This window comes from Equus caballus, chromosome 23 (genome assembly GCF_041296265.1).
Source record: "Equus caballus isolate H_3958 breed thoroughbred chromosome 23, TB-T2T, whole genome shotgun sequence".
Taxonomy (NCBI): Eukaryota; Metazoa; Chordata; class Mammalia; order Perissodactyla; family Equidae; genus Equus; species Equus caballus.
This window is the reverse complement of record NC_091706.1, coordinates 19,856,701-19,970,230: the sequence shown is the minus strand read 5'-3', so window position 1 is coordinate 19,970,230 and position 113,530 is coordinate 19,856,701. Positions and strand designations below refer to the sequence as shown.

The following is a 113,530-nucleotide window of genomic DNA, read 5'->3' as shown; positions in this document are numbered from 1 at the left end:
CCTACACTCTCGGGGAGGATTCCACCGCGGGAGACGATTGTTGGACCAGGGGCTAACCCCCAAGAGGGACAGGAGGCCTTGGCAGGGCTACACCAGGAATGTGGCTAATAGCAACAACAATCTTTGTACTCATGGGGATTTTTTTAAAGCCTGTATTTTATTTAATATTAACAGGGAGTCACTTTCCTCCTCTAGGAATTTCAGAGCCTCCCTTAGGCAATTTCCCGTTTAACTCTCCCAGCATGTCCCTGTGATCTTTGGTAGCTGTACCTTAGACCCAGCAAGAGGGTCCCTATCCTGCCCCTCCCTCTTTAGGAACCTTCCTCCTGCTCCCCTTGTGGAGGGATCCGGATGGGCCCCGTCCGGATTTAGACCAATCTCTGGGTACTGGGGACTCTGGAATTCCCTGCCCGCCTCCACGGTGTTGGGGGTAGCGGATCTCCTGCCCCTCTGTCTGCCCCAGGGCGGCTCAGTCCCCCGTGTGATGTGTTCATAGGCCCAAGGAGGGGCCAAGACTCGACTCTGGAGGCAGGTGGTCAGAGGTTGGACGTGGGGGCCAGGACTTCCTGGAGTAGAATGAGAAGGAGGGCCTCTGACCCCCCCTACCCTTCCTGAGCTGAACAGGTCATTATCACGGAGTATTTGTTAGAGGAGGGCCTTGTTGCCCTGTTCTCAGCTCTTGCTGCAGCTGCCCAGAGCCCCCTCTCCAGAGGTACACCCTGTCCTGGGGCTGGAGGAGGGGTGGCCCAGCCATTTCACCTAACTTTGGTAAACTTGGGGGGGGCCCATATGCTCTGGGACACCCGGTGGGGTCGGCTGAGGCTTGGTGGGGCCTGCACTGCAGTGGGACATCTCCCTTTGCTTGCTCCTGCTTCCTCCCCCTGCTGATTACTAATAAATACCCTACAGGCCAAACTCCGTCTCAGGATCTGCTTCTGGAGACTCCAAACTGTGACAACTTATCAAGATGGAAAGATAGAGTATATTTTATTTGACAGTTGCTGTCTTGATTGTTGCATTTGAATCTTTAGATAATAGTGTGTGAGCCCCCATGGTAGCCTTGCCCTGGGCCTGTGAGGGTTAGGGCCAGGCCTGACAGGGAGGTCAGCATGGAGGCTCTGGGAAGATGTGGATTTGATTCTTGGCCCAGCTATTGGCCAACCCTAGGGGTCCTGGGAAAGTCTCTTCATTTCTTTTCTCAGCTTCCAAGGCGAGCACATCTGTGTTTGTTCTGGCCATCTCACAGGTGGCTGAGAAGCTGGAGGAGGCAAGGCCAGTGGAGGGCAGGTTACAGCCTGTGGTCTGTAAAGCCCCATGTGCATAGATGAGCTGGCAGAGATAGGACTGTCCCACTCCAGTGTGAAACTGCAACGGGGGTCACCTCACCTCTCCCACCCCAAGCAGCAGATCTGAGACTGCCTAGAGATCAAAGAAAAGTCACCACCCGACACAGTCCAAGCTTTTATTTAAGGTTATATACTTGTCCATCCTTATTATAGCAACCTTTGGCTCCACAGAGTCATGTTCAATACCCCAAAATCATTATCTCACATCCCAAGGAAGCAGAAGGAGGACAGTGGGAAAATGAACAGAACGAAGATCACCCAAAGTGGGACTGCAAGGCACAGAAGTTTGAGGAAATGAGAAGAAACCAGGATTGGCCTCCTGTCCTGATTTGTCATGAAGGCTGGGCTTCAGCTGCTGTAAAGATCTGGGCTCTGGAAGCCCTGGGCACACATGGAAAAACAACGAATTACTCCTCATGCTCACCTGGAGTGACGTACTCACTGAAGACAAGGCTTTGGGAAACCAAGTGGCCACAGTCAAAAAAATAACATGAAGAGCAAGAGAAATTCAAGACTGAACTCAAGTGATGAGGTTAAAGCTGGACCACTCAAGGGAATGCAGTGACACGCTCCGAGTCCTGAATGCTCAGCTCAAGACTTTTAAAAATCTGTGTTTTCTTGGAACAGAGCTAAAAAAACAATTATTAATTGAACTGCAAGGCTAAAAACCAAACTCAAAATTTTGCCTACAAGTTGCCAAATTAGAAAGTCAATTGACTTATCAGCCTCATCAGATTTCATGTGTGAGAGATAGTTATCTCCAGGAAAAAGTGGGAATCTGGGAATGGAAATGGGACCATGAAGGAGGATTTGGATAAGCCTAGTAACTCAAGCCCCCAGGCCCCTCTTGGCAGCAGAACGAAGCCTTTTCCCTTCCGTATGAGGCTGTCCCTGCCTTGTTTGAGGCCCTATCTGACCTCACACAGTTACCTTGGAGAGGGAATTAATCTCCTGCCCCACCCACCAGCCCATCTCCTCTGACCCCTGTCACTTTTAATACTTGGATCAGACACAAGCACACCCTGGGAGGCCAGTTACAAAGTCAATCCCAGGAACAGGAAGAATTGCAAGGTTTTGAGAATTTAAATGGAAAAGGATACGTGTGAATGAACCTAGATTTGTCAATTTGAGTGCACTGTCCAGTGACTCTGGTTTCAATGTATTATCTATATAAATTGACTGACTTCTGGACTCAGCTAGATGATAATGAGAAGGAGGAAATCTCCTGATATTTTTATAGGAAAAAGTCCAAAGAATCAAGAAGAAGGCAATATTGAGTGCATTTTCACATGTAGCCAGCTCACTTCTCTTGTAACCATGTCTCCATGTTAAATTTTTTAAATTTAAAAATGAGTAAAATGTGTGTGTGAACAAGTGTTAAGGATTCAAGCAAAATGCCAGCTTTGGTGAAATGAAGTTAAAATGGTTCACATGTGATACTTAGCCAATGTTCCTAATGAATTGTTAAGATTAGTATGTTAACATCAATAGGAACCAAAAGAAAAAGCTTCATGTTTCTTTTGAAATAATTTATTAGACAAAATTTGATTGTAGTGGGTTGAAGACTGTAGTAGGAAGTTTCACAAGAGACTTCAAGAGGATTTGAAAGTAGCCTTTTCAAGTATAAAATTTGATCTAAAATAAGTTATATATCAAATTGTCAAAAGTGATCAAATTGTACACTTTTAATGGGTGCATTTTTGTACATAAATTATACCTCAATAAAATAATTAGGTTCACAGAAGCAAACAAGTTTTCAATAAAAAATTGAAAATATTTTATTTAGAAGTTTACTGCTTGTTCAATATTTAATATCATCCCTAATATTTTGTATTTTATCTATGTTAGTATAAGTATATACTGAATTTTTTCACCAAGTCCCATATGGATGGCCCCAAATTCCTTCCAACTCAACCCAGTGTGCTATGTAAATTCTACAAATGCCAACAAATGAAAAACTTACACGTGGCAGAGATTTCTAACTATCCATAAAAATACATTCTCCCTTCATTTACAGGGTGTGGGCTGAAATGTTGCTCTCTATTCATGCACCCCCTGTATTAGAATTACACACCCACGCCTTTGCTATATGAGTTCACAGTATCTCTCAATAAAGTAGGAAGAGTATTTTCCCAGCCCTGTTGATGTTGGGCTTAGTCACGTGACTTGCTTTGATCAGTGGATTGTGAGTGAGGGTGACTATGTGACACTTCCGGACTGAGTCTCCAGAGGCATCAAGAATTTCTGCTCACTCTTGCGCACTTCTTTCTTGAGAAGAACATGCCCCAGAAAGACATTGGCTTTTCCATCTGAGCCCCAGAACAAACCTATGTGGAGCAGGTCTGAACCCAACCCACAGCCTGGCACATGCCCAGCCAACCTGTAGACTAACGAGAGCCTTCCAGCCCAGCCTAGCTTAGAGCAGCTGAACAGCAGCCAACGTCCAAATTTGTGAGGGTGTGAATAAATGCTTGTGTTTAAAAGCCACCAGGTTTAGGAGGGTTTGTTACAGAGCATCATTGCAATGATACTTGACGAACATACATCCTGATAGTACTGTTGCTGGACACATGGTTACCTCACTAGACTCTACGTCCCCTGCAGCTGGATGTTGACATGCGAGGAATTTCTTCCCAGTGAAGTGTAAGCAGAAGTGTTAGATGCCAGTTTCAGATTTGGACAAGACTATGAATGTCTTTCCTCTTCTGTCTTCCCACTGGCTGGGGCCCACATATGGAAGGCACTCAATTTTGATATTCTACATGATAGTGCCCTAAGGGATAATGGAACAAGGATTTGGAAGGATTCTGGGCACCTGGATGACCTAGACTGCTCCCCTCAGAACTGCTGGGTGAAAGAGAAGTAAGTTCTCTATTCTTTCAGGCAGCATATTTTGAGTGTTTTTGTTAGTCATTTATTTTTACCCTTACTAGTGGAGTTGGGAAACGCTGCCTTCTCTGGGAAGTTCTGTAGTGTTATTCCTGGAAATTTAGCCCCAAGTCTGCTTCTCTGTCCCACTTCCCCCTCCCCAGTGATTTGATGAGCCTCCCAATATCCTGTGAATATCACTTCTTTTCTGGCTAATCAGTAGCTTCAGCTCCCAGAGCTTGTGTGTGACATAGCGGCAAACAGAACACGTAGAGGGAGACAAAAGCCCTGTGAGCCTTTCCTGTCAAGTTCATCTGGAAAAGATTATGACACCCACCATGGCCAAGCTCCTGCTGAATTTCTTTACACAAGACCTTCCAGACCCCACAGCACCTCCCTTCCTCACTCTCTCACTCGAGGATATTGAATCCTTCAGCTCTTGGTTCATTCAACAAACTTTATGAAGTAGCTACTACACATCAGACACTGGGGAACAAAGACAAATAAAAGTGTATCAGTCAAAATCAACTAGGTTATGTTTCAGTAACAAATGACCCTAAAATCTCAATGACTTCAAATAATAATTTACCTTTTCCTTGTTCTGCATGACCATCCTATGTCAGCTCCTCTCCGGGACCCAACAGAACAACCTTGAGTATTTGCTGATCATCATGGCAGAGGGCAAAAGGAAAGACTGTGGCTGACCACATGCTGGATTTTAAGGCTTCTGAATGAAAATGCTACACCTCATTTAATTGACCAAAGCAAGTCCATGGCCAAGGCTGACTTTAACAGAGAGAAGTATAATAACAACAGCATGGAAGTACAGAGCTCAGCACAGAGAAGAGCAGTGTATCTTTGCAAACAAGAACAGTCTACCACAAAGAAGGACCCAGCCTGCCCTCTTCTCCTCTGCGCTTCCACTGTTCTCTTATGTACTTCTCTATCTGCACCTACTCTGCGGTCTCACAATAACTGTGTACGTGTCCATCCCTTCCCCACTACTGCGAGCTTCACGAGGCAGGGATCATGTCTTATGCATCATCCCAGCCTAGCACATTGCCTGGTTCCTGGTGACTCTTATTTATTTGGAGAATAAAGGAGTAAATGAGTGGATGGAATCAAGTACTCCTGGTCTAGAGAAGGCAGGAGATCTGTAAGTGAACCCTCACAGAACAATCTGGCTCAATATTTAGGACGTACTAATGGAATGACAATGGCTGCTTCCATTCAACAGGCTTCTTCACCCAGAAGGTACAAAACTACCTCTAAACTGAGATGAGTGAGGGTACGGGATTAGCATTCATGGCAAGTAGGCTCTTAGTTGTGTCATCCTTTACCGCTTGACTTTGTTGTCAGTCCTTGAAGAAAGGCGGGGGAGAGGGAAGATGTAACAACCCTAAATATGGCAGAAGCAGAGACACCAAGTTATGCTGATGATAAAGCCCACCGCATTGAGCTCGCTAACAGAGGCTGCACAAAAGCATATGGGAGGCTCCCATTCAGGCATCAGCAAGCTGTGCTGGGGGACGTGATTTGAAAGCTTAACAAAACCGCATCCCTGGGCAGACCACCACAGGGCACTTGAAAGCTGTGCTCACAGTGACTTCGACCAAAAATAAATACAGGAACAGAAGACTCTGCTGCCAGCCCACCTGGAACTTGGTTCTTTTCTACGCCTTAGCTGCCTTTTCTACCACACTTGGCTCCAAATGGCCTTTAGACATTTCCAAATATTGAAACCAATCCCTCAGGGCAAGAAATTGCTGTCATTGAGCCACAGCTCTGTGAAAGAGAGCTTATACCTTTTTGGGGGTGGGTAAGATATCAATGTAAAACTTGCAGTAATAATAGAATTACAGAATGGCAGAATTGTCAGAAACTTAGACCAATCGCTTAGACCCCCTCATTTTGGAGCTCTGGGCTGGAAGTTCCTTGAAGATAGATCCCATCTCCCTTTGTTATGTCCAGTGCCCACCGCAGGTTTTCACCTATAAATGGTGCTCAATAAATGTTTATTGAATTAGAGAAGAGGTTGGGAGTTGCTAAATGAAGAAAAAAATTGAATGAGAGGGTAAATGAACGAACACGTGCAGACAGTGTGGAAACTGAGACCCAGAGAATGCAGTTTTACGTCCAAGATCACATGGTGACTTGGGAACAAAGCTGTGATTAAAGCCAGGCCCTCTAGCATCCTTCCAGGGCCTTTTACAGCATCACAAGTTGTGTTAACCCGGTCTCAGTGCAGGGACTCCCAAGTTCTTTTCTCTATACCCCCATCCATACTCTTTCCGGCATATGTTTTTGGAATTTCCCTTCACGCCACCCTCAATCGCTGGGTGTCTAGGACCCCATGCAACTTCTCTGGGTTCTCAGGTGTCCTGAAGGAGTGCAGGGTAGGGGGACTGTCCTCACAATATGACAATCCTGCTGCACAGCCCCTGAGTAAAGTTCTGGTGACTGGGGAAGTAAAAGGCTGCATGGAACCAGACAGAAAGCCAGGTTAGCTGGTTAGCCCCCTGCTCAGCTGATGAACGTTGTTTATTCAAGTGTGAGTGCTGACCTGGTTCCCAGCTGGCTCCTGGGTGCTCAAAGGAAGCCCACAAGGCCCCTCCTGGTGGCCCCGGAGGGAAACCTCCTCCCTCTGGCTCCACTGACCTCTGCTCTCTTGGCACCCCACCCCAGCTAGTCTATGAGCAGGAAGCTTTCCTTGGCTTCCCAACACTTGAGCTGTGCCTGAGTCCTCTCCAGTCACAGAGGGTGAGGGCTTTTGAAATGCAAAGCCTGGAGAAAACCTTCTTTTCTCTGCTTTCTGCTAATGATGGAAAAAGTAATAAATGATGGGGCTCGGGGCTGGGGAGGCTACCTAATATCTGCAACATTATCCTGCCACAAAGTGCTTGAGGGTCTTCAGAGCACTTAACTGGCATTATTTTATCGGACTAAGAATATATCTCTAGAAGGTGGCTGCTCCGAGCAATAACATGTTGGCGTATGTACATTCTGCCATGTTGATGTAAAGTTAGTCTCCTGGCGGTATTCCTACCTTGCAGTGCCAACTCAGTGTGCCCCCTCTGATGGAACTCCACCACCACGAGCACCTCCTTAGTCTTCACCGGTGTAAAATTCACTGTCACAATATTTACAGGCTGCTGCCAGTGGGAAAGGAATGCTCAGACATCAGTCCCATCTCCCCATCAGGGGTCTCATAGCTGAGCCTCTGTCTGAGTCAGCCCTCAGGCAGTACAATGGCCACATCAAAAGCGGAGACTCTAATCAAAGCTTTGTTAACTGACTTACTGAGAACATGGGCAATGCATCCAATTAAAAAAAAAAAAAAATCCCCACTGCTCTACAGACCTCTGTCTCCAGTTACTACCTGAATATTCCTCTCCAATTTTACTCCATGTAAGTAGGAAGAAAGGGAAAGAAGGAGGGAGGAATTTTCTAAATTCTTAGTAAATACCAAGATCTGGACTGTCCTCGCGAAGCCCCCAGTGTCAAGGCCAGCAGGCTCAGTGTCCCATGTTTGCACATTTGTATGACTAGAGGGTCTCCTATTAGAACCAACCTGTCTATAACCTGACCGCTTGATAAAGCCCAACTGAGAGCAGTGTGTGAACACAAGGGCTGGTTTTCCCAACTAAAGCTCAGCAGAAAATCGTGTCCTTTACCCAACATTTCAGGGAAAGCGCATCGCTGGTCGGCCTCAGTTACCCAAATCTTCCTGTGGCTGGGTCTATGTGGAACTGGACGATGTTGGATTATGCGTCGAGAGAGAAATACACCTGTTCTCCATGTTCAAGAGCTGTCACTTCAGTCACACAAGGCTCTGGTTGCTGGCACCAGATACAGATATTACTTAAAGAATTTCTCCTTAGCTTGTCAAAGGGGGCGTTGTGGGACACTTGTACAAGGTGCAGCCCAGGAAACATGCAGAGCCAATTATTCTCTTTTGCACACCACGAGGCCTTCAGGCAGAGCAGCTGGGTCACCTGGGGGCACTGAAGGGGCCAACATGGCAAAGTAATCATCTCAGAAGGCAGAGGCAGCAGATGTTGGAAACGCGTTCTATTTAAGGCTTTTTGGCTGCCCAGTTGGAGCTGACTGATGGTTAGGTTGTTGACACCAAAGATATTTAACTTAATTTTCCCCATGTAAACACTATGTAAACTAGTTAATCCAGAGAGCCCATTTCCCAGGAATAATAGTAATAATGAGATTATCAGGTACACAATTGTTCCAGTGCCTTCCTTACTCCATTATTCTGCTGCAGTTTTCCAGAGACAGCTGATGCTACTTTTGAAATGGAAGCAAGAGGCAGAGATCATTGCCCATCACATAGGCATCTCGCTCCTGGTCCTTCAAGTATTCACTGGGCCCCGCCGTACCAGGTCATCACATGCAGATACGAAAGGGCCTCAGGTTAGAGATTTTCTATTGATTTCTGTGTCACTTCAGATGACTGAAAGCAGATGCTAGCTGTTGTTCACCCAGAGGGCAAGTGTAAGGAAGCTGATGTCAGGGGTGGAGCTGGCCACTCTCGGCTCAGGGCTCCTCTTCTTCTTGGAGCCTCCCTGCTGACCACAGGCTCCCACTGAGACACAGTTCTCTCTGCAGAGATACCGCCCAAGCCCCATGTCAAACTCGACTGTCCCCAGTCCCATTCCTTTCACATCTGGCTAGTGAATGGTGGGTCAGCCTTGTACATTAGTCAGTGATAGGAAAGTAATGGGTGACAATGACCTATGTCTTGTTTCTCCAAATAAAAATAACATGCATTTGACTGATGTTTAAGCCTTAATCTGACTTTTGCTAATGATGAGAATTTTAGAAAATAGAGCAGGCTAATAGAGAAATTTTTGGAAAGCAGTTTGGGAAAGTTCTCATTTCACGAAAAATAAGCCATTAGTTATTCTGCTGACATGTTGAGTCAGCTCTGCACACCCCATCTGTGAGAGGAACAGAGGCTCTTAAGTGGGGTGCTAAAGCATTCTTTACTAAAGAGTCCAACTATCCCAAACTATGGAAATGGCCATATATTCATTCTCTGGCAACTTGTACAGCTACTGACATTGAAGTTATGAGGATTATGTAGAAATATGCCAACAAACATTTTAAATTATCCCAAGTGAAAAAAATCAAAAGAGTATCTCTACTGTAACTCTATTTAAAACACATATAGATGTGGATAATATTTGAGACAGTATTAAGAAATGTAAACAGCCCGTATGAGTAAGGGGTAGGATTATACAGCCAGTTCTATTTTCCTGAAGTTGTCCCGATAAATTCTTCTCTGGGGAAGATAATAGTCTAAGGAAACAGAGGATATTATCACAGACATTCTAGACTGAATGTTCCAGAGACTCTGAAGGTAGATCAAAGATGTAAGTGTGCTCAGGTACTGGACTGCCTTGAGTAAAACAAGTATGTGCTTAATGTCATTGTTTAAGGACTCATGCTCTCTTTTTAAAGAAGCACATTTCTCTTTGATGGGCTGCGAAACTTCAGTGACATTAGAAGAGATCTCTCTCCTCTTGCAGATGGATCTTTTGGATAAATGGCCTTTCCCCCAAAGCGATCTATAGAGACCCAGCCCATCCATCCACAGGCATCCACCTGTCCTAGAGCTGAGGTGAGAGCGTGCTGCCCGTGGAAAGGTGGACATGCTGCCCAGTGCCCAGCATGAGCTCGGAAGGCTGCATTGTTTCCTTCCTCTGTCCTGCTATTAGCCTCAAATCGAGGAAGTGAAGGAAGCAGCCATTTGACTGCTGCTGTTTCCATATCCAATTTGCTAAATTTGGCTGCCAGATTTTCTGACCTGGTCATCTGAGAGTGAAATCACTTGAGAATTTTCATGGAAGTTTTGTATTAGTTTTTTTGTGTGTATGTAGAATCAAAAGCATTTCTGCACAGAAGCTAAAATTCTCTAGAAGACTGATTTCTGGAAACTCCAAAGTTTAAGGGTAGGTACAGTTCTCCTGGGTTTTTTTCAAGTATCTACTAGATTGTTAGTTGGAGATTTTTTCCAACAAAGTGATTCATGCTAATTCTGAGTTCCTCCACCTACTTTCATTCACTCCTACAACATTGGACACATGGTTACTAAATATCTCCAATTTTCAGGTACTCCTCGAAGCACTTAGGCAACAGCTTAAAAAAAAAAAAAACAGATAAAGGTGTCTGCTTACCTTACAGTGAGAAATAAATAAGAAAAAGAGTGAAATAGATGGTAATGCATTCTTTGGGAAGAAATGAGTAGAGAAAGGAAATGGAGGTGTTGAGAGTAGGGGTGGATATTACAATTCATTAGATAGAAGTATATAAAATGGCCATTTTGGAGGTCAACCATGGTTGATCACTGGCAATTTCATATCATTCAATCTGCATGGGTTTTCTGTAGTTGCATAAGAAATTACCACAAACTTAGTGTTCCTCTCAAAACATGCAGTGGGTCCAAAGATACCTGAGGCATTTGTCCACCTGGATTAAGGTCTGAGTAGCTGGAGTAGACTGAGAGGGCAGGAGAACAATAGGATCTCAAGTCAGAAGGCACTGTGGGGTGAGTAGATCATTTAGGGGCTTCCAGGTAATTGAAAGAATTTTGACTCTTGCTCTGAGAGAGTTGGGAAGTCAGTAAAGGATTTGGAGTAGAGAGGGGACATGATCTGACTTGCAAACCAATAGGATCACTTGTTAATGTCTTGAGAACATCAAAGGAAGAAACAGGGAGACCAATTAAGAATCTGTTTCTGGAATCTAGATGAGACATAATGGTGATTTGGACCTGGGTGCTAGCAATGGAGGTGGTGAGGAGTTATTGGTTCTGGACATATTTTGAAAGTAGAGCTGAATTTTTCTAATGGACCAGATGTGAAGCAAAAGAAAAAAAGTCAAGATGATTCCAAAGTTTTGGACCTGAGCAACCAAAAGGATGAAACTGTCATTCATGAAAGCAGGGAAGACTGTAAGAGCATATTTGTGGGGAAGCTATCTGGAGCTCAGTTTTGGTCAATTTTAACTGCCTGTTGGCATCCAAATTGAAATCCCAAGTAGACAATTGTATATACAATTCTGGGTTCTGCGGAGAGGACTGGCTAAGATAGAAATTTCGGAATCTGCAGATAGTATTGAAAGCCATGAAACTGGATGAGGTCACCAGGGAGGGATTTATAGACAGAAAAGAGAACAAGTCCAAGGACTGAGCCCTGGGGCACTCCAATGTTGAGAAGTCAGAGAGATGAGAAGGAATCAGCAAAGGAGACTAAGAACAATTGCCCAGTGAGATAAAAATAAAACCAGGGCCTATGGTGTCCTGGACTAAGGAATATTTTTTCTTTTACCACTTTGTTACTTTCTAGTACTGTACTCTACTCTAGCTCATCTTGTATTTTCCCCATCCCAGTCCTAAAATCAGCCATTTCTTCAAGGAATCCTGGTCCCTTTTATTGGCAAATGGTATTAAAAACCAATATCAAGGCCTTGAGTGTGCTCATTTCTACTGGGGTGTCATTGCTCCCAGTTCCTCTCAGTAGACAGAGCTAGATAATATACGCATGCATGCTCATGCATCTGTACACATCTATCTACCATTGTTTCTGTTTCTATCTATCCATATGTATATAAACTTATATTAAGCTAAACCTAAGTCCATACAGTGTCTCTTACTCTACTCCAGTACCACAAGGTTCATTCTAGCTTCCTGGCCTTGCTGATCTGTAACTTTTCTCTCTGACAATGAGAAATGTGGCTACTACAAACCGGGGTCATTCTTGATCTTGAGACAGTATTTTCTGTGGAATGCAGGGATTTGAAGCTTAGCTGGAATGTGTTTAAGAGAAAATGAGAAGAGAGAAATTGGGGTCAGAAATTTTATGCTAGAGTGGTCCTCAAATTTTAGCATGCATCAGACTCACCAGAGAGGCTTGTTAAAGCGGAGACTGCCGAGCCCTACCCCCAGAATATTTGATTCACTACGTCTGGGTGGAACCCAAGATTTTGCATTTCGAAAAAGCTCCCAGGTGATGCTGATGTTGACGTTGCTTCTCAACGTGCACTTTGAGAACAATTGGACTGAAGGAATTCTGCTTAAAAAGGAAGGTAAGAAGTGAAGCAGTAGGTAGAAGGTGAAATTGGTCAGGAGGAGTTTTTTGGTTGTGCACATGCATGTGTGTGCATGCTCAGGAAATAAGTAATGACACATTTGTAGTCTAATGAGAAAAGTCCTGTAAAGTAGAAAATAAGAGTGATGCAAGAGATGGATGAAGGGAATTACTGGAGCAAAATCCTTGACTTGGTGAGAGAGGATAGAATCAGCACCAAGAAAGAGCTAGTCTTAAAGAAGAGCATGTTCAGTTCACTCCTAGTAACAGGAGGACAGGCAGAGTGGATCAGAACAAATGGAGGAAAATAAGGAGAGGTGGTCTTGTAAGTTTTCTTCTGATTGCTCCTTATTTCTCAGTGAAAGAAAGTGCAAGGTCGTCAGGTCAGATAGAGGCTGAGGGGATGGTGTTAGAGGTTGGAGGTGAAACACTGAAATAATCCCCTAGGAGAATGGGAAAGTGAATAGACTGGGGAAGTGTGGAATGATTGCAGCACAGCATCATGGACCCCCTGAGTGTTAGTGATCAGAAATGTAAGAGAGACTAGTCAGTGTGGTGGTGGGTTTTTTCCAGCCACATTCAGAAGTGCAGGAGCATGTTTGGTATTAGATAACAATTGGATTTGAGCGGTTGCACAAGAGAAGACAGTGCAGCAGGAGAGGAGAGAATTTGCCTTGTTGACTATGATGAAAGCACTTTCAATTTCTGTTTGCCTTATTAAATATTCAGTATAAACACTTTCTAAATTACCTTTCACATTATTGAAGCAATAATAATAGCAATAGCAATTTTGAAGGTTGTGAACATCACGGAAATGTATGTATAATACATTGTTATTGTAAAAAAGTAGAATACAAAACCGAGTCTGTCTTGGAATTACACTTCAATAAAAATGATGAAAGCTGTGGACAAATCTGGGCCCAGGGAGAAATGAAATGGTGTGAGTCACTTAGTGGTGGGATTTGGGAGGAATTTCTTTCTTACTTCCCTTTTTATTTATGTTCAGTTCAGGTCATTAAGCATTAATTGAACATCTATTGATGTCAGGCACTGTGCTAGGCCCCAAGAGCAATAAAAGGAGGAGAATACAAGAAAGAGGAAGAGGAGGAAGAGAAATTATAGTTCTTTCACTTAAGAAGCTTATAGGCTAAGAAAGGCATTTCCATGTTTTTGTTTGCATAGCAAATCATTATATTAAACCTATTACCATAAATGTGGCATATTGGATGTTAGTCACTTTAATAGACTGCATTAGTTAACATTCTTTTCATTGTAAGTAGCAGAAACCTGCTAAAATTAACTAAAGCAAAAAAGAAAATTTGATTTAAGTACTGGATCACAGCACCCCAGGATGGGAGACACTGGGACCCCAGAAGACAGCTGGAAGCAGGGACCTGAACACAACTAGCCTCTCTGTCTCTCATCTCTACTCTGCTCTGAGTGTTGCCTTCATTCCTCTCTCTTCCTTCCTCACCTCTTCAGTCCACATGGTGGAAAATTATGGTCTGGAATAGCTCTATTTGTTACTGGTTCAATCATGAGAAAAATAATGATCTCTCTCTCTCTGACCTAATACTCGATAGTGCCAGCTTGGGTCAGACAGCCATCACCGAGCTGATGAGATAGCAAAAGGGTCTGCCAAAGGGATTTTGGCCACATTTGTGTCAGAGCACCACCTCTGAACCAATCAACTGTGGACAAATGGCTGTGTTATAATTTGAAACCATGGCTGCTGAGAGTCCCACCAAAGAAGCATGGGGATGGAAATACCAGAGTTATCATCCCAGTAGGTATCAGTTATACTCCTTCCCTTTTCTACCTAACACATACACATAAAATTCCAAAAATGACCTTGCCTAACACAGTAACAGTTATCTTCTCCCCATGACTACTGCATTGAAAGGAGACTTCACAGAGCCATTGTTCTTCATTCAGGATCTTTAAGGAGTGTTTATTAATTCTTTAGTGCAATCTCAATCTGGTCCAGATCTGGCTCTTCTTGATTTTGCTACTGGTAGGAAAATGATAAATGCAACCAACTTTTAGCCAATATACAGTGGTGGAGAAAAAAAAAATAAGTACAAAAAAAACCCCACCTCCAATTGGACCCAGACCCAAAATACATATCTTAGACTCTTTTGTTACATAGTAAGGTACATGAAATTATTGGTGTGCTTCATGGATTATTAATATTTTCCATTTAGGGGTACACAATTTGACAATACTCCCTGACCCAAATATTTTCATTACCTTTAAAGCCCTAGATTTGCTAAATGGTACTTCAGGAAGAGGACCATGTCTATACAGCTTCTGTTTCTTAGCAGAAGCACTGAGGAATCTGCCCATCCATTTTGTATCTATTTAAGGACCTTGATCTTGGGCCACACATGGAAAATTGGAATATGGGGTAAGGTAGCAAGATGGCTCTCCCCTTAAGCTACATTGGAATATTGTCCCTGAACCTCAGGTTCTATCCTGGTCCTGGGAGCTGCATTTCTTGGTCGAATGCAGGATCTAGAAGAAGGTGGCTTGGGGCAGCCTAGGTCCTCCAAGACTTCTCTTTTCTAATTGCTGGATTCTGCATCTTCCTAATCAGAATCTCAGGCTTAGTTTTAGAAATGGAGTATAGAGATCTTGTCAAGATGGCAGTGTGAGCAGACTTTGAACTCATCTCCTTCCATGAACACAACCAGGTTACAACTATTTTTGGAAAAATTATCCCGGACTGAAAACTGAAAACTGGATAAAAAGAGCCCCCACAACAAGCGACAGTCCTGACTAAGGCAGAAGAGGCAGAAATTCCTGCTGGAGAGGAAAAAAGCCACCTTTGGGAGCAGTGGAGCTTCTCACCTGGCCAGGCGGGAGACACCCTAAGGTACACAACCCTCCCTGGAGGAGTGAGATGTGGAGCGGGGGCGATACTGCTGTAAGCATATTTCAGACTCAACCCAACTAAGACGGGGGTCTTACTGTCTGGCTTTGCTGGCTATTAACTGCAGCGAGGATACCCCCAGAAAAGCTATTGCCAAAAGCTGAAAAGACCTAGGTCTTAAAGGGCCCATGCACAAACTCACTCATTGCAGCAACCTAAAATCACCAGAGAGAAAGCTGACAGTCCTTTGGTGAAACGAGACTCAGCTGGTGGGCTCTAGGGACATCTTGGTGAGAGGAGGGACCTCTCTGGAGACTGAGACATTGGTGGAGGCCATTGTTCTGAGTGGTCCAGGCATACTGACAGGGACCCTGGTGGGTGCTATTGAGGTTCATCTCTTGGCCTGTTATCCCAGGAGTCTGCCACGCCCACTAGAACACAGATTTAATCCAGTTCAGCCAGGGCAGGCAACCTGACCTAGGGACCTGTCCTGCCTAACAGCAAGCCCTCAGGCTACTTTTCAGCCTGCAATGACTGTGTGCTTTGATCCTCTACAGGCAGGCAAGGGTATCTGCTCCTGTGGGGCAAGCCCTGTGTGAGGACCAGGTGAATGTGGAGGGCATTGTTGGAGTAGTGGGGGCCTCTGCAGTGTGGTGTTGAGGTATGCTCCAGGGGGTTGAGAAGTATGCACAGACCAGGACTGTGTTGACAGTGTATGTAGTCCTGTGGAGGGTGAGGCTTATCAGTGGCAGAAGACCGATGCTTCACAAATAGCCAGAAAAAGGATCAGCCCCACCTTCCAAAGCCTGAAACAATTGAGTGTCCCTGTGCTAAGGGCCAGCCCCACTCAGCTGCACTACTAAGAGAACTGACAACAGCCTTATAGGCATGAGGCCTATCACAACTGTAAGCCCCCAAGCCTAGCAACCAGCTACACTAGGTACCAACCTAATTAAGAGGAAAACTGCAATAGGAGTGTGCTGATAGACTTTGTAGCCAACAGTGCTGAGGTTCCCCAAGCTGGATTTACAAACAGCTGGCCAGGGAAGGAAAGACTAGACTCCCTGGGTACCTGCAGTGGGAGCAACTCTGCCACAGAAGAAGGACACAAGCAGCCAGTCCACAAAGGGTCACTCATGGTTCTTATGGACTGGTGACAAGAGAGAAGCACACTGCTGGGCCTCATAAGGTATCTCGTACATAAGGCTACTTCTCCAAGATCAGGAGACATAGGCTACTCACCTAACACGTGGAAATAAGCACAGAGAAAGGGGAATAATGAGGAGACAAAGGAATACTTTCCAAGCAAGGTAACAGGACAAAACCCCAGAAAAGGGACTAAATGAAACAGAAACAAGTGACCTCCTCGACAAAGAGTTCAAACAAAATATCATGAGGACGCTCACAGATATGGGGAGAAGAATGGATGAACACAGTGAGAAAATCAGCAAAGAACTGGAAGATATAAAAAAAAATCAGAAATGAAGAATAGAATACTGGAAATGAGAAATTCACTAGCGGGACTCAATAGCAGAGTAGAGGAGGCAGAAGAACAGATCAGTGAGCTAGACGAAAGACTAGAGGAAATCACCAAAGCAGAATACAAAAGAGAGAAAAGAATTAGACAGAATGAGAACAGTCTAAGGGAACTCTGGGACAATATCAAGCATGCTAACATTCAGATTACAGGTGTCCCAGAAGGAGAAGAGAGAGACAAATTGGGCAGAAAATTTATTCGTAGAAATAGTAGATGAAAATTTTCCTAACCTGAGGAAGGAAACAGACATCCAAGTTCAGGAAGCACAGAGAGCTCCAAATGAGATAAGCCCAAAGAGGCCCACACCAAGACATATTATAATTAAAATGTCCAAAATTAAAGACAAAGAGAGAATCCTAAAAGCAGCAAGAGAAAGGCCACAAGTGACATATAAAGGGAAGCCCATTGGGCTATCAGCAGACTTCTCAGCCGAGACCATACAGGTGAGAAGAGAATGGCACGTCATATTTAAAGTGCTAAAAGGAAAAAACCTGCAGCCAAGAATACTCTATCCATCAAGGTCATCATTCAGAATGGAAGGAGAGATAAAGAGCTTCCCAGGCAAGCAAAAATTAAAGGAGCTTATCACCAAGAAACCAGTTCTGCAAGAAATGCTGAAGGGACTTATTTAAGTGGGAAAGCAATGACCACAAGTAGAGACTTAAAAAATTATCAAAAAAACAAAACAACAACAAAAAAAAACAGGCAATAAAATGACTTGTAAAGGTAAATATATAGTAAAGGTATCAGATCAACTACCTGTGAAGATAATGTGAAGGTTAAAATACAAATGTACTAAAATCACCTATTTCAATGATAAGAGGGTAATGGATAGACACACACTAAACAAGAGACTATATATGATTTGAAAAACATATAATGTTGGAGGAGGGGAGTGAAAAAGTAGATCTATTAGGAAGAGGTCAAGCTGAAGAGTCTATCAACTCCATATAGACTGTTATATGCATGGAATATTAAATAGGATCCTCATGGTAATGACAAATCAGAAACCTAAAACAAGCACGAAAAAAAATTAAGACAAAAGAAATCAAACATATTACTAAAGATAGACATCAAACCACAAGGGAAGAGAGCAAGAGAAAAAGAAAGGAACAGAGAAGAGCTACTAAAACACCTAGAAAAAAGTGACAAAATGGCAATAAATACATATTTATCAACAGCTACTTTAAATCTCAATGGACTAAATGCACCAATCAAATGCCATAGGGTGGCCAACTGGATAAAAAAACAAGACTCATGTATATGCTACATACAAGAGACATGCTTCAGACCTAAAGACATCAAATTGAAAGTGAAAGGATGGAAAAAGATATTCCATGTAAATGGCAAAGCAAAGAAAGCGGGGGTAGTAATACTTATACCAGACAAAATAGACTTTAAACAAAAACTGGAACACAACACAAAGAAGGGCACTACATAATGATAAAGGGAACAATCCAACAAGAAAATATAACACTTGTAAATATCTATGCACCCAACATAGGAGCACCTAAATATATAAAGCATTTGTTAACAGACGTAAAAGGAGAACTAGACAGTAACACAATAATAGTAGTAGACTTTAACACCTGACTTACACCAATGGATAGATCACCCAAACAAAAGATCAACAAGGAAACACTGGCCTTAAAGGACACTTTAGACCAGATGGACTTAGTAGATATATACAGCACATTCCATCCAAAAACCACAGAATACACATTCTTTTCAAATGCCCATGGAACATTCTCCAGGATTGACACATATTAGGCCACAAAACAAGTCTCAATAAATTTAAGAAGATCGAAAATAATACCATGCTTGTTTTCTGACCAAAAGGTATGAAACTAGAAATCAACTACAGGAGGAAAACCAGAAAGCCACAAAAATGTGGAGATTAAACAAAATGCTACTGAACAACAATTGGGTCAATAAAAAAATCAAAGAAGAAATCAAAAAATTCTTGGAGACAAATGAAACTGAAAGCACGACATGCCAAAATCTGTGGGATACAGAAAAAGTGGTTCTAAGAGGGAAGTTTATAGCAATTCAGGCCTACCACGACAAAGATGAAAAATCCCAAATAGGCAATCTAAAAGCACATCTAAAGGTACTGGAAAAAGAACAACAAACAAAGCCCAACATCAGCAGAAGGAAGGAAATAATAAAAATCAGAGCAGGAATAAACGAAATAGAGACTAAGAAAAAAATTAATGAAACCCAGAGCTGGTTCTTTGAAAAGATAAAGGAAATTGACAAACCCTTAGCTACACTCACCAAGAAGAAAAGAGAGAAGGCTCAAATAAATAAAATCAGAATTGAAAGGGGAGAGATTACAACACCACCTCAGAAATGCAAAAGATAATAAGAGAATTCTATGAAAAGCTGTACGTCAACAAATTGGATAATCTAGAAGAAAGGGATAAATTCTTAGAAACATACAACCTTCCAAAACTGGACCAAGAAGAAGTAGAAAATTTGAATAGACCAATCACCAGTAAGGAGATCGAAACAGCAATCAAAAACCTCCCCAAAAATAAAAGTCCAGCATCAGATGGCTTCCCTAGTGAATTCTACCAAACATTGAAAGAAGACTTAATACCTATCCTTCTCAAACTTTTCCAAAAAATTGACGATTTAAGGGCAGGCTTCCTAACTCATTCTGTGAAGTCAACATTATCCTGATACCAAAACCAGATAAGGACAACACACAAAAAGAAAATCACAGGCCAATATTACTGATGAACATCGATGTGAAAATCCTCAACAAAATACTAGCAAATTGATTACAACAATACATTAGAAAGATCATACATGATGATCAAGTGGGTTTCATTCTATTGATGCAGGGATGGTACAACATCCTCAAATCTATCAACGTGATACACCACATTAACAAAATGAAGAATAAAAATCACATGATCATCTCAATAGAAGCAGAGAAGGCATTTGACAAGATACAGCATCCATTTACGATAAAAACTCTAAATAACATGGGTATAGAAGGAAAATACCTCAACATAATAAAGGCCATATATGACAAACCCATAGCTAATATCATTCTCAGTGGAGAAAAACTGAAAGCTATCCCTCTAAGAACAGGAACCAGACAAGGATACCCACTGTCACCACTCTTATTTAACATAGTATTGGAAGTTCTAGCCAAAGCAATCAGGCAAGTAAGAGAAGTAAAAGGGATCCACATTGGAAAAGAAGAAGTGAAACAGTCACTCTTTGCAGACAACGTGATTTTATATCTAGGAAACCCTAAAGATTCCACTAAAAAACTTAGAAACAATAAAGGAATACAGTCAAGTCATGGGATACAAAATCAATGTACAAAAATCAGTTGCATTTCTATACACTAACAACGAAGTAGCAGAAAGAGAAATTAAGAATACAATCCCATTTACAACAAAAAGAATAAAATACGTAGGAATAAACTTAACCAAAGAGGTGAAAGATCTCTCCACCAAACACTATAAAACATTGTTGAAAGTAACTGAATAGGACACAAAGAAATAGGAAGATATTCTGTGCTCCTGAGTTGGAAGAATTAACATAATTAAAATGTCCGTACTTCCTAAAGCAATCTATAGATTCAATGCAATCTCTATCAAAGTTGCAACAAGACTTTTCATAGAAATAGAACAAAAAATCCTAAAATTTATATGGAACAGCAAAAGACCCCAAATAGCCAAAGGATTCCTGAGAAAAAAGAACAAAGCTGGAGGTATCACACTCTCTGATTTCAAAATATACTACAAAGCTGTAGTAACCAAAACAGCATGGTACTAGCACAAAAAGAGACACACAGATCAATGGAAGAGAATTGAGAGCCCAGAAGTAAACCCACACATTTATGGAAAGCTAATATTCGACAAGGGAGCCAAGAGCATATGATGGAGAAAGGAGAGTCTCTTCAATAAATGGTGTTGGGAAAACTGGACAACCACATGCAAAAGAATGAAAGTAGACCATTGTCTTACACTATGCACAAAAATCAACTCAAAGTAAATTAAAGACTTGAATGTAAGACCCGAAGCCATGAAACTTCTAGAAGAAAACATAGGCAGTACGGTCTTTGACATTGGTCTGAGCAGCATATTTTCAAGTCCCATGTCTGACCGGGAACAGGAAACAAAAGAAAAAATGAACAAATGGGACTACATCAAACTAAAAAGCTTCTGCAGAGCAAAGGAAAGCATCGACAAAACGAAAAGGCAACCTAACTATTGGGAGAAGATATTTGCAAACCGTATATCCAATAAAGTATTAATATCCAAAATATACAAAGAACTAATACAGCTCAACAACAAAAAAGCCAACAATCCAGTTAAAAAATGCACAAAGGATCTGAACCAAAGAAGATATACGGATGGCCAACAGGCATATGAAAATATGCTCCACATCATTAGCTATCAGGGAAAGGAAAATCAAAACTACAATGAGGTATCACCTCACTCTGGTCAGAATGGCTATAATTAGCAAGACAGGAAACAATAAATGTTGGAGAGGATATGGAGAGAAGGGAACCCTTGTTCACTGCTGGTGGGAGTGCAAACTGGTGCCACCACTATGGAAAACAGTATGTAAGATCCTCAGAAAATTAAGGATAGATCTACCATACAATCCAGCTATCCCACTGCTGGGTATTTATCCAAAGAACTTGAAAACACGAAGGCATAAAGATACTTGCACCCCTATGTTCAGTGCAGCATTATACACAATAGCCAAGATTTGGAAGCACCCTAGGTGCCCATCAAGGAACAAATGGATAAAGAAGATGTGGTATTTATATGCGATGGACTACTTCTCAGCCATAAGAAATGATGAAATCCGGCCATTTGTGACAACATGGATGGACCTTGAGGGTATTGTGCTGAGTGAAGTAAGTCAGAGGGAGAAAGTCAAATACCATATGATCTCACTCATAAGTAGAAGACAAAAACAACGACAAACAAACACATAGCATTGCAGATTGGATTAGTGGTTACCATACGGGAAGGGGGAGGGGGGAGGGCAAAAAGGGTGATTAGGCTCACATGTGAGGGGATGGAATATAATTCGTTTCTGGGTGGTGAACATGATGTAATCTGCACAGAATTCAAAATATATTATGATGTACATCCAAAAATAAATAAATAAATAAATTTAAAAAGAAAGAAATAGAGTATAACAGAGAATGTAGCTTTTACTATTCACCCAGAAGAGTAATTTTATGATCCTACGTTGCCTCAGTTCACTAGCTACTAATAGAAAGTATGTCCCTGCCTGAGTTACATCACTATTCTGTCACTCTCTCATTGAGACTCACCACTGACTGTGACTGCACCCTAAGAACATAGAATGCAGCCTCTCTTGACTACAGTTACAATGCTCGCTCCCCAGGACAGAGTTCTCTATTAGTCAAGACTCTATTAGTTGTGTTTGAAAGATGTCTTCTCAAAGGACTTAAGAAAAGAAGGCTGTGAGAGTGAGAAATCATTGACAGACATACAACTAAATTTCAGTAATATGAACCAAAACCAGTGATTTAATCCTAATCAAACCTCTGCCTCCCATATTTACTCCGCGAGTTGGCTTCACTGATGCCTCTCACCACAAAATGGTTTCCCCTATTTTTCAGCTAATGGGATGGCAAATGTGGCTACCAAGAGCTTCTGAGCTTACATGTAACTGCTCTGTGTGACTGGAGAGAAGGAGCTCTTTTTCAACCCCCCAGTTGGTCAGATAAACCAATCAAGGGTAGCTAGGCAGCCTGGCTCACATCTGATAAATGTGGCTGGGGAACTCTGCCACTGTAACTACAGAGAATGGGGGTGGACAGCTTCCTGATAAAGAGGGGATACAGTTGGTCAACACACACATAAAACTGTATGCCAACAAATTTAGATATCTTAGATGAAGTAAATTCCTAGGAAGATACAAACTATCAAAACTGACTCAAGAATAAAGAGAACATCTGAATAAACTCATAGCAAGTAAAGAAATTGCAGTAGTAATTTTAAAACTTCCCACAAAGAAAAGCCCAGGCCCAGATGGCTTGACTCATGAGTTCTTCCAAGTGTTTAAGGAAGAAAGTGCCAATTCTTCACAAACTCTTCCAAAAGAAAGAAAAGAAGGAAACACTTCCCAACTCATTCTGTGTGACCTGATTCCAAAGCCAAAGACGTTATAAGAAAAGAAAATTACAGACCCATGTCTCTTGTAAATATAGACACAAAAATCCTGAACAAAATCCTACCAAACCAAATCCAGAAACATATAAAGGATTAATCACCATGATCCAGTAGGATTTATCCCAGGAACACAAGGTTGGTTTAACAGCCCAAAATCAATTAATCATATCAATAGGATCAAGGGTAATGCCGCATGATAATCTCAATAGATGCAGAAAAAGCACCTGACAAACTCTAACACCTTGTCATGACCAAAGCACTCAGCAAACTAGGAATAAAAGGGAACTCTCACTATCTGATGAAATGTATCTACCAAGAAAACCACAACTAACATCACACTTAATGGTGAAAGACTCAATGCTCTCCGCCTAAAATCAAGAACAAGCCAAATATGTCCATGCTCATCCCTTCTATTCAACATTGTATAGGAGATTTTAGCCAAGGCAATTAGGCAAGAAAAAGAAATAAATGGCATCCAGATTGGCAAGGAGGAAATAAAGCTATCTCTATTTTGACATGATTTTATATAGAGAAAATCCTGATGAATCCACTAAAAAGCTGTTAGAACTAATGAAGAGATTCAGCAAAGTTTCAAGACACAAGAGCAATATACAGAAATCAATTGTATTCTATACACTAGCAATGAATATCTGAAAGTTTAATAAACTCATTCCATTTAGAATTGCATCAAAAATAAAATACTTAGGAATAAATCTTTTAAAGAAGTACAAACTCTGAAAAGTTCAAAATATTTTCGAAAGAAGCTAAAGACCTAAGTGAATAGAAAGATATCCCATCGCGGGTCAATGGATAGAAATAACATTGTTAAGTTGGCAATATTGCTCAAATTGATCAATATAGATCAATATAGTGCAATTCCCAACAAAATCCCAACTGTCTTATTTCTTCCACAGAAATTGACAAGTTTATCCTAAAATTCACAGGGAAATATAAAGTGCCCCGAAAGGCAAAAAACATCTTAAAAGTGAACAAAGGGGCCTGCCCCATGGCTGAGTGGTTAAGTTCATGCACTCCACTTCCACGGCCCAGGGTTCCACCAGTTCGGATCCTGGGCGCGGACATGGCACCACTCCTCAGGCTATGCTGAGGCGTTGTTCCACATAGCAGAACCAGAGGCACTCACAACTAGAATATACAACTATGTACTGCGAGGGAGAAGAATAAAAAAGAAGAAGAAGAAGATTGGCAGAAGTTGTTAGCTCAGGTACCAATCTTGAAAAAAAAAAGAACAGAGGTAGAAGACTCACAATTTCCAATTTCAAAAACAAATTCAATTTCAAAATTAAAGAACAATAGTGAAGACAGTGTGGCAGTTACAAAAGGACAGCATATAGGTCAATGGAACAGAATCAGAGTTCACACATCAGCCTTCACATTTATGGTCAATTGGTTTTCAACAAGGATGTAAAGACAATTCAATGATGAAGGGAGAGAATTTTCAACAAATGGTGCTGGGACAATTGAATATCTACATACAAAAGAATGAAATTGGACCCATTCACATTGCACACAAAATGGATCATAGACCTAAATATAAAGGCTAAAACTATAAACCTGTTAGAAGAAAAAATAGGCATGCATCTTTGCGACTTTCAGTTAGGCAAAGCTTTCTTTTTTTTCTTTTCTTTTTTTAAAGATTGGCACCTGAGCTAAGAACTGTTGCCCATCTTCTTTCTCCTTCTTCCTCTTCTCCTTCTTCTCCTTCTTCTCCTTCTTCTTCTTCTTCTCCTTCTTGCCCCCGAAGGCCCCCTAGTACATAATTGTATATTGTAGTTGTGATTGCTTCTGGTTGTGCTGTGTGGGATGCCGCCTCAGCATGACCCAATGAGCAGTGCCATGTCCACTTAGATAAGACACTCAAAGCACAAGGAGCAATGGAAAAACAGATAAATGAGATATGATCAAAATTTAAAATCTTTAAGCTTCAATGGACACCATCAAAAAAGTGAAAAGACAACCCATAGAATGGGAGAAAAAATTTGGAAATTATGTATCTGATAAGAGAATTACATACAGAAAGTGTAAAGAACTCTCACAACTCAATAATAAAATACAAATAACCCAGTTAAAAAATTGGCAAAGCATCTTAATAAATAGATCTCCAAATATATACAACTGTCCAAGAAGAACATGAAAAGATGCTCAACATCACTAATCATTAGGGAAATGTGAACCAAAACCACAATGGTATACCACTTCACAACCACTAAGATGGCTATAATCAAACAGACAGCTAATAACAAGTGTTGATGAGGGTGTGGAGTAATTGGAAGCCACATACACTGCTAGTGGGAATGGAAAATGATGCAACCACTTTGGAAAACAGCATGGCAGTTCCTCAAAAGATTAAACGTAGAGTTACCATACGATTCAGCAATTCCACACCTGTGTATACCCAACAGAAATGAAGACATATATCCACACAAGAACTTATACACAAACATTCATAGAAACATTATTCAAAATAGCCCCGAATTGGAAAAAATCCAAATGCACATTAACTGATGAACTGATAAAATATTCAGACAATGGAATGAATATTACTTGACAATAAAAAGTAATTTAGAGTGGCTACAAGTTATAACATGTATGAATCTTGAAAATGTTATGCTGTCAAAGAAACCAATCACAAAAGAGCACATATTATATGAATCCTTTTATATGAAATGTCCAGAATGGGTGGGGTGGTTGGGGAGAAATGGGGAGGACTGCTAATGGGTGGAAGGCTTCATTTTGGGGCAATGAAAATGTTCTCAACTTGATTTTCATGATGGTTGCACAAGTCTTTGAATATATGAAAAACCATTTAATTGTACACATTTAATTATATGGTATGTGAATTATGTCTCAATAAAGCTGTTATAGAAAATAAAAAGCAATGTTTTAAGTCTTGGGATAAGATGCAGATCATAAAATGTTGAGAGTGAAGCATTCCAGGTTTAGTGAAAACATCCAATGGATCTTCAAGAAAGCTTCTAATCCTTAAATTCAGTTAAAGTGATATTGCAGAGTTTATTTCCTCTTAAACTTGCTTTATTCGGCAACTTAGATTTCTTTAAGATTGGATATTTCAATAAAGAGTTGTCTTTTTATCTTAAAGTTTCAGGAGAGGAAAGATGTTAACTCTTCTTACCCTGGAACACCCCCAAGTCACTAAATTTCCACATGACACTGTTCTAATGACAATCTTGGCCAAGGCTCAAAACTCTCCCGACTAGTATTTGTTAGCTAAACAAACAGAAACGCAGCAAAGTTACTCACGTTATAGGCCCTTGATAATGAACTTAAGGTGAATTAAGCAGTAGAAGGAAATATTGATGAGAGGTTCCCTTTCAATTTCAATGCCCTGGAATTGGTAGCTTTTGGAGAGGTTCCAAACTTTACTTCAGAGTGTCAGTGAGTCAGGTCTCAAAGTTAAGTTTCTTTCATGACCTAGAATTGAGACCAAGTACAATTAGTGAAGCAACTGAGATTCCTCTAATAGGTCCAGAAATCAATCCCAGTTGTAAGAGAAATTGCAATTGAGGTAGATACGTCTGCAGCCTCTTTGTGCACAAAGGTTTTGAATGCAGAATACATCTCAATCATAATGAAGCAATATGTTTTGGGGTTCTTTCCTGATTTTTATTGTTTCCTTCCTTCTACTGATTTTAGGCTTTGTTCTTATTTTTGCAATTCCTTTAGGTGCACGGTTAGATTGTTTATTTGAGATTTTTCTTGCTTGTTGAGGTAGGCCTTTATTGCTATTAACTTCCCTCTTAGAACTGCTTTTGCTGTATCCCATAAATTGTGGCATGCCATATTTTCATTTTCATTTATCTCCAGACATTTTTTTGATTTCTCCTTTGATTTCTTCATTGACCCAATTGTTGTTCAGTAGCATTTTGTTTAAATCTCCACATATTTGTGGCTTTTCTGATTTTCTTCTCATAGTTGATTTCTAGTTTCATACTACTGTGGTCAGGAAATATGCTTGGTATTATTTCAATCTTCTCAAATTTATTGATATTTGTTTTGTGCCCTAATATATGATCAATCCTGGAGAATGCCCCATGTGAATTTGCAAAGAATGTGTATTCTTCAGTTTTTGGATGGAATGTTCTGTATATATCTACTAAGTCCATCTCGTCTAATGTGTTATTTAAGAGCAATGTTTCCTTATTGATCTTCTGTTTGGATCATCTATCCATTGGTGTAAGTGTAGTGTTAAAGTCCCCTAGTATTATTGCGTTACTATCTATTTCTCCTTTTATGTCTGTTAATAATTGCTTTATGTATTTGGTGCTCCTATGTTGGGTGCATAGATATTTATAAGTGTTATATCCTCCTATTGTGTTGTTTCCTTTATCATTATGTAGTGCCCTTCTTTGTGTCTTGTTCCAGTTTTTATTTTAAGTCTATTTTATCTGATATAAGTATTGCTACTCCAGCTTTCTTTTCATTGCCATTTTCCTGGAATATCATTTTCTATCTCTTCACTTTCAGTTTGTGAGTGTCTTTAGGTCTGACGTGTGTCTCTTGTATGCAGTATATTTATGAGTCTTGTTTTTTATCCAATCAGCCAGCCTATGCCTTTTGATTGGAGCATTTAGTCCATTGACATTTAAAGTAGCTATTATAAGTATGTACTTATTGCCATTTTGTTACTTTTGAATGGGTGTTTTAGTAATTCTTCTCTGTTCCTTTCTTCTTCTCTTCCTCTCTTCCGTTGTGGTTTGATGGCTTTCTTAATATTATGTTTGGGTTCCTTTCTCTTAATTTTTTATATATTTATTTTATGTTTCAGGTTTCTGATTACTATGAAGTTCATATATAATAACCTACATATTCAGCAATCTATATTAAGTTGATAGTCTCCTTAGTTCGACCTCTTTCTAAAAGCTCTAATCTTTTATTGTTCTCCTCCCACATTTTATGTTTTTGATAGCATAGCTAACCTCTTTTTTTGTGTGTATGTATCCATTACCCTCTTATCATGGAAATAGGTAATTTTAGTACTTTTGTCTTTTGACCTTCATATTATCTTCATGGGTGGTTGATCTGCTAGGTTTATTGTATTTTTGACTTTACCAGTGTTTCTATTGGGGTTTTTTTTCGGAAAATTTTCTTATTCCAATTTACATCCAGAGAAATTTAGAAGCAATTCAGCAGAACTCCCTGAAATTAAGCAGTCATAATGATTCATGAATATCCAGAGCTTTGTTTGGGAATTGGGGGGCGGAGGGAGGTGTGGTGGTTGGTGTAAACTGATTGCATTTCTAACATACTGCATTTTAGGAGCTGTGGAGGGTGAAAGTTCCTGAAACCCAACACCCATTTCCAGAAGAGTAACAACGAAGTTCCACCTACAAGAACTGATGGGCATTGCTCATCTGCCCATAGGAAGGACTGACACGTCTAGAGCTTTATGGACTATCCTGGGGAAATTGAGGGGGAGTGGTCCAAACTTCCACCACAGTTCAGCCACAGCCTCAAGAGAGGATTATGCAAACCGAGCTAGCTCATGTCACTAGACTTGAGTCTCCCAATATTAATAAGCCTCCGTGCAAGGCTAGAGACGGGACTAGCACACACTACGCCTCCCTCTCTCTCTTGGATGGTAGCAGGGCCACTCCCCATGTGCACACACGCATACTTGTCCCGCTCTGTTTTCCAGCTCCCCTAAGCAGGGCACCTATATCCGTACAAGACATTACACCTGTTTTTATGCAGATTGCATTATTCATATTGTACTTGTATATTCTATATTCTACTTTTAAAAGATACTTGCTTAAAGACCGTCTATTGCACAAAAAGCATAGATTAATTTAATTTTAAGGATGTGTTACTCTTAATACTATTCAAGAACACCTTCCTCTGGCAAGTGCCCTCTTTTCTACAGAGAAAACCTTTGAGAGTCTTTTGCACATGATGCTTACACTATAAAGGTGCTTGGGCAATCCTTGATAGTAGTGGCTGATGTGTAACGGTGGCAGCAGGACTTCTGCCATTTGAGAGGCAACAGAGTAGTTGAGAGCCTGGCTCTGAGTCAGATGCACCTGGATTCAAATGTTTGCTGTTTTCAAGCTTCGAAGACTTGGGCAAGTTCCTTAATCTCTCTGCCTTAATTTCTTCATTGGTGAAATGGGAGTGTTAATTTCTTCCTTAAAGGCTTCAGTGAGGATTACAAAAGACAATAGATGTATTATATGCAATTATATGAAAGTTGATAAAATATGGTTTAAAAATTGGAATTTAAACTTATATCTCTGAGCTCTGGTAAAGAAGCGCACATTTATCAGAAATATTTTAGTAGTTTTCATGGTCAAAATGCCAAAAAAAGCTAAAATTAAACTTCCTTCCAACTTTGACTTGTTCTCTTCCATTTCTAAGCAAGTGAGACACAACACCCTTAGTTTGACTAGTTCAACGGTTATATTGGTCCATAGCCTTAGAATCCTTTAAGACCTAGCCAGAAGGAGGGGAACATATTTCTTGATCTCTAGAATGAACAAAAAGCAATGCAGGAAAGCTCTCAAGCAAAAAGGACGCACAATCTTTCCTTATCCTCTGAACTGAACAGTCCCTAAAGACACCAGAGTATCTTCCTCTCTCATTTGAGAGTTTCACAGGCAGTTCCCATGTCAGAATGGCAGAAATCCAGTGGTTCATTTGTAGAAGTGAGTTATGTGGAAGTCAGAGTCCACTCTCCAGGGAAACCATATTATGCATGGCGCCCAGCTATGTTTAGCCCATAATGCTCTGAAGTAGAGTTCCAACAGAACTATAGGACTTGGCCACTCAATGAACAGTATTTTTACAGGGAGATGTGTTCAGGGGTCCAACTAAGGATGCCCGGAATGAGGGACTTGTCCCTCCCCAACTATCCCCGACTTCTAAGTCACCTAGGGTGGAAAATCTCCCTAATAGATGGTTGGAAGGAGGATAATGAGGTGTGGAGCTGGAGGATTTCAGAGTTTGGTGACTAGGGGATGATGTGTTGTGAGAAGCTGAGAATTCGTCCTTGCTCAGCTTCACAGCAGCTCCTGACACACTTCCTTTCTTTTCATCCACTGACCCTGATAATCAGTCTTCTTCCTTCTGCCTCCACAGCCACAAACAACCTCTTCCTTCAGAGAAGAATTTCTGTCTTCTCGTTTTGGATCAGAACAAGGAATTCCCTTCACTTGCCTGGTCCTGAAGTGAATACACAAAGTTTGTCAGATACTCTATGGAGTTGAAAACCATTTCCCTCTGACCCCCTTCTCAGTACTGCTAGCAGGTTCTACAGGTCAAGGTCAAAACCCTAGTTAATGGTCAGTGTTTTTTTCTACTTAAGGAACTGGTGTGAGGTTTATCCATATTCGAGGGGGAATCATAGATTTAGGCCTTAATGATAAACATTTCATTGAGAGATGTAGCTGATGGAGGTTTAGGGGTGAAGAGCATGACAATGGGGTTGTGTGGCACAAAATAGGGTAAAATGGCAGTGTGAGTAGCACCCTCTAGTGTTGAGGAGGAGCTGTGAGCGGAGCGAGGTGGCTGAGAGAAGGGGTGTGTTACAGAGTCGTCTCTATGTCTTTGGTCTAAGTCCACTCCTGCTGGAGCAGGAGCCCCAGATGCTGGGTTTGGCTGCTCAGAGACTTCTGAATAAAGTGCTTCAAGGACAGCATTTGGGAATGACACCACAACTAAGATGCCATCAAAAGGGACCAGGGAGAGAGGTGAAATCCATGTGACAGATAATGAAATAGGCAGTGGGGGAAGGTAGGCCAAAGCAAGAGATCCTGGTGGAGCCTGGAGAGACTCCCAGCCTCTACCTGAGGGAGCGCTATAAGCATTTCCCCTTCTAGGATTCTCAGGCTTGAAGAGGGAAGGAAACTTTTGAAGGCACTCATTAGATGTGCATATCATTCCTCAGATTACCACCAGTCTTGCCTGGGCTAAGGACAAGAGTGTCAAAATAGGAGTGAGGAGCACTTGGAGCATCTGGGCAGGTGAAGCAAGCAGAAGTAAAAGCCACAAGGCTTAACAAGCAGGTATAGGGAAGAGTTAGTCATTACATGCCCTTAATTGTTTGTGACTTCAGATGCCTCCTTGGTTTGGCCCTCATTAGCCTTTCCAACTCTGGCTACTCTGATCTTTTGTTGAAGTTGACATTTGTCATCATGCTGACCCCATTCTAAATACAGACCAGGTTTCACTCATTGGCTCAGCCCTGCCTCCGTCCTGTCCTATGGAGTGTGAAGAGCTATGAGGAGAACCAGTCAGCTCCTGGACTTTCTTCCTTTCTGTCATTTGCTTATTGAGCACCTACTATGTGCCAGACACTGCATTAGATGCTGGGGACATAACAGTGAACAAAACTGACCAAAATCTCTGTTGTTATGGAGTTTACCATCTAGTGGAAGAGGCAGACAAAAAAATAATAAATAGCAAAAACACAATCTATGATATATTGTGTTAAAGCTGGAAACGGGTATATGGTGGTTAAAATTGGACATAGAGTGGCAAAAGGGGTGACTTTTGAATGAAAATTTGAAGGAGATTGTATTAGCCTGTATTAGAGCTATCCTAGAAGGATACTGCAGTCTAGGCACCTCAAACGGCAGACATTTACTTTCTCACAGTTCTGGAGGCTGGAAGTCCAAGATCAAGGTTTTGGCAGGGTTGGTTTCTGCTTAAGACCTCTCTTCCTGGCTTTCACATGGTTCTGCCACTTACTAGCTGTGTATTTTTAAGAAAGTTACTTCACCTCTTTGAGCCTTGGTTTGTTCATCTGTAAGATTGGGATAATAAAGAACCTGCACGGAAGAGGTAGAATGAGGATGAAATGAATTAAAGTACAAAATGTGTTAGAATAGTGTCTGGTCCACAGTAAGTGGTATACAAATATTCACTTTCATTGTTATAAATGTTTGCCTTCTTGGCAACTATGCGTACTGCAAACTAGCCAATCTTTGGTGACTCCAAATGTGTGAGTTGCCATCTCCTCTCCTATGAGGTTCAGATGGGCTTACCAGGTTTTCATAGGCAGCAAACACAGTCAGAGATGAAAGCACAAACTAAATGAAAGAGTCCAATAGGAAAAGACAAGAGGCATTTGATGGGAACACTTGGTTGGAATACCAAATCCACAGGGCCAGAGGTGGGCTCAAAGTTTGAAGTGCAGAGAGCCAAGGTTTGGAGTCAGACAGAAGCGGGGCAGAGTTCCGAGGAAGAAGGAGAGTTCAGAGTGACAGCAGGCCAGGAATGATTGAGAGCGTGTCCAGGATGGCTGAGGCAAGGCTTCACCTCCCCACTCAGCTCCGTCAGGAGAGCTCCATTAAAGGCCCCGGACAGGCTCCATTAAAGGCTTGCAGTGGGAGGCTGATGCTCACCACAATTCTTCTGGCTCCATAACCTCCCCACAGTGTTAAGTATAGAAAGAACCAAGGTACCAACCAGCAGGCCTCTAATACTTTTATGTGCTCTGGCTTCCCAGCCCAGGCTTCTGGGCTGAGAGATAATATTTGGAGGTGGGTAAAGGTCTAGAGGGACTAGGCTCAGCAAGAATCAGTGGAAGCCAGGATGAATATGCAGGGATGAGAATAATTGAATCTGAGCTTCCATATAGTACATAAAGATTTTGAATATGCTAAGCAAGATATCTTCCAGTTTTGTGCAGGGTTGAGTAGACCAGATGTTTCATCTCCAGTGCTGCCTCAACCCAAAGGTCACTGGTGTGTTTGAAGGTATTTTATGCCTCTCTATTGGGAGTCTGTGGCTTTTCTAGGTGCCAACCACTAGGGTGTTACTAATGATCAGTTAATATGGGAATTTGGGGTAAATAATGGTCTGGAAGCTATAAGAGCTACGGAATGGTGTACCTTGGGTGGTGGAACAATGCATTGAATTATTATATGACAGTTTTGTGGTGGTAAGGAACATTGACAAGGAAATTGTCTGTAAGCAATGTTTACAGGCTGCCGTGGAGGCACAGTGCCCTTTGCTTGTGTTTGTGGAACTTGAGGGACCATTTTGAGGGCAGCTTCCTATTGCCTGGTTTTGTTGTATAATAAAGAATTTGGCTGGTCTTTGTCCCTGGTTCCTGGAAGGACTCTCTAAATCCTTGGGATTTCCTGAGCAATAGGAGCATCTTTATTATTCTTGGTGGGTTCCTGGATAGTTTCAGGGTGAGGGCTGGCCACGCTGGAAAGACACACTGTGTGGTTAGAAGTTTGGGGATTTGAGCCACATGATCCCAGCCTAACCTCCCAAGCTCTGGAGAGGGAGATGGGGCTGGAGATGGGGTTCAATCATGAGGCCAATGATTCAATCAATCATACCTACATAATGAAACCACAATAACAACTGTGGACACCTGAGCCTCCTAGGTTGTTAATGATACATCAATATGCTGGGAGGGTGACGCATCCTGAGCACATTAAAGCTTCAGATTTCCTCTCAGATCTCATTTTACGTGCCTCTTCACTTGACCACTTCTTCCTTGTATCCTTTACAGTAAAACTGTAATCGTAAATATCGTGCTTTCCTGAGTTCTGTGAGTCATTCCAGTGAATTATGCAATCTGAAAGGGTAGTAAGAACTGAAAGTTTGTAGCCAGTTGGTCAGAAATGTGGGTATCCTGGGTTACAACACAGGTTTCTTAGTCAATATTAGGATAGATAAAGCCATACTATGAAGTTAAAATGTGACAAAATAAAAAGGAGATCTAAGCATGATGCGAAGCCAAGCCAATTAGGAAGAAATCAGTTTCATCAGGACTTTTTGTAAAGTGTTCACAGCCCCTGGTAAATAGCTATACTGGGCCTCGAGTTTTGCGGTGCCTGCATGGGTGTTTGTTATGTTATCGTTTATTTTTTCCCCCATATGAATATAAGCCCCATGAATGCAAGGATGTTTCTGTCTGTTTTGCTCACTGCTGCATCTTTAGCACCTAAACTGTGCCTGGCACATAGTAGGTGCTCAATATTTGTAGAGTAAGCAAGTAAACTCATAATTAAAAAAACAGCAATGTGTTAGGAGTAGAGTTTCCTCCTCTTCCCTGGTCATGGTGCCAGTGTTTCCCTAGTTTGCCCAGTGTTTCCCAAGACTGCCCCTTGACCTATAACTTTCCTAGTGGGGATAAATGATTTCTGTCATCTTACAAACCCAAGTGACTCTTCTGGCATGAGACTTAAGGGTTTCTGTGGTGGTGAAGTTTTGGCATCATGGCCCAGCTCACATTCACTTCTTTGGAATTGTGTCCTGCCCTCAGTTCAAGCTAGGGAGTGAGTCTGAGTGGTCACATGGCAACTCTCTGCACGTCTGCTCTGGTCTCCTTTCAGCGGATCACCTTCTGTGCTTGGATATGTTCCAAATACAACAAAAAACCCCCACATCTATATGACTGTACAGACCAGTTACCATCTGACTGAGTCTTTTTATCTCTTAGTTCTAATGTTCCAGAAAGAAAATTTGGATGAGCCAAGTCTATGAATTGTTGCTTTCAGTTAGGTACAATTCTTCTTCCCCAATTAGTTGCAAGTTACTGGGAGGGGGAGAGAAAGAAGAGGAGAGTCTCCTTGGAGAGGTAACACTGTGCTGGATGCATCAGTTTTGATGCCGTGGGTCTGAGGCCAGGTAGCCAGGATTGGGGTACAGGTGACTAAAACCTTCAACTTCCAGAAGAACTTACTTCTCTTCTTGGCTTCAGTTATTTGGGTGGTAATATAGATACCCAGGGAATGAACTTGTGAATTACTTGGTGAACTGTCAGGAATTGCCAGACATCTTTGACTATCTTAGGGACCTGCTTAGTAATTTCTGAGAGATGGCCAAGTGGCATGATAATGTCTTTATACTAGCTGGCCAAGGTGCATCATCAGGAAAGCATTCTTCCCTTTGTCACTTGCCTTATGTGAATGAGGCTCTAGACACTGGAAGTTGTGGCATCATTTAGCCTTCCACCAACAGACCTGGCCAGCAGAAGTGGAACATGGTCTCAGATGGTGACTGCATTGAGGCCCCAGTAGTTTTTATAGAGTGGCATTCATTTTTTACCCTTACATTGGAGTTCATGGGAAAGAACTGAAATTCCATGGCCTAGCTGCAACTGACCTCATCCCCTAGCTGAATCAACAAATGGCATCATTGTCCCCTTGACTGGTAGGGCCATCAAGAACATTGCCTAACACTATCAGAAGACCTACACAGTTCTGGGTCAGTGGTCACTGCTCACCTCTCTGCAATCCACGCAAGCCATCAGAGTAGGTATGTGATATAGTTTCTCTCAAATCTGGAGCTTAGAAGTAAAATAGCCTCCAGAAGTTGCTGGTGCATTTCTCTGGGTGTGATGCTAGGGATGTGCTGGGAAATGTATGATGGCAATTACAGGGGCTTGGTACTCTCCTCCCATCCTTGCCAGCTGCATGGGGAGTGTGAGAGCCAGAACTTTCAACCCTTGTCTTTAGTTTCCACCACATCCCCTTCACTCATATGGGCAATGGAAGACCAAGAAAACTGAGAGCCTCAGTTTTTGTTCCAATATATCCCCTAACTTGTGGTTGTCAAGGGATGAGCCAGACCCAGGGATGGGGTATCTTTGAGGGTTCACATATTTCAGGAACTATTGGAAATTGCATCCTGCAATGGCCAAGTTAAAATTAAATAGGCTGAAGTTAGGCTACAAAATCCAAATAAGGCTAGATGAGCAGAGCTGACCAAATTATGAAGACAGACCACAGAATGAGGGGAAGCAATGTATGGGAAGGGTAGAAGCATGTGGAAGAAAGGAAATCTGGAGGAAACCTTTGATCCAGAGTCCACATTCTTGTGGAGGTATTTTATTTGGTGTCCATGGCTATTGATGCAGCTGTGCTGGAATCCAACAAAATAGCCAAAGCAAAATGGATGTGCAGGTCCAGCATAGTTAGTATCAAGTCTTTCCAATTCTACATCCTTATCAACTCTCAAATCTTTCCATCCCTCTCTCCCATGCAGTTGTTTCCTAATTCTCGGAGATTCCTCCTCTTAAACACTTCTCCATCTACTTCTATGGTGGCCAGAGTGACCTACCTAAAGCACAGATTTGAGTTAAGTACCTTCAGTGCTTCCTCATTTCCTACAGGATTAAATACTAATGTTTGAGATAGCATATAAGTTCTTCCTGACTTAAGTACCTTCAATGCCTCCCTATATCCTACAGGATACAATAGTAATGTCTGAGATAGCATGTAAGACTCGATGATCTTGGCCCAGTTTATTTCTCCAACCTCATCTCTCACCACTTCCCCCCTCTCTCTAGCCACAATGACATTGGTATTTCCTGGAACATGCCCTTCTACTACATTCCTTCATGACTTAGTTCCTCTGGATACTGTCTGGAATGGTCTACTCTTATCTGTCTGGCAAATTCCTGCCAGTCCTCTAAGACTTTCTGCCTGAGTTCTTTTCTGACTTATCAAGGTAGAGTTGAACACCCTTCTTCACAGACTTCCTCGACTTTAGTACCTACTGCAGTGAATTGTAATGATTTGAAAATCTGTTCTAGGGAGCACGGACCATGTCTAATTAATTTTCATTCCTTCAGAGCCTGGCACAGTGCCTGACACATAGTAGGGTCTCAAACTGTCTTTGAATAGGGAAGTAAAATGCTTCGTTTAAAAGGAGAAGGAACTTGTAAACCAGTTCATGTTGTTGATAATCTCTTAGATCTAAGATTTGATGTCTGAAGTATGTGATATTGATTCCTTCATTGGTTCAACAAGTATTTATTGAACATCTACCCTAAGCCAGGCATGGGAATACAATGATGAACAAAAATAGATATGTTCTTTACTGCTCTTGGGGAGTTGAGGATTTATTGGAGGAAACTGTTACTGCATTTGTTTGAAGTATTAAATGAAATAGAACATATTCTGGGTTAGCCATGATGTCAGTCTGAGATCTTTCCTAACACAAGGCTTTCTGCGGTATGGGGTCAAAGCCTTTGCCTGTTGGACTACTTGGCCTTTATGCATGCTGCAAGTTTGTCTCTAGTTCTTCAGTATAGAAAACCATTGTGGTTGATAACAAATTAAAAAACAAACACATAAAATAGTTGAACATCTTGTTTTAATCCAAGCAAAACTGTCTTGAGAAATCCGTAGAGGGTTGGAATACATCAGTGACTTTACAGTGTACCACGTACTTTTGCATTTATAGTGGTATTTGGTTTTGCTCATGTTGCTTAAGAGGTTTACCTTTCTTGAACTTGGCTGTGCTGTTTTCCTTCCAGCCCCTCAGCTGGAGGGGGTAACTAACTAGGAATTGCTGCAGAACAGAAAAGCAATATTCTTCCTTTTGTGGCACGCTGCTGTGGCAGAGACACGCTGCCACAAGGGTTACACTTAAAAACCCTCTTTTTGATATATACAAAGATTATAAACAAAGCACAAGGCAAAGCAGAGTTGCAATTTCAGCTTGAGTCCAAAGTAGCTCATTTCCTAAATCGAAGCTACAGTTACTCTGTTTAATTAGGAACTTTAAAATAAATCAAGTTTTAAAAAAGTTACAGGATTATGTAACAATTAGTCTACTAATATTCCCCCCTTTTCTGAGGTCTCAAGAGAAAAACAAGTTTTCTCGATCATCTTTTTACAATAAAAATCGTAGGCCAGGTGCAGCTTTCAAGGTTCCTTCTGAGATTTAGGGAAAGAAGGAAATGGGAAAGGATAAAATTACACATTATTTCATATCTTTTCCCAGTTCTAAACAGAAACCTACTTCATCCTTCCGACAGATTAGTTTTCCAAAAAAGAGTTTGGGCTTTGCCTAAGATCCCTCTGGAGCCATTGTCCTGTCCATGTAAATGCAACCCCAGGAAGATTAGGATAGTGATACATTTCATCTATAAATTTCAGTGTAAAATAGCTGGATGCAAAGCGTTGCGTTCTCTATCTCAATGGCAGCCACTATCTATCTACAAATGGGCATTGCTTTTCTCAAAATTGGACTCTGTCCATATCCCGAATTAACTTTACAATTGTAGTTTGGCTCCTTGTCTTTGGTGGGCAGAATTGCAGCTGTGATGAGGGGAGTTCTCGCACTGGTTAGGTGGCCAGGCAAGGTTACCAAGGGGCTCACTCCAGCTTCAGAAAGGGCAGCAGGTCATCCGCACTCCCTGGAACAGGATCAGCTCCACTTCCAGAAAGTGGATCGTTCCCAGTCTCAGAAACTGGGAGCAGATCATCCCCACTTCCCGCTCAAGAAGGAAGGCAGTCACCGCCAAGCTCTCTGCCCCCTGGGCCTCTGGACTTGACTGTCCCCATCAGACCTTCAGAGGATCTGAATGTGGCCGACTTCTTCATGTCTGCAAGCTTCCCGCAGATGGGAGAGCCCACGGCGAACAGGACAGCTGTCGTCTTTTGTTTCTCGTGGGCGTTGGAGACCTGAACCTTGCGCCAGCTCTTGGGCAGATGCTGCCTCAGCCCCACCAAGGCCTCGAGGCCCAGCTTCCTCTTGAGCTCCACGCAGCGTCTCTCTCTGGCTGCCAGCGTGTGGCACAGGGCGACAATTTCCACCTCCAATTCAGCGAACTCGGATATGGGCTCCCTTTGCGCGGCCTCTGTGAGCCTCTGGCTGGGCAGTTGGGTGGAATTCCTAAGCGGGCTTAGAGGTCTCTGTCATGGCTCCGGGCACGGACTGAGAAAAAAGATGTCCCTTAAGAGTCTAGGGCCGATTCTTGGTGCGGAGAGTGGAACTGGTGGCCAGTGGAGAAATAATCTTGACCAGCAGAGGCGACATCGAGGCCTGTGGGATCAGACTCTCGCCAGCGGGTGGGACTCTAGGCGGGAGGGACCCGCGTCTCTGCCGGAGGAGAGGACACCCAGGCGGTGGGAGGCCGTCGCCGCCCACGAGGCCCACTTCCGGTGTGTGTGCGGTGGGGGGGGGGGCGGGGTCGGCCAGGTAGGGGTCGCGGCGCGGGACTTCTGGGGGAAAGGCGGCCGCAGGCGGAACCAGCTCTGCCCAGGCCGCTCGCGCTGGGAGCCCGGTTTGGCTCTCATGGCGACCTGTGAGGTAGGCGGTGCTGTGGTTATTATCAGAGAGAGAGGTTTCTTCCCTCCTGTCACAGCGGGTGACAGGTCCCCGCCTTCAAGCCCTGTCCGACTCCCCTTAGGACCTCCTTCTGCCACAAAGGCCATTCCAAACCCTTGAAAATCCTTTGAACCTTTTGTACTAAGAGAAGTTTACAAACAAGCCCAATACGTGAAATAAAGGAGAACTGCGCCAAAGTGGGGCAGGGAGCCCAGGAGGTCTGGCCTCTACCGTCCCCGTTTTCCCTTCCCAGGTTCCCGCAGGGGCCTCAGAAACTCCTGGCCCCTCTCGCATAGTGGGCTTGAGCGCTGCTCAGAACTCCTGCCTCCAGTGGAGACTGATGCTCCGGCCCGAAGCATCCACAGCGCCAGGGACTGGGGAGAGCAGAGCCCAGAAAGTGAGTCTGACCAGTCACAACTGGCATTTTTGGGGGGAGAGGGAGGGAGAGAATGAGTAAATCTATAATAGTTGTGTCAAATTTATGCTTAATAAAAGCAAAGACTATTGTGAGAATTTAGGAGAGAAGGAATAAGATGTGCAAATGTATGGAACATGGATTTTCAATATTGTGGTTGGATTTTCTTTCTTTCCAAGCATCCACTCACATTTCTGAAAGCATGTCTGCCCACCTACATGGTTATCAGTTGTGGGAGGTGGTCTGCACAGTAAAGTTGAAGCAGTTAGAGTCTGTCAGGATGTCAACCCCCCATATCCCCTATTTCTACTCAGAGCTTGTAATTGAAACAGTGGAAGAATCAGGACTTCAATCCAGTGAGGGCAGGTGGTCAGGTATCACTTAGCTGCTTGTCTGGCTGCGCATTCTCAGGGAATAGCCTTGAGGAAGTTCTAGATTCCAGTGATTTTGTCAGACATGCTGGTAGTTCTTGCAAGCGTGATCTTGTGGAACGTGATAGATCCTCAGCAAATTTCAGCAGTTTGCCATACTCATGTCGCTGCAGTGAAGCATCTAGCTGGGCATCCAAACCAGCTTCAGCCCTCCTTTGGGTTTATCTTCAGTGACCCTTTCACGTAACTCAGTAGTGTCTATTATTGCCTTGCCCTGAAGCATGTGCCTCCCTAGATTGAAAAAATGAGAATTGTTCTTGTTGGAAACATGAAGGCTAATGAGGGATTTGGCTATGTATATAAAGGCCTGAAAAGGGCAGCAAGGACTGCCTAAAACCTATGTTGTTCCAGAGAGTGGACTTTTTCTCCATTGCCTGCAGAAACACTAGTGGTTTCAGGAATGTTCTGACTGTGAACCAGAAATCCTCTTTCAAAACTGAAGATGAAGGATAAAGAAGCCCCTGAATTAATAAGCCAAACAACGCAGAATGCATAGTGTCCGTTCAAAGTTCAGATTCCAAGTGCCCAGATTTGAACTTGCGCTTGATTATCCTTCTCTGAATTGTTTCGGCCACCAACCTCACTATCTGTTTTCTTGTTTCTATGTTTCATTGTTAAGCTTTGATTCCCTTTGGTAGACTAATGACTTCCCTCATAGCAAAACTGACCTCACTTCTCTCAGCAACTTTGTTTCCAGATCCCAAATCAAAACATGGCCTCTGGAAGGGGCCCTAGGAGCTAGGAATGTTCTGACCTCCTGAGTAGACCTGCACACATCAGTAACACACTGGAACAACGCATTTTGTTAGGCTTTGCATAACCACATAAAAACAACACATGTTTTGAAAACATAGATCTATCAAGTAAAATTTCACTGAAGTTACAGCGATTCTAACCAGCTGTTTGACAATACTATCCTCTTAAGGTATAAAATACCAAACTGTTGCCCCATGGTTCTACAATTTCACGTCTTTAGATTACACAATGAAATAATCTGTATTACATAGAAAGGCTCATAAAACTGTTCATCTGAAACTGAAAGGCTTTTGATGTTATTTGGGCACTAAAAGTAGCCACAATATTTGATTCAGTAACCTATGAAGAAAGAATTTGGGAATTATTTTTGATCCTACAATGGTTTGCTGTCTTTGTTTCCAAGGAAGACACTATTGACCCATTTTTAGTAAAGAATGAACTTTGAGATATTTCTCTAGGAAAGGTGATGGATATATACGAATCCTCTGTAAACGTAAAGGTAAATGGTACAGCAAACGGATGTTTTTTTCTTCATGTTCAGAAGCCTGTATATTATGTTTTATGAATAGATTATTGAAATTTCAATATAAAAGCAAAACCATACCCTTCGCCTGGTCCGGATTGTTTGGGGATGGAAGAAGTGAGATTGTAGTAATTGATACTGCATCTAGAAATGTTTAGGGACTTGTAGCAGTGCCAGCAGGTTTAACCATTTGACTTCTTTTGTTATAAAAGATCAATATGGAGCCTCCTGATTGCATTGACTTGTAAAGTAGTCCACCTTGGTGGTTCAGATTGCTTCTAAAGACCTGGCAACTCACCCTGCAGTCTGGTCATTTGCACTGCTAGATCTAACCATAGCGAGTTTTCTAGAGCTTTATTTCGATTACTGCAGAACTACTACCATGAACATTTTGTTCATTTTAGCTGAATGCCAGGAGAAGTGTTTAACTATTTAATTGAGCCTGAAAATAAGGCATATCGTTGAAACCCTCATCCAGTCAGAATGTTTCACAAGTATGAGGGGAAAATTGGTAGTTGGGCTTTTCTTGTGGAAGCTCAGAATATTGTGTCTGATTTCAGTTTACGAGTTATTTTCACTGCCATCGCACATCATAGCCCAGCTCCATCAATAATATATGCAGTGAGTCACCACCCCATAGATATTCTCCAGCATGAACTGGAGTATTTGCTGCAGTTTACAGCTGCAAACGGTATTCCTAGCAATCGCCATATTTCGGTAGTTGAGTTGATATTCATTTAGGACCAGGATGACATTTCCTTTCAGCAGCCCTCCTACGTGGACTAATTAGCTTTTAAGAAAATAGTTCAGGGCCAGCCCCATGGCCGAGTGGTTAAGTTCATGCGCTCTACTTTGGTGGCCCAGGATTTCGCTGGTTCGGATCCTGGGCGCAGACACGGCACTACTCATCAGGCCACGCTGAAGCGGCGTCCCACATGCCACAACTAGAAGGACTGACAACTAAAATATACAGCTATATACTGGGGGGATTTGGGGAGAAAAAGGAAAAAAAAGAAAGATTGGGAACAGTTGTTAGCTCAGGTGCCAATCTTTAAAAAAAAAAAGAAAATAGGTACATTACAGAATAGAATTTTCCTCTCTGAAGCCCAAACTTATTATCAGGATATTAAATTTGAGCTTGTTACTCACTGCTATTCATTCTCTTCTGTGGTATGTATAATCGTGGCAAGAGTCCCTGGGCGGACCAAATTAAAATTCAGAATCTGGTTGACTCTGGAGAACCAGCATCCTCCTCCTGCCAAGTGTCCATCTGTGTGAGTTGATATGTATGGGATGAAGGGGCTTGTTAAGAGGAGTTTTGTGCACAGATCCTCAGAGGCAGAATAGGAATGACAGGGAGATGGACGGGTGGAGAGAAGGGAAAGGAAAATGATCAAAAGATGAAGGAACATCCCTAGATTAAAAATGAAGATTCTTCTTGTTGGAAACTTGAAGACTGTAGATATAAAGGCCTACAGAGGGTAGCAAGGGCTCCTTAAACACTGTATGTTTTTCCAGAGAATGGACTTATACTTCAATGCTTAAAGAAACGCTAATGGCTCCAGAATTTCTCCTACACTCTGAACCAGAAACTGCCCTCTCAATGCTGAAGATGAAGGGCAGAGAAGCCCATGAACTAAGCTAAATGAAGGGCAATATGGGCAGACTTTGGGGGAATTTCACACTGGAAGTTGTCCTTACTCCCTTTTCTCATTTGGATGAGGAAAGTGGGGGGAACAGATTCTCCCTTCCCAGAAGTTCTGACCTTTGTTTTCTTTTTACATATTGGTGGATAGCATGTTGAAGATAAGTCCTAGGGGCAACAGTGGGGAGTCATCTAAGAGAAGAAAGTGGGCCAAGCTGGCGCGTGAGCCAGAAAAGCCTTGGTCAGTAACAGGCTGATGGATGAGGGTCGTCTGTGCTCTGCCAAGGAACCGAGGGCTTGGTGTATTTCTCTAGTCCAGATCTAGAAATTTGGAGGATGCCTTAAAAGGGAGCAGGGGGTTGTAAAAAAGACAAGATTGACACTTGCCTCACATTTATCACCTTTCTTCCCAACCAGCACATTTCCTGAATTACAGCAATTCCAACAAAGACATAGACTGCTGCTAAAATGTCTGCAAGGGACCCAGATTACTTAACCCTTAACTCAGCAGGAAGATTTAGCAAGAAATTACATCTGGATGATGCTCAGATTTTAAGTACCAGGAGATACACTGGGCAAAGAGAGGACATCTACAGAAAGGACAGAGCTGAAGCAAATGGAAGGGCTGGCCCTGAGCATAGAGGACTCCCAGAAGTCACTGGGGAGACGTGGGGAGGGGGGCTGAAGTCTTGAAGCTTTGGTACTCAGGGTTTAGAACCAGCAAAATGTGGGGCCCAAGCAGTTTGACTTACTTGTATCCACAGGCTTCAGAGGCTTGGGGGCGATCAGGCTATTAATAGAAAACTCATGATCTTTTAAGGTTATGACCATCATGGTGGCTTTGCTAAGGCCTGGCCTCTGCTCCCTAGTTGCTTACCTATTCTTGTCTTAAAACTGTCATGTCTGCTATGGCAGCAGCATAATTACTTTATTTCCTCGATTCTGGGGCACAGTCAAGTCTAAGACATATCTTTGTTTTAATAAGATGTTTTTAGGAGGTAAAACCTCCTATATTAAATCGTGCATTGATTAGAAGATGCAATCCCAATTGTAGAAACATTACAATGCCACAAAATGTGCATCTTAGAATTGAAGAAATACAGTAGTAATGCAGCTACGAACACTAATGCCTCTGCCCGATTCTTCTGCTGGAATTCAGAATGGACCTTGATGGTACTGGTTCCTCTTCCCTTTCTGAAAGAAAGGACAGAAGGGAAATTAGCACTTATTAAATATCTGCTATAATAATAAAAATAAGGGAGACCTCTAATATCTGTTAACTGCTTATTATGTGCCAGGAATTGTTCTAAGTGCTTTCACATATGTTATTTCATTTAATTCTGATAATAATCTTGAGAGGTAGGTTTTAGGAATACAGTTAATATCTGTGAGACTCAGTTTCTCCATCTTTGCAGATCAAAGAACCAAGGTGCACAGAGAATAACTTGTCTGAGGTAACATAGTTTATTTTGGGATATTAATCGATAAACCTAGGGCTGCTTAGGTTTAAAAAAAAAACTCATTGTTTAACTTTTTCTTGTCTTTCTTAAAATTCTGACATAGTTCATGCATATAAAAGTATGTATTCTATATGTACCTTTAAAAAATTATAAATAGGGCTGGCCCAGTGGCGCAGTGGTTAAGTGTGCATGTTCTGCTTCGGAGGCCCGGGGTTCACCGGTTCAGATCTCGGGTGTGGACATGGCACCGCTTGGCATGCCATGCTGTGGTAGGCAACCCACATATAAAGTAGAGGAAGATGGGCACAGATGTTAGCTCAGGGCCAGGCTTCCTCAGCAAAATGAGGAGGATTGGCAGCAGTTAGCTCAGGGCTAATTTTCCTAAAAAAAAAAATTATAAATATAAGTAACTATGTACTCACTACTCAACTAAGAAAGAGTTTTATGTTCCCAGTATTTTTGGAGCTCACTGCATGTGCTTCTTGTTCTCTTTCCTTACCCTCAGTTGACCTCTACTCCAAACTTTGGGGTGATCATTCCTTTTTTTCCTGATAAGTTTTTACCAACTGTGTATGTACCTATAAATAATATATTATTTAGTTTTGCCTGTTTTTTACCTTTATTTCTTCATTTTTACTAAGGTATAATTGACATATAACATTATATTAGTTTCAGGTGTACAACATAATGATTTGATGATCACCATAAGTCTAGTTAACATGGCACCATTTTGGAACTTTATATAAATGGAATCATACCTTCTGTATTCTTCTGTGGCTTGCCCATTGATTTTAGATTCTTCCATGTTGATGGTGTTGCTATAGTTTATTCATTTTCACTGCTGTATAGTAGTCCATGGTATGCATATAGCACAACATATGAATACATTTCATCTATGTAAATTGTTTACTGAGACATTGAGTGACTTGAAGGTCACTTTCTTTGCCGTATCACCCCTGGCTTCAGGCCTGTCTGAAGTCTATTCGTCCATATACAGTTAATGTTTTTTTGTGCGTGTGACTTCATCTTTGTCCATAATAGACTTTTTCTTCCTGAAATATATCCCGAAACATATTTGAAGGGTTATCTCTCCAGCTGCATTTCTTCTGCCTCCCATCATACACTTTATAGTCAGCATATTTATTACTGCAGTTCTGAAAAACACAAGTTCACCGTGCTCTCTTGCCTCTAGGCCTTTGTCCATGTTGCTCTTTCTGACTAGAATGTTTATTTCCTGGCTAATTCTTGCCCACCGATCAGGCTTGTCTGGTTACAAAAGCCTTCCTCCACTACATTCTAGCGTGGGCCTTTTCCTTGAGCTAACAGAGGGGGCTTCCTGCCATCTCCTCAGGGTATAGTCAGAGTTGGTTTTCCAAAGGATCTGACATATTACGGAATAAAACCTCATAGTTATACTTGGTGCCTGGAAAGACTGTATAAAAGGTCTGTTTTGTGTAGTAGTAACTGTAAGAGGAAACATGGAAATACCACTTAGAATTGTCAGTACTCAATTTTAAAATGTCCTTAGGTTGGGCGTAGGGCACAAATCACATCCTTGTTGGTAAAAAAGAAATGGATAAATGCATATTATTTTATTTTGCCTTCAGGACTTTTGGCTAGATTCCCTAGGACTTTCTCCAAGGACAACAAGATAAGTCAGACAGAGAAAGCCAAATACCATATGATTTTCACTCATATGTGGAAGATAAAATAACACCAATAACCGCAAACAGACACACAGATGTAGAGAATAGATTGGTGGTTACCAGAGGGGAAAGTGGGAGCGGGGAGAGCAAAGGGGTAAAAGGCCCCATTTATTGAGTGATGGAGGGCAATTAGACTTTGAGTGCTGCACACAATGTAGTCTACACATAAATCTAAATATAATGATGTACACCTTAAATTTATATAGTGTAATAAGGCAATGTTACCTCAATCAAAAAAATTAATTGTAAAGGAGACCCGTCCCTCTTTGCCTGGAGTTAGTTCCCTGCCATGGGAAAGAAAACTCTCATTTGGTTCCTTCATTGTGTTTTTCTGACACCAGCTGCTTATCTATTCAACATCTCACAAAGAAATACCTCAAGGGATGGTTGGAGATGGGAAGTAAACACCAAATTAGTTGCTTATATACTTGAAAAAGATAAGCTTTTGGTTTTTAAGTAGTTTTAGATTTATATACAAGTTGCAAAGATTATACAAAGAGTTCCTATATCCCCTCACCCAGTTTCCCGTTTTATTCACATCTTACATTACGGTGCTAGATTTGTCACATCTAAAGAACCAACTTTGGTATATTACTGTTACCTAAATCCCAGGATTTAGATTTCCTAGTTATTCCCTAATGTCCTTTTTCTATTCCAGGATTCTATCCACAATGCCACATTACATTCAATCCTAGTGTCTTCTTAGCCTCCTCTGGTCTGTGACAGCTTTTTGGACTCACCTTGTTTTTGATGACTTTGACAGTTCTGAGTAGGGTTGGTCAAGTATTCTGTAGAATGCCTATCAATTTGAGGTGGTCTCATGTTTTTCTTACGGTTAGACAGGGGTTATGGATTTGGGGGAGGATGACCACAGAGAAGACTGCCATTCTCATCACATTATATCAAGAATACATGCTATCAACATGACTTATCACTGAGCTTACATACTTTTTAATACCTTTAGTTAAATGGTGGGATGGTGAGAGCGTAGATGTTGAAGTTGGAAGACTGAATTCAGATCATAGCTCTGTCATTCATTAGTGTGTGACTTGGGAAAGTTAGTTAATCTCTCTATTCCTTAGTTTCCTCATCTGTAAAGTAAGGATAATAATAGTATCTACCTCATTAAATTAGTAAATACATGAAAAGTACATAGAGCCGAGCCTGGCACGGGGGAAGTAGGATATAAGTTTTGACTATTATTAATATTATTGAGTAACACAAGAGTTCTTTGTTTCTATTATATATGTCTTCTGGACTCTCTTTACCTCAGAAAATTAAACTAATGGTTTTTAGTGATAAAAAAAAATCCCATCAACCTGGGTTTTAAATTTTTAACATGGGAAGATCTTTATCTTATTGTCTCTTGGAATTTTAAATTATCCCTAAAATATCACAGTTTCCCTTAAAATTTGCATTGTCTGCTGATGAGAATCTTTTTCAGGAGACTCCTTGAGTATTTTCATTATCATTCAAATCTTACACTTAGAATATTCTCTTCAGAGTGCTGGCTTTTTTAGCCATTGATCCACTGATATATTTCTGGTTCCCCAGGCCCACATGTACTATTCAACTTAATAATCTATGAAAAAGAGTTATTACAGTTTTCTTCCCTTTGGCCCAAGCAAAAGATTCCCAGGGTGTGTTTCAGCTTTTATTAATATTACAAATGAAGATCTAATATTGTTCACTGCGTACTTAATGATTGATCTTAACACCTCCAAATAGGGAAGACAGTTGCGTTTATAAATCTGTGTGTCAGTTTTCTGATGCGTTTTCCAGTTTTCTGTTTGTAACTCTAAGTGATAATTTTGAATACTCATTCTGAATATTAAAATACATTCTTTTGCTGTTGGGATTTCTGAAAATTTCATTTGAAACTTCACAGAATGTTTTATGCAAATCCAAATATGCATATTTTGATATATTTTTGTCTAATGCCTTATTTTTTTTCCTGAAAATGTTATCACCCTGGCTGTTACTCTCTTTTCGTTTTGCTTTGTTTCATGGCAATTTTGGCCAGTAGGATAGAAACATTTGTAGAGAATCTGTGTGTATGTGTCTGTGTGTGTGCATGTGTGTGCAAGTGGGAGCCCATGCATAGGCGTGTCATGTGTTGGATCGACAAAGAGAACTACATTTACCTTTAGCAGCAGAAGAAATTTTTCCTGAAGGCTTACTATGACCCACTTACTCTTTTAAGCACTTCACATACAGTATCTCATTTGATTCTTACAATAATCCTGTGAGGTTGGTACTATCATTGTTCCCATTTTTACAGATGAGGAAACTGAAACAGGGAGAGGCTAATTAAGTACTTGCCTGAATTCACAGAGCTAATAAGTGGCAGAACTGGAATTCAAACCTAGGTCTATCTGACTCCAAAGTCCATCCTCTTTCTCTACCATTCATTGCATGTTCCCTGGAACATCCCTATTACACTATTTTTTCTTGAGATATGGCATATATAACTCATAATATCTTTGTGTGCATGTGTTTAGGGATATATCCTTCTAGACTTAATTTTTAAAGTGAGATATAACATACATAAAGGGGCCAAATCTTGAGTGTATAACTCAAGGTACTTGCACATATGTGCACACCTATGTAACCACCCCCCAGATCAAGACATGGGGTATTTCTCATATTCCAGAAGACTATCTCATGCCCCTTTCCAATCATATCCATTCTCCCCACACAGGTAGTCACTAATCTGGCCTTGATCAACATAAATTTTGCCTGTTCTTGAACACCTATAAATGGAATAATATAATAAGCACTCTTTTTTTGTGTGTGGCTTCTTTTATTTAAAATTATGTCTGAGATTTATGTTCTTATTTGTTTATTTTGTTATATCGTTTTATTGCTGTGTATAATATCCTTTTAGAGCTAACATTTCCTTCTATCTGCGAAAGTCATACATTTTCAAAGTAGAGAGTTTGGGTAAATAGGAAAGAGCACAGAAAGGAAAATAAAAATGACTAGTAACTCCACTATCCAGAGATAATTATTTTAAAGCATTTGACTATACCCTGCCTGGCTTTTTTTTTTTCTATGCATATATGATTACTAGATTTGAATTATATATGAATTTCTGTTTTATAATCTATTATTATCTCTTAGCACTTGTCATGAAAATCTTTCATGTGATTAAACAGATATCTTTTTACAATGATTGAAAAATATTTTAAAAACATTTTTATTAAAAAATTTTTGATGGTGATAAGGGAATATGTAAAATATTCACAAGACACAAAATTCAAAAGGTACAAAAACGGATGAAAAGCCTCTCTCCTATCCTTACCCTAGCCACCCCTCCACCTCCTCCCCGACCCCAGGATCCAGCATTACCACTTTCCAGTGTGTTCTTCTAAAGCTGTTGTGGGCACATATAAACAAACATGTATATATGTTATTTTTCCCCTTCTTTATGCACACGTTAGCGTACTATGCTATTTTGCCCCTTGCTTTCTTTACTTAGTAAGGTTTCTTGGAGATATTTCCACAGCAGTGTCAAGAGCTTCCTTGTCTTTAATGTACAATAAAATGGTTATTTCACGCATATTAAGTGAAATACAAACTACAGCTACACTGAGAAACCATTTTTCATTTGATTGGCAAAATATAATGACATTTGATGTTGTCAAGGGTATAAGCAAATAATAATAGTCAAACACTGTTCTAAACGGTTAACTTGATTTTTTGCTGAGGAAGATTCGCCCTGAGCTAACATCTGTTGCCAGTCCTTCTCTTTTTTCTTGAGGAACATTCACCCTTAGTGAACATCTGTGCCATTCTACTTTGTATGTAGGTCACTGCCACAGCAAGGCCACCAACGATTGGTGTAGGTCTGCACCTGGGAACTGAATCCAGGCTGCCGGTGCAGAGTGTGCCCAACTTAACCACTAGGCCATGGGGTTGGTGTCCCCTGTTTTTAAAAAATTGAGATAACATTGGTTTATAACATTATATAAATTTCAGGTGTACATTATTATATTTTAATTTCTGTGTAGATTACATCATGTTCACCACCCAAAGACTAATTACCATCCATCACTATATACGTGTGCCCAGTCACCCCATTTGTCCTCCTCCCAACCCCTTCCCCTCTAGTAACCACCAATCTAATTTCTGTCTCTATGTGTTTGTTGTTGTTTTTATCTTCTATTTATGAGTGAGATCATACTTTCTCCCTCTGACTTATTTCGCTTAGCATAATACCCTCAAGGTCCATTCATGTTGTCACAAATGGTGAGAATTCATATTTTTTTTTTATGGGTGAGTAGTATTCCATTGTGTATATATGCCACATCTTCTTTATCTATTCGTCCCTTGATGGGCACTTAGGTTGCTTCCATGTCTTGGCTGTTGCGAATAATGCTACAGTGAACGTAGGGGTGCATATATCTTTATGCATTTGTGTTTTCATATTCTTTGGATAAATACTCAGCAGTGGAATAGCTGGATCATATGCCAGTTCTATTATTAATTATTTGAGGGATCTCCATACTGTTTTCCACAGTGGCTGTACCAGTTTGAATTCCTACCAGCAGTGTATAAGAGTTCTCTTTTCTCCACATCCTCTTTAACACTTGTTATTTCTTGTCTTGTTAATTATAGCCATTCTAATGGGTGTGAGGGGATCTATTATTATAGTTTTGATTTCCATTTCCTTAATAATGAGTGTTGTTGAACATCTTTTCATGTGCCTGTTTGCTATCTGTGTATCTTCTCTGGAAAAATATCCATTCAGATCATATGGTTTGCAAATATCTTCTCCCAATTGTTAGGTTATTTTCTCATCCTGTTGATGGTTTCCTTTGCCTTGCAGAAGCTTTTTAGTTTGATGTAGTCCCATTTGTTTATTTTTTCTTTTGTTTCCCTTGCCTAGTCAGACATGGAACTTGAAAATATGCTGCTAAGACCGATGTCAAAGAGTGTACTGCCTATGTTTTCTTCTAGAATTTTTATGGTTTCAGGTCTTACATTCAAGTCTTTAATCCATTTTTGAGTTAACTTTTGCATATGGTATAAGATAATGGTCTAGTTTCATTCTTCTGCATGTGGCTATCCTGTTTTCCCAACGCCAGTCATTGAAGAGACTTTCCTTTCTCCATTGTATGTTCCTGGCTCCCTTGTCAATAATCAGCTGTCTGTAGATGTGTGGGTTTATTTCTGGGCTCTTAATTCTGATCTACTGATCTGTGTATCTGTTTTTGTGCCAGGACCATGTTGTTTTAATTACTATAGTTTTGTAATATATATTAAAATCAGGGAGTGTGATACCTCCAGCTTTGTTCTTTTTTCTCAGGACTCCTTTGGCTATGCAGGATCTTTTGTTGTTCCATATAAATTTTAGAATTCTTTGTTCTATTTCTGTGAAAAATGCCATTGGAACTTTAATAGGAATTGCATTGAATCTGTAGATTGCTTTAGGAAGTATGGACCTTTTAACTATGTTAATTCTTCCAGTCCAAGAGCACAGAATACCATTCCATTTCTTTGTGTCTTTTTCAATTTCTTTCAACAATGTTTTATAGTTTTCAATGTACAGGGCTTTCACTTCTTTGATTAAATTTATTCCTAGGTATTTTACTCTCTTTTTTGCAATTGTAAATGGGATTTTATTCTTAATCTCTCTCTCTTCTACTTCGTTGAAAGTGTATAGAAATGCAACTTATTTTTGTATGTTGATTTTGTATCCAGCAACTTTACCATATTCATTTAGTGTTACTAAAAGCTTTTTGGTGGATTCTTTAGAGTTTTGTACATATAAAAGAATGTCATCTCAAATAGTGACAGTTTCACTTCTTCCTTTCCGATTTGAATCCCTTTTATTTATTTTTCTTGCCTGATTGCTCTGGCTAGGTCTTCAAATATTATGTGAAATAGGCGTGTTGAAAGTGGGTAAACAGTTAACTTGTAATAACTAATTCAATCCTTACAGCAAGCATACTAAGTAGGTTCTATTTTTATGCCCATTTTACAGAGGAGGAAGCTATTTCATGGACAGTATATATAAGTTACCCAGGGCACTCTTATAGAATGCTGGGGGAGAGTAAACCGATACAATTTCTATGAAGACAAATTAGTCAATAGCTATCGAAATCATGCATTTACTCTTTGACCAGAATTGCACTTCTAGAAATTTATCTTATCACATACTCCCACATGAGAAGTTGCACATATATAAGGTTATTTTTTGTAGCAGTGTTTATAGTAGGAAAGTGTCAAGAGCTGAGCTGGAGAGAGCTGAGCTGTCGAAATGAAATTAACAGTCAAGCCTTTCATTATTTACCTCTCTAGTATAAGCAAGAGGCTGACCAAGAGAAAGAACAGGCTCCCCAAGTGTTTCAGGCTTCCCCGTGGAACAGCACCCAGCAAGGATCAGTGCGGATGTGAGGATGTGAGGTTGTTTTCACTGCCAAGGGAGCCCTAAACAAAAGGCTTCTGCCATTTTATGGGCCCAGGAGTTGGGGGGAGGGAGAAGGGAAAGGAGTGAGAATGGAAAGATAGTACTCACTGAGTATTGAGCCAGAGTGGAGAAAATGTCTTCAAGATTCCTCTCCCCCCCACATAAGGAAGTCTCAGCAGAGGTGTCTATGAAAGGCTCCTGATAAAGAGGCCTCCAAATGGAGGTGTCTGGGCTAGGAATACAGATATATGTAAGAGCATGGTTGGCTTGGGGGCCTGAGTCCTTGAATACAACTCCCTTATGACACTACAGGGCACTGGCTGTGCACCAAGTCTGGTGTGGGAGGGCAGCCTTTCCCAAGAGACTTGCCAGGTAAAGCCTTTTTAATTGCCTGTGGTTGGGCCTGAGAGATCACACATAGATTTTTGGCCAGGAGTCAGACTCCTCACTAGAATTAGAAACAGTTTAAAGATTCTTCAGTAGGGTGTTGGTTGAACAAATTGTGGTAAACCCATACAATGTCTTACCATATAGAAGTGAAACAGGATTTTCGGTGCAGCGAAGTCAGAATCCCAGCTGGAAATAGGTGATTTACTTAAAATGGATAATTTAAGAGAGTTTAGGAAGGGTTGAGGGATACTACAACAGCCAGGGATAGCAACAGGGAAGCCATTACCCTCCCTAGGCCTGAATGGTTGTAGGAGGGAATGGTTACAGCAACCCCTTGAGACCTGTGGTCTTCAGTAGAGGCACATTGCCACTGCCAAACTATGGCCCAGCGGGGAGGGAGCAGGAGAAATAACTACCCTGACCTCTCTCCTTCCATGTTTGATCAGAACGTCCATCTTTGGCTGATGCTTTCCATCTGCCAAACCTAACCCGAAGCCACAGGGTAAGGGGACCTGTTAGATGCAGTCTATAAAGATTAAGCTTACAAGGTACTGAGTAGGGAGGAAAAGAGTGGAGAAAGTGGAGAAGGGTGGAGATTGAAGCTGTACCCAGCAAGTGTTAGGTAGATCAGTGCAGATTTGAGGCAAACAAAATATCTAGCTCAATGATTTCATTGTATAAATACATAATTATTTAATCTACTGTCTGTTCTTGAGCATTTAGGTTGCTTCCAGATTTTCTTTTTTCTTATTATAAACATTCTTTTATTTAATTCTTTTCATGCCTATTCTTACTTCCATAAGATACATTCTTAGTAGAGTGGCTGGGCCCCATTTTCGAGATTTTTGATATATATAACCTTCAGAAAAGTTTAACAATTCACCCTCTACCAGAAAATTGTGAGAGAGCTTGTTTTCCTGCATTCTCATTAACACTAGGTATTATCATTAGTCTTTGCCAATTTACTAGGGGAAAAATTACATCTTTCTGTTTTAATTTATATTTCTTTGGTTACTAGTTGAACTTAAAAACTAAAAAAATCTTCACTGGACATCTTTGTTTTGTTAAATTATCTTCTTGTTTTAGTATAAAATCCTTACTCTAATTTGTGGCTAGTGCCCTTCAAACCATAGATCCTGTTTTACCCTCTCTAGAGTATACACTTTAAATATTTTGTGATGGTCTTTGCCATGGTTACTTGACTAGAGTTGGGGCAGAGTTGTAGGATTGTCTAACTCCTGAACTGGATTTTCAACCAAGCTTCATGTTGTTAGTCCCATTTTCATACCACCACTCTCTTCTTCCTACTTCCAGAGACACCTCATGCTGCCAATTCCCAAGCCTTTTGGTGGCAATGCAATGTTAGTTTGCTTTGATTGTCGACTTTCTCCACTGCCAGCTCAAATTCAAACTTCTCAGGTCTTCCAAGTAAGTTACCACTCTTCCCTTTGCTTTCCACCTTCCTCATTTTTGTGGTGGTGATCTCTTCTCCTGATCTCTTTGTCCTTATATATTATGCCTGAAAAGTATATAGTTTCTTTTCCTGTGATTTTAATGAGTTTATTGGAGGGCATGGCATTTTAACAGAAAGTCCCAAGCTGAATTTGTATCTTAAAGTTTAAAGTGTTTTACTGGACCTTGTTAGGTTGGGAAATCCTAGAGACGTCTCATAGACTCAGAAAGGATAGCTGTTTGGACTGAGAGCCTTAAAGTTACCTTGGATCAGTGTGAGGAAGACTCCTCTATTGATGAAAATTGTTTCCATGACCTCTTAGAATATCTTTGCACTGACATTCATAAAGGTGTTAAACAGTTGGGTTGTTCATGCAACAACGTTTGTGAACTTGTTCGTTGGCATGCAATCTAATGAATCAGACAGGTACACATTTATTATATTCAAAATTTAGGTTAATCCTCTCAGGAACATAGCAAAATGGTTAATAACAGATCATGTGTGATCACTGACAATCAGAAAGGACAGTGGCTGGAATAGGGTCCAGGGGGCCTGCTGCTGGGCCATTTATATGCTGGATCATGAGGTGGTCTGGGTGACTGAGAAGGTCTAGGAGGGGCTGGGCTGAGAGGAAAGTGACACTTTGAGGGCTCAGTGCAGCTGCTGTTTGCCAAGTAGTGTGGAAGCATTTTCGTATTTTATAGTAGGTATGGTCATAATGGTACATATAACTATTTATCAGTCCTGAGTCCTTGTCTTTTGCTCCAACCATGTTGCTTTTATATGAATTATTTACCCTCTCTAGGATGCTCTAGATGTGACTTTAATCTGTTTTACCTATCTTGTCTGTCACTGCCTTAGTTCCTCTTCTCAATATCTTTCCTAGCTTTCTACAGATAATGGATCCCCTGTATTAGATTCAAGCCTTCACCAGTTCCTGAGCCAGTTCTGAAGGTGGCGGCCATCTAATCAATAACATCAACAACCTAGTGCTTGCTTTCCAACAAGATCCCTGACTGTGTAGGTAATCCCTGAGTTGTAGCTTTCCCTTCCATCACCCAAGTTGGCTTTCTTTGTAGGGTGGACTTGTGTCTCAGTTTCCCTCCCCACTGTGCTTGGTACCTGATACCTTTTGGTGCATCCTACATCTTTCGATTCGCCCTCTCCCTGGTCACTTTCTGTAGTCTTGCTGCAAATGGACAGATATAGCCTGGAATCATGATATAGCTACCTATGTGGCTTTGAGCCCATCTGCCATCTCTGCTCTGCTCTGTAACCCTGGATTGCACTCCTTTGGTATTGATGCTTGCCCAACCCATGACCATGTATTGCTGTGCCCTTTGGATGCTATATTATAAACTGTCTAGCTGCTCTCACAGGACAATATTTCATATGTTATATAGGGCAAATTTACCATCCTGAAAAGAAAAAGTCAATGTTCTTTTAGCAAGGATGGAGAGAAGAATGGCTGACAGGTCAGATACCAAACAGCTTTTGCTACTCCATATCACAAACTGGCATTGGAGGTTCCAATTAAACAGGCCCTGCAAAATATCTAATGATGAAGCTTATGGTGGGCAAGTGCCACCCAGGTACTCAGAGCCCACAATTAGTTTTTAGTCCACCTATCTTATCTATGAGAAGACAACCAACGATTATAAGACATTTGAGGAAAGATGTATACACAAAAGAAAGATCAACTTAAAAACTAACTTGGAGAAAACAGAGACAATGTAGGGAGAAGAAAAAAGTTTTAATATTATTGTTAATATTCTCAGAGAGGTAAGAGAAGGTAGTGTAATAATGAAACAAGAAGAGAACACTATAAAAGGAGTATTTAAGGAATAAAAGAGAACTCTTGGAAACTAAAAATATCACAAAAATGATAAACTCAATAGGAAGGTTGGGCACTGAAATTGAACACATCTCTGACTATAGAATAAAAAATAAAGAAAATGAAAAATAAGAGAGAAAAGAACATTAGAGTGTCATTCTAGTGGATCTAACAGCTGAATGAACCACTGCTGTCTAATATCTGTTCAGTATAGCTTAATATATTGAAAACCCTATTTGGTCTCAGGTTGTATGTTAGATATTATAGATTTTATACCTGGAAATTACTGCTGCTTCCATTATCCTAATTCCATGTATATAGTAGAGATCTGTCCTCCAGAGATGGGAATGAGCAGGATCCTTTCCTTTTGGGAGGTGTACATGGAAGAAAGGACAGAGATAGCACAGATAGAGGAAGTTGGGATGGACAGGGATCAACAAAATTACTTGCTAAGAGCTCTCTTCTCAAAAATGTCACTGCAGATTAAACTACTATTTCTCAAACCTGAGGGCACATAAGAATCACCTGGGGTACTTGAGGACGGTGCAGATTACTCTATGCCCTGAGGTTCTGATTCAGTAGGTCTGGCAATGGGATAGGAGAGGCAAAAATTTGTATTTTATACACGCAGCTCAGGTGAATCAGGCAGTTGGTCCTTGGACCATTAGTGTGAGAAACACCGCATTAGCAAGATTGGTAGTAGTCTCTGGAAAAGAAAAAAAAAAGCACAAACAAAACTGGGCAAATGTTTCTATCCGTTTTGATTGGCATCTTTTGGAGTTACTGTAAGAGAGAAAGGAAGACGTCCTGCTGCTCAGCAGACAGGGCTGTTGGACATCTGACTGTACGTTAAGCAGGCTCAAACCATGTCAGTTCTCTGAAGCAGGACGGAGGGCCATAATTCACAGGAATGTGTGGTTTACAGCTGATAGGAATTTTAGAGGCTTTCCAGCTTTTTTAGCTGTGACCTATAGCAACAGATACATTTTATATTGTATTCCAGGAAACACACGCATGCACAGACACACTCACACAACACACACAACACATATGCATACATTTATTTACTTCATCAAGCAACACTCTTACAACATGTGATGCACTCTGATATACTTTTTGTTATATTTAAACTTAAAGAAATTCTGGTCATGACCCATTAGATTGATTGTATGGCTCTTGTGTTATAACTTGCCACTTGAGAAACACCAATCTAGTGCAGTCACATTATTTTAGAAATGAGAAACAAGCTTGGAGAGGTAAGGCTTGTCCAAAATCACACAGCTATAAATAGAAGAACTCAGAGCTAGAGCTTTCAATCTGGTCATCCATCCACCATGGCCTACAGTATATCTAAGTGTTTGTTTTATTGCTCTTAGCACGTTTTCTCTCAGGACAGAATAGTCCATTTTTATTTACCTGATTGCCTATCTAGTTGAAACACTTTGAAGGGTATAGATGTTTTTTCCCTAAGTGAACCTCTAGATGGTAGTGTCAGCTCTTCTGATGGTGAACTACTCAGCTGAGCCAAGGTGAATTCAGACTTGTATGTTTGCACCCTTATCTTACAATGCTTTATAGATTGGTATTTTTCTGTAGGTAAGCTGAGCTTTATGCCCATCCTGAAGAAACTGTTTTACATGATTTTACAAGCAGGATCCATTTTGCTATTTGTCATTTTTTTTTAATCTGTGTAGAAAAGATATTTAGAAAAACAAACACATATGTGCTTCCAACATCCCCAAAAGGGCCTTCTTGTTTTGTATTCACTATAATTTTATTTTCCATATCTTTATATTATAGGACTTTAAATAATCATTTTCTGCTATTTCTATTATTCCAGCTTGAAAACTAAATTCTTTTAGTGTGGGAAGTCTACATGGGCCCTTTTAGATTTGAAATAAGTGAACAAAACTTCCAAACAACTTTATATTTATCCTCTCCTAAGAAGGAAAAGTCATATTCTGCTGTAGAAGATTTTTCTTCCTTACTTGCAGCAAGGTTGGCAGAGTGATCTGTGCGTGTAAGAGGAGCTTCTGAGGAAGGTGAGTGTGAAGACTATGCTGTTTGTTGGGGTTTCAGGGTTAAACAGGCTGAACAGTTGAGTCCTTCCTCAACCATACCGTTCTCACAGTTTGAGCTGGAAGAAAAAGAGAGAATCAGATGGCTATCCTTGACCCTTATTCTTTTTTTGCCTTTTCTTGCCTTCTACACAAGGTCTCCTTTTTTAAAAAAAAACAATGAATTCAAGGATGTAGGAAAGAGAAGAAATGATAAGAAGTGTGGTGGTTAATTTGTTTTGTTAACTTGGCTGGGCCATGGTGCCCAGATATTTGGTCAAACATTGTTCTGGATGTTTTTGTGAGAGTACTTTTTAGATGATATTAACATTTAAATTGGTGGACTTTGAGTAAAGCAGATTGCCCTCCATAATGTGGGTGGTGGGCCTCACCTGATCAGTTGAAAGCCTTAATGGAGCAAAGACTGACCCTTCTCTCCCACTCTCCCCAAAGTAAGAAGGAATTCTTACAGCAGACTGACTGCCTTTGGACTCAAACTGCAAAGCTTCCCTGAGTCTCCAGCATGCTGGCCTACTCATTGTATTTTGGACTTGCTGAGCCTCCACAGACACATGGGCCTGTTGCTTAAAATAAATATCTCTCTCTCTGTAAACTTCCATAGGTACACATGTATTCATTTATATACATTCATCCTTCTATTGGTTTTGTTTCTCTGGAGAACTCTAACACAAGAAGTAAAGAAATAGGTAAGATAGGGGACTTCAGGATGATTAACCCAGCTTACCAATTAAAAGCTCAATTAAAGCATATGGAAAGACAATTAGAACACTGCTGTTCTCTCCTCTATTTCTCTCCCGCAACTTCCTCTTCTCTGAAGCCTTGAAAAATGCAGGGACTTACTCTGTTTTCTGTATCATGGTATCCTCAGTGCTTATCACAACTTTTGCCACATTCTACACTCTTGGTAAATATTTGTTGGTTGAATGAATGAATGCTTAGGAGTCTTAATTGTACAACATGGAGAAGGACTGAATGCTCAATGTCACAGGAGCATGAAAACATATGACAAGTTTGGGGAATGATGAATAGTGCAGAGTTGGAGGTTTTTGCATAGAGGATGGCTAGAAATAAATCTGGAAGTTGCTGAGGATTGGGACTTTATCCTTGTGAGCAGCAGAGAGCCATCAGGCAATTTTAAGGAAGGATTATATCCATGTTTGTCCCTCAGAATTCTGATTCCCTGGATTTTCTGAAAGATTAGCAAAGCTCAAAGGCTTTTGTTTTCATTACTGCACTTTAGAGTGTCTTAAATCCAAATGTATTCCCTTGCCTCTGCCTGTTTTAAGTCTCCCTAGTTAACCTTTTTGTCCACTGACACAATTGATAGAAGAACATGGGTCTTGGATTGATGTTGAAGCCTGGGTTTATCACTTAGAGGCCTTATGATCTTGAGCAGCTGCTTTACTTCTCAGCAGCATGGTTCCTTCACCTTTAAATAATTGCATAACCCAATGTTGAAATGTTGAAGGCATTTTCTTAAGATCTGGAACAAGAGGAGAGTCTATTATCTAGCTTCTTTCAACACCATACTGAAGTTTCTACCAAGTGTGATATGGCAAGAAAAAAAGAGTAAAGTGTATAAAGATTGGGAAATTAGTTAATACATAAATTATTAGAATTAATAAGAAAGGTTAGCAAGCCTACTGGGTACAATATAAATATACTAGAAAGTCACTATATTTCTATACAATAGCAACAGAAAGCATAATTCAATAAAATTTACAATGGAATTAAAAATATTAAGTTCTAGGGAGAAATCTAACAAGAAGTATCCAAGTACTTTATGGCAGAAATTACAAAACTTTATTGAAAGACATTAGAGAAGACCTAAATAGAGAAATATACCATGTTCATGGATTAGAAGCCTTATTATTGTAAAGATTTTACTTATCTGAAGTGATCTACAGATTTGATGCAATTCCAATCAAAATCCCAATTTTACATTTAAACCCAATGAGCCAATTCTAAAGTACATGTGGAAATGCAACGGACTAAGAATAGATAAGCCATTTCTGAAGAAGTATCAGATTGGCGGATTTGCTTTACCACAATACTAGATATTAATATTTATAAACATGTTAGTTCAAAGCTAGACAAACAGACTAATGGAACAGAATAGAGAGTTAAGAAATAGATCCATGTATATATGGAAACTTAAAGCAAATCAGCCGGGAAAAGAATGAACGTTTGAATAAATGATGCTGGAAAATTGATTATCCATGTGGTAAAAATAAACTCTAGATGCATTAAGATTTAAACATGAAAATCACAATTATGAAATTGTTAGAAGCAATACAGAAAAATATCTTAAGGACTTGGAATAGGGAAAGATTTCTTAAATAAGATACAAAAAGCATAAACCATAAAGGAAAAGATTTATAACTTCCACTATGTTAAAATTAAGAATTTCTCTTTCCCAAAAGACAGCAAAAAGAGTGAAAATACAAGGCACAAACTGGGAGAAGACATTTGTAATTGATAAAACTGACAAAAGGTCAGTATCCAGGATATATACATAACTTCTACAGATCAGTTAGAACAAAAAATCAGTAGAAAAATGGGCGAAAACTTGAACAGATATTTCACAAAAAGAAAGAAAGCCAAATAGCCAATTTACCTATTAAAAGATGTTCTACCTCATTCGTAGTTAAGGAAATGCAAATGAAAACCATAACATACTACCATGTCCTCCACCCATGAGACTGGCAAAAATAAAAAACTAACAATAAATAGTGTTGGTGAGAAAATGAAGCAAGAGGAACACATATACTGTGGGTGGGAATGTAAGTTGGTATAACCACTTCAGAATGAAAAACGTATATAAAAGTACCCCATGACTGATAGGTCCCACTTCAGAGAAATTTTTGCACATTTGCACTGGGAGACGTGGGAAGGCAGTAGAGGAATGTTCATAGCAGTGCAGTTTGTGACAGCAAAACACAGAAAACCACTCAGGTGTCCCTTGCAAGCTGTCAGCCTCACTGCTCATGAACAAGGAGGAAGGACGCTATGACTGTCCTCATGCCGTATAGTTCATGAACGGTGTCTGCCGTACCATCTAACAGGAAGGCTCAAAGGAACTCAAATTATTTCTTAAACCCGAGAAATGATAACTTAGTCCATTTTGTTCTTTCCTTTAACCTGTTGCTTTAAAAATAATTCACAGGCCTTGAGGGATAGAGTACAATGTCAACAATTGACTGTAAGAGAGGAATAGTTTGATGAATTGAACCTCTGCATTCTGGAAAGTTTAGAGAGGGTGTGGTATACCAGAAAAAGACTTTCAAAAACAATTTAAAGACCAACCTTGAAATCAATGTGTCAATGTCTAACTTGTACACCTACTTTGTATTAATTTTGAAGCTGACTTACGCCCTAACAAAATCAGACCACGAAGCCCGTGCAGAGGGTGTGGTCAGTTGTTTTTGCAATGGTAACAGGCTGACTACCTGAGCAGACTCCTTTTTCCTCAGAGCTAAGCCCACTTGAGTAGTTAATGATGCAGCAGCTGCCGTAGGAGTTGTTCATTCCCCATCCATCAAATCACAATGCTTTTGTAGTGAAGGCAGTAGTGCCAGGGCGAATGTTTTCTTTCTGTAGCTCACAGTTATGAGCATATTTAACAGTGCCTTAAGAAAGCCTAATTTTGTCAGCATCATTGGAATATTTGAGTCTTGCTCATCTTTCCTCATCCATGATTTATGGAGGAACTACTTTTTTTTCCAAGAGAAATAAAGAAAGGAAACCCTGTGGAGCAAAGGGATACGTGGGGTGTGGGAGGGGAGTTGTATTTCCTATTCTAGGGAAAGAAAATACCCCTGACATTTTAGGTCATCATGTTAGGCAAAACAATAATCCCAAGAAAGCAGTGAAATTTGAAGGGGTCAGACACACTTGGCTTACCGTGTGTCACTACTAACACTTACTTCTGGGCTGTCACTTACTAACTGAGCTGTGATGCTACATAGCATTGAGAAAGCTGCTGAATCTTGCTAAGCCTTGGTTTCTTCGTTTGTAAACTAGACGGAGTAGTAGAGCCACCTTGCAGGATTGCTATGAGAATATGATGATGCATGTAAAGCATGTAGCCCAGCATGTGGTAGGTGCCCAATAAACCTCAGGTTGGGAGCCCAGGCTCCTGAGCTCAGTGATCCATTTCATTTATCAAAGTTTGCTCCAAAAGTGCTTTTATAACAGAGTCTTTAAAAAGAATTTCCATACTGCCAAGTTTATGCTAGAATTTAAGCTGCAACTTTGAGGTTACTGGCCCTAGAAGGTACAGTGATGAAATTGGTCTCTCACTGAAAATGGGATTGGGTAACAGCAAAACAATTAGGGTGCAGATTTTATCTCTGTGAATAACATCTCTGAGCTCCTGAGCCCTATGTGTAGGAACTTGTTTAATATCTGCTTGTAAATGTGTCAGGCATCTCAAACTCAACTTATCCAAAATGGAGCACTTGCTCATCCATCCATGAATCTCTTCCTCTTCTGGCTTCCTCATCTCAGTAAACAGTGCTTTTGTGCATCCAGCTGCTCCAGCCAGAAACCTGAGTCATTTCCAACTCCCTTCATTGCTCACTTCTTAAGCCAGTTCATCTCCAAGTGCTATTTAAAGCTCCTCTAAGTATGTCTTCAATTGGTCTACTCACTCCCATCTCTACTGCCATCACTCTAAATCCAAATCAGCAATTTTAAAACCTGGATTACTAAAATAGCTCTCCAGCTAGTCTCTCTACTTCTACTCTTATTCCCCCTACAATCCACTGGAACTTGTCATATTCCTGCTCAAAAGCTTTGGTGGATTCCCTTTGCACATAAGATAAATTCAAAATCATTAACATGACTTATAGAGCCCTGAATGATATGTCCCATGCCTAGCTTTTCTGACTTATCCATCGTTATTCTCTCCCTTACTCACTCCAGTAGATTAATAGGAAACTCAGTTCTCCAGTGTGAGAATTTAGCATCAGTAATGTGCTATGCTTGAAAAGACTTCACCAGGATTTTCTATAGGAGAGCTGAGGTGAGTCTGGGAGTGTCCCTCCTTTGTCCAGATTAGGTCCCATGATTATAGTGGACATTTGTTTTTGCCCCCTCTCATGGCGAGAGGGAAGGATCTCCCCGAAGTCTCCCTGTGTGCTTCCAGAATGCTGACTTGCCCGCAGGCTTCACAGCGGAGCCTGTACATTAGACCACAGTTCCTCAAACTGTCTGTGGTGAAGGCCCAGTTTGCTTTCTCTCCCACATCCCCATCCACTGTGAACTGATACTTGTGAAAAATACAATACAAATGAAGTACTGGAAAAATGACACACAAAATAAAGACATAATATAAGCCTTTTTTATTAGATTTAATTACCCTTGTCAAATTGCTATTTGACACATTTCTAACCATCCTTAATTCCTATACTTATCTTGTTGCAGCTGAGAACAAAAATGTGGGAACAGGTACTGGTCCATGGACCACACTTTGAGTAGGACTGACTTAGATTAGGCCGATAGTATTCTCTGTCTCCCAGTAATTATTTCAGAGGTGCTCTTATGACCTGAGCTGATCCCATTCACTTGAATGTTGGGACTTTAATTGGGAACACTGAGACAACAATTCTTTGTTTTTCCTGGCTCGATGCCATCATGGGACCGCAAGAGAAGTGGTTTGAGAACTAGTTAACGCTAAGAGATCAGAACCAAGGGATGGTGAGTCAGAAGCTGAATCTACTCCTGTATTATGGAGAAATATAAGCCAATAAATTAAAAATTTTGAATAAGCCAGAATTCATCTGGTTTTCTGTCATCTGCAAGAGAAAGAGTCCTATGAGATACAGTGACTAATGTGCACATTTCCCTTGAGCTCTGAACCAGCTTCTCTTTTGCCAGTTATCTTTCCAAAACACAGATCTGAGTATGCCATGCTTCTGGTTATGAAAACCTTAGCTTCCCACTGCCCTCAGCACAAGTTCAAGCTTCTTAAACTGTCATTCAAAGTCTTTCACAATTGAGTCTTCTAGTTTTTCAGTCTAAGTGTTTTCTACTCTCGTTCTCAGGCACGTACCCTGTGCTTTAGCATGACCAGACATGTACTTTCATATATGTTACAAGTTTGCTCATGTTCCCTCTGGCTGGATTGCACTTCCTCTTGTAACACTCTTTTCTGACTTTCTAGAACTGAAGAATAGAACCTTGAGATCATAAGGTGTTCATTATTTTCAAATGTTAAGCATTAGGCATCACCATCATTCCTGCTGATTCAAGGCCTAATTTTGAGTGTGTTGGCAGGAGGGCAAATTGATGCCTCCAGACATTTGATAAAAACTGCATTTAGACCCCGAAGATCTCATTTCACAGGGAATCTAACAGGGTTATACTACCAACATCTCAGAAAGCAAGAAGCTTAGATGAAGGACACAGAGGAACCTTAAATGCATATCACTAAGTGAAAGGAGCAAATCTGGAAAAGCTACACACTGTCTGATTCCAACTATGTGAGTAACATTCTGGAAAAGGCAAAACTCTGGAGATGGTAAAATAGATCAGTGGTTGCCAGGCGTTAGTGGGGAGGATGGGATGAAGAGGTGGAGCACAGAGTATTTTTAGGGCAGTGAAACTACTCTGTATAATGCTACAATGATGGATACATGGCATTGTACATTTGCCCAAAGCCATGGAATGTATGACACCAAGAGCAAACTCTCATGTAAACTATAGATTTTGAGCAATAATGATGTATCAGTGTAGGTTCATCTGTTGTAACAAATGTCCCACTCTGGTGCTGGATGTTGATAATGGGAGATTTTCTGTGTTTGTGTGTGGGGAGCCATAGAGGAACACCGTATCTTCTTCTCGATTTTGCTGTGAACCTTAAACTGCTCTAAAAAATAAAGTCTAAAGAAAAGAAGAGGGGAAGGAAGAGGAAGAAAGGGAAGAGGAGAAGGGGACAAGTGACCTCAAGGCCTATTTCACTTGGCGCCAACTCTAAAGTTTTCCTTGACTCCTCTCTTCTCTTCCTCTGGGCAAGAGAATTAATTGCTCCTTTATCAGTGTTTTCACTGTGTTCTTATTCCTACTTCTTTTACAGTTTCTATCACTTTATCATAGTTGTTACAGGTCTCACTTGCTGAACTATGACCTGCCCGAGGGCAGAGGCACTGCCTTATTTTGTTGATATTTCTACTAGAAATACTACATAGTAGAGTTCAGTAAAAGTTTATTCTGTGAGTGAATGAAGGACATGGTACAGCTATCGTTTTAAATGTAGTTTTAAAGGATATTTCCCCAGAATCTGTGCTTCTTCATACTTTTTGGTATCCTGAAAACAGCTGCCCCCGTGTGGCTCATGCCAGGGACAGTGGTCAGGATGTGAGAGGACTGTCCCTAGAAAATTGAGAATGTATGAGAATCCCAAACTACTGACTTAGCCCTATTGAGTCTCCTCCAATGGCAGCACGTTATTCTACTAGAGCTTGTGGCAAACACAATCCTGGGAGACAGAAGCAAGTGCCGTCTGAAATCCGGGACCAGACTTCTGTGGTCACGTTGGTCCATTGGGAAGATGTCATGGGGTTGTGGGGAGAAGATCTCACGCTACCAAAAGCCATCTCTGCCACCTCTGCATGGCTGCCTGAAATGGTCTGGCGAGGGCTTTGTTACAGGGCTTACGTGAGAGAGATGTAAAATGTGTGAGGTACATTCCTGGAGGGGTGACATTTCAAATGTTATTATTCATTTATGCCTTACTGAGAGTCTGGTGTAATACAGCTCTTGGAGGCAGGTTCTAAGAGGGGAGTAGAGAAAAGCTATAAAGACATTGGTGCTGAGAGGGAAAGGGAAAATATACCTAAGAGGGGAGAGAATAAGAAAAATAGCTTTATTTGTTTTTGATGAAGAAGACTGGCCCTGAGCTAACATCTGTGGTGATCTTCATCTATTTTTTGTATGTGGGACTCTGCCACAGCGTGGCTTGATGAGTGGTGTGTAGGTCTGCACCTGGGATCTGAACCTGCGAACCCTGGGCTGCCAAAGCAGAGCATGGGAACCCAACCACTATGCTGCTGGAATGGTCCCAAATTTACCAGCATTTAATGGAGACAGTAAACATTCTTAGCCACACAACTGCTTTAATTTTAGGACTCTGGCATTCTTTTTATTTCAAGAAGTCTCTTACTAATATTGTTGAAAATAGACACATTGAGGATGTGCGGGATTTAGTAGTCAGGGTTCTGCTACTCACTTGCTGAATGATCTGGGGAAGTCACTCACCCTCTCTGAGCTTCAGTTTTACTCATTGATAAAAGGGGCACAATAATACCTGTCCTGCTTGCGTCCCAGGGTGGTTGTGAAAATCCACTGAGATCGCTGAAAGTAAAGTGCTTTAGAAATTAGACACGTAAGTTTCTTATTTACAGTTGATGTTAGTGTGAGAGGGGCAAGTGCTATGGACCTCTCCCATTAAACATTGATGGGGTTTCTTTCTGGTGGTACAAAAAGAACAAACAAAAAAAGTTGTACCTTTAGAATGTTGTTCCTTGTTTAAAAAAGTAATCTTACTAGCATTTGGGGAAAAGCCTTTTTATTGAAACTTCTGGTAGGTGTTAACTGAAGGCACTCGGTGTATGTTAAGGATATTTATCCAACACGTGCCCTTGTAAAGGAGGCAAGCTGCTCTTTGACCATCTTTGTTGATTTGTATCAGAAACTGGAGAGGGGAGAGCTGCAGGGACGCCCTCCTGAGGAGCCCGGTGTGTTTGAGCAGTTGTCACCCACAGTGTCTGTCCCTTCTCTGACCTCTTCCTGAGATCGCTTGGCAGTTCCCAGATGTGCCAGGGCCTCTCCTGTGCAGTCACTCTTGACCTGTGCAGGGCTTTTCCCTAAAACCGCAGCTCATGGTTCAAGAACAGAGACATGACTTACAGGGACTTGTGTCTCCTGGTTTCCAGCAGTAAATATTTATTACATGAAACTTGGCTCAGGCTGCCTATCAAGGCGAGGAGGAAGTGGTGCCTCCTGGCAGGTTTTGTCCTCCAGGAAGGGTACCTGTTCCTGCGTAATTGAAAGGAGACCCCACCAGAGTGAAGGCTGTCTCACCCTTTCACAGAGATCAGGTGAGAGTGCTCTGCTGTGGGTGTCAGAGCAAGGGCATCACAGTTTAAGAAAGACGTGAGAAATTAGGAGACCCAGACCCGTCAGAGGACAGCTGTCATGAAGATAAGGAGTTTGGAAAAGAAGATGTAGGAGGAGGGGAGGGAAGCACTGGGATTATTTAAACCTGACAAGAGGAGCCTGAAGAAAGCGTGACAGGTGGTTGATTTTTGAACATACGTGGGGTGATCATATAGAGCAGAGCTTCTCAGCCTTTTTCCTGGCAAGGCGCTCTTAGGAAGAGATCATATTTACAGGGCCCACAAGGACACTCGGATGAGGCTGCACAAGACGAGATTCGGCCCTATTATTTTGGGAGTTAGTAAAGAAAATAATATTTTAAAAAACCCAAGTGGCACTCTCTTTGGGCATCGAAATGTGTAAGTGGTAAAACGCCATGGGACTTCTCCACAGTGTAGTGGTTAATTTTGGCATGCTCAGCTTTAGTGGCCTGGGTTTGTGGGTTTGGATCCTGGGCATGAACCTATACCACTTTTCAGCCATGCTGTGACGATGACCCACATATAAAGTGGAGAAAGACTGGCACAGATGTTAGCTCAGGGCTAACCTTCCTCAAGCAAAACAAAGAAGATTGGCAACAGAGGTTAGCTCGGGGCTAAATGAAGCAAGATACATCCATAGAGCAGGTACTGTGGAGCCATCTGAAGGAACGAGGAGGTTCTTTATGGACTGATGGAGAAAGGTCTGCTGGGGCCCAGCCCGTGGCCGAACGGTTAAGTTCCTGCGCTCCCCTAGGGTTTGCTGGTTTGGATCCTGGGGGCAGACATGGCACCGCTCACCAGGTCATGCTGAGGCAGTGTCCCACACAGCACACCCAGAGGCACTCACAACTAGAATATACAACTACGTCCTGGGGAGTTTTGGGGAGAAGAAGACAAAAAAAAAAAGGAATGGTCTTCAAAATATATTGAGTTACCAAAAAAGGTGGGGGGGGGAGCAACACGGTAAACAGCGTGAATAAGTACAGTTTGTATAAAAAGGGTGGAGAAGGGATCGGGAGGGAGCTTCACAGTATACGCCTTTTCTACATTTTGAACTACATGAGCATTGCTTATTTAATAAAAAATTTAGAAGAATCCCTGCTTTATATGGTTGAGTTATAGTTAATTTTTGGAGGACGGACACTATATTTTCTTGGCCAAAGTAATTTTTTTGAGGTCCTGTCCAGTCTAGAATTTCTGGTGTAGAAAAAAGGAGAAGCTATGATTAAGGTCAGACTTTACATGTTGAGATTAAGCCACTCATCTTTTATGATAGACCGCTGAGGATGACCTTATCCTCCGTCCACGCCCAACTACTGTTAATTGTATACAGAGCACCCTCTAGTGGAAACATGAGGACATTACAGGATTTTATACCAAGGGTGTCTCGGAAAATAAATCAACAGAACGTGAGATACAGGTAATTATAAATACATGTGTATAGTAAGGTATATGCATTTATTTTACACAAATATGAGAAAATGAATGAAAATATATTTTTAAATATAACATCTTAGTATAAAAGTGAAAAAATCAAAAGAAAATCAACCCATGGCCTGGATATATACTAAAGATTTTCAAGGTGCTCAATGTCTGATGAATATTATCTCGTTATTATTCTCTGAATAACTGCTGTCAGCCATTAAGAATCTTTTTTGTCCAGATTCACTGAGATATAATTGGAATATAACAATGTGCAGGTTTAACGTGCAGAACATGATGATTTGATAGACGTATGTACTGCAAAATGATCACACAATAAGGTCAGTCCACATCCATCATGTCCAGAGTTAACTTTTGTGTGTGTGGTGAGGACTTTTAGGATCCACTCTCTTAGCAACTTCAAGTATCTAATACAGCGTTGTCAACTGTAGTCACCATGCTGTACATACTTCCCCAGAACTTGTGCATTTCACACCTGGACACTTGTCCCCTTGGACCACCTCCATCCACCCCACCCCCACCCCAGTCCTGGCAACCACCAATCCACTCTGATTTTGTGAGTTTATTTTTTTCTGGATTCCACATATAAGTAAGGTCATACAGTATATGTCTTTCTCTGACTGGCTTATTTCACCCAGTACAATGCCCTTAAGGCTCCTCCATGTTCTCACAAAAGGCAGGATTTCCTTCTTGTTTATTGCTGAATAATATTCCATTGCATTATGTATACACATTATCTTTGTCCATGCATCCATTGATGGGCACATGTTATTTCCATGTCTTGGCTATTGTACATAATGCTGCAATGATCATGGGGACTCAGATATCCATAGTGATTTCATTTCCTTCAGATATATTCCCAGAAGTGGGACTGCTGGATCAATAGAGTTCTATTTTTAATATTTTTTTATAAGGAAGATTGGCCCAGAGCTAACAGCCATTGCAATCTTCCACTTTTTGCTTGAGGAAGACTGTTGTTGAACTAACATCTTTGCCAAGCTTCCTCTATTTTGTATATGGGATGCTGCCTCAGCATGGCTTGATGAGCAGTGCATAGGTCCATGGCCGGGATCTGAACCCATGATCTCTGAGCTGCCAAAGCAGAGTGTGCTAACTTAACCACTACGCCACCAGGCTAGCCTCCTACTTTTAATTTTTGAGGAGCCTGCATACTGTTTTCCATAGTGCCTGCCTCAGTTTACATTCCCACCAACAGTGCACCAGGGTTCCCTTTTCTCCACATCCTCGCCAGCACTTGTTATCTCTTGCCTTTTTGATAAGAGCCCTTCTGACAGGTGTGAGATGAGATCTCATTGTGGTTTTGACTTGCATTTCCCTGATGATCACTGAGGACTGATGTTGGCAACAGACTTGTTGCTTATCTCTCTGCTGCCTTCTCTCTTGCGTTAAGTGAACTTCTCAGGTTAAAAAGGCCATCAGGGAAAGACTCCCTCATGTCAGGAGTCATGCAGACCACTTTTGTGACAATCCCCTGAGTAGCATTGCTCTGCACAGGCTAACTGAGCTCTTATCAGATCCCCCCAGGGAGAGTACATCAGTCAGTCAGTCTACTGGAAAACCAGGGCAAATGTTTGTCCTCAAACTAGGAAAAAAACTGCCATTCAGCATGGCAGTATGGACAATCATTTCTCTCTCTATCTATCTGTATTGATCTCTATCATCTGTATCTATCTACATTTGTATCTGTATCTACTTACCTTTGAATCTAGTTTTCTCTGTAGCAAGGCTCTGTAGCTCATTAACCATGAGCACCATCACAGAAACCAAGCAATACTTCCAGGTGCCACTCCAGGTGTGGAACAGAGGAAAGAGAGAGTCATTGTAAGTCGAGTATAGAAGCATCTTTACGTAAGTGGTTTGCAGGACTCGATCTAGTCCCATCACATGTTCCTATCACAGTGGCTACACTCTGAGAAACACAGGGACCCAAACACTGACCTATAATAAAAACTGGTTTTCAAGGGATCAAAACAAAAAAGATGAGAAATGTTTCTTATCTAAAAGCATGATGAACTTAGTGATTGACTTGGCCACAGAATTTGTTAGGGTCTCTGAGTAGCTGACATTTCTAGAGTTCCATTGTTCTCTTAAAGCGCATTAGGTGAAACGAGAGGACTTAAGGTGGAGAATCCAGGTGGCGATTAACAGTCTACTTGTTATTTGTTTCTTCATTTCTGATACTGAATTTAAGGGAGGGAAAAAAGCAAGAGCAACAACTTAAGAGCTCAATGAATTAATTGCTTTGTTATCTATGAAAATAAAACATCAGAAATAACAACTTCCTTGAGTTAGAGGTATATTTTATTAACATGGTACATTGACATTAAGAATTAAGAATGTTATACTCCTTCTACAATAAGAAATTAAGGTTGTTATACATGAAACTTGTAACCACAGACCAAAAACCTCTAAGAGATACACAAAAATTAAAGAGAAGGGAATCCCAAAGTCATCAAATCACAATGGAAAAGATCAAGAGAAGAAAGGAACACAAAAGAATTACAAAAACATGCAGTGCTCCTGGCCATGCTTTTCTGAACAGATGGAGGGACAACAAAAAGAGGAAAAATGTACCTAATTAACGATGAAGCTAAAATACACAGATTATCTTATTTAAAAAAGATGTAACTGAGTGCTTTGGCTCCTAGGGAACCAAGAGTGTAAGAATGGATTTAATGAAAAGGACAATATCTATACTCTTGTAGTTGAATAGGGAATCATTTTCCAATATTTTATATATTTGAGAGAACAGCGACTACCCTCTGGGATGTCACCGCAAAAGCACGAACCATGCCCTGCAGATAACTCGAGTCAGAATGAGGGTGACTTTCCCAAGGGCTCTTTTCCATGACTGTGGAAGCTTGTAGACTTGGGGACTACAGAGAGCCCATGAGAATAAACAAATGCTCGCTAATACACATGTTTTTACGACAGAACAATCTTTTAGACTGATTCTGAATTCTGTTCTCAAAAGCACACCTTCATGTTAACTGTCTAAGGCCTGAATTTTTCTTGCTTTATGACACATGAAGACGCATTGCTCTGTCAGACTGTAATCTCCTTGAAGGTAAGTATCGTGTTATCATTTATTGCATTTTCCATGGCAAATATTTATAGAACTCGTACATGGGAGCAGCACAATGAATTTTTTGAAGATAATGGATTAGACACATTCTTTCAAGCAGAAGGTACAGAAGAAGGGTCAAAGCATCTATGTGTGGATTGTCCGAGTAGCCGTAGGATGCCTAGAACATCTCAGGCATGTGTTTAGCATTCAACCTACTTCTTAATTTTGTCCTGTGTATGAATATTGAGCGTGTTTTAAATGTGGAAGGGATCTTAGATGCCGTCTTGTCTATGCTCCCCTTTCTACCAACGAGGAGAGACTTAAAGAAGGGAAGTGACTGGTTTCACATAGATATACTTTATTTACATAAGAAATACAAAGAAATAATTTTAACTTATACAAAGAAATGTGTTTTCCCCCATTTATCTTCAAATGCATGATACTCTCAATTTGTTCTTCATTTTTCTGGGTTTTATTGCAAGCAATTCTAAAAATAAATAATTCTCCTCCACCCACAAAACCATGTAAGTATGATGACAGTGGTGGTAACCGACAGCCTCAGGATCAGGGAGACAACTGGGAGGGGTAGGGACTGCGGAGAAATGGAGAGCAGCCGCCTCTGGTGTCCAGTCAACCATTTGGGGCGTGTAGGCCCAGCTGCAGATCTTCCAAGTTTTCAAGAGAAACAAAAACACAGGTTTTTATATGAAATTTCCCAATTTGTAAATTTGGTTTGAAATTTTAAAGTATTGTGTAGTTCAAATAAAATATGAGTCTGTCCCACATGAGGTCAAACTTGGGGACAGGCGTATGAGGGACGCTGGAGAGGAGTCAAGGGTCAAACCACAGAGAACATTTGAGATCATGGAATATAATCCAATGACAGCAGAAACATTTACATTGTTAAAACTGGAACAGAAAAGGTCATATGTGTGTTTTGAGATGATTCCTTTGTTCCCACAGGGCTCTGACAACTTCTAAATGGCGTAGCTCAGGCCTGAGGAGACGCAGACACAGCCTCTATTATGATATTTCTCTTAAAGACTGAATGTGTCTGCCTTAATTCCCTAGCTTTTCACTTTTACCTCAACCAGTCTTAGCTTTACTGTCCACCTCGTGTCTGCATCACGTTTGCCTGCCCTTTCTTTCTCCTTCTCTGGAAAGACAGCTCTTAGCTTCCCTCTCATCTCCTCAGGGGCCCCGAGTCTGTGTCCACAATAATGTGAACTTGTGTCCTGACAACAGGCAGAAACGTCAAGGTTGTACACACTCTCTAATGAACAGCTGTCTAATCGCAACCCCTCGTCCCCAGAGGTGAAGCTCTGAGTCAAACCAAATACACTTCAGCGGGAGAACAGGTTTGAACAAGGAAGGACGAGAAGCACCAGACTCCCTCACCTGCTCCACGGGAGGAGCAGCTGGAAGGCTCATTTCCTTGGCATCCTTGGCAGGTGTGGTGGCATGGATGGCATGGGCTCTTAAATTCAAATTTGCCTGAGGGACAGTTCAAAATACAGTGGGCCTCATCAAAAATCCTAGGGGAAAGGCGGACTTTTCAAATTTGTAAGGGTGACTTTCTGGAATGGCCTTAAGTATAAATACGTGGTGCTGTGTTTTGCTGCACACGCTTGGTTTCATTGTTCCAGGATCAAGGTGAGTGCCTGGGACTGACCATCCTAGAACATGTGGACTCTTAGTCACATACCCATCCTTGGCCCAAGGCTTGGACCCAGCAGCAGGCGTTCCCGAACTGGCTGGGGATGCAGTCCTGACTCTGGTTCCAGAGGAGCTAACTGGTGCCTGCGGGGACTGAGCCCATACTGTAGGCCTCAGCCACACCCAGTGACAAGCAGATGGAGGCCTGTGACCTTTCAAGACACTGAATGGGCTTTTGAATCCAGGGGCCTTGGAGAAAATTCTTCCTTTAGTTGTCAGCAAGCGTGCACTTTGCAAGGGCAGTGTCAACTCCAAGGGCTCTTGAAGGGTAGAAGGAAGCAGCATCCTGTAGCTTAGGCGCAACTTATAAACCTGGCCTGTGCGTTGGCAAGTAATCAATGAACTCGGGTTTTGAGGGTCATTTTTGCAAGTGTTTCCTGATGTGTGGGGTACCACAGTCTCTATTTTATGACCACATTTGCAGTCACCTACAATTGCACTGCAGAAGAGTTAACATGTGAGTTTATAAACCTTTGGTATTATATACATACTCTATCTATCATAATGCTATTGTTAGTCTTTTCACAGTTTAGCTTCTTTCCTTCCCTTTCAAATTCCAACAGCAGATGTGATTAAGTAAATTGTATCCAAGAATTTTGCTCAGAAAAATACCAACTGCTTACCAAGTGCAAGAGTCAGATAGGTAGTGTGAATAGATGAATGAGCTGGGGGGCTGCACCCCTGGAGTTCCTAACTCAGTAGGTCCTGGGGGGAGAGAGCTGGGAATTTGTAGTTTTGACAAGTTCCTGGGTGATGCTCACGCTGCTGGTCCAGAGAACACACGTTGAGATCCACTGTTCCACCTTCTGCGTACTGACAGTCTGGATTACTGTGGAATTCCCTAAATGATTCCTGAGTGATGCCAAATTGGTATCTTCTAGAGCTTCCTTAGGGTAGTAGTTACTCTATCAGTTGAGAGGTTAACTGAGCACTAGCACCCACGTGCCCCTGAGGGCATACTCCTGGCATCCAGGCCTGGGAGAGCTGAGGCCTGCAGACACAGGCAGGGCTTCCTTCTCTCTCTCCCTCCTCTCTCCACTCAAGCCTGACATCCGATGGAAGGCCAGCTGTGGGCTTTGAGCAACTTGGTCCTGGGGTGCCACTGGCCTTTCCTAACCTTACTGTTTCCACAGCTAGACCCAGCTCTAAAGTGGAGAGAGGCATCTCAGTCCCAGGTCTGGAGGAAGTGGGGTGGGGAAGGCATCCTGGAGAGTGTGCTGCTTGCAGTCTTCCATCTCCTTCCCTCCTGAAAGTCCGTGTCATTTTCACCTGCTGGAGACAGAATGGGGTTAAAGCCAACAACATAAGACAGAAGGTCACCACATTCATGGAATCTCAGGCCCTCAGGTTCTGGTCACCACACCCAGTACCGCTGGAGGGAACAATCCTTTTGGCCCCTGCAGAGCATGGAGTCCCTGCCCTGACAGACATGCCCATCTGGCTGTCCTTCAAGACAGATCCCTGCTCCATGGCGGATAATGAGCAGACTGTGTGTCCAGCCCTGACTCTTACCTTGATGGCGCTAATGCCAAGTGGGAACATCCTGGCCCCACCCTGGCTCCGGCTCCTGAGCTAGAAGATTTTTCAAGGAATAAGTGGGATGTGGCTAATTAAAAAAACAAAAACTTCCCTTTAAGAAAAACTGTTAAGAGCTTTCCAAGGTAAACAGGGAAGCTACTGGATGTTCTGCTGAAAGATAAAGGGCATGTTTATTTGTGAGGGTTCATTTTCTTGCTAAGTTCCATTGAAAGGCGGATGGAAAGTACATCATCCTTTTGTCCTTTACAGAAAGAGATGGCAGACTGGTTTGGGGGGAAGTTATTTCTCTTGAGATAGGCTATCTGGAACTCTCAATGATGGGAACATTTAAAACCATCCAGAAACTTGGGGTTGGCGGGGGCGAAGCAGCTGGTGTGATACCTCAGTGTTTCTGTCGGGAAGGCGCCGCCCTTCTCACTTGAGTGCCTCATTTTAAGAAAGTACAAGCTCATAATTGACCTTTAAACCACCTCCCTCCACCTCTACCCTAAGGAAAGCGCAGGGGACATACTGTGTTTTTGTAAGAACACGATTCGTTCTAAACATCGAAAGATAGGGAAAAGAGTTGTGCTTAAGTGGAGGCACTGAATTACGTCGTCCCTTGCCCTCCCATCCCCCTTGAGAAAAACAGCTAAGGAACTTGAAGAAAAGTACCATTTCAGGTGGCACAGATTTCCACCAACACCAACAAATCTTCCCTAGGGGAGGAGAACAGATGCCTTGCTCTGGCTCCATGGGCTGATGAAAAGTTTCTTTAAAGCCAATTCAAGCCACCTCTGGTCCACCAGTCATCCAACTTGTGGATTCTGAGACACTCAGACAAGCTAATCTCTACAGGGGAAGCACTTCTGTCCCCATTCACTCCTGCTCTTGGCCTTTCCACAAGCAGTGAACCACTCCAGGTCCAATCAGGTTCATGAGAAGTAAGGTGGCAGCAAAATCAAATGCTGAAGAGCTGGGCAGGGGTGATGTTGTCCACATTGGCACTGAATATTCCAGAAGCCCCAGCATGTGTGTGTGTGTGTGTGTGTGTGTGATATGAACTAGAACAGAAGAGATGCAAGTCAGCGTTAGCTGGTCCTCTGCGCTGATGGGTGGCTGGCCCCCCTAAAGCCATCACAAGCACACTTGATGTAATTTCTTGGTACTTTAATGTTGTAAAAGAATGAAATCCAGCGAAAAGTCTTTTTTTCCTGAATTCCTTGAAACAGATCACATAAAACATTTGACGATGGGTCAGAACAGAGGTAACTTTTAGAAGCTTTTAATTAGTTCATTGACTCGAACTCCTCAGGACTGGGTCGGGGAATTAGCTTGCACAACTAGGACCACGGCGTTGCGGAGGGCTACGTGTTAAATGGCCGGGGCACTTGCTTCCTCCAGTTCAGTCCTCCTTAAGGAGGTAAACCCAAGGGTTTATGGAAATAGAAAAGGAAAACTAGAAGATGAAGAGAGGGCTTTTAAATTTCCTATAAAATAACTTCAGGGTTAAATAATTACTTTTTAATTTCATTATGGGATAATTTAAACTTACAGAAAATAAACGTATATGCAAGACAAAGCAGTACCCGCCACTGTATTCATCACTGAGCTTCAACAATTATCAGCACATGGCCAATCTTGTCTCATCCGTATCCCCGCTGATTTACTTCCCTCTCGTATTGTTTTGAGGCAAACCTGTAAGTTAAATGTTGACATTCTCTCCCAGGTAAAAACTCCTTTAGGGGTAATCTTTCTTTTTTCTACCAGGACTAGAGATATCCAAAAGCTTAAGAATAGGAAGGAACTTGGAGAGACCAACTGTCCTGGTTACTGTCTTTCTCCCCTTACCCTTACCCCACCCCAGATCCATTTCCACCATTCTCTGTCCTGCTGGGTACTGGCAGTGTGCACATTTGTGACTGTATACCCACGCTCACTTCCCTCCCTTGTAAGTGGTGTTTCCCATTGGCCTCTGGTTAGTTTCAGACAAGGGGAAACACCTGCAGGAGGTCTGAGGCTGGGAGGAGAGAGAGACTGGGGTATTTATTCCTCCCAGAGCCACAACTCTGCTCCCTCCCTCCATGGTTCTGGAGGGGCTGTGTCCCCACAGCTCCAGTTTCTGTCAGGTGTCCCCTCTTCCACTATTGAGGCTTTTGCTTCAGGCCTGGGGTGTTAAAGCTGCCCCACTGCTGCCTGTCCCTGAGTGCTTCACCATACCTTGACTCTGACCTCCTGAGTCACTGTAAGAAGTCATGCACCCTGCACCTAACTCGGACATGACAGAAAGCAGATGCTTACGACTCTTGAATGGACCTGATTCCACCCAAGAAAAAAGGAAAATACTTTGCTGCCCTTTCAAGCAAAGAAGTCATCATCACCATCTTTCAAAGTGGTTTCTTTCTCCCCATCTTCTCAACCCTGTTCCAGGAAAATGCAGATAAGAAAAGAAGTCAGGTAGTTCCTCGTCAGAGTATGATGCCCTTTGTTGGACATATTTTCAAGTAATTGACGTAAAGGAAGAGAGATGGGGAAAGAAATGGTGTGCTCAGGGAAATGAGAAGAAGATTGTTCTTGGGGAATAAGATTTCCCTGGAAAGACACCCTCCTTCATGGGAAAGAGTTTGATTCTTTTTCCTGCAGACCCAAGGGGTACCTCGAAGGTGGGAAGCAGCTCCTGTCTCCATCCTGTACCCATGAGCTCTCAACTCCAGGAGACATTGAGGGGCCCCCCCTTGTGATGGGGCAGCCAGGGCAGGCTTCCCGGGTGGGCCCCAGCACATGGCACATGAGGCTTCACAGATCTGGCAGCAGCCGTGCTTGTCGATGCATTCTCCTGGGGAGCAAAATCTAATTGTTTACCTCATTTCTCCACTGCAGTGCTGCCTGGGCTCAGTCTGAGAGCAGCCAGATGTCTCTCTGACTAAAAGCAACAGAGGCAATTAGACTTTGGGTGGTGAACGTGACATAGTCTACACAGAAATTGAAATACAATGATGTACACCTGAAATTTACATAATGTAATAAACCAATGTTACCTCAATAAAAAATAATAAAAAGAAAGGCAGTTTTTTGTTTGTTTGTTTATGTTTTTGTGAGGAAGATTGGCCCTGAGCTAACATCTGTGCCAATCTTCCTCTATTTTTTGTGGGATGCTGCCACAGCGTGGCTTGACCAGTGGGGCTAGGTCCATACCCGGAATCTGAACCTGTGAGCTCCAGACCGCCAAAGCAGAGTGCATGAACCTAACCATCATGCCACTGGACCAGTCACAGAAAGGCAGTTTTAAAAACTTCAAAATAAAATAAAAGCAATAGAGCCAATGTAGAAGAGATCTTGAATGGCTCCAGTTGTCAGTCCTAAATCTTGACCTTAAAATAAGAACTATTCCTCTCCCAAGGGCCTCAGAAGTTGGAACCTCAAAAAGTTATGAGGCAGTGACATAATTTTGGATCCAGTCAACATGTGTGACAGATTTCATAAGTAGGGAGAGGCCAAGCAGGGCTTCCCACAGGATCCCTTTACTGAGCTCCTACTGACTTCCCCATTAAAGGCTGAGGGCTCCTGGCCCACAGAGACCCAATTTATGTCCTTGGTTCAAGTCAAGAAACAAGCAGGACCCACCCAGATCTTGTCCCACCACTGTGGGGGATGGTGGTTACTAGTCAAGAACAGGAGTTGGAGCTTGGCTGACATTTGATAGATGTGAGCTGCATCTCACCCTGAAAGAGTAACAATGAAGAGATAGCCAGAGAATTCTTCGTTTGATTGGCAGTTATCTTTCTCAAGGAACAACACATACGTGGCTTTTCCACAGAAGCAAGTCCAGCCTCACAAACTTCTTGTGAACATTTTAAGAAATTATTCCCATGGCAAATGAGATGGAGAGAAGCCAACCTCATTGAAGGTAATAATCCACTGCCGGATCTCTACTCATTGAATTCAACACCCTACTCATGCTGCACTCATCCTCTCCTCCCATTGTCTTATAAGAAATCAACATGTTTCTTTAGTCTGATCCAAAGATCACCTTTGTCTGGTTTGAAAACTGCTCAGAAAATATAGTTTCAGATTTCAGCAGAGTCACAACCTTCACTTGTCCTCCACCTCACACCCAACTTGCATAGCTCTGGAGGCATCTGAACATTGTCAATCTGAGATCCAGCCAGGGTGGTGAGGTAGCAGTTACTCACCCATGGTTTCATCAAGTGGTCTTACTGAAAATCTGAGATTCATTGCCTGATTTATTATAGTTGCATTGAAAAAAGCCCTGGAAACATAGACTCGACTGGTGAGAAATGGACAAAGTCCACCCCTCTGGCTTTTCCCATAGCTTTACGGAACTAGTACCATTGGGTAAGGTTAATCTTATATACATAAATCTTCCACTTGCTAGCCCCAAACCACAGAAATGAAAATGAGGAGGTGGCTAGAGTTTGTCCTTACATAGCAGAAAAAGCTTTTCATGTAGAGTTATTCTATGTTTTGTTAACTAAAGGGGAAAAGCACATATTAGAGCAATGCACGTATCTAACAGTGGCACACTCTGCACATCCTGGACTCTGCTCTTCTGTGTCTTCCAATTATTGCCACAGTAGAGTGTGACCAGGAACCTGATATGTAATGTTTAGACTGAGACTGTGGTTCTTAGCTCAGGAGTGACTCCCAGGAGCCCACTCCTTGCTCAGCCAAATCAAATGCTACTTAGATGTTTTCAAGAGTTACAGCATGTCCACACTCAGAGTCTCCTTTGTAAGTACAGATGATGCACAGCTAGGGAAAGAAAGGGTTAATCAGATAGTACTGTGAAAATTTTAAGTTCTCTGTATCTCTTGTTTGCCTCCTCATTGGCTTCCCTAAGCCAGCTGGTGGCACTGATACCTTGGCCTCATTCTTCCTGGATCTGATCAACTATAATGGCCTCAATTGGCACCCACAAGTGCCATCTTAGACATAATCATCAGTAGGAATTATCCCATCTCCAAGATTTCGAATACCCCCTCCAAACACAACCTTCTTATGCCCCACTATGAGTCTAGCTCACCCCAGGTGGCACCCTAGGCTGCTTGGTCATCTTTTCATTCATCTTTCAAGTTTCCTCTTGCATTCTTCACTTGTGTTAGGCTGACCCTTCCCAAGACCCAAGTCCCACCCACTCTTTCTCAGAGGGTGACCCCACTACCTAATTTGCTGATAAGATACCGAGTTTCCCCAGTGTCCTTTCTCTTGGTATCAAAATTCCTCTCTATCCTCTAGACTGTTCACTTGTCTTCTGTCTCTGAGGAAGGTCTGTCTCTCCTCTTGGCCATTGTCAACTCTCCATCTAATGCTCTTACTCTTCCCTCAGGATATTTCTCCACCAGTCTCCCTGTCTTCAATATTTTCGTCACATCTCCCGTCACCCTCTGACCTCCAAAATTCTTCCCAACCAAAAACCTTCCCAAGCACTTTCCTTCCCTGAGTGACTCTAAAAACATGCTTTTTCCTCCTACTATTTGGAAACAAAATGGAGAAAACCTCATGACTTTGAAGCTTGTGTAAGAGAGTCAGCATAGGACAGCTAAACTGTGCATCTCAAGTCTGCATGCTTCTTAACTTTAGAGCAAGCTTTGGCTTTAGAACAGATGAGAATAGAGGGACTGCCCGGATTTTTGTATTTATGTAACACTTGATCCTGGATGCCACTAAAGGATGTTGGTATCTCTGAGGGACCCCAGGCACCTAGTTCAAGCCTTGGAAAGAATAGGTCCCAGATGCAGTGTAGGATTATTTGTCATTCTGATATCTAGAAGGAAAAGGGGTCAGCTGGACCACAAAAGGCTGATATTGTTGCCTGCTATACTCACGTTCAAACTGTTAACATGTTCACCATCAGAGTGCCTTTCTCTATGGAGCGGGTAGAACAGACTGCAGTATTCTGTAGATTGGAAAAAATGGAGGTGCAACAAGCACCTCTGTTAACAACAGCTGGAAACACGAGCAGATTAACCTCCCAGGACACAGACTCTACACTGACTTAGGGAACAATGGTACCAGTCCTACTGAATAGTTCTTTGTGGTACCAGCCCTGATATCAGTTTCCCTACATTAAACCCAGCTTCTGTGGGGTTAAAAGCAAAAGCGCCCATCTCCTTTCCCTGCTTCTTTAGCTACATTCATATGTAAATATCGGTTTCTTTAACCTTTATTTCCCTGAGCTTCACAACACAAATAGAAGGTACAACCTGTTAAAGCCAGTTGGCCTCACTGTTGGGCTCACACTAAAGTTTTGGCTAAATACATGTCTTTGAAGTTTATTTACAGGGAAACTGATATCCAGAGAATATCAAGAAACTGAAACTTCCCAGACCCCAACTCCTCAGCTTCCTGGCTCCAGAATCCACCAGCCACCACTGAGCCACACAACCAAGGACCCTCACTTGCAGCTTCCCTCATCTCCCCATCCCCCTTCCTGCAAGCAGCCTCACAAGGCCAAAACCAGGCTGGCAGGAAGGTGCCAACCAGCAAGGCCACATGCCCCCCCTCCCCTACCTAAAACCCCAAATAAAAACCCCTACCTTTTTCCCTTTGAGGAGGTGGACCTGAGTTTTAGCTCCCATCTCCTAATGTGGCTGCCTTTTGATAATAAAAGCCCCTTTCCTTGCCACATGCCTGGTGTTCCAGTTTTTTATTTTTGGTCCCTCTTATGTGATGGTAAATGAACCTGTGTTTTTGTCTGGTAACACTTGCACCAGGTGCTGTGTAAGTATCTTACACCGCTATCTTACTATTTCCATGAAAATCTGTGAGGTTGGTGCGGCTTTAACTCCATTTTACAGATGAGGAAACCAAGACTGCATGAGGGTGGCTTAGCCACTGGGCGGGCTGCCTTAAGTGAGAGACTGTAACTTGAAACAGCTTCCAAATTTCCTCTTCAATTGATGGTAATCTGGAGATTCAGGGAAAATAAGAGAATCTAACAACTAGATAGAGAAAAAGTATTAATAAATTGCTGCTATGGAAATGGGAGAAAGAGATTAAACAAAAGGTAGAAACAAGTGGAAGTTGAATATATCAAGTGAGTCAGTAAAGGTTTTGACGATAACAAGGGGTAACATTTATTGGGTACCTACCATGGACCAAGCACACTTCTAAATGTGTTACATGAATTGCACTGAATTCTTCCAACAACCCTGTGAGAATGGTATAATTTTTGTCCCCATCATACAGACAAAGAACTGAGGTACAGAAGTTAAGTAAGGTTCCTAAGGTCATACAGCTACTAAGTGGAAGGACAGAATCTGAACCCAGACAGCCAGACCCCAGAGCTGTAATATTATTACTTGTAACCAGCAGAGCCTTATAATATTGCTTTAAATCTTTCCATCCCCATGACATGGGAGCTACTGTGCACCCTCTTCTAACATATGAGGGACATGCAGTGTAGAGAGGTTGTGTATTCATCCTGCAATCACATCGTCGGTGGGGGGCAGAATCGGGTACTACATCCTTCCTTCTAGAGCTGTGTTTCCCCTGTGCATGGCGTGGACACTGATCACTGAGGGATGTGAATGGATGCTACCAGAAATAGAAGGATTTCAAGATCAAACATGTTTGGGGAAACTCTGAGTTAAGCAAAATTAAACAGGCTCCCTTTGAGCAGCTTCATAAACCCGAGCGGCAAACTTCCTCATTTTCATTTTATCTAAATCACGTTTAGGTATGTTTGTTGAATTTGAAATCATTGCAAAACCTAGAATGAAGGAATTCTCCATGTAATGATACAGAAAGACGGTTTTGAGATGAAACAGCATCTAGAGATGAGCTGCGCCTCAGTGTGCACGGAGTGAACCCGTTAAAGAACAAGCCTCCACGTGCACTGTGCACTGGGAAACCGGAGACATGCCCAGAGCTCTGCAGTGACAGCTTCCTGATGGGAGATGGGGGTTTGTTCCAACATTGTGGTGATGTTTGAATTTCTGATTTTCACTTCAGGAATTTGTTTTAAATTGCAAATTGAGATAAAGTGGTTGCAATCCTCTAACACAAACTCTAGTTAAATATGTTTGCAAAGCATGGTGGTAAAGATAATTTCCGAAGGAACAAAAGCCATTTAGGGTCTTGGTCAGGTTGCACCTCACGTTCCTGTTCCCTTCTGATGTCTGTCCAGGGACCCTGCTGACTCACATCTGTGCTCAGGTGTAATCGCAGCTGGGATTCTGTTTTCTATTCTGCTTTTTTCACTTAATGGATGTCAAAGAGTCTTCATTCTTTCTGCCTCACTTAGTCTGTGCCTCCTGGTTGGGTACTGAGTATTTCCAAATTATATTGTTACAAAAGTGAGCTATGAACATGTTTGAATATACTCATAGCTTTGTTTTCTCTTGGCTTTGTAAAGGATTTCCTTAGAATTCCCAAGAGTAGGATTCTTGGGTCAAAACCTATAAATTTCTGTGGCTCTTGATTGCCTTTCAAATGGACTGTACTTATACTGCCACCAGTAATATCTGAGTACCACTTTCTCCATTTACTATATAATTGTCTTGATTATGTACTACACATTCATATACTGTATAATTATTTTTGTGAAGATTGCAATAGTCAAATGGTACATCACTGAGGTTTCATTTTGTATTTCTTTCATAACTTGTGACTCAATATTTTCTCTTAAGTACGTTAGCATGTGAAAGGAAGGAGAGTTTGGAAGCAATGATACCAGCTCTGGAGCCAGATTGCCGAGCTCAAAAACTGGGCACCATCGTTTGCCAACTCAGGCTTAAGTAAGCCATTAGCCTCTGCAAGCCTCAGCTTCTTCACTGGTAAAAAAAAAATAAAATAAATTTTAAGCAATTTAGTTCTGACATAATGAGCCCTTAATGAACATTAGCAGTTTATTCATTATTACCGTTTATATTTTCTCTTGTCTAGACTTTGTTCACATCTTTAATTCACAGGTAAAGGTAACATTTTCAGTCCCCGAAATGAGAAACTATAATTCTGGTTTGCTAACAAATACCTAAATACTCTCAATTTAATTCCACGCCAAACATGCATCATACAGAAGAGAATCCTAGCTTCTGGGGGGAAAATACAACCATAAATAATCTGTTTGCTTGATCTCAAGGATTCACAAAATGGTTATTTGCTGAGCCTCTGGGGAAATTATAGGCTTGGTCAATAGAGTTAAAAACTATTCAGGGCACAGCGCATCCATTGTCAGGCTGAAAGGAACTTTGGAGAGCATCTAGTCCTGCTGGAAACACCAGCTCAGAGAACAATCACTAGGTTGTGGGGTGGGGGTGGATTCTGTGGGCCAATAAATTAGTAATAAGAATAAGAAAGTGGTGACTATCAGGATACAGTTGATGGAGAGGGAGGGTCAAAGATGATTCAGAAGTTTCGGGCACACGTAACTGAGTGGAATAGGATGGTGACACCACTTACGGTGTCAGAGTAACACTGGAGGAGGAGCAGGTTGGCACGAGGTGGGGAGGGAAGATGGTCCCATTTCCTCCTGACACCAACCGATTCCGACACCCTTCAATGGGTTCCTACTGCCATGGGGAAAATTCAAAGGAATCATCAAAAAACATCCTGCAAGTAATAAGTGATTATAGCAAGGTTGCAGGATACACGGCGAATATATGAAAGTTAATCACCTTCCTACATGCCAGCAAAAACAAATGGAATTTGAAATTAAAAACATATTACTATTTATATTAGCACCACCAAAAATAAAATACTTAGGTATAAATCTAACAAAATATATTAATTCAAAATGGACTGTGGACCTAAATGTAAAATGCAAAACTATAAAATTCATATAACATGACTTAGGAGAAAATCTAGATGACCTTGGGTATGGTGATGACTTTTCAGATATACTACAAAAGCATGATCCACGAAAGAAACAATTGACAAGATGGACTTCACTAAAATTTAAAGCTTCTGCCCTGTGAAAGATGCTGTCAAGGGAATGAGAAGACAAGCCACAGACTGGGAGAAAATATTTGCAAAAGACACAACTGATAAGAACTGTTATCTAAGATATACAAAGAATTCAAAACCAATAAGAAAATCAAAAACCTGATTCAAATTGGTTAAAAGACCTGAGCAGAGACCTTGCCAAAGATTATATACAGATGGCAAATAAGCCTGTGCAAAGGTGCCCCACATCATACGCCATCAAGGAAATGCAAATGGAAACAACAACGAAATGAGCTCCCACTAACCTTCCGTTAAACCCTGGTCCTGAGAAAGACCCAAGGGGCCTCATCCAAAGCCACATTCCCCCCTTGGCCTAAACCCTTCCAGCCTGGAACTTCAGCCCCTAATTCACCTGGCTACGTCCTCCTTATTGTCCAGGTCTCATTGTAAAGACCGCTTTCTAGGGAGACCTACCCTGAGTAATCCCCTTCCCAATGTGCATATGTTATTTTATATGTTCATTATTCTGGTAAGACAGAATCTTTGCCTTCTAGGCAGATTACTCAGAAAGAAAGAAAACCTCTTTATAACCTCTTATTAATAATAGACCAATAATCTAGGAAAATTTTGTCATCCTTACAGAGAGAACATCAAATTCTGGTTTTGTATCAGTATAATATTTGATGCTAAAGCTCAAAAAAGCTTCTTGTAAGTGAAACCTTAGGCAGCTTTGACAATGACAAACAAAATTCCCTCTGTGAGAAACTTCTACAACTTTCTACGTCCCTTCTGGATTTTCCTGCGCTTTTCTTTTTCTCTTCCTGGAACAACCAGTCATTTTACTCTAGGGTAAAATTCTTTTCCCTTTCTTAAATACATCCTGATTCATGGCGTACAAAGTTGTTCCTTTCCGGCATATTTCTCCAGGCAGAGTCTCACCCACTGTTATGGGCTGAACTGTGTTCTTCTAAAGTCCACACATGGACGTCCTAACCCCCAGCACCTCAGAGTCTGACTGTAGCTGCAGACAGGCCTTTAAAGAGGTGAGTAAGTTAAACGAGGTCATTGGGGGGCCCTGACCCCATATGACTGGTGCCCTTCTAAGAAGAGGCGATGGGCACAGACACACACAAAGGGAAAACCTGCTGAAGACACAGGGAGAGCACGGCCGTCTACAAGTCAAGGAGAGACATCTCAGAAGAAACCAACCCTGCCGACTCTTCACCTTGGACTTCCAGCCTCCAGAGTTGTGAGAAAATAAAATTCTGTTGTTTAAGCCGCTCAGTCTCTGGTACTTTGTTATGGTAGCCCAGCAACCAACACACTGAGAGGAAACTGAGGCAGATGGTTGTGACTGTCTGCCATCCACCAGGGTACTGTGGCAGACCAGCCAAGGACGACGAGGGATGGGTGGTTTTAAGATCAGTGTAAGTTCTCTGCTCGGAGCCCAGTCCCTTACAGACAAGCCCCCGCCAGGGGATTTGCTAACAGGTTTCTGTTCTGGCCAGAAGGAAAACTCTGAGCTCCGCGGATGTCTGCTGCTGTATAATGCATGCTTCCCAGGCCTTCAAGGTGAGAGTTTTGGGAAACTTCTTAGAAGTGACTAACTCTTCTATTTTTAAAAACAAGGTAACATACCGTGAACTTACTTTCACAGAGTTTTTTAGGTAAATGAAGAAGTCGACGTGTTCTCCATTTCACAGTGAGGGTTGGAAGGTCGCCTGTCAGCTCCTCTGCCCCTCCTTCAGCGTGACCCTGGAGAGGACCTGCTTAGCCTCGGCCCCAAATATGCGCTGGAGTCCACCTTCATTAATTATAGCTCATCCTTCATAATTAAAGGACTGCTTCGAGTCACAAGTTGCTTCTTTTCCATTTGTAATTTAGTTGTGTAACACTAAGAAAAATGTTTTCCCCAAAAACTATGACCTGTCCACAAAGCCAGCTATCCACAGGACTGAAGGTATTGCGTGGGGGGCGCAGGGGTGGGCTCATCCCAGGCGACCTGCAGAGTGCCCAGTGCCCGCTGAAATCTGAGCAGTATTGGCCGTTCCCTCCCTGTAGCCACGCAGGAATGCGGGCCCAGTGTGGCCAGAGCTTCTCTTTTTTTCCCAAAAAGTCTTTATTTTTTAGAAAATGTAAAACCTGATTTTAAATTTTGGCTCATTTTTTCAATTTTTTTTAAAACACAAGGCATCAAATCAAATTGGGTTCACGCATCATCCATTTTCAGATCTCTGTCTTAGAAACTGCTGTACCTGGTGATTACATCCTCAGGTGAATGAAAAATTCTGACCTATGATGAACATACTGTACATTTTTCATGAAATGAGGTGGCGGGAAACAGAAATTGATGCTGTTGAAATCAATCTCTTGTTTCTCAATTTGCGTTTTCTGTATGTGTAAATTATTGCAAGCACATTAAGTAAAGGAGTCTTTTATGGGCCACCAGAGGAATTGTGGCACTATTTTTTAATATTCATGCTAATGAAAAATATATTCAAGGTTCTAGCTCAGGATGGCAAATGCCTAACTCCCCGCCTTTCAAGGGAGTTCCCGAATGGCCATTCCTAGGAATCCGGTGTGTTCCTCTTGGGCCTGTCTGTGTTCTTCCCCACATTGGCTTTGACACAGGAGCATGGCTTAGTGGTGTCGTGTTTCCTTGGTGCAGATCTGTGGCCAGTGCCATGTATGGTTAGACCAGAGTTTCTCAACTTTGGTGCTTTTGACGTCTTTGGCCAGATAATCTTCCATTGTGGGGGTTGTCCTGTGCATTGTAGGATGTGCAGCAGCATCCCTGGCTCTAATGAGACAGCACTACACACCTGTTACAATGGCCAAATCCAAAACACTCACAGCACCAAGTGCTGGTGAGGATGCGGAGCTGCAGGAACTCTTACCCATTGCTGGTGCGAATGTGAAATGGTACAGGAACTTTGGAGGTTTCCTGCAAAACTAAACATACTCTTACCACATGATCCAGCAATCACGCCCCTTGGTATTCATGCAAATGAGTTGAAAACTTATGTCCACACAAAAACCTGCACACGGATGTTTATGGCAGTTTTAGTCACAATCGCCAACACTAGGAAGCAACCAAGCTGCCCTTCAGTCAGTGAATGCATATATCAACTGTGGTATGTTCAGACAGTGGAATATTCTTCAGCACTTAAAAAAAGCTATCAAGCCATGAAAAGACAAGGAGGGAATTTAAATGCATATTTCTAAGTGAAAGAAACTAATCTAAAGACTGCCTACTGTATGATTCCAACTATTTGACATCAGGAAAAGGTAAAACCGTGGAGACTATAAAAAGATTAGTGGTTGCCTGGGAGCAGGGGAGAGTGAGGGATGACCAGGCAGAGCACAGAGGGTTTTTAGGGTGATGAAATTGTTCTGTACGATACTATAATGATGCAAACATGCTATTGTACATGTGTCAAAATGCATAGAATTTACAATACCAAGAGTGAGCCCTAAGGCAAACTAGACTTTGTGTGAAAATGATGTGTCCATGTAGATTCATCCACTGTAACAAAGGTTCTACTCTGGTGAGAGGTGTTGATAGTGGGGGTCGCTGTGGTGGGCAGGGGCAGCGGGCACATGGGAACTGCATATTTTCTGCTCAGTTTTGCTGTACACCTAAAACGCCTCTAAAAAAATAATGTGTGTTTAAAAGGAAAAACAGTATTGGCAAAACAGAGCTCACTAGCTAGTTTGGTTATCTAATCCTGCAGAACAAACGACCCAAAACTTAATGACAACATGATTTGTTACTTCTCATGATTCTGTGGGTTGGCTAGGGCTCAGCTGGGTGTTTCTTCTTCTGGGAGCTCAGCTGGAGCCGAAATGTCCAAGACACTTGGGGCCTCTCTTCATATGGCCCCCTCTCTGACAGGGTGGCTAAGAGCAAGCGTTCAAACTACGTGACATGGGTGCTGCAGATCTCTGTGGGCCCACTCTGTGATCACACAGCATCGCTTCTGCCTAATTCTATTGGTCAGAATTACAGGTCAAGGCCACTTTAGTAGGGAGGGAACACAAGTTCCACCTGTCAATAGAAGGAGTAGCAAAGAATTGGTGGCATTTTTAATCCACCACATTATCGTATTATCAGTAATAACTTTCCAATCTAAAACCCCCTACATATACTTTTTTTCCTCTTCAAAATATAGCTGTAGTCCATGCGGAAAACAGCTTAGCAAATCACAGAAATTTCCCATGCAGCTGTATTCTTTATACATTGGCCTGAAAAAATGGCAGACCCTAAAATTTTTTATCTTAATTGTGAAAAAGGAGAAAGAAAACACCAGTAATTTTAGAGACAAACTAAAATAATTAAATACGTAATTACTTTTGGTAACATTTGCCAATTTTATGATGAGTAAATCCTACCTTAAAAGGAGTTTTCTGAAAAGAAGTGAAAGCTTATTCCCAGAATCTGAGACGTATTTACTAATTATTGTGAAAATGCTCCAGTGTCTTTAAGGTTTTCTTACCTCTCTCTTCAGAAACTTTTAGCATGTCTTTTTCTCCTATACCATCATTGTACCAAATATATAATTAAAAACATTTTTTTCAGGAGGCTGGCCTGGTGGTCAACTGGTTGAGTTCACATGCTCTGCTGCAGCAGCCTGGCTTCACAGGTTCGGATCCCAGGTGCAGACCTAGCACTGCTCGTCAAGCCATGCTGTGGTGGCATCCCCCATAAATAGAGAAAGACTGGCTCAGGACCAATCTTCCTCACAAAAAAAGAAACAAAACATTTTTTTAATGGGAAAGAAGTCTGAATTCTTCTGTTGTATAATTCTGACTTTTCTGCTCCATATTATCCTTCCTAATGAAACATATATTCAAAACAAGCTCCAAAAATCATAACTTTTCAAATTAGAACAATGTATTATCAAATACTCTGTGACTGAGGAAAGAGGTGGAATGTGGTGGTCATGCCTCGCAAAGAACCAGATCCAAGTGCACGAAGCAGGGAGCAACCCAGATTTTCTAGAGAGGGTGGAATTCTCCTGCACCCAGCACAACGCCTGAAGTGAACGTCATTTTCCCGTTTGCGTTTCTAATGCCAAATATCAGTGAAGGAAAAAACAAAGTGGTAATGTGCCACCTTGTGGATGCACGAGGAATGGAATTATTGTAGGGGGAGTTTTTTTGTTTTTTTTGTTGGTGAGAATTTAACATTGTATTTTTATGGGGTTTTTTTCCAATTATGGAAGCAATAATTGTTCTGTGCAAAAAACACAGGAAAAACGTGAAGAAGAGTGGATCCTCAAATATAAGTGGAGTATATGAAAAACATTAGTAACTATTCCAATCTTGATTTGGAGTGCACCCTATTGAAGCAGCAAATAAATGAATGAATTTTTCTTAAAAAAACCTGATTTTTTAGGTCAGCTCTTGGCCTCTAGGACTGGTCTGACATTAGGATCTGATCTTCCAAAAACATTATTAACGTCCCACTTGGATAGAAGGTCATGCTAACATTTTGTTTACATTCCATACAGGAGGAAAACATTTATTAGTACTACTGATAACTCTCTGGTGCCATGTGTGGTGTGTATTCATTACACAATCAACTCAAACATTTCACTATGAGTTATTACGGGATGGTTGGATATAGAAGACCTCAAGATCAGTAAATTCCCAGAAAGGGTGATCTTAGGTCCACTGTCAAAGACAGAATTCAGAGCTGCATGGCACTCTAGTATTTCATAGATTCTTCATGTTCTTTTTTTTAAATTGAATATATTTGACATATAACATGTACATTTAAGGTGAACAGTAAATTTAAGGTATACAACATGTTGATTTGATACATTTATATATTGTAACATGATTGTAACATATTTAGCACTCTATCACATCCATAATGACCCCTTCTTTTTAGCAGTTGACATGATTAAGTTCTATTCCATGTTCTTTGGGGTTTAACAAACCCCAGGCTCTAGGTCTGTTTCTTTTTCCGCAAAATGATTGCATTAGACCAGATCAGCAATTTTCAAACTGTCTCCTGCAAGAAATTCCAAAAATACTTGATCCAAATTTCATTGTAAATATTTATTTTATGAATTTAGTTTATACAACAGTATGCTAAAATGTACATTTCCTGAATTTGGTATGTCATAAAAAGTGTATACAGTGATATGAACCAAATCTGGACATGTCAGAGACTTTCAACATGTTAACGTGTTCTCATTGAGTAAATTTATACTGTACAAAGTAAATTTTCTAAGTTTAAACTACAAAATACATTTGTGGTAATATCGCTTTTCTTTCTTTCTATTTTATACTGAGGTTTCCTGTGAGATTTTACATGTCTGTTTTCAAGACTGGAATTCTGAAGACCCTGACACCTCACTCAGCTCATTTGTATTGTAGTGTCATTATAATACATTCTCTGCAGCAGACCAGCAGGTGGTCACAGTAAAAACAGCTAATACTGAGGGCTCACTGTGCATAAGACACTGATTTATCTGCTTTCCATGCATTGACTCTTCAATCCTTCTAATGCTTTACGAGGTGGCCGTTGTTACTACTCCCATCTGATAGTCAGGAAACTGGGCACCAAGAGGTGAACTAATGCCCAAAAGAAGTGGGAAAGGCAGGGTCCCCCTTCTACCTCCTCCTCAGCTCTGTCAGCTCACAGCAGCGTCTTCCTGCTCTGGTTTGAATATTGCACATTCCTGCCTCAGAACTGAGACTAATGGAACTGGCCCCAGCTTGACACCTTTTCCTACCTCCTCTCTGTTTAGCTGATTCACACCCATCCTGAGGGTCCAGCTCAAGTCGCCCCTTTCCAGAAAGCATCGCCCAGTGTACCTAACTCACAGGGCTCCCCAGTCTCTCTGGTCCACTGTAGCATTGGCTCATACCAGGAGGCCTGTTCATGCAAAGGCCCAGGGATGAGTTAGAGGAACCACAAAAGTTCCTGAGAGAAGTGTGGGTGTGATAAGGAGGGCCCTGTGAAGAATGGTTTAGCTTAGACTTACCCCATGACATAGGCGGCATGCAGAGGCTTTTGGTGTGGCTTGATCAGATTGGCATTTGAGAAAGTTCACTGCAGCATGAAAAATTGATTGGGATTAACTGGGGTCAAATCTAAGGCATGGCAGAACCAAAAGGAGTCTGTAAGAACTGGGTGGGTAACATGTTGGATTCAGTTGTGGAGGGGGAAGAGAGAAGGATTGGGAGAGACTTGGTGACTTTAGATATTGAGGGTGTGAACCCTGATGTCAGACTTACAGGCATAAAAAAAGTTAATTACTCTTGATTGAAATGAGGATAAGTCCTAAATTTCTATCTTCAACTCTGACTTCACTCCAGCTCCATCCTCATAAATCCAGTTGCCGCCTCCTCCTCCACATGAGTGTCCAGTAGGCATCTCACTATCAGCAACACAGAAACAGCCCTGGATTCCATAATTGGTCCTCTCCCAGTCTCCTCCTCAAATCGCCTGAACTCTAGGACTGAGTTGATGCACTCCACTAACTAGAGAATCTGAAATTCTGTAGTCAGTAACCTCAGTAACACAAAAAGTACTAATAAGCCAGATAGTCCCTGGAAAATTTAATTTGATTCTTCTAACTGAAGAAAGGAACATAATATGATTGGAATAGGTAGGATGTGCCTCTCCAGCAAATTTCCAAACCACAAATATCCCTTAAGCAGTTACTAGGGACTTTTTTTTCCCAGGGCTGAAATTTCAGAAGGTCACTTTGTCTATCCTTTTGAGGTCTACCCTAGGGTGGAACAGATCAGGGTGGGGTGGAGCAGAGTGGAGAATGGAAACAAACAGATCTTTTAAAATGGGTTTAGCCAAGCCCAGCCAGTAGGGCTCATAAGGCATTCTCAAAGGGTATAAGGTGTAGGGGAGCAGAATTCGCCACCCCAGAATATGTCCCTTTGGCTTGATTTTTTTTTTTTCTTGCTAGATTAGCAGTTTATTATAAAGGATATAACTCAGGAACAGCCAGATGGAAGAGATGTATAGAGCAAGGCACGTGGGAAAGGTCGTGGAGCTTCCACGCTCTCTCTGGGCATGCCATTCTCCCAACATCTCCACACGTTCACCAACCCAAAGGGCTTGATTATTTTTGAGAACAAAAGACTCATGAAGAAACTTTGACCTTCCCCCTAACTACCTAAAAGAACTTACGATAGAAGACCTGTTCCAGGAAGGCGCTCTCACCACAGACGACTGTAGTGTAACATGAGCTAGCTGTGGGGGACAGGGGAGACCTGGCAAGGCCTCTGATCAAAGTCCTCTCTATGTCCCATTGTCTCTGCAAGGCATGACAAACGTTTGTTTACTAAACATTTGCTTTTCCATCTCCTTGTGAACTGCCTTCCTCCACTTTGAGGTCCCAAAACCACTACTCCCAACATCCTCTTTTATCTTTAGCTGAAGGTGGTATTTAAGGTGGTGGCTTTGGCTATTCTGGTGAGTTACTCAGTTTTCCTAGGTTTCTTCCATGTATACAAGTTATTCAACTTTGTTTGATTTTCTCTTGTTGTTCTATCTCATATCAATTTAATTCTTAGACCAGCATCAATGTAAAATAACCAATATCCATTCTAGAGATAAGAGAGATAAGGTGAGTTTTACTTCAGCCAAATTTAGGATTGTAACCCTAGAAGGCATTTTCCAGGAAGGAAGAAAGCATTCTGGAGAAGCATGGTTCTCAGTACAGTATCCTACCTCTTTAGAACAAAGAACATACAGTAAACACGCCCAGGATACATATTCATCAAAGTTTCAAAGAGCTATTCAGTGGCAAATTAGCAGGTCAACATGACCCTAATGTTGGGGAAAAGGACTATTAGGGGCGTTACCAATAAGGCGTGGCAGATAAGGTGTTACAGATACTGGACTAGGAAGGGAATGCCTTCTCGTCTTAAGAGAATGCATTCTTTAACAGTTAGAGCAGAGGTACAGTGTGTGTTTGACAGGCCATAAATCAGGCCTTTTTAGTTCAAGCCAAATCACTTGAACCAGAAGTTATTCCATATATCTCAATACATGAAAATATCTTGTCACCGGCCAGAAGAACCTAGAAGGGTAGAGGAAAGTTTCTTTCTCCCCTACAAAGGCATTCTCATAGGTGAGCTGGGGGGCAAACTTGGAGTCTGGCGTCCACTGGGCCCACCAAGAGGCAGACGCTGGAGAGGGCAGAGACCATCCTCCGCTCCCACGGTGAGTGCAGAGAACAGAATTTCCTTTCCTTAAATGCGCTTCTTCGTGTAACTCAACAAGCGTGTGATGGCTCATGTTCTGAAGAAGCCCTATGGCCCTATTTGCAAGCTTATCCTTAAAGGTCAGTCTGGTTTGGGATTAATTGTTAACATTGAGCTCATTTAACAAGTGTCTCTTGAGGGGAGGGAAGCTGACATTTATTGAGTACCCACTCCATCCCGGGCACCGTGTGATCTCATTTAATCCTCACAATGAAATGCTGGAGTTCTTGAGACTAATCCTGAACCATTTTCTCCCGTTCATTCTACTTGTCTACTCACATTCCTATATCTAGCTTGACTTCTGAGGGCCACATCAGAACTCGCTCAGATTTTCTTTTCCACTTGTCTGCTTAAAGGTCCCAGGAGAATCTCAAACATTTCCAGGCCTCTCCCTGTCCTGCCCAGCCCTCCCCACCAAACTGCTAATCTTACCTTTTCTGAGTAAATACCTTTATCTTATCTCAGTAAATGACAGCCAAATTATCTTTAAAGGCTCCTTATCTTTTCCAAATTGCCACTGCCCATCCATTCTCCTATACTGAACACCTCCCAGTGGCTTCCCGGAGTCCTTGGAATAGAATGCGATGGTTTAAGGTGACCCCTCCCATACTTTCACTCTGCCTTCCTGGGCTCTAGCCAGGAAGCCCGGCGGGTTCCAGCTTCCTTCCCACGTCAGGGACTTCATTCCCACCGCAGTCAGAGAGACCGTCCATGAGATTAGTCTGTAAATTTTTTGCAATTTAAAACTTTAAAATCAGGCTTTTCCTTTGTTCTTAGGCTCTGACACCTGATAAAAGACGTTTTAATTAGGACACCCTGTTTTAAACCTTGATTTGTATTCGTATACACGCTTCCTCCCAAACATACTCACACAGCAGATAACAGTGCAAACGTTGTTCTGCAATTTGCTTTTTTTTCCTATGTACCTCATCCTTTCTAACTTCTGCTTACCCTCTCATGGTACGAATGCACCATAATTCACCATTTCACCTACAAGCTGTTCAAATGTTTTTCTTTTATTAATGCTACAGTGAATATCTTTGTACACAGGTCCCTGAGAATTTGTGTGTTTCGGTAAGAAAGATTCGTCCAGGTGTAATGTTGGATCATATGAAACGTGCCTTTTTAAATGTCATTCTCTCTGGCTGCCCTGAACTGAAGTCTAGAACTGAAAGAGGGATTAGAGGGCATGTGGTCCATCGTGCTTTGTAACAGGAGAGAAAATCTTCGTACAAAAATGCCTAGCTGGCAACTGAAGATCGAAACAGGTCTAGGATGGGGAGGAGACTATAGATGCTGGTTTGGAAGGTCCCTCCGAGGCGATGCTGGGGCTGTGGCTGTGAGTTTCTGAGAAAGACAATATCCAGGGGTGGTAGCAGGAGGAGCACTTGGAATGCAGAGAACTAGGATGGAGCGTGTTCAGGAAAGAGCAGTGCCAGCGGCTGAGCGAGGCATCGGGGCAAGGACAGAGCATGAGACCTAAGGAAAGACACTTGGGTTTGGCAAGGAGGGTTTTTGGTAGAGTCGTCTGCTCTGAATTCTCATCCAGCACATGTTCGAAATTTTCAGCACAGAAACAAATACCATTTATTGGCTGTTTACTCCTAAGGTCCTCTAAGCCAACCCTAAGACAGAGGTTAAGGACCCTGGGCACACAGCTGGGAGGGGCTGAAGCTTGTTTTCTGAACTGCAGCACCCCCTGTCTCCCTCCACACATGAAGCCACATGTCTCCCCTGAACTAGTTAGAAGATCTGAACTCAAAGTACGGGGTCGACTGGTCTTCCCCACGCCCTGGGAAGGGCTTCTGGGGTACCCAGGCCTCAGATCTTTTCCAAATTGCACTCAGGCCCCGCCCATCTGGCCCACCCACACAGGCCATGGCCACAGCCTCCGGGGCATGTGTCTTTCTGATGACGGTACTTGTGTTTGAGTGAGTGGGTCAAGAGAACAGCAGTCTGTCTGTGGGGTTAAAGTCTGGACTGCGGTGTCTGCTCAGGCTCGACATTTGACTTCACCACACATTAGCTGGGTAACATGGACCCAGTGACTTGACATCTCTGAGCCTCAGTCTCCTTGTCTGAAAAGAGGGGGAAATGATAGAACCTGTCCCAGATTTGTTGTGAGGATCGAATGAGGCAGTTTATATGATGAGCTTAGAATGGAAAATGCTCTTCAAGCCCCGGGAGGGCAGGGACGAGCCAAGAGGCCGTGGGGCACAGGCGCAGGGCACAGGCCTGTGCCCCGTCTGTCTGGGTTTGAACCGGCTCTCACATAAAACTAGTGAGCTGATTCCTCTGTACTTGAGCGGCCTCATCTGTGAGGTGGGATGCTGACCAGCACCGCAGACTGCTGTGAGCATCGGTGGCGTTTAGAGCAGAGCCTGGCACACAGTCAGCACCACGCGAGCGTCTGCTCTTATCCACCATCCTCTCTCCGCCCGTCAGGATTGTGTCTGGTGCCAGGTGGGTGCCCTGTTTGCTCAAACGCATGATGAGTTTCTTTAAGAATTACTGGAAAATGTCTTCTTTGCAGTTCACTATTTTGCATATTCATTCAAAAAACTTACTGAATTCTTAACAGCAGCAATAGGTAGTACCACCTCCCACTGACGAGGACTTCTGGAGTTCTCTGCCTAGTGCTAGGGTGTGAGGAGAAAATTTTGAAAAGACAGTCTTCGCCTTCAAGGATTTCATGGACCAGCAGAGGAAATAAGGAATGAGGAGGATGACAGCAAAGTGCATTTAGCCCTGGGCGCCACACCACTTCACTGTCTCATTCAATCCTCACAGCCGTGAGTGAGTCCCGACACAAACAGAGGAATAGATGATACAAACAAAAGTAAATAGGGCAATCCCCACACGAGACTTAAAATTCCCCATACAGCCCCTTCACTCCCTTTGGGAGTGGAAAGCTTTGGATGCCCAGACCCCTGTGTCTAGGTGTTCTTTTTGTTCCAATTATTAACCTCGCTTTGGTTCTCTATACAGATAGCAAATGTACTGCCTGTGAGGGTCATTTAAGGATGGAGAGCTTCCCTCTAGTGTAAAATGGAAAGGCAGTATAAGGGGCTGTGAAACTTGGAGGTGTGTACCGAGGTGGGTGTCCTAGGAGGTAAGTGGATGCCGGGAGTCTGGCCTATGTCACCCAGGGAAGCCAGAAAGACATCACAGAGGAGGCAGCCCTTGGGAGGAGACGCTCCAAGGGTGAGGGAGGCTTTGCCTGATGGATTGCATGTGGAGAATGAAGGGGAGGCAAGGGCGTGAGGATGATGTCCCACACAGAGAAATTGCATGTGCAGTGCAGCGTGGGAAAGCCTAGTGTGACCTGGAGAATGAAGGAAAGATAATGGGATCTGGTGGGAAAGGACCAAGGTCTTACCTACCTGGTTTAGGTGTGTTTTTTTTTTTTTCTGTGAGCAATGGGGAGCCATTGAAGAATATTGAGCAGGGGAGTGACATGATTAAATGTCCACGTGTGAAATACTTTTTGGGCAGTTACATGATGATGAACTAGAAGAATAAGAACTAGAGGCAAGAAGTTGGCAAGGAAGCTGTGGTTATGGTTTAGGTGGGAAGAGGTGAGTGTCTGAGCTGGTCAGACACTGAAGAAATAGAAAGGAAGCCGGGGATGGAGAGGTGAAAGCTGGGATTGGTTGGGTGTAAGACGTGAGAGTTAATTAACAAGCTAAGCTCTCCACCAAAGTTCTGACTTGGGAAGCAGGGTGGATGGTGATACCACGATGCCACGTAGAGATGAAAGAAAACAGGAATGGGAACCTGTTTGGGGAGTTTCGGTTTTAGTCACACTGAGTTGGAGGTGCCCGTGGGGCAGCCAGGTGGAGCTGTCCAGTGGGCACTTTCCAGATGTGAGTGTGGAGCACCTGCCTTCCACAAACTTGGATTTTATTTCTGTCTTTTCCTCATTCCCTCCTCCCTCTCTCCACTGTGCTTATGGGGTCATGGATTCTTAAGAATGGTGATGAAAGCTCAAGACCCTTTCTTCGGAAAACGCATGTGGACACGTGTATAAGAAAACCTCTGTCCTCCCCCTGGATTTCTCCTTTACTCTCACACGACTACCATACTCACAGCACTTCTGACACCGGATGGGGGGGCTTCCCCACACCAAGCGACTCTGTGACACTAGGTGGGTGTCCTACAATTTAACTCAATTCTGACACTATCTACCTGAAGACAGCACCAGATCCCATAGGATAAGGGCTCAGTCTCACAAGACTGTCCCCCTCCCACTTCAGATGCCAACCACAAGTCCAGGTGGTCACCTGTGCTTCTGACTGATCAGGTATAAATCAGAGGTCCCCATAACCCCCTCCTCAGGTTCAGTTAGTTTGCTAGAAGGCTCACAGAGCTCAGGAAAACAGTTTGCTTACTGTTCACCAGTTTCTTATAGGAGTATATGATAAAGAATGCAGGCGAATATCCAGATGGAAGAGATGTTTAGGGCAAGGTATGTGGAAAGAGATGCGGAGTCTCCACGCTGTCCCCAGGCACACCACTCTCCCAACATCTCCAAGTATTCACCAACCCAAAAGCTCTCTGAACCCTGTACTGTTGGGATTTTTGCGGAGGCGTCCTCATGTAGGCATGATCAATCCTTGACTCCATTTCCAGCCTTTCTCCCCTCCCTGGAGAATGGGGAGGTGGTGCTGAAAATTCCAGGCTGCTAACCATGACTTGGTCTTTCTGGTGACCAACCCCCATCCAGGAGCCATCCAGGAGCCCACCAGAGTTGCCTCATTGGAACAAAAGATGCTCCTGGTGCTCTTATCACTAGGAAATTAGGGCTTCAGGAGCTCTGCGCCAGGAGCAAGGAGTAAGACCAAATATGTATTTCCTATTATAAGTCACAATATCACAACATGAACATGAAATGTTTGCTTAATTTCAGGAGATACTATTCAGGGACCTTAACTGAGAAACTAAGTCTCACAGGCTGGTAGAGTAAGAGGAAGCCCTGGGGACATTGACACTCCCAGGGTGAGTGGAAAAAAGAGGAGCCACAAAGGCCGCTCAGAGGGAGTGGCCGAGGGAGAAGGAGCACCAGGAAGGGGTGGCTTGAATCCAAGGAGGGCCAGGATTCAGTTTCAGAATAAGGACTGCCCAGGGTTTATAGATTTGCAATAAGAAGGAGTGCTGGCAACCTCAGTGGGTGAAGATTCTGTAGGGTGATTAGGCACGAATTGCTAGGAAGTGACCTGCAGATGATGAAGTAGACTTAGGGGGTGTAGCCTCTTCTCTCAGTCAGGGTCTAGTTAGATCTGGGGTCATTCTTCACAGACCAGCATTGAGCGCCCTGCACCCTGTAACTGCTTTTACCACTGACAATTAGCCAGTAACTGATATTTATTTAGACAAAGTCTCTTTAGAAATGAAAGTCAGGTTTGAAATTAGAATACTTCGAAGAAAGAATGAGGTCTGAGAGCACAGTGAGTGGAGAAGAAAACAAAAGGTACAGAAGATCCAATTTACCAAGAATGATAACTTAGTCTCTGCGGATTCATGAATTTTTTTCCTTTAAAGACTAAAATCTGATTTATTCTCCTATTTCACATATGAAATCAGAAATTAATAAACTTGTGGTGGGAAAAGTCATTTCCCTTAGAGGTAATGCACAAATCAGATATTATTCCCTCTTGGCGAAGGTAGCAGAAATGCATTTGTTTTATAAACTGAGCAAAGGAGATAAAAAACTATTACTCAACTTTAAGATATGCATGCATTTAAATAATCCCCCTCTACAGTGAGACTAATTCAGTGTACATGTGGGTAGCAAAGGTTATAACTGAAAGATGGATGATTGGGCAGCAAGGAAATGATTTAAAAAAAAGAAAAGAAAAGGTCTTATTGTACAGAAGGGTGTGAAAATAGCCTAGTGTCTTGCTTCTTGGAATTCATGCTCCCTGTACATAAATTACTATTCTTCCTAGAACTACAAGGAAAGGCCCTTTTGTTTCTGGAACGCCACTGAGCAGACTCAAGCTGATGCTTTGGGCGTCCAGGCTGCAGGGCTTCCCTCCACTTCTCAGTCATGGTCTCAGACGCACGGTGACCTCCACGCACCAGGCCCACTTCAAGGCCTGATCAAGACTGCGAGATCTCTATGCAGTCGCAAAGTCCTATGAATCTTTCTTTTTGTTGATTAATATGCAATTGCTTATAATTATGTTCTTGCTTATAAGAACGATAACAGCTAACCTTCCATAGCTCGTTCTGTGTGCCAAGCATTAGTCTGCATGCTTTCCATGTGAACTCACTCAATCTCTATAGCATGAAAAAAGAGGGCTTGGCTGAGTCATTGCCCAGGGTCACACAGCTAATCAGTGACGACGGAGCTAGAACTGAACCCAGGTAATCTGTTCTCAACCGCTATCACCTTGTTCTAATCCATATACTCACTGCACAGAACGCCCAAGAGTGAAACAATAAACAACCACGTTCCCACCAGCCCGAACTGACAGTTAACATTCCAATCCAATTTGCATTATGACATTTCTTTAACAGATCCAAGTAGTACATGCAGATAAACAACTCTGTCGTCAAGGACCCTGGGCCACCAACGCAGCCTTCCTTCTCTTGCTTTAAAGAGGCAAGCACTGTCATGAATTTAGTTCATATTCTTCCAATCTGATTTGTAGTGATGCCACAGGCACTTACACGTAAAACATTCCCCTTTATTGTTACCTGATTGTTAACCGTCTCCTGTTTAAGGGACACTAGACTGCTACTCCTTCCTCCCCTAAAAAATCCTGCACTTGTTTACTGTGCTTGAAATACCACTCCATGAACCAGGGATTGAAATAAAGCCTACACTGAGATCCAGGGATGGATGGGGTTCCGTCTGGAGAAGAGGCTGTAATGCTGAGGCCGGGCTGTGTGGAAGAACATCCAGGTGGGACAGCGGAGAAGCAAGGAGTGCATCTACAGATGTCTAAAGAGCTGGAATTCTGTCTCTGCCCCCAGGGCTGCCTTAACCATAGACTACCCCATCTCAGGTGACCGCATCCATCCAGGAGCTCAAGGCAAAATCATTGACCTGGTCTTCGGTTCTATTTCTTGCATTCCAAGTAGATCAGTAGATTGAGTAGATTCCAAGAGATCTTTCTTTGTTTTGTTCACTGATGACTTCCAAGGGCCTGGCTCATGATTGGCTCTTAGTAAATATTTGTTTGGGAGCTGGAGATGCCCAAGCAGACAGGGGAACAGTGGGAAAAGCACAAGCCTTCAAGGCAGACAGCCTGGGTTGGGTCGTCTGGCTCCAGCAGGTTCTGGCTGTGTGCCCAGGGCAAGGTGTTTAACTTCTGAGGCTCGTGGGCTGTTTTGGTCCTGGACAGGGTAGGCACTCCATCATAATTCACTGGGTGTGTCAACTCTGTACCAGGCACTTCTGCCCATCTCTTGCCAAGGCTGTGCTAAGCATAGTCTCCTCCCCCTGCTTCCTTCCCCACCCCACTCTGGAGCACCTGAGGTTCTCTGCCTTAATAGGCTCCTTTGTGTTAAGCCATGCCCATTTAGAGGGAACAAAGAGAGGCAGGGCTGGCAATCAGAATTTTCTGCTTACTTCCTGTGACCAACGCAGCAAAGGGAGTGTTGTGGGGAAAACCCAACCTGCTGTGTAGAGCGACATATATTACCCAGACTTACATCAGGCCTCTCACCCACACTCCAAAACGGCTTTGGAGTTTCCCCGGCTTGGTCTTGTTGGAGACAAGCAAATATACTCATCTTACAGGCTGCAGACTTAAGCCCCATGTTTAATAAGACCAATCAATATCCAAACTGATAACTCAGTAAGGATTTTTGAACAATTAAACCAATGTTTGCCAAACCCTGACTATGAGTCAGGCGCTGTTGTAGGTGTTGGGGATGCAAAAAGGAACAAAACCAAGATCTCTGCCTTCCTGGAGCTTCCCGCCCAGCAGGGGAAGCCGGCCATCCATGCGGCCAATAAGTACGTTGTACTACTTCACAACGGGATCTGTGCTAAGGAATTTTTATTCTGGAATAAGAATTATGATCATAAAAAAATTAAAAGATTTAGCAAGCAAATATTTGTTCACTAAATCCCGGAAGGAGTAGAATCAGGGCAGCCATGAGTTTATTTTGGAAAACTTAAGAAAAATAAGGTCAGTGTGCTGCACACTGAGTGGGGTAACCATCACACTTTATTTTATACACATTGTGACCCAGAGTTTTAGAACATGGTCATGCTGAATAAGCCCTCCTATCTGGTCTGTAGCCCCTTTCTTCTCCATATGCCATACATCTGACGTGGGCTCCTCGCTGCGCACCTCTCTTCCAGGCTCATGCTGATGAAACCGAGGGTCAGAGCCCTTGGCTGATGCGCTCAGGTCCTGCCGGTGGATTAACGATGGGAGAGTCTGAGCCTGGGTTCTGACACCTTAATGGGTTCTCAAATCATCCCCTGCTGGAAGTCTAGAATCTCATGGGCTGGACTGGGGTGGGGGCATGAAGGGACATATATAGATATGTCTATATATAGTATTCATTTATTCAGGAAATAATTATTTACGATAATAATAATAGTTAATTTATTGAGTATTGTAAGTGCCAGCCCTGGTCCAACAATTTCACACATGTTCTTATTAGATCCTCACAAAACCATAAGAAGTCTAAGAAACTGAGGCTCTGAGAGTTTATTGCTTAAGATCCCAACCTAGAAGCCCGGGGCTTAGGGTTAGAACCAGGTAGTCTAGCTGCAGACCAAAATGCACAGATACAAAGCCAGAAGTGAGAGTATGTCCTGCACATCATCCCACGCGAGAAGCTCGTGACACCTGGTGGAGCCCCTGAAAGCAAATTCTCTGTTGGGATTGGGATTGTTCTGCTGTTTCACTGCTCCCTGGGCCAGTAGGACGCCTGTGTGCCGGAACTTGGGCTCCACCCAACGTCCAGCATCCCACCAACCATCCACTCAGTAATTCAACACCAAGTGATCGTACTTGCTCAAGGGGTCTCCAGATCATGCTTTTTGAAATCTATCGTTCTTTTTATATTTGCTGCTGGCATTGTTACACAGAGTAAAGCTCCTCATCAGCTGGGGCTATTTGGTTACTTTGAAATGTAATTTCAATATAAATGCTCACTTTCCCCTTAACTATTTTCACAGTAAGAATTAAGCCTGCTTAAATGACAATAAATATGAGGGCTTTTTCTAGAGTTTTCTTTCTTAGGCGTCAGTAAGGACTCATGAGTTTTCATAGATTTGATGTTTTCAATCCACTATAAACATGGATTGTTCTCTCTCTCTCTTTTTTTTGGTGAGGAAGATTAGCCCTAACATCTATGCCAATCTTTCTCCATTCTGTATGTGGGACACTGCCACAGCGTAGCTTGACGGTGTGTAGGTCCATGCCCTGGATCTGCACCCACGAACCCCAGGCCGCCAAAGCAGAGTGAGCACATGAACCCAACCACCATGCCACCAGGCTAGCCCCTAAACATTGTTTTCTCTGATGTTAAAATTGCTTCTACTTTTGGGGCCAGCCTGGTGACGTAGCAGTTAAGTGTACACCTTCTGCTTCGGCGGCCTGGGGTTCGCTGGTTCGGATCCTGGATGTGGACATATGCACCACTTGTCAAGCCATGCTGTGGCAGGCATCCCACATAAAATAGAGGAAGATGGGCATCCCACATAAAATGGAGGAAATGAGCTTGGACGTTCACATAAAATAGAAGAAATGAGCACGGATGTTGGCTCAGGTCCAGTCTTCCTCAGCAAAAAGAGGAGGATTGGCAGCAGATGTTAGCTCAGGGCTAATATTCCTCAAAAAAAAAAAAAAAAATTGCCTCAACTTTGACTACTTTTGAAGCCCTTGTCAGATCACTCCTGTAGATGCAACCTCAGTGAGGTGTGAAAACGTCCTTGTTTCTAGCACAAGGAATCCTAGGTGCAAGTGTCAGGTTTCTTTTAGGGGGATGGTCTTCAAAAGCCGAGACCTGTGCCTCCAGAGCTCCTGTATAGCTCCTCTCCAAGCTGCCTCCCGGCCAGACCCCTTCCTGGACACAAGGATTCTATGGTGCACAAAACAGTTCCTCAACTAGACGTGGGCTGGCAGAAGGACTCGGTGGTCTGGGACAACCCTGCTGAGGAGCTGAGACCTGAGCAGTGAGAAAGAACCAGTCCAGGGATCAATTCAAGTTCAAGTACAAATGCTCCAAGGCCAGAGCAGAGTCTGGAGGGCCTGGAAGGTTTGTGAGCAAGGAAGAGAGGGGGACAAGATGAGGCGACAGCAGGCATTCTGCCCTGTTCCTCCACTAACAGAGAACAACGGCAAACAATACCTCAATATTGCAATCCTCATAAGAGGAAGCTGAGAATAGGATTTCTTTCTTATTTATAGCAATTAAAATTTAGTTTAAGTGAATGAATGGAAGTTACCTGGAAGGATTAGTTTTGATAAGTTTTGAATCCTGCTAATGAATGCTAACATAGCAAATGATAAGTAACAAACTAATGTCAACAGAAAAACTCAATAACAGGGGCTGGCCCCGTGGCCGAGTGGTTAAGTTCGCGCGCTCCGCTGCACGCGGCCCAGTGTTTCGTTGGTTCGAATCCTGGGCGCGGACATGGCACTGCTCATCAGACCACGCTGAGGCAGCGTCCCACATGCCACAACTAGAAGGACCCACAACGAAGAATACACAACTATGTACCGGGGGGCTTTGGGGAGAAAAAGGAAAAAATAAAATCTTTAAAAAAAAAAAAAGAAAAACTCAATAACAGGTTTTCTTGCTTAATTTTGCCTAGTTTTGTGTATGCATGATTATGATTGTTACATCGTATATGTAGGACATATTCCTTTTCTGCTCATAAATAGTTTCTAGAACAGGAGATTAAGCAAAATTAAATATCCAAATTTACCAGTCAAATAATGCTACAACTTCCAGATGTTCCAGCACCTGGTTTAAGAGCCCTGACGCTATCTCATCTTTCCACCGATGTATGAAACAACTGGGTACAGACGGGTGGGGCTGAAAATGGAAGTGAGTTCAAGATGTGATTTACACATTTACTTTTAGAGTTAAACAGATAATTTTAAGGACAACTTAAAACATTTGGGGTTCATCCCTAAATTCCTTAAATTTATTGTCACTGATCATTACCTGGCATCTCTATAATTTTGAGCCATATGCTTGACCTAGTATTGACAGATCTTACCATTTTATGGGCATGTTATGTAAGAAGAAAGCCCTAAATCAAAAATTTTATCCCACATCAATAGCAGCATTTTTGTTGTTGTTGTTGTTATATAAATCCTTCCCAACTCTGAACTGAGATAATAAAATTCGCATGGAATCTGTGTTAAAACCACATGGGGGGAAATATGTTGGATAATATATGGTATCAGAGACTTCAAAAATGTAAATTAGGGCTTCTGAGGTGTGAGTAGCCCGGTCAACCTGCCACAGCCCTAGGGGTCAAAGCGGGTTAGGAGACCTTCTACTGGGAATCTCCTGAGTGTTGCTTGGATGTAAAACCCATTTCACAAGAGAAGATCCAAGTGAAAAAGCCCTCATTAGCCAATGTGGGAAACCAGTACTCAACATCAGCTACAGGCTGGCTTATGAGTAGGGTGGCCCAGATGAAATCTTTCTATGCCTCAACTTTAAGTGCCCACCATGCATGCAAGTGCAAGATCCTTGCCAACCTGTACATCACGGTCCTGCTGACTCACAGTGGACCTCTTGAGGCCTGCATGGCCCACTTGCACTGCAAATGGATCCCCATGGAAGACAGCCACGCAACTGACATTAGCTCCCACTTTCAATAAGCAATAGACTTCAATGACTGTGTCAGGGGAAAGGGAGGCAGGTCCTGGTCCTCTGTGAGACTGGGATCCCCCGCTGACCCTCCACCTGCATGGCTTACATCACGAAGACCAAGCAGTTGGCCTGAAGGAGGCCTTGGACTGCATTGAGCAGAGGGGTGTGATCTCACCCAACTTTGACTTCACGGGCCAGCTCCTGCAGTGTGAATCTGACATGCTCCATGCCCACCCCCGGGCTCCCTTCTGCCAAGGGATGCAGCCGGCTCTTCATTTACAGCGTACTTGCGGCCACTTGGCCCTGACGTGCAGGGTCTTACTGCACATTCCCTGCCTCCCCGCTGGCACCAGTGCGCACGCACTCCACAGTCTCAGAGCTCAGCAGGAGCCCCAAGACCATGGCCACATCCTGCTAAAACCAGGATAGGGAAACCAGCCCAGCCCCCTGGGATGTTTTTTAAGACTCTGGACATTTCCTAGTTGTGCAAGACTTCACTCTGTCCCTCAGCCCCAGAGGGATAGGGAGTGGTCACCAGGCTTGCAGGCAAACTTCAGACTGACCTCAGGGACACGTTCACTTGACCGAAAGAAGGTGAAGCCATTATGAGAGCACAGCGTGTGTAACTCCTGTACTTCCAGACCCCCTGCTCTCTCAGGAATACCCAGTCCTTGCACTTCAAAGTTCGCCTTTTCATTTCAAGTGTAAGGCAATAAAAACCTGCAGCAACCAGGGAGAAAGCAGTTGTTCGGCCAGGCGAAAAGGCAGCTACGAAGCCAACTCATTTTGAAGCAAGCACAATTTCTACCTTATTTTCTTAACCTTGGCAGCCTCAGTTTCTGTCGCTGTTGCTTGAGGGCATAAGCTAATCACCATCCTGTCAGGAAAGTAATGCTACAGGGTTTGTGGGGACACAATATACATGCCGATTTGAACCCTCAAATGTTTTTGGGATTCCCTCTTGGGCCCAGTGGAAGCAGTTGGTTGAAGCAGTAAGACATTGACTCTCAGTTTCCTTTTCACTGTGCATTCTTCCCTGACTTTGGACTTGGGCATGATTCTTATTCATAAAGCTTTCTCATTACATGTCTCCTCAAAACGACTCTTGTATCATTTTGAAAGGAGCTTTTTAGGTCATAGGCCAAAAATCAGCCCTTTGAGGTGATGGCAGTGGATACCAGGAGAGAAGGACACCTGCTATGTATTCTGGGTCAGTGGCACTGAAAACGCTCATTTCCCCAGCTTATTGTCCTTGTCTGTCTCTTGTGACACTTGTTTTCTTCCCTGTCCCTGTGGGTTGCCTTCAAGCTATTGACCTCTGGGATTTGCAGATTTCACAATGTGGCGCTACTTCTTTTTTGTCTGTAGGTTATTTCTCCAGAGGAAAAGCCAATAATTTCCTAAAATTCATGTGAATGTGAAGAAAAGCAATATGTTATTGGTGGTTGTTTTTACTGTGTTTTATAGTGCAAAATATAGGATATAGTACAAAATATAGAAAAGTTGCAAGAATAACATAAAAACTCCCATAACTTAATCAGATTCACCATTAACATATTGCTTCACTTGCTTTATCTATCATACTCATACATTTACAGGTTGCTTTTTCATTGAACCATTTGGGAATAAATTGTAGACATTGTACCTGTTTATTCCTAAATACTCCAATGTCTATTACTTGAGGACGTTTTCTTACATAACCACAGTATGATTATCAAATGAGGAAATTTCACATGAGTACATTACTGTGAGCAAAATTCAAATTTGATCAATTGTCCCTATATTGTCCTTTATAATAAACATTTCCCTTGGTCCAGGACCCACCCCACGATGACGTGTTGCATTTATTCATCATGTAATCTTTGGTATCTTGTAATCTGGAATAGTCTCTCTGCTTTCATTGTCTTTCATGACCTTAACAATTTTGAAGAATACAGGCCAGTTATTTTGTAAAATGTCCCTCAGTTGGTTCTAATGTCTTTATGATTAGATTCAGGTTACGCATTTCGGGCAGGAATACTGTGAAGAGATCTTGTGTCCTCCTCAGTGCATCACATCAGGAGGCACATGCTGTCACTTTGTCCCATTCTTGGTGACCATTTGGTTAAGATGATGTCTTCCAGGTTTCCTCATTACAAAGTTTCTGTTATTCTTTTTCTTTGATTAACATGAAATTTGGGGGAAGACACTGAGAGGCTATGTAAGCGTCCTTCTCCTCATCAAATTTTTCCAGCTGCTAGTTTTAGCATGCATTCATGATTCTTGCCATCATGGTCACAGAATAGTGAAGGAAACATATTTGAGTGTTCCCTTTTCCAGAGATTGCAGTATTTTTTCCAGTGGCTGCCTTCTTTAGCTGACCATCCAAAACCAACCACCATCCCCTCATGAATCGTGTCCTATTTTCTCACCCATGAAAAGAGACAGAGAGTCTTTCCCACACAGAATGACCAGCACTGTGGTGCTTAGGAAGCAATGTCCACATGTTCAAACCTTGGGCTGGGTCCGTGGACCTTTAACTCACACCAGATTAACTCACCTCATCACACCAGACGAATGCAGGTGGCACTAACGCTGACCCCTGTTATGGGTAAGAACTGGGGAAAATTTATATACAGACCCAACCCGATATGAAACTGTTTTTTTGTAGACCTCTCACATGGCAGCCTTTTTCTCTGAACACTGCAAACAGATCATAAAAAATTAAAAGGGAAGATTTTTATCTCTGGAAATCTCATTTTCCCAGACTCTAGAAGGGGCTTCCTGGAAAGCCTTTGTTCGTCCACAAATAGTATGTTGCTGTTACCACAACCCAGGCCAAAGTCAGCGCTTTTTCTTCACTCCCTTCACCAACCTTCTCTGACTAGATACAGCAATAACGTACTTCCAGACACTTACTGAGCCCTAAAAGTCTACTCTGGGTTCCCTTTTTGGGGAGCTGCTGGGATTTCCCCTGGAATCTTGAGTGTACGCATTCTGCCCACACATGCCAGACTCTTTCCAGGCAGCACCTCATTTAACCCTCACAGGATCCTTGTCAGACAGGTGCAACTATTAACCTCATTTTGCAGGAAACAACAGATACTTAGAGGGATAACTGGTAAGTAACTTGCCTAAGGTTCTAGCTAGTTAGTGTTAGTGAGTGGCAAAGCCTGGATTGGAAGCTGGACTGAGTCCAGAGCCTGCACTCTTAACTGCTACCTTATACTCATCCAAGACAAACCCAGGATCTTCTTGGCAGGGCCAGGAGGAGGCTGAGCTAGGCAAGGTGCCTAGGGAGCAAACTCTAAGGAGGTCCTCACTCTCAGGAGCTAACCCTGCACTTGCACGACACTGAGAGCGGGTGCCCCCTTAAAATTTGCGCCTTAGGCTCTTTGCTTACTTCACCATCCTCCCAGCCCCGGTTATGAGGAGGGCTGGCCGGTGTGAACTGGCCTCCCTAACAACTCAGTGAGACTCACACATGTTCCTGGGATACATGGGAATATAGAGATTTCTGTTCGCTCCCTTTGGTCAATGGACAAACTATTCATCCTTGAGCCTACTCTGTTCCAAGCACTCTGCTAGGAACGGGAGAGAGCAGAGACTAGGATGGGGACAGTCCCTGCCCTCCTGCAGCCTGCAGGTTTAAGCATTCCTTTCCAATGGAATCAATATGGCAGGCCAATACTTGGGCCTTCTTAAGAATCACCTCACCTAAGCAGTGGCACATTTTTTGAGGATTTCACAGTACACAGAGGGGTCAAATTCTGCTGTCCTGACAACCACATTGTGTATTCATTTTATTCAAAGGGGGCCCTTTTGCATTTACTTTGCCTGTGGTTTGCTTTCCCCATTAACAGAATGAGCGCTTTGGGTACTAACTCAGTTGTGCTTCCCCGGGGCTTTATTTCTTTATAGAACTTAGCACTTGACAGGACTAAGTTTCAGAGGCGTGGGCTCAAATTATGGCTCTGCCTCTTACTACTTGTGTTCTTGGAAAAGTCACTCTGTCTCCCTGGGCCTCAGGTGCTTCACCTGTGAAATGGGGATATTAATTCCTCATTTTCAGAGTTGTAGTGAAGATGACATGGAAAAAACAAAAGCACCTAGCAGGACATGTCTGTGCTAGTTCTCTGCCCTTCTTTGTTTATTGGTCGACCCTTGTGCCAAAGTCGTCCTTCCCAGGGGTCTGACTAACATGATGCAGACACCCTAACAATCTTAAATCACAGCTAGGTGTTGTCCAGGCGGCAGACTCTGTGGCCGGTCTTTGACCCCATTCTTAGGTTGGGCTGTATATAAGTCGGCAGGCTGGGTTCAGCTCTCGAGCGGTAGTTTGCTGCAGTAAGTGGTGGAGCCAGGCCTTGAATCCAGGCAGTGTGGTTCCAGCAAGCGCTTAACCATGTACATATGTGTACATGGCTGTACCAGGAGAGTCACAGTATCATGCTCTTTATAGGAAACTCAGCAATGTTTAAACAAGAAAATAACAACCACCCATAAAACCACAACCCAGAAATAACCACTAGTAAATTTGATATTTTCTTCCATTCTTTTGTCCGCTATATGCAGTATTCAATCTATTCTGGTTTTTCACCATCTTAAGTATTTTCCACATTTCCACACAGGTCACCCAATTATAATAATTAATAGACACATAACAGTTCATTTGAAACTTACTGGGGAAATTGCTATCTTGAAGAACCCTACAGCTACTAATTTCATAAAGCAAAGAAGCCTTTTATTAAGTGAGCACTTGGTCACCCCTCACTTCTCTGCCACATATTTGCAATTCTAGAAGTTCAATTGTTAAAAGGGATCTGGTTTGCAGACAGGGATGTAGTAAAAAGGCTTTGGAACCCACCAGACCTAATTTGACTTCTCATTGTCCCTTTGTTAGCCAAATGGGCCTGAGCAAATTGTTGACGTTCCCACGCCTCAGTTTTCCTTGTTCTGAAGATGAACCACGACCACCATATCTAAAGCACGGAGCACATACCTAGCACGGAAGGTGGTCGCTTGGTGGCAGCCGGCCCTGACCTTCCCGGCCACCCCCCACCCCAACTCCTAGGCTCCAACACCACCCACAGGAAATGGACTGTTTCACTCCTGACTGTAGAGAAAGCGTCCTTTTCTGTTTTGTGCGGTACAAGAATTTCTGCCTGAAGTAAGCATGGGCAGGCAACTGGGGACAATGAGAAAGCTCAAGGAGGTGGGTGGACCTGAACTGGAAGGCTCCACCCTGTCCCCACCACTCCCACCCAGCCCAGACCAGGGGATTATTGTCGAAGTTCCGAACTGAAGCAGCGCCCAGCTTCCCCAGCAGCAGGTGGCATTCTGACACCAGCAGAGGCTGTGTTCATTTTCGCAGGTGCAGGACACCTCCAGACCAGACGTCTGAAAAGATTTCAGCGCCCAGGCAAATCCACGAGCAGCACAGAGGCCGTGGAGCTGGAGAACACGACAACCCTCGGAGCGCAGGGCTGCAGCAACCCCGGCTACCAGGTGAGCAGGAGTTTCACCTCATGTTTAAGACCAAGCAAGTGGGAATCATGCTCTTTCCTTGCCTCCTTGTCAAGTTCCTTAACTAAAGCAGTGGGGCTGTTGGAACACAATAAGGTTTTAGTGACACTCTTTAAGCCTATTATTTGTTCTTCTTGGGTTGACAAACCTGGAAAGTCTCTTTTAATGGAAGCTGTTTTGATCCCTGACTTGCCCTGTCATTTAGAAACAAGACTGTCTTCCCCTTCTTTTGTTTCGGGCTCACGGGCTCCCCCCAGGATAAGGTATTCACCTGCAGACATTTTCCCTAAGAACCAGTGGGAAAGGATCGGGGGATCCAGACCCTCAGGGCCCGTCTCTTAAACCAGGCCCTGGAGCCTTGTCAGATGGTGGCCTGTGTGCCTGCACCTGTGCAGCTGGGTTGTGCAAACCAGTCTCACATCTTCAACCAAAAGTCGCTGAGTGATTAACGCTACTTGGGCGAGGGCTGGTGCCACAGGGCTCCAGAAGGAGTGCTGACACTGGGAAACACTGGCTGTTCCGACTGGGTCTGGGCTGGGATTTTTCAGGGCTGTTCCTGGGTGTGCATCCCTTCCTGAGCTGACACTCAACATGGGAGCCCGCATGAGCAGATGCCAGCAACGCCTTGGGAGTCAGGATCACTAACCAGATAAAATAAACTTTTAGGCACTAGCAAAGAAAGACAAAAGGAAGGTAAAGGGGCTTTGACACGAGTCCTGAGTCTTCTACCCATGAGTTATTATGACTTCTTTGAACCTCAGTTCAGTTGTCTGCACAATGGTCCCAGTGATGCTCATCCCACAGGTTATTAGCATATAGAAGGAACAATTTTTCTTTTACCCTCTTAGATTCAGTGCGTGGGGTCTTGAATTAAAATGACATATGATAGGTTAACAGGAGAAAAACGTACAAATTGTATTAATATTTCTAATTTTACCTGGATGGGACTTCACAGAAAAAAAGCTAAAAGCCCAAAGAAGCAGTAAGACACAGGCCTTATATACCATTAACAAAAGATGATAAATTGTGGAGAAGCGACTAGACAAAGGAAAGGGCGGTTGGGCTTTTAGAGCAAATAAACTGTGGGAAAGTGACTAGGAAATATTTGGGGAAAACTAATGGAAGGTAAGGTTTGTTAGTGAGGTTTGTTTATGCAGTCTGATCTTGGCATCATCTCTGTCTCTGGTGATAAGGGTTTTTCGCCTCTTTCTGGTATGGGAGAAATTTGTGCCCTGTTTTTAGGCAGATAGAGGAAGAACACAGAGCTTTCTGTGTCTTCTTTTTCTCAACTGCCTTCAGCTCAAAATAATTCTTATGCCAAAGTGGCATATTTGGGTGTGGCATGTCCTGATCCCCTTCATAAGGGTTAAATGAGAAAAATGCACGAAGCGGAGGGCCTGTTATGATTCAAGAGAGTGGGAAGGATGGGACGGGATAAAGAGTCAGATTGAACAGGGCAGTAAGATGAAGGCATCTGCAATGGAGAAGGCGCCCTGTCACCAGCGCCTGGCTGCTCAGAGTCAGTGAGGAGGACACGCACCTACCAACCGTGGCCCTGCTTTCTATCCCTCACTCTCTTCTAACAAGCAGAGCATTTCCAGGCCTCAGGGTGCAGAGCAGGGCACGTCAGAGCCAGCAGAGTCCACACGCCAACGCCAAGGAGCGGCGGCCAGGTTATTTCTTCCAATGCTTGCTTTTCAACAAGCATTTCCAGAGACATGTATTTACTCAGCAGAATCATTAACTGCTCCCCAGATAAGGCCACCTCTGGGAAGAGACTCCAATTCAAGGAGGAATAATACAGTATTCTTGCCCTCCAGGAGCAGGACAGGAAGAAATAAATAAGCAATTGTAATATAATGTGATGTAAAACAAAATGAAAACAAAATGATGCGGGAGGTTGGTACCCAGTACATGGTAAATAATTATGTGGGTGGAGCTGGGCCAGCTGGGGAGCCTGTGACGGTGTCACAGAGGGAGAGAGGCCACCTGTTAGGACTTAGAGGAGGGCCAGGAATTTCCCAGCTGAAGAGGAAGGATGTCAGCAGAGCATTCAAGCAGAGAACTGTCTGCACAGGCCCAGGGGCCTGAAAG

General features: G+C 42.3%; 1 long non-coding RNA gene and 2 pseudogenes across 1 annotated transcript; 2 read left to right on the top strand and 1 right to left on the bottom strand.

Annotated features, from left to right (window-relative positions):
* Nucleotides 1-38,134: 38,134 nt before the first annotated feature.
* On the bottom strand, nucleotides 38,135-38,675 carry LOC138920274 (tumor protein D55 pseudogene; annotated as a pseudogene).
* Nucleotides 38,676-38,828: 153 nt separating this feature from the next.
* LOC138920314 (uncharacterized) lies at nucleotides 38,829-111,418 on the top strand. The gene is made up of 3 exons (XR_011431290.1): nucleotides 38,829-38,948; nucleotides 39,220-39,363; nucleotides 111,285-111,418. It is a non-coding gene; the product is annotated as an uncharacterized lncRNA (long non-coding RNA).
* LOC100055085 (dual specificity protein phosphatase 5 pseudogene) lies at nucleotides 94,152-106,349 on the top strand (annotated as a pseudogene).
* Nucleotides 111,419-113,530: the final 2,112 nt, after the last annotated feature.